General features: G+C 41.5%; 1 protein-coding gene across 3 annotated transcripts; it reads right to left on the reverse strand.

Moving 5' to 3' along the window:
* Positions 1–11,200: 11,200 nt before the first annotated feature.
* Positions 11,201–79,111, reverse strand: TECRL (trans-2,3-enoyl-CoA reductase like). Of its 3 annotated transcripts, XM_005238026.3 has the most exons (12): positions 78,787–79,110; positions 63,616–63,667; positions 41,921–41,965; positions 40,551–40,654; positions 26,914–27,029; positions 24,144–24,249; positions 22,302–22,374; positions 20,191–20,234; positions 16,408–16,465; positions 15,021–15,106; positions 14,562–14,607; positions 11,201–12,994 (listed from the first exon to the last, which is right to left on the reverse strand). In XM_005238026.3, the coding sequence occupies exons 1-12, from the start codon at positions 79,018–79,020 to the stop codon at positions 12,867–12,869; spliced, it is 1,092 nt and encodes a 363-aa protein (XP_005238083.1). In that variant the 5' UTR covers positions 79,021–79,110; the 3' UTR covers positions 11,201–12,866. The 3 variants fall into 3 exon arrangements, with proteins under 3 accessions (XP_005238083.1, XP_027643490.1, XP_055652722.1); XM_027787689.2 differs by lacking the exon at positions 41,921–41,965 and having other exon boundaries at positions 78,787–79,111; XM_055796747.1 differs by lacking the exons at positions 16,408–16,465; positions 20,191–20,234 and having other exon boundaries at positions 78,787–79,111.
* Positions 79,112–144,179: the final 65,068 nt, after the last annotated feature.

Here is a 144,179-nt window from a genome sequence, read left to right on the forward strand (position 1 = left end):
CAGTTGAAGGTTTGTATCTGATGATGAGGCAGTATGAAAGGAGTTGTTTTTCAGCAAGGACTTCAGCAAAAGATGGCAACATCTTATGCTAAGAAGTGAGAAAAATATTTTGTCAGTAAATAGCAGGATCCTCTACCTAATGGTCATATCTAAGAGTCCTCCCAGCATTTTGGCCATGTCTGATTTGTGCATCTAATGTATCTAGGGCTTCCTGCCCCATAATAGGCTGCTAGGCACCATCTGGGCAAAGCGGTCGTCCCCCCCGCAAGTCATACATGCAGGAGCGGAAATTCTCACGAGAGCCTGATCTGGTCACAGGCTCCATGTGGAACATGCTTCAAGTCCTGCCAGCACTCCAGGGTGGGATAGGAGAGAGATCTCTTACTTCAGGGTTGGACCCATCTGATACACTGAATGTGATGACCATGATTCATAATGCATCACTTGCTCAAACATCATGGTTTGCGTTACTGGGGGGTGCATACGGAGGGAGCAACTTCTGCACACTTGGGTTTAATGAGCTGAGAACTGACAGCACTTGGTACACGGCTGCTGCTGAAGCCAGAAGAGGCTATGTCATGCTGCCTGCTGCTCTGTCTTTGGAGAGTATAGAGATAAGAGGACTGGGGAGCATAAGTGCAAGAGGTCTGACACTCAAGGGCAGGTGGGGCCAGAGACTCACTTTGTACCTTCTATTATTGGTGCATTCCTTGGAGCTGGACAAGGCCATTTTCTGGAATGATTTATCATCATTTATCAACAGTCTTGGCTGACTAGAGAGGTCCCAGAAGACTGGAGGTTAGCAAATGTGGCATCCATCTACAAAGGCAGAGAGGATCCAGAGAACTACAGGCCTGTCAGCCTGACCTTGGTGCTGGGGAAGGTTATGGAGCAGATCATCCTGAGTGCCTTCACATGGCACATGCATGACAACCAGGGGATCAGTCCCAGCCAGCATGGGGTTATGAAAGGCAGGTCCTGCCTGACAGACCAGATTTCCTTCTATGACAGGATGACCTGCCTAGTGGATGGGGGAAAGGCTGTGGATGTTGTCTGCCTGGACCTTAGGAAAGCCTTTGACACCATCTCCCACAGCATTCTCCTGGAGAAACTGGCTGCTCATGGTTTGGACAGGGGTACTCTGTGCTGGGTTAAAAGTTGGCTGGGTGGCTGAGCCCAAAGGGTGGCAGTAATGGAGTCTGGCTGGTGGCTGGCCCCAGGTGGTGTTCCCCAGGGCTCAGTACTGGGGCCAGCCCTGTTTAAGATCTTTATTGATGATCTGGATGAGGGCATTGAGTGCACCCTCAGTAAGTACGTAGACAACACCAAGTTGTGGGGGAGTGTTGATCTGCTGGAGGGCAGGAAGGGTCTGCAGAGGGATCTGGACAGGCTGGACCAATGAGGCAAGGCCAACTGCACGAGGTTCAATGAGGAGAAGTGCCAGGTCCTGCACTTGGGTCACACCAACCCCACACAGCGCTACAGGCTTGGGGCAGAGCGGCTGGAAAGCTGCCCGGGGGAAAAGGACCTGGGGGTGCTGGCTGACAGCCGGCTGAACATGAGCCAGCAGTGTGCCCAGGTGGCCAAGAGGACCAACAGCATCCTGGCTTGTATCTGAAACAGTGTGGCCAGCAGGACCAGGGAAGTGATCATTCCCCTGTACCCGGCACTGGTGAGGCTGCACCTCAAATCCTGTGTTCAGTTTCGAGCCACTCACTGCAAGAGGGACACTGAGGTGCTGCAGCGTGTCCAGACAAGGGCAATGAGGCTGGTGAAGGGTGAGGAGCAGCTGAGGGAACTGGGGTTGTTTAGCCTGGAGAGGAGGATACTCAGGGGGACCTTATTGCTGTCTACAACTCTCTGAAAGGAGGCTGTAGGCAGGTGGGGGTTGGTCTCTTCTCCCAGATAATTAGCAACAGGACAAGAGGAAGCAGCCTCAAGTCATGCCAGGGGAGGTTTAGGTTGGATATTACAAAAAATTTCTTTGCTGAAAGGGTGGTCAAGCATTGGAATAGGTTGCCCAGGGAGACGGTGGAATCACCATCCCTGGAAGTGTTTTAAAAAATACATAGATGGAGTGCTTAAGGACATGGTTTAGTGGTGGACTTGGCAGTCCTAGGTTAATGGTTGGCCTTGATCTCGAAGCTTTTTTCCAGCCTAAATAATTCTATGTCTTTTGTTGACATCTGAAAATTCTGCAAGAAGATATCCAACAGCCAAATTCAGAAAAAGTACTTCTATTTTTTAAGTTTCATTTTACCCATCAATAACATTGCCTATCTGTATTAGTCTGGATAAGTCATTTTTAAATGTGACTGTCACAATCTGCACTGTGAATTGCAGTGATTCTACCATGTTCCAAGGAAACGCAATGACAGTATGAAAACTGAACTTTTTACTCAAACGTTTTTGACATACACAAAGGTAAAATTTTTGGTATGGTCTTTCATAGTTTCACTACAGACCAGGTTCAAAATTCTATTCCACAATACATTCTGAGTGTGCAACAGATTTTTCTCATTTGATTTAAAGAGCACAGAATAACAAGCAAATTGAACAGCAAAAATCTGGAGCTTCTTGCAAGTTGAAAATTCCATGGTTTGTTTCCCTCTTGATACCAAGAGAGAAAAGGTTAATCTGAAAGTACACAGAAATTCACATTTACAAAATCTGGTCTCCACAAAGCCGTGAAATCCTTAATTTGTTTATTTCTCCCAGAAGAATATAAATCACTGTTGCATCCCCCAAATGTTTGTGAGTTTATCAAAAGGAGCATTTATTCATCATTCATTCCACTCTGTCATTAAATCCTCTGGATTATATGGCTGTTGTTGTCTTTTAAATTCCTGGTAAATATGTTGCTGACAACCAGCTGTTCTTTTCAGTGCATCATAACCAAGCGTCCTAAAGTAGATCATTAGTCTGCTTGCATCCATCTTTTTTATTTATGACACTCAGGGAGATTACAATGGCCATCTGCAACTGTGGGCAGCTTTTGTTTTGGAGGAACATGCTATGGCATCATCGAGGGCAGGGGAACGTGAAAGACAAGGCAGATCTTCAAAGATATTAGCTCACTTGGAGTGATAAGGTTTGCTAAATGTCCCGCAAAGGGACACTTGTGTCTCTGATGCCTTTGAACCCTCTTGCCCTGAGGTCACTTTGGAGCCATGCAGTCTGGTGACACTACAGAGAAGCCTCTTGGGGCTGGAGCCCCAAGCAAGGTGTGGTGAGATGCATGACCCATTGCACCACCTGGTTATCCCTGGGAGCCAGGGGGTCTCAGAGACCCTCTGCTTCCTCCTGGCCCCTGGACAGTGAGCCCGTGCTAGTGACAAACTCCATTGCATCAGCTGGGGGAAAGGAGAGAGGCAGCCTCTTTCTCACCCATTTCTCTCCTACATCCATCCCATGGATGGAGCAACCTGGACACTGGCCCCATGCCTACACTCCCACTTCAAGTATAAAGGTAGCCCATTTTCAGAACAAAACATTGGGTGTACAGTAGGTCTCAGTTATGGTACAGTCTTTTTCCCTTCATACTCTTACCCCATGTTACATTCATTGAAGAAAAGGTCAGAGCTTTCCAGCTACATTTGTTTCCCCCTTGGCTGCATGCTGACTCTTCCTGAGCTGCTCGTTTTGACTTTTCGGTGCTCTGAAGCATCAGGCTTGGTTCACTTGCAGTTCAAGCTATGTCAGACTCCCATGTACAAAGCAAGTCAGAGGGTATTTCTGCTGGGGAAATCAAACACTATGTTTCCCAGTTTGCAGTGTTCAGCTCAGTTGGTTCTTTCTCTGAAAATAAGGGAATGCCGTCCCTTTCACTTTTAATTTACAGTAATTAGCAATGAAGTGATGCTTGGTTTGAGGGAAAGAAGCACTGTGAGCAACTCGCTCCTAAAAAGGAGATGGGGGGGGGGGGGGGGGGGGCGGGCAGTGGGAAGTTGGGAAGTTGTACATTTTGATTTCTAATGCAAACATAAATATTCAACATTTTTGTAAATAAAAAATTGGAAGGAAAAAACCCAGTCATTTTGGATTGATTTAACTTTTTTCTCTCCTAGCTGATACTGAAAAGCTTAGTATTTCAGTTCTGTGTGAAATGCAAACAAGCCAATAGATTAGTTGTGTTAATTAGAAAAAAGAAAGAAAGCAAAAAAAAAAACCACCCTAAAACAATCCTGGCTGAGACACTTTACTTTCAAAGAACAGATGGCTTTCATTTCTTGCGGCTGTAGAATATTTTGCTTCAACATAAAGGCATATAGTATATCCTCTGGGCATGAAGGAAATTAAGATGGAGGGAAAACATTGCAGGGAAGTTCATTAGAAGCTCTAGAAGTAATAGCAAAACCAGACATGATTTTTGGTGCCACTAAACTTTGTTGGCCTCAACTGGTTAGTCCTACAGGGCTTGCCTGAGTTCAAGGCATCAGGACCCCTACTTGCCCTGAGTTTTCCATCCTTCTTTCAGTCAGAACAGCAGCAGGAGAAGCTCTGTCTGCAGACATTTGTTGTGACAGAGGACGGGTTTTGTGTTTTCCTCACTAGCCTGCCTGGCTTAACCTTTGACCATCCTTCAGCCTGCCTCTTAATGTGACCGTTTTATTGACAATTGCAGTTAAAATGGCAGTCAGTTTAGCCAGTCCTGTCTGCTGCTGCATGAAAATTTTATGTATTGTGACCTTGTTTGTGCCCTTAATTTCTGCTGGAGATGCTCATCATCTCGCACTGTAACCAATGAATCAATTTTATTTTCTCTGCTGAAGGTGTGGAGAAACTGCTTCTCCCCCTGCTCCTTATCTCCAATAAGAATACTCCTGCAGTTTTTCTCTCTTTGTAACTGCCTATTGATTGTGAGTGTCAGCCCGCACATTTGTGGGTGCTGAAGGATTTGATTTTATTTCTGTTTGGTCAATGATATCTGAAAAGTGACTGCTCAAAGGGCTGCTGAGAAATAGGGATCTTGTCAACATGTTTTATAATGCATTATTCACATATAATTACAACACGACAATATGATTAGATGAGGTATTTCCTTTTTGCTTGCTTAGATATTCCTTTTGGATGATATATGCACCTGCAGTCCTGAGGCTCCAGAACTGCAGTAGGCAAGATTGCCCCATATTGCCTGTTGTGCATGCCCAGATTTAGTGCTCTTACAAAAAATGTTTGCCAGTAAATAAAAGTAGTCATTTTTCTAAGCGTTTGATGGCAACGGCTGCTGTGCTCACTTCTGTTGGTCTGGGCAGTCGTCTACCTCTGAGAACAAATCAGATGTGTGCCTTAATGAAGCACGGGCTGGGAAGGACCATAAAAGTTGCCTAAGGGATGAGAAGCAAGCATCAATCACTTGCTCGAGAATGAAAAACTGTTTGGAGGGCTGCTTGTTTAGATGGCTAAGTCCATCTTGCATCTGGCCTCAGCATCCTGGCCTTGCACCTACAGCACATCTTCTAGTGTAGCTGTGGCCAGCTTGTGACATTTCAGCTCTTGAGCAGTTCAAAGAGGACTTGTGCACTGAAACTGCTGGCCAGGGCCATTGCCCATTGTCAAAGGGACTCTGAGAAGGAGAAGCAGTGGTGGAAATGGGCTTTGGTCCACTGTGGGCTCAGACCCATCAGCCCTGGAGCAGGGCAGTCTGTGGATACTGTTATTACCTACCTGTGAATGACTCCTGAACTCCCTCTGTGAAGCTCATGCACTTTGACACACTTCGTCAAAGTCTTGCATGTGCCCTAATGATTTGGTATTGCAGTTCATAAGGGCAGGAAAATTTGCCACCACTTCTCTGGTAGGAAAAGCACTTAATTTCCCTGAGAAAAAATGAAGACAAGTAACTAGATATAATAACAGGACATGCAGTAATTCCCTGCATAACTTGCATTACTCTGTGCAAGTCTGTCGTGCTTAGACTGTGCAAGTGAGAATTGTTCTAAAATTGATACTTCCAAACCAAGTACAAAAATGTTTGAGGTACAGCGTCCAGCAAACATTTGCATATGATCAAAATAGATTACCTGTTTATTTAATTTCAGATCCACAATTAAGATCAGCATTGCCTCTATTAGCTTGCAGTAAATCTTTATTGCACTGCCCTCTCCTGGGACAGGTGCCCAAGGAACTGAGCCCCAGAGTAGACGTCAACTCTGATTACTACAGCCCTGTTCAGTTTGTCCCTGTATCCATATGAGCACAATATCCATCTTCCTTTTACCTGCTAGGGCCCTCTGAATAAGAAAGCATGTCAAATGTACATGAGCGTGTTGCAGCTTCTATTGTTTTAGATTTGTAGTTTAATAGTAAGATACTGTTGCAAACCTGGAAGAATTACACCTGTATTTTGGCAGAGAGAAGTTCCTGAATAGCTTCACCGCTGCAGAGGTTAGGAGCAAAGGAAACACAGAGAATCGTTTAGGAGTTAGGGCTCAGGTAGTGAAGAGTATTGCAATTCATATCTTCATGATTTAGCTCTGTGCTTTGCAACTGGATTAAGGTGGGATGTTTGGCAAGTCTGTGAACAAGAACGGCGTAATGCTTCATGTGGTTATTGGAAGGATATCTGAAAATGGCAGCTAAATAATCACATATGTGTGGGGCAATAGGGCTGAAATTGGTTGACAGTGTATAGATAGGTTCTTCATCCTTAGTGTTTTGAAATCAACAGCTGATTTTCTCGCAGTATCACTGCGTATGTCAAAGCTCTAACAGGTAATTAAGAGTTAGAATGAAAAGCATACAGGTCCAAATGCAAAGCACCTTCTGCAAAGAGATGATGTAAAGCAGAGAGTGGAAGAATACAGTGTTTGTATATGTGACAAATATTCCCTGCTGGTTTAAGAATAGGTACTTTGTTTTTCATTAGATACAACATTGGAGATGTGTCATCTTTAATCCATTTCTGTCAAGCTCAGTTGTCAGAAAGAGTGAAATTTCTTTCCAAAAAGACATAGCTGCTAATCCCTGAAAGCACACTGTGACCACATTCTGGTCCTTCCAGCTCTCTAATCAATGTTTCCTTCTGCAAGGATGCCCTTGAACCTGGGAAATGGCCTCATATTATTAATAGAAAAGACAAAAAGTACCTTTTTTTTTTTCTATTCTTGTCTTGAGGAGAGGGACAATCCTTTAAATATTTCTCTCTTTTATAATTTAGTGTCACAATGTTTCACCAGCCAACTGAAAACTCATCAACTTTTCGGTATGAATGAAAGGAAAAGAATGTTTAATATCATCTGTTTTCTTTGGAGCCTGTCCTGTAGTGCTTCAAAAGAGCCCCCAAATGGTGAAATCTGTAGTTTTAAAATAAACGCCTTTCTTACTGAGTATGGCTGGGTACTCGGAACAATGAAAGGGATTGCTAGTAGAGCTATATTACTTTTTCACAGGAATAATACTGTGTTTTAGGAGGAACCTGGCTAACAATCAGATTTCTTTGACAAAAGATGTGAAGTTTGATTTTTAAAATAAGGAATTAATTAGTATTATTGAACACCCTTATCGTATTTCTTTTACCTATAAATTATTTCCTCTTACTTGGTTCCTCAGTCTTCAAAGGCTTTAGAAGTTAGATAAAAGCAGGTATATGTTAGAAGCCTGGGTATTCTGGGAGGTGTTAATATGTGCTAGATATTTTAAATCTAAAAGCATATATTTGAGGACCCATTAACTTGCCTTTTCCTTTGGAAAAGAGGTTTTAGATTGACTATTACATTGCAAGGAAATTCAGTGTGTATTATTGCAGTCACTCAGTGACTGATGCTCCTCACCTGGACAACTGCTTGTCCAGTCAGACAAGATAGACAAGAAAATATTTTCTCAGATCTCCCCACAGGGCAGAGCCGGGTGAAAGCCAGTCTTTGGTGTACTAGACAAATAAATAACCAAACACTGGAACCATAATAAAGGTCTGGGACAGATCGCTGTTGGTTCCCATACCTGTAGAAAGAGTTGTATATTTGAGTCACATATGGCTGAAGATGTGCAGAGACCATTAAAATAAACATTTTTCTGTGATGCTAAATATGTGTGATGTGAAAATTGCCTTTAATCGTAGCTATACAGCAGCCTTTATACACTCACCTATGATAAACCTGGGTTTTCATAGTAAAATATTATTCATGTAGATACTAATCTGTGTGCAATGACAGCACAACACTTCATTTACGTTTATCTGTGGAACACTGGAACAGGCATACAGTGAGTTTCTCTAAAAGCTTTCATGAATGTTAATGACAGGAAATATCGCTGGAAGACAAAGCTTGTGCTTAGGAAAATATAGAAAAGGGAAAGCCAATAAAGCATCATGTGGAAAATATTAGCTTGCTGAAAAACTCTTTATGGTTTGAATTAATTTTTAGTTCAGCAGCACTTGTTAAAACTATAAATAGATAAATAGTCTCTTGCTTTCCTGTAGCTTTCTTCCTCTTATAGTGTGCTTTAGAAGTCTTCACATTCAGTGATTTTTATTTTATTATATTTAGCGATCACTGCGGGCTCTCTTTCACAGAACTACTTTGATATCGGGCTGCTTTATCTCAATTCCTAGTGTGATAAAAGCCAATTTAGAGTGATTTTCTTTATACAAAACAATGGAAAGTACAAGATATTTTGATGGTAATAGCATCTTTAAAAAAGGATGACCATCTGCCTTTTTTTGATTTCTGCTTTCGGTGTCCTTTTGAGCTCTGCTTTCCCTATGGAAATACGAAATCACTGAGATAATTTTCAGTTCTGTCAGCTGCGAAGATGTGGTAACCATCTTATAAGACAAGCATATGGCTGGGTCTTAAGGGCTTTTTCAAACTGGGAATCCAAATATAGGCTGCCAAGTTGTGTGCAGGAGCATCTGCCACTTCAGTTCCCCATCACAACATCTCCCCGTGCCACCAAGAAGCCTGAGCTGGTGCCCGCTCTTTTCCAGGCTGGCATTTCATGGCAAGAGCAGGCCACAAACATGCGGAGCTGCGTGTCTGAAGGTTTAATTTTAGGCTCCTAAATTTGAAAGTCTTGGGAAGTACTTGGGAAATGTTGGCCTCGCCCATCTGGAGGATCACAGCAGAAACCCAGCTGTAAGCTGCAGGGTGAACACAGAGGGACCTGGATGTTGAGCAGTCTCTCCAGGTGGACTAGGAAGCAACTATTTTGAGATACGCTTTGAGCCCACAGGCTGAGCAATGCCGTCTGCACAGTCCTGGTCGGGCAGGCCAGTAAGAATGCATTAGTACTTCAACTGATTTATTTTATTTTTACACAACCCCTGCAAAAACTGTTGTTTAGTAGGCCCAGTATCTCTGTATCTTGCTTTATTTGCGGTCTCTTGGCTTAGACAGCCCAGCTTCTGAGGAGTGTTGAGCAGGAATTGCCCCTGCACCTGGGGGCCCAGCTGTGCCACTGGCTGCACCAGCTCCTCACGTCTAACCAGAACGTGTCTCCAACGTCAGCCACTCGGTTTCTCTGCTGTACAGTGCTGCTGCCTCCTGCCTTTTGTGACAGATGCTGTAACTCACCTCTGCAAGCTGTCAGGAAAGCTTTGGGGCAGACAGAAGCCACAGGACAGTTCAGGCTGGCCCTGGGAGCAAAGCAAGGGCAGAGCACCACAGGGAGCGGATCACTGCCCTGCAGTCTGCCACCTTTTCAGATGCAGAAACTGAGGGAAAATGCATCAGAAAAGCTCAAAGGGGCAAACTGGATGCATGTAGTGGATTTCATGGCCCTCATGGAGAAGCAGGATTGCAAAATGTAATTCATGTTGTCCCACTAATTTTCCCTTTTCCAGGGACACCGGTGTATCCAGTGCACTGGAATGGTGACAGCCTTAGCAATGCCTGTGAAGCGGCTCCATATTAAGATTGGCCAAAGTGGGAAACAACTACCCCAGCTGCATCTGATGGCTCATCCTGGGCATTGACTCCTTCCCTTTGACCCTGAAACACGATGACATTCTGGTAGTAGTGTGGCATTGCCCATGCCTTCCTTCTGCTGTTGGCTCTGAAGAATTTAGGTCTGTGCTTAAGAGAAAATATTGCCAAAGGAATTTGCAGTTAACTGTTTGCTTCCTCATCAGCCCCTAATACAAGAAGTCCCAGTATATTTAGAGCTCAGTAAGGCATTATTTTCCCCCAGGTAATCAGCACAGGCATGAAAAACTCTCAGGAAAATGTTTCTGTGGCAACAATTGTTTTGGTTCAAAAGGTTCATGGTGCTTCTGGCTAAAATCACTGTCAATTGCAACTTTTTATGTAGTTAATATACTCACTTTTTGTCTAGGCTTTTTTGTTTGCTTGGGGGTTTTCTGCTCACCCCCCCCCCCCCCCCCCCCAAAAAAAAAAAAAAAAAAAAAGCAAGGCCTTCAAAATATTCATCAAAACAAAGGCTGACCATTTTCATATACTTTTTGTTTAAAAGCAAAACATGCCCCCCATGCCAGGAATTTGTGCGGTGGAAGGTATCCCTACCCATGTCAGATGATCTTTAAGGCTCTTCCAACCCAAACCATTCTATGATTCTATGAACTTACCTGTTCTAATCACATGGAACTTGCCCTGAAAATCAGAGAGGGCAGAGGAACACAGAAAGATCTGTGAAGGTACAGGATGTTGATTTATTGCTATTTGTGGAGTCATTTAACACTGTTGACAACAATTTTAGCTGGTCAACACCCCGTTGGTGAAACTCAAAATATCTGCCATGTTTATCTGTGACAGTCTTCTGTAATGTATCTTCATTTATTCTTAGCTAGTGTTTGCTCTTAACCCCATTTGAAAACTGTAGTTTACTACAGGAGCCAAAACCCTTCTCCCACACACTCCATGTATCAAATGATCAACTAATAAGCAGGAAGGTAAACAATTCCTGAAGTATTTCCTTTGCCTAAGCCGACTACTGAATAGGAACCGTGCTCCTAGCGATTGGAATCTCTCTGGAAACATGCCTTGAACAGACTTAAAACTGCAGCTATTGTAATCAAGAGGTGAACAGATAAGTAAGTACTTTTGGCAAGTTACCTTCCCACATGAACTATTTTAAACTTGAACATTGCTAAAATGAGACATTCAGTAAACATTAAATGAAAACAATCCCAGTAGCTGGATCAAAAAAATAGACAGCAGTCTTCACTCACACATCTAACACTGGCTTGGAAAAAAATGAGTTTCAGAAATATTGTTGTTAGATAAGGACTAAAGAGCACAGAAAATTTTTCAAAAATAGATCTTTATTAGCAGTCTGGGTTAGAGAACTGAATGTTCACTGTGACTTGAGTTTTCCATTGAGAGGAGTAAAAAGTTTTAGCTGTTCACAGGTTACAAGTTCAAAAATATGGAAAGTGATTTATTTACATTACTAAGACGAAATTGAGTTACCGTGGCTAATAGGGGCAAGTGTTGCAAGTTAGACATTAGAAAAGGGATATGAACCCAATTTACTGGGCAAATTAACTTTGTTAGAACCAGCTTGAGCTGGTGCAAAGATAACAGTGCCTTTAGGAGACAAATTGCCTGCCTTGCTTGTGCACTGCAGTGTTTCTCTAATGATTATGAAGTTCTTTAGGCAAGCTTTTTCAGTAGCCTAAGGGAGTCAAAAGACATTGATAAATTTGCAACAGAAATAGAATGAAAACTGGACTTAATGCCCCAACTCTCCATATCTTAATACTTGCTGGCTGAAGTAGTTCTGGGTTTGGGTTTTTTTTTTTTTCTCTGTGTAACTAAAGTTATACTTCTGCATGACATAGATGCACTGATTTCTGATTTGCAAATGGAGCTAAAAGAGTTTTCAAGACTTGAATAAAAAGCCCAGAGAATACCTTAAAAAATAACGTAATGGAAAGCAAAGTAGCAGATAGAGAATGACCAAACTGAAGCAAGAGCTGAAACCTTTCAGCAGTGTCCATCTGAAACAGTTCAGATACAGACTGAAATGTATTTGGCAGGATCTCTTTCCTTTTTCGATAATGAGCTGTACTCTGATTCACCTTCTGCCCAAGGATTTCACAGTGCTTAATACAAACAAGGTGAATGGTGTCTGGATGCAGCTGGGCACTGAACAAGGGGATCTTAATGTGCTTGTTAGTCCAGAAAGTCTTTTGCTATTTCCAGAACTTTTCAATGTGAGAAAGGGGAATGGACTTAAATGATGTTCCTAAGGACATGCTGCAAATTAGTAGCAAGATGGGAAGCACCTCATAAACAGTCCCATCCTGCAATCATAGGTCTGATCTGCCTACCTGAAAATGAAAGAAAGCCAGACCTCTCTGCAATGATCAATTTAAGCCAACTTGTATTGAACAATTTGCTATGAGATTCAATTACAGAGAAAGAAAGAAAGAAAAACCTTGTAAAGCTGGACTAGACTGTGTCAACAGCATAGTGGTCGTTCTTTGATGTGATGCTTTAGGGGAGCCAAGGCAGAATGTGCTGTTTCTGTGCCTTTTAATAAAAATAGGGCTGTGAAACATCTGATGCAAAAATCCAAGGCTCTCGTCAACATCTAACACTGAACCTTAAAATCACCAGACCTGAATGCATGCAGATGAGCTGTATTCATTAATTTTAACAGCATCTGTGCCCATTTACACCAGTTAAATATCTAGCCTAACATTCAATATAAGCAATTTTCTTGTCCCTTCCCAATTAGCTCCATTACAGAAAATCTAATTAAATCATATCTTCTAGCAGGAACCAAGAATTCAAGAGCTACATTTTATCACTTAATTAAAAGCTGTTCGTCTTGAACTGTTAATTTTCTGAAAAAGATATCCAGTAGTTCTTCCTCTGATCCACTTTGGTTACTGAATGAAATGGCTCATTTACTCTGAGTTAGCTCTTGAACTGTACACTTAGGCTTCAGTTCTTGTGAAGAGCTTAGAAGATGATAGGAATCATAGCTGCTTTTCTCCGCACCTCTGGATAAAACCTCTTCAGATATAGCTTGTGTTTTTTCTGGGCCCAGAGAGACATCTGGATGACCATCAGGAAAGCAAAAATGCCAACTACAAGGAATAAGAGAGAGGGGAAAAAAAAAAAAAAAAAAGATCATGTCTGTTCTTTCAGTGGCTGTTTCTGTGCATACAAGAGGGTTTATGGAAAAGTCTGCAGTAGTCCCTTCTGTGGGCAGATACAGGTTAACTGTGCCCTTGCTCTTGCAGCCTTGCAGTTACTGATATACCATAGCCTGAGGCTCAGCCTCTGCATCAGAATTCACACAGACAATATGCGCATCTATTAGACATGCCCTGTATCACCTATGACTTCACCATAAATCCCAAGGCCTCCTTGGGCATGGTGCCATCTCAACACAGAATTACCCATGACCTCGACTATTTTTCTGGTTTGCTTTTGTCCTGCAACACTTCTTGTTTTTTTCCTCCAGCTCCGAACCGTAACTTGGGATCGGTGCCGTAACTCCCTGCTGCATGGAGGGAGAGCTCAGCCCTGGGGGAAGCAGGCAGTAGGTGCACAAATAGATTTAGCTGCCTGGCAGTGAGGTCTCACAACAACCAGAGATGCCCAGGCCCCTACTGTGGTTGTCAGGAGCCAGTAAGTGGTCTTTTGAGTGCCTCTTCCTTTGGGATGAGTGGCACCAAATGGGGAATGCTTTTACAGGTACTTTTTGCAAATTCATTATCCTTTCTTCCTTAAAATGAGGTGCTGCATCAGAAACATTCATTAGGCTATCTGGTCAAGTTATGTTTGGGACAATTACAGCAAGGATGAGTGTGCTGTGTATGTTGCTGCTCCCTGCCTTTGTAAATGCAGTCCTACAATGTCCCCAAACTTTCAGGTCATTTCCATACCAGAGCCTAAAGCACAAAAATGTTTTATTTTTTCAAAAAAAATTAAAAGTTTAATTTTTTCATGATGCACTTTAATCCACTTTTGAAATGTCTTTCTTTTTCATTTTTTAAACCACGAGGCTACTTTTTGCAAGTAGCTTTTATAAGTTTCTGGTTTGGAATGCAAAAATAATTAAAAAATGAATGGTCTGGAGAATCTCAGTCCCAGGGACCATATTTGTATGGGTCTTTAAGTCTCTAAAGATGCAGGAAAGTACTGAGCAGGAGTTGCAAATGCTACTAGCAGACTGCTGTTACAAGCTGGCTGCCTGATATAAGCAAATGGGGAAATGTTGCCAGGAACATGTCTCTTTCCTCTTTTGAAATACTAAATACTTCTGTTTTCCTCTCCCTATTAGAAGTATTATTCCAGGTTTACAATGAAAAAAAAAATTCCTGTATCAAAAATGATTGACTGTAATGAAGAATACAACTTTTTTTCTTTTTCTAAATTTCAAAGTCTGCTTTCACTGTGAAAACAGAAGAAACAACAATATTTCACAAAAAGCAGAGAGCTGGTTTTGATCAAAAGAAGGTGTTGTACTAGCATGACACTCTGCAGCTTTCTGAGGGTAGCACTTTGAAGGTTTATACAGTCACATCACAAGGGGGATTTGATGTCAGTATTTCGTATGCTATAAATTTTTTGGCAAATTTTAGATTTCCAGAATGCACTTCCACATACAACAATGTACAGGCTATCTTCATTCTGTTTCAAACTTACCTGGCAGGGTTTGTGTCATCACTGTGAAACTAATCCAAGAACCAACCTGTTGCAAAGAAAAACGCACTGTTAATTGTATAATTTATGTAAAGCAAAAGGGCAAGTTTTCAAAAGCTTCCTCTGGAAGAAGAGCATGACACTTATACTGGAAGAGGGAGAGGAAAAATAGCTAGAAAGGAACCCCCCAGTGTGCTGGATGGGGTAAAGACATGGGTGGTAAATTCTTGGATCACTGGAGAGTCTGCAGTGGAGGGGAATATACACAACAGTCATGATATTGATGTGAGGGAAGAGAAGGGACTGGTGGAGAAACATTTGTGGAGCAAGGAGACTCTGACATACGGAACATAATGATAGATGTGCAGAGGGAACTGCATGGAGGTGCAGATTTTTTGCAGCCAGTGACTGAAACACAGTAACCACCTACTCTTTACATATAAGCAGAAGAAAGTCACATACCTCATATGTATAGTTGGGACAGGATACCAGCAAGAAAAGCCATGTGAAGGGGTTGTAGGTTGGACTTGGAAAACAGGCTTTACTACCTTTATGAAAGGAAAAAAGAAAGAAAAAAAAAAAAGAAAAAAGAAAACAACACAACTTGATAAAACCAGTTTCCATATAGAAAGGGGAACTGAGCCTTATCACAACTTGTCTGTGTAACAGCCCTCCCCTTGCCCAGCGCTCCCAGAGTACAACTTGTTAGAAAAGTTTCTGTGAAATCTTTTGCGACAGAAAAAGCTGTATTTATCCTAGTGAGAATACTGCTTAGTGAGCCATGTATCAGCTTCTACAGGAAGGTTTGGCATGTCCAAAGGATGCAACCTTTGTTCAGAGGAAGAGAGAGACAAGTAGTTTAATGCAGACTAGCCAGCAGGTGAGGGCTAAGGGCACTCTTCTGGGATATAAATGTTGCAGCTGTGTCTTACGCAGCCTGACTCGGGGACATGAACCTGTCCCTTCTCACGTCCTCATCCTTCATCCCAGAGTAGAACAGGAAAACAACTCCAGAGCTAACAGGATGACTCTACAGTCACTGGTAATGCTCACACAAAATGCCACATGCAATGCTTCATTTTTAAGTTCTGGTAACAATGCTATCTTTCATACTTGTAGGCACTGAACATGTAGATTAATTATTTGGCTCTTGCTGCTTGTACCTGAATTACGCCCCTTGCAACAAACAGCGTAAGCACCTGCCTAACCACAGCACATCAAAAGCTTTCCAGAATAGAAACTGACTTCAGTGTGTGCAGTTAATCACACTGTGATTAATATGTGAATAGCATGTTATAGTGGGAAATGACACTATTATTATCTGATAATATATATTTTACTTTCTAGTGTATATAGTGTAACTTTAATTCTCATGGTATGAAAGATCCTGAAAACCCTTGCTTGGAGCAGCCTTTTAAGCGCATACCTATACATTGTTGCCTATGTAGGTATTCATGAGTCTGCCTTTGTGTATTTGTGTGTGTATCTTTGCACGAGACGCACGTATCTAAAAACTCTGCAATCTAATTTAAAAGCTTTTGAAACACTTAAAATGGAATCCTCTGTTGTCAGCCAACAGGATGCTTTAGAGAACTTCCATGTTTAAATCCATATTTAAATTGCAGTTGTGTCTAATTAAGATAAATTTTTTATAAGCTTTGGAGCAACAACGTTGTTGCTAATGTATCCTTGTCACCACATTTATTTTGAAGATGTTATACCAATGGCATGGTACCTACTTCATCTTTCTTTATTCTGTGGATGTAGATATATAAATTACTGTATACTAGCAGAAGATGGATAGGTTAAACACACTTCAGTCTTAAATAGACAGGAAACAAAGACAGACCTGAATGATTTTGGTGAGCTAAAGCTACGTTGATAAAGTGATTTCCAGCTTCGCACATCTGCAAGACATTAAAACCATATTTTCAGTCATATGCTTAAAATGCTGTGGTAACTGCGATTCAGTGCATAATCAGAATCCCCTATTACAACTTAATCTCTGTATCCAGAAAATATGTACTCTGAAATGACTCGCCCATGGGAAATACATTCTGTGATCTTTGTCAAACACACAAGTGTCTAGTGAGCATCATGGGTGCAGCCTGGGGTTAAGTCAATGCTTCAACTCCATACAGCTCAGTGCGGGCAAGCCTTCAGCGTGGTTCCCATGCGCAGCATGTGCAGCATGCTTTGGTCGGGGGAGATCCAAAAGGCTCCCTGGGGTTTAAGGAATTTAGCAAGATACTTTTCTGAACTCAACATCCTTGTCAGGATTTGGATTTAACCCAGACTGCAAAGCAGCAAGTGAAAAGTTGACCACTGGTTTCGTAAAGATGTCCTGAGTTAATGTGCCTACCCTCTTCCTACACACACTTTCAAAGGTGTTCAGCGTAGCACCTCTGTTAACGCTGGTTACAAAGCACAGAAACCAGTTCTCTAGGTATGTCGCAGAGGAAGGAAATACAGGGTGAATAAAAAGGCAGTGTTTCTCTGAAGGGCAGGCTGGTCAAATAGATAGCAGTCAGGAATTGATAAATGAAGAGGACTGGTATTATTCCTGGTTCTGCTGCTCTCTGGTTATACCATGTCCAGCCCTAACCAACCTCTCAAACTTGGTCTTTAATATTTATATGGTTTAAATCTTTGGAAGACACACCATGTCTCCCGGGTGGGTTATACAGCATGTAGTACAAGGTGATTTCACATTTGCTTGTGGCTTTCAGTACTTCATCAATTACAACTACTGTAGAATCAAAACCAATTAGTACCCATATTTAAAGTGGGAACTGGTAGGAAAACCTGTTTCTATTCCTGAAAAAGAAAGTCTGTCAGTACAACAATCTAATGTTATGCTTTTCATGTTTCCCCTGCTTTACAAAGAAAATCAAAATGCTATATACATTTCAGTCTCAGGCTGAACTGAACATTTTTGTTCATTTTTGGGTTTGAAGACTGATTTCTCCTCTCAAACTGAAAAAACCCACAGTGTCAAAAAGTTGTGTTTTCTTATATCATTTGTCATTCTAAATTTTGCAAAGCTGGAAAAACTTAAAAAAATTAAAATAAAAAGGAAGAGTGCTAAAACCTAGAGACCTTAAAAGTATAAAGTCACAAAACTAATGCAGAAAAAAAGAAATATGATTGTAATTTTTAAGCTAATTCTGAAAGTCATCCATAACAAACTTCAATTAAAACCAATTGAAAGAAATATGTAACTTCATTTTATATTGAAATGTGCCATTATCTGGAAGAACATTGTAGATAGCAATGCTGAAAAATTTTCCCTTTTTTGGCAGAGATTTCTATGGGGTTTGTTAGGAAAGTGTAAATCAGGTCTATTAGCAAAGCTGTTACTCTGCATGGATATGTAGTCTTGGGTCAAATCCTGCAGTCCTTTTATGTTTTTTAATTACAATTAACTGGCTCTCATCTATCACAAACACCAGATGTAAAACACTAAATAGCCAGAAAAGGAAATTCTATTATAAAATGCCATATCAGAAGCTGTAATTCTAGCCATAGCAATAGAAGTAATTTTAATTTGCATACTTCCAATTATGAGCTAGAAACATGATTTTTTTCTGATTACTATTATTTTAAAGAAAAAAGTTTCAAAGCTAGAAGTGTTTTTGTGAAACATACTGAAATGTGCAATGCTCATATTCTTGTGGAGCAAGAGAGAGTCACACACTATAGTTAACACCTACTAATTCTATAATCCATTTAAGTAAAACAAGCAAAGGGCATTTCTGCAGGGATTTTTATTGGCTTACCTTTGACTCTGCAGCTGCATTCTGCTGTAATTAGTTCTGTTCCGCTTTAGAAATGTGGCTGCTAATGTTCTATATCAAGATGTACTGCTAAATGTAAGCTAGTCCTTAGTGTCTCAGATATAAAATATGGGGCAGTGGGGAACAGCAGAAAAAAAGGCTTATCATATTTATGATGATAAAATATTGAAGCCTACATACTGTTCCCCCTCTTTATATTCCATGTGTATCTTATGAGAACAACGTCCCTGCAAAGCTCTGAGTAATTTCTCTAAATATGAGAATCTTTCAGACAGGCTTGTTGACACTCTTCAAATCACTCAGTACTATTTTTTACAGCAGCTGCAGATGTATATACTTAAATCAGGATATGTAATAAAGACAAGCCATAAAAGAGGGGAAAAGAAGAAATCTTCCAAATATTTTGTTCATATGTTTTAGAAAACTGTGAAAACAGCTTCAAACTATTTTATTTTGTAGACTGCTGTTTCAAATTAATTGTCTGGGAACCTGCCAGAACAAGATCTGAAAGGGAAACGTTTTGAGTCTCCATGGGTAGGAAGTTCTCAATAAAGCTGCAAGAATTCAGACCACAGAGCAGGTGCTGATGCAGATCTGAAGGGGATGGCCATAGTTATAGCAAATTCCCCCGGCAGGACTCATCTCTCTGCTTGATGGCAGCGTTTTCCCTAAAAGCTATAGCAGGGTGTGTTACACTGACAGGGGGAAGGATGTTTCATTAGACAAGGAGGCTTTTTCTATGCAGAGATTTTGACAGGGACAAGTTTTATTGGTAACACTGAGTATGCAGGCAAATGGTTTGCTTGGTTTCAAGCAACCCCTGAGCTTAGGAAGGGCAGACAGTAAGGCTCTGGATGCACTACTGCCTACTGCTGCCAAAACCTCCTGTCTCCTAGTACAGGATTATTGCTTTCAACTGTAGAGCCTCATTGAGGGTATGAACTTCTTCATATGACTATTTTGCTTGTCTTTGCTTTAGCTTATTACGGCAGGAAAAGCTGAGAACTGCATGGACAACCCCAGAAACAAACACTGCCAAAAATATGATCTTTAAGCATCTCAATTTGCGAAAGCATTTAAATATTGCTAAGGAGTTATTTGAATGATTTTTTGAAGAGTGTTTGCCTGAAGGAACCTAAACATGTTACCTGTCCCACCTTCCTGTTATGTTTCTAGAAACTGATCTGTATCTGATTTTCAAAGAGGCTGTTTTGGCTACTGACCCGTGTTTGCTTGGGTAAGTCAACACTCAGCATTTCCAAGTGCAATTCCCGCAGAGGGTGGAAGAGAATATACATTTCCACATGAGAATTTCTTACTGAGTCTCTGTCTTACTATACAGTTATCTTCATTCAAACATGAGTTTCAGTAGTCTCGGCCACCCTTTGTCACCTGCGCTTTCTCTTGACTTAACCCGCCTTGGCAGCAATTGGTTTTGTTGGTTTTAATAGCTGTTGAGGTTAAATTAGTCAGGGTACACAGCACTATTGCAAAGTCTGCTTAGGATGTAATTCTTCAGTGTTTTAAAAATGGCAATTTTCAATCTGTCTAAATATTAGTGGTTTTACACAAAATTATGAGTAGTAATATTGTTGATGATGTTCTCATGGCAGTCAGATACAGTATTTCACATTAAGCTCTGTATAGGTAAATAGTATTAGGAGACTTCCTGGCCTGGAAATCTTAATCGATTATCACTAAATCCAGTCAAAGGACACAGGGTTGTGAGTGTGGATGTATATGTACACACAAATGCATGTGATGTTATTGCATTTTGTTAAATCGTGAGTTACTCCTATTTCGCTATCATCAATAAAAGTTATTTCTGTACATACCAGAAAAGCAAGAGCAGCAAAAGAAATTTGTCTGTGGCCAAATGCTAGAAAATAGGACAAAATTATAAATTGCATTTTACAGTAAGCACATGGTTTGATATAGGTGAAATTAATCTAGTGTTGACGAGCAGAAATACTTCTTTCCTGACAGGGTCTGCAGAAAGAATGGATATTATCACACACAATATGAGGAGAATGCAAATAATAACATCACTCTAGAAATGCCAGTCTCTTCGCCACTAATCTCAAGGCAGTTTTCACCTAACTTTTTCTGGTATTTCTCAGCTTCATATATCTAAGTGCTTTGTCAATGCAGTTGGTGGTGTTAAGGTTCTTGGAAAGGCAAGGGGAGGGATGAAGTGAAGGTCAGTGGCAGAACCAGGCTGGGTATCACAGTCTTATCCATAGGCCGTTTTATCTGCCTGAGCAGAGAACCCAAGACATAACCTATCCATTACTTTTTTTTGTTTTTAGTAGTGACACAGTAGTAAGGTTTTACTATATAGCCACTATCTGCTTCACAGTCTCACCATGCAAGAAATATATTTCGCCTTTTCAATTTTTATGTGCTCTTTACCTGCCCTCTCCTTTTTGATGTTGTCCACAGACCACTGTAGTGCTGTACCATGTTTGTCTCCAAAGGTTTACAGTTCTCAAGTAAATCTTGGTCATGGCTGAGGGCTACAGACCACGCGTACGTACCTCACTTCCCTGACCAAGTCTCATCGAGCCTTTACTTTTGAGAACCCTTTTTCTCTGGCTGGCACATGACTCCTCTATGGCTCCAACGGCATGCTCTAAAACTCCTCCTCAGAACAACCAGAGCATGTCAACCTGTGAGTCTGTAGCTGCTAAGCAGATGTTTTCCATGGGCCTTTTGTCAGCCTGGTTTAATTTACCATGCCTGCATAGCATTCTGCAACTCCCTGCTTGCCTTTCCTTACCTGTCCCCAAACTCGCCATCTCTGGGTATGGCTGTGGAGGTCACCTGCTGCCGCATCAAAAACAAACCACCATTTTACTGATCTAGATAACTATGCCAGAGGGCTGGTGATCTCCAGCATTAGACCAATGGACCTATAATTGTCATTTTAAGGTGGTGGCAAGCAATTAGAAGTACTTATGAATGTTTTCTGTGTTGGAATGCTGTGTCCTGAACTAATGGTTTCCTTTATAAAGAAGCTGCACCTAGTGATTTGATGATCTGGACTGCTAAAACCTGTGTCTGGGAAAGTTTCAACGTTGTTTGCAGCGTTACTCTTAAAGCCACACTAAATTCAGCTGTCTTTCAAAGAATCACATAATTTTGAAACAGAACTTCTGTGTTATTTTGAAAGGAAAACAGGTGCCATGTAGGAGAAATTTCTGATTTAAAAAAATTAGTAATTTGACTGAGTGTAAATAAAAATGGCAAAGCAAACCCTTTGTTCCTGAAGTGCATAAATAAGTATAACATGCAGAGGAAAAGGAAAACTAAGGTGTAGCAAGGAAAGTAAAGTAGCAGGAAAAAACTTATGCTAATTATGCTCAAAAGAAGCAAAAGTTCAAAGAGTAAACAAGAAGAAAAAAAATAATGAAGAAACAGCAGAGCAACAATAAAATATAATGAGAAAGAACAAAATGATAAACGACATCTAGAAGCAAAAACCAGGATTTTTTTTCATTATCAGCATCAGTATCTGATTGACTTTTACTGGTTTCTCACGCACACACTCACAAATCTTAATTTTCATGAAAAGGATGTATCTTTAGCAAACAAATATCGCCTCCAAGAAAATGGAGCTGGCACTAGTTCTCTCCTGCATTCTTAGTACATATATGGTGAAGATGAGCAAAATGTATCAATCTTTGTGTTTTCTCCATTGGGCAATATTTCCAGTTCATAAAACTCGACAGCGACTGACCATTGCTGAATGGGAACATACATTCAGTGACACAGCAGGAGAGCCTCCCACATGACAGTCTTCCTTCTGGCAGGGAGTAAAAGCTAATCTCTGACTAGATTAGTCATATGATCTCACGTTGGGGACATCTACTGCTTTTGGAGGACTTAAGATTGCATATCAAAAACTTTTTAAAACCAAGCAGTTTTGTGTGCTACTTATACATACATGGTGGCGTATATTGTGGATGGTTGATGTAGTATGCAATCCAGGAAGTGAACCCCCAGTAAAAGGCACAGCCCTGGAATGGACAAAAGATTTTTTTTGTTGTTGTTAGAAAGGGTGATAAGCAAGTTCAAACCATAACTTTATAAATATAAATTCTAAGTGCAAAACCCAGATGACCATTGCAAGACTTTGCAGCAGCTTCTTGAGTCACAGAATATAGATCTTTGTAAGATGCTACGAAGCCACTAAAAAAAGAACCCTAAAAGGTCACAGATTGTGTGGCTATGTATGTTGTTGTATTTATGTATGTTGAATGTGGTTTATGCCTCTTGTAGGAAATTCTTATTTGATTCTGCTGCTGAAGGGCACATTTCTCTATTGTTAGAGCAGTTGTACTACTAAAAGTCTCGGGCTGGTTAACACAGCTGAGCTGTTACTATACCTTAAACTCAGCATTTCCAAGCAAGATTGAACTAGCCAAACAGAACACTAAACCAGCTGAGGCAAACTGAGGTAAAACTGAATTGGCCTGCCTTAACCCTACCAAAATAAAGGCTCACAGTTCCTATAAAGATAATTGAGTTACACACTGCACCTACTCCATTGGATTCGGCCCCAGTTCATCTTCTTGTTGAAAAGCAGCACCCCAGCTGCCTTTGCTTGATGAATGAAGCCGTGGGCTTGGGAAAGCCCAAGCAGAGAGAATGTGATCATGTTTTGCTCTGTATAGGGGTCACTGCTCCCATGCTTTGTACAAGGAAAAACCAAAACCCACCAGCCAACCAACCAGAACCACCCTGGAGACTGCATAAAGCTTTTCTGTGTGTCTGAGTTAAGGATCCCATTCTCAGTTCCCTCTTGGGAAGAGCAGTGTGCTGGTACTGGCTACAGCTCCACCCCATAAGCAGGGCTGCCAAGTCAGGCATTCTCTTTTTAATCTTTTTATGCAGCGCTCCCGTGGTACACAAGGAACTAGCAGTAACTGTGGGTCTTTTAACTCCCACATGCATGAATCACGTTGGAAATGGTACTCTGGTTCCAAAGCCATTTAACTTATATTCATCTTTTTCTTTTCTTTTTTTTTTTTAACTTTATTTTATTTCTCTTACATGTTGTATATTGTAAAACTTCTCTAGTTGTGTATCCTATTAACTCCTTTCTGACTGGAATTGAATTGAGCCACCTGTTATGGCCATACATTTATCTCCTTCACTAAAATCTTCAATATATTGTAGAAGTTTTACAGGGCGGGTCACCGAATGGGGTGGGAGGAAGGGTGATACAAAATGACCAAGACCGGGTACATGAAAGGAAAGAAAAGAAAGCCTATGAGTGACACACAGTCGAAATTCAAGAGGCTTTGCAGGACAGACTTTAGGCTAGATCAGTATCTTCCTTCCTGAGGCCTCGATCTATAAAACAATATGTTTTTTTCTACTTGTAATTTGAATTTTGTTTCCTAATGCAAAGCCTGTTGCTTGCTCTGTATTTATATTGCATTGAGGATGTGGAGTGTGATTTCTGTCAGCATTGCTAGATGTCACAGCAGCATATCTCATAATAAAAATAGCATTCAGCCTGAAAAATATCCTGGACATGAGAATTAGCCCCTTGGGTGGATGAGTCAAGGTGGACATTGACATGCAGGAGCTAAAATGGACATTGATTTCAATTGGTGTCCTTGGGGACATGGCCCTGAAATTCTTCTTATTTTTGTATTTTGATTAACCATAATTTCTGGAGCTAGAAAATAAATTATTTTTTAATTTTCTTATCTTCTTCCAAAGACTGCTTTGATATGAGGATATTCTCTCTTACACAGAATCATAAACACATTGTCACCTTTATCATATTTTTCAGAGGAGTGTGCCCTCCTGAAAACTTGTGAACAAATAATGTCTCCAGAAGATGTCTGATGTAGTGTAAACAATGGCAGAAGCAGGCCAAGCTGGAAGAAAAAAAAAAAAGGAAATTAAGGTAAGTGAAAGACTGCTTTTTATTATTTCACAATTTAACGTCACAAAAGGAATAAGGACTAATATTCCAAAACTGCAGTCACACTGAAATCATGAGATTTAAGATATTGCCTTAATTGAAGCATCTGGAACCAAAGATTAATGGAATCATTTTCAGTGTTATACAAAGTTGATTTCATTTTGCAGGGAAGCAACTTCTTTTTACTAGCCTTGAAATGAAAAGAGCTCCTCGAGCTCTGAATGTGATGCATAGCCCTGACAAGACATTAAAACAGGACAGCTGTGTATGCAAGCAGGCGTCTGCTGTGCTTTTCCAAAAGATCTCTCCCGTGTTTTAAGGCTACCTGAGTGCTCCTGTAGGATATGCCTGACATTTAAAACCATTCTAAATATCTTCTGAATGGTTTCCTTGTCCTTTGCCAGCTCAAGTAGCTGCATGGAGGTAGTTTGTATTTCATTTCCTTGTGGACGCAAAATGAGATTTTGTTGCAAAGTTAATCCATTCTGATGGCTTTTTTGTCGCCCGTTACAAAGAAATGAGGTAATTGTTGTAGAAATTATTATATTGATTCCCTTTTGAGGAAGATTATGAAACAATAACAGGCATTGCTGATTTGCTTCCAAGAATGAGTTGCAGCTCATAGAGACTGAGTTTCAGAAACAAATGTCAGGAGTGATTCCTGGTGGCATTTTATCTTGGTTACATGTACTGTACTACCAGAGCCCGTCTCACTGCAAACCAATTATAAGACATAAATGAAAAGTGGTTTTCAGCATGTGAAATCTCAAATGCTTTTATTATGCATCTTGTATGGTAGCCAGAGTCAAAGATTAAACAATTTCAAAGTAATTAAACCAGAGAGAATTGAGCTAAGAAAAATTCAAACAATTAACGACTTATCCAAAGTCTGGAGCAAACTTCCAGCTTTGCTAGGAATTTTAAAATTAATTTTACTTAGGATGGGGACCTTAGATGAACCCATTAAGGAGCAGTCACTGGAAGCATTCTGCACACCCCCTGACCACTTGAAAGAAGGCAAAGGTATTGCTGTCTCTTCTGTGTTACCAGAAACTCTCCTTTTAAGTGTATGAGCAATAGAAGGCAGGCAAGCATCTTGCAGCTCTGGATTTGAATTCAGCTACTCTGTGCTCTCATTCCCAGCTCCACTGGCTCCCTTAATGTCTCTCCAAGTCTCTGTTCCTCCATCTGTAAATGGTATTATTATTCACTGTGCTTCTCTGTTGTATGCCAGCTGCCTTGATTCTGCGATCAGTGTGTAGAAAAATGCTGTGGGAAAGCTGAACAGTTCCTTGAGGCTCCTAGTTCCCTGTGTGCCCTCCTATTTCCACTGCTCCAACTTACACAGCTGACAGGCTTCCCTTGATCACATTCCACCCCTCCACCAGGCACTGATCTCCTGGAATGGGGACAACCACACTGAAGAGAACTTCCTTAAGTGTGAAAGTTCCCAGCCTGCCTGGTGCATTAGCCACCATTCCCTGGAAGGGTACAGTAGGTGGTGGCAGTGCCTTGAGCCTCTCGCAGTTATCATGGATAGCTGTTTGCCACTTTCTTGCCTGTAACAGTTCTTAATCCCTCCCATTGATCATGTCTGTTTTGTTTCTTCCAGTCCTTCAAAAGGCTTGGGAATGGCAGGGACTGTTGAAGGTCATAAAAAGCTATCTTGGTTGACTGTCCTCTCTTCATTGCTTTTTGGCAGCCTCTTGAGTTCTAGCAGACTAAGCAGGTTGCATTTCCTTGTGGTCAGCTCCTACTGTATTATATCGGAGGAGATTAATTTTCCTTGTTAGCATTCCTGTTTCAGTGATGGAAAGAAGCAAAGCTGTCTGGTTTGTGCTTATATATGAGCTGCTCTGATTTGTTTCGGTACAGCTAGATACAACCTGTGCTCTTTGCTGTCCAGTAACGGCGGCTGAGCTCTTGGTTTTGTTTGTCACTTGACCGTGCTATTCCTTAAAAGTCTTTCAGAACTCAAATATGTTACATATGGCCGTAGGGAACAGTTGCAGTTTGAAGAGGTTAGTTTCAAAAATCAGATTACCACTTCTGAATTCCTGTGGTGCTTCTTTTGTGTTTCTCAGTTTTTCTTGACCTGACTCATGACATGCAGACCTCTCAAGATTCCTCCTCGTTGTGCCTAGGTGGGAGCTGGGAGGAGGGCGGGGGGGGGGGGGGGGGTGTGTTATCTTCTGTGCTGGGGGCTGATGCTTACTAATCTTATGAGTGAGAATGCATTGTAAAGAGACTGGGATTGAGACACCTGAAGTCCTGCCCTCTCTTCTCTGTCAAGCATGACTTTGGTTTACTACCACTGCATTTATTATTTCACCCTGTTCAGGCTATATTTCTGGACTTCAAACTATTTGAGGAAAATACTACAGCTCCCATTGTGACCACGTACAATGACCATTTCAACCGGGATCCCATTTTTGGTCAGATTTATGAGTGCTGATAAAATATCAACATTATTGATAAGAACAATCTGAAACTCCCACTGACTGAGACCAGACGTGCAGTCTCACATGCCCTGTAAAATCCTCAGCCCTGGAAATGCAGCCTCCATCCCTTTGGCTCCCTGTCCCCCAGGAAAACAGTTCACACAAGTGTCACTTACTGAACCACTGGGTGGCGGAAATTCTTCCTACTTTCCACTTGATCATAAATAGTTGAGAGGCGAATGTAAAAGAGCAGATATATTAGAAGAGGCCCGGTGTATTCTGTTAGAAAAAACTAGAAGTGGAAAAGAAAATAGCTGTATCAGAGTAGGAAATCGTACCAATAAAGACATGAGAAAAATAATACCCCTACCCACAACATCTGTTCATCTTTCAAATGTCATTTTGACTTCATTTTTAGGACTTAAATTACACCTGGGTTTTTTTCTGCTCCCTTTAGCAAAGGAGTAAAATCCATCCAGGAATGAGGGAAAGTTTCTGTGCAGAACATTAACCCAGTCAGGAATGCTTTGTGGAACATGGTCAAAATCACAGTTATCTCCTCTTTATACTTTTGGCTGTGCCAGCAGATGCTTATTTGGAATCTAAATAACACAGAAAATCAAAGCCCAACTGCTGAAGGCAGCTTGCTATCTGCCTTTTCTTTTATATATATAATTTTTTTTTCACAAAGCCAACCAAGCATGACAGAAACAAGCACCGCTTTGAATCCTGGTTGCTAGCAGAGTCATCTGGAAGGGAGGGATCATTGTTTGAAATGTGGTAGTGGGTGGAGGAGCAGGACCTGCCTGCCTGGTGTGTGGTGCTATCAGCCTTTATTCAGTGAACCAGTGGGATGACTCCTTGTGCAGGCAGCAGCAGAAGTAGCCTGTGGTGGGCAGACTGGACAAGTAAGTTGCCCTGTAAAACAGAAATAAATAGTTTCACAGCCTCACTGTCACCCCTGCTAGCCACAGAGCAAGGAGAGTACGTATGGAGGCAGGGAGAGAAGGTGGAGTTATGGTGCTGCCATGAGCCAGCCTCAGTTTTATGTTCTGGCTTTGGTTTGGTGCAGCCTGTATTGCTTTTTTTCAGGGCACACACTTAAGCTACAACAGCTGGAGGAAGTAAAATGTGGTCAGGGTGATGTGGGGGTCTGGATTTGACCGTCTGTCCCCACGGGAATGAACCTCAGAACAAAATAGAAATGGTGTAGTCCTACATGTTCACAATGACCAGAAACTGGCAAATCATAACTCAAGTACGTAGTATTGCTTAAGGGATAAAGATTCATAACTAATGGGCCGTTTGGCTTCAAGGTGGCTAGTTGCACTGGTATAGAATTGTCGTGGATAAATACCCGTGGCTTAAGGAAGCATCACTGAATTTAGACTACTTTTCTCAAAAGTAGTATTTTCAGGCTGTCTGACCCCCAATGGACTAGTCTTCTAATCACTTTTCAGAAGAGCTTTGAAACAGAAGGGTTTTCCTGCAGAACTATTCTGCAATTAGGTTTTCTTCAGTTGGGACCCCCAGTACAATTTCTTTTCCTCTATTACAGGGGGAAACTTTTTGAAATTTCAGCCTTTCATAGCAGGACTGTCTCCAAAAGTAACAGACTTAAGCATTCTTTACCAGGGAAATCTCAAATTCTCTTTTGTTCCACATGACACCATGATTTCTGTGCTCCATTTAGACTCTGCATGATCCCAAGTGCAAGTCTGTGTACAAAAACATTTAATCAAGGAGTGTGTAAGAGCCCACATTGTTGTGAAACACACCACAGCCAAGGGTTTATTAGAGTTTGTCCTAGCACTTGTATGGGTCTATTCTTAACTGTAAGCCCACTGTGTTAGGCACTCTGCAAACACCGTAAGGGACAGCCTCCACTATTAAAACCTAAGACACTAAATATAGGCAATGGTGGTATCAGGAGACAGAGGTGCAGATAATATGGTCTGGACAGGTCAGTGTAAGAGTTTGGAATGAGCTGCTTTCTTCATTGTAGCTTTTCCTCTCAGCCATGAGTTGCACCACAAACTATACCTGTAACTGCCAGCTTTTATCATCTGTTTGGCATGAGCATATTACAGAGCTGCCATGAAAAGTTTGACAGGACTTAGCACCAAGTTGTGGTTACTTGTCACCGCACCAAGTATTCCCTCCTTACCCCCTGGCTGATTTCAGATGCTGGAAGGAGAAGGAAAGCTTCAGGGTTTAGTAAAAAATCCAGTCTCTGTTTAACAGCCAAAGCTACCAGCCACAGGATACCTGAATCCCTGTGGAGGTGGTTTTGGGTGTAGGAGGAGGAATGCAGAGCCTCCCCTCAGAGCAATTCAGAGAAGCAGCTGAGAGCACCAACGGCAGTTCTTGAGTCAGTTTGTGGAGGTGAGCAGCAGCAGCATGTCAGAGTGCTTTACAGGCGGCTGACAAGGACCCATTTTACCTGTGTGTCAGACATATCTGACACAAAGACATCATCACCCATTGGAGGCAGGTGGTCCAGGGTCAGCTGTGAGATTTGCACTGAAATTAGGTATTGCCTGGCAGGCAAGACTGCATTATTAGCCTTTGTCGTAACTGTGTCACACTGCTGGAACATAGTTAAGATCAGCAGCATTCCGTTTCAAATGATGAGGTTCAATTTGCTGTAGCATTTTGGGTTTGTTTTTTTTTTACATTTTGGGTGACCTTCAGTCGGTTTCTCTCTGTTGCATCTCCCATGCTGCGACCTCTGGTCTCCTTCTTTGGCTCACTGATTTAAAATTCATTGGAAATGAAAAGTGAGTTTCAGAAGGGGAGGCAGAGAAACTGCTAAAAATCTCATGAGTTCAAGCAGGTGGAAGTGAAAGTAGTCTTCAATTAACACCAAATTAAAATTGGTCCTAACCACTGGCAGTCAAAGGCAAGCACCATTCATTTACTATTGATTCTCAATGAACATATGCAGTATATCTGCCCCTTCATCCAGGTCATTGATGGATAAGTTGAACAGGACTGGACCCAGCACTGACCCCTGGGAACACCAGTAGCTACAGGCCTCCAGCCAGACTCTGTGCTGTTTATCACAACCCTCTGAGCTCTGCCATTCAGCCCGTTCTCAATCCACCTCACTGTCTACCCATCTAACCCACACTTCCTGAGCTTACCTATGAGGATGTTGTGGGAGACAGTGTCAAAAGCCTTGCTAAGCTCAAGGTAGACAACATCCACCTCCCTCCCTTCATCTGCCCAGATAGTCATTCCATCATAGACGGCTCTCAGGTTGGTCAGGCATGATTTCCTCTTAGTTGAATCCATGATGACTGTTGCTTGATAACCTTCTTTTCCTCCACGTGCTTACAGATGACCTCCAGGATGAGCTGTTCCATCACCTTTCCAGGGATGGAGGTGAGGCTGACCAGCCCGTAGTTTCCTGGGCCCTCCTTCTTGCCCTCGTTGAGGACTGGAGTGACACTGGCTTCCTCCAGTCCTCAGGCTCCTCTCCTGTCCTCCATGACCTTTCAAAGATGTGGAGAGTGACTTAGCAGTAACATCTGCCAGCTCCCTCAGCACTCAGGGGTGCATCCCCTTTGGGCCCACGGGTCTGTGGGTGTCAAGTTTGCTTAAGTGATCCCTAACGTGGTCCTCCTCGACCAAGGGAAAGTCTTCCTTTCCCCAGACTTCCTCTCTTGCCTCCAGGGTCTGGCGTTCTTGAGGGCTGGCCCTGGCAGTGAAGACTGAAGCAGAGGCAGCACTCGTAACCCCACCTTCTCTGTGTCCTTCGTCACCAGGGCACCCACCTCATTCAGCAGCAGGCCCACACTTTCCCTAGTCATCCTTTTCCTGCTAATGTACTTGAAGAAGCCCTTCTTGTTGTCCTTGAGATTCCTCACCAGATTTAATCCCAAATGGACTTAGCCTTCCTCATCACCTCCCTGCATGTTCTCACAACACCCCTATATTCCTCCCAAGTGGCCTGTCCCTTTTTCCACATTCCATAAACGTCATTCTACTGTTTGAGGTTTGCCAAAAGCTCCTTGCTCATCCATGCAGGCCTCCTGCCCCCTTTGCTTGATTTCTTGCTCATGGGGATGCACTGATCTTGAGCTTGGAGGAAGTGATGCTTGAATATTAGCCAGCTGTCTTGGACCTCCTTACCTTCTAGAGACGTAACTCATGGGATTCCTCCAAGTAGGTTTTTGAAGAGGCTAAAGTTAGCTCTCCTGAAGTCCAGGGTTGCAATCCTGCTTGTTGCTCTGCTTCCTCCATGCAGGATCCTGAACTCCAGCATGTCACGTGCACTGCAGCCAAGGCTTCCCCGAGTCTTCACATCCCCAAGCAGTCCTTCTTTGTTTGTGAATACAAGGTCTAAGGGCATACCTTGAACTTCATACTTGAGTAGGAAGGATGAGTATGAGGATACTCATCCTGAACTTCATACTTGAGTAGGAAGGATGAGTATGAGGATACTCATCCTATAGCTGCTTAATTGCTGGTCTTGGGGACTTATTAGTTGTATGAAGCATCAGTTCAACCTATCATTTTTACAGATGCCCAAAAACCCACAAAATTACTAAGATACTAGTTCCTGCTGACATATTCTGCAAAAATAATAATCAAATTTTGAATAAAATCCTGAAAATAATAACACTGTATCTTGTTGTTTCTGGACACACACACAAAAAAGAATTATAAAAAAAAATTATAAAAACTAAAAAAGTGATCATTTAAAACACAGAGTATTTTTCTTCTGTATAAATGTAAAAAAATCCAATATTTAGAAGAAAATTACTTTTTATTTTCCATCTTGTAGGTCTCCTAGATTATTTTGATCTATTTGGTACAGCTAAATATGGTGGCCCATAGTAAACACAAAGATATTTTCCTTGAGGAGCATTACATCTCTATTACTATGTGCGTAGCTCAACAGTGTTTAACTGTTGAGCTCATCATTAACTCCCTGCAGATATACCTCCCTGCTGCTTTTTTCCACATCTGTACTCTCTATTTCATATCATGCACAGTGCCCAGTTCTCTTACCTTCTTTCTCTCCTCTCTAGTGTCTGGCATTATATACTCTATATACCTCTTATTCTCAGTGGCATAGAGTAAGTGCTGTTCTTGAATCAAACCTTTCCCGGGCATGAGCTCTATAGATGATGTTAAACTCAAGCTTCTTTACGTGTCTCAATTATCAGGTCCTTGGGGACCTGGCTCAGGAATACATGAACTGGTAACATCTACTACGTAAACAACAAAACTGATATCTGTAATATGTCAAAAGAGAGCTAAGGTAGGAAATTCCATCATTCAAGAGATGATGAGACAAATGGGAAAACAATACAGGATAGCTAACTCGCAGACCAGCAAGGCATCTCATCTTGCATGAGCCAGATTGTACCGCCTTCTTTAACTGTTGAGAGGATCATGCCAGTAACACCTTGCTGAACTGAGTAACAACCGGGTCGAGAATTATAATCCCAGACCTTATAAGGCAGAGGGTATATTTAGGAAAATATGAATTCAGCAGAGGTGAAAGAAGCTCTTTGAAGTCATTTGAGGGAATGTGAGGTGAATTTTCTGGCTGATAGGAGCAGCTAGCACAGTGCCATGACACCATCCCATCAGGTCTACTACAGGGAATGGAAAGGGGTTTGATGCGAGTTAATAGTACTGTGTGTGCCAGTTGGGAAAAAGGCAGAAAAGGACAAAAGGAAGCTATAAACAGAGGGGGTGGAGTGGAGAGAGTCTGAAAAAAGTCCAGTGGAATGTTTGTAAAGGAACAGCCCACGGATTAATGATCTTCATATGAGGGCATCAGCTAATTCCTCTCTATAATGTTTACAACATGCCCTTTCTGTAATACCACACAAAACACCCTATCTTGCATCACGTTGCCTTTTGGCATAGTATCACAACATCTCATTTATAACAAGCAGCACAGCAGTGCTGAGGAAAGGCCATACAGCCTTTTCCATACTGATCCCTTCCTGCAGCTCTTTCCATGCCATGCAGGGGCAGTTTCCCAGTTCATTGGTGCTGGTTATGATGTTTTCTCTTCAAATACCAACGTGATGTCTGGGTTGAAGCAGGTGAAGTGAGGGTGTGGTACAAGGATAGTACCTGCAGCCAGGACAATGATTTTGGGCCACTGCCTGAAGCTGTTGGCACAGCAAGAGATAAAAAATAGCTCAAGCATGCCCTGGGTAACTTTGACGGCAAAGCCAAAGCAGCTGCAGTATATAAATTATCTAATGGACAGAGCTTAGTTTGTCTGATAATGTGAGACAAAGGCACTAGTTGCAGGTCTGAGCCAGGGTCAGACTGAGACGGTATGTACCATATGAAGAGGATCTGCTGATATCAGACAGACGGACCATTACTATGTGCAAGTGTACAGAGTGCAGCTGGGATTTTTGAGAAGAGAAACAGCCAGCTGAACCCACTCCTAAGTCCCAAAATCACATTAAACTTAGCATCTGATTACCTTAGACTCCTTTTACAATCCCAGCCCTAAGTACTCTTGAGCTAATGATCATTGAGAAACATTATTAATTTCAGGACTAATTTCTACTTCATATGCTTTGCTACCTCACTAAATGCCATATAATTACCTGGGGACGGTAACAGCGTAATTTTAGCAGCATCTCTAGATCTTCATCTGTTTAAAATTTTTGTATTTTCATGTTTGCAAAAATCTGCAGCAGCAGCAGTTTTGCATCAGGTAGTAAAATTCTTAAGCCCTGCTTGAATACTCAATGATTTTTTGTTCCCGTTCTCATGGAACTGGCTAATCCATTTTACAATAAATAGCACACGCAGAGTCACCTGAAACTTCCCTTGTCTGGGCAGATTTTGCAGTGGCTTGATGTCTAAGAATATTTCAGGCTGCAGCTCAATATTTACTGCAAATACAAGAGATAGGGATGGATTCGCTATAGGTTTTTATAGGCAAACTGCAGCTGACTCAGGCCAGCTTCAGGAGCTGGGGAGTGAACAGTGATGGAAGCTGTCTGTCCCTGAGCTAGACCTGTGCTCCCCTGTGGGAAAAGGGAGGTGAAATCCCAGCTTCTTCCTGTCTCTTCTGAGACTGAGCTGTCTGAAACCACTGGTTTGGCATCAGATCACTTCATACTCTGGTCAAGATTCTTCCCCAAGAGCACAAGCCTTTGCATGTTTCTTACTCAAAATGGAAAATCACTGCAAATTATCAAATGCTCTTCTTATACACACACATGTATATGCATATTATATATGTTTGTACCCATACATATCCAGCAAAGCATTCAAGTTCGGTTTGTAACCAAACACCAACGTGAGTTCAGATTTGCTGCCAGATCTTTACAGGCCTTTGACAGCATTTTGAAACCTGCCATATAACGTGTATCATTCTAAAATATGTATTTATCATCTGCTGTGTAGATACCTAAATGAAATAATGCTTTTAACACCTGGCTATTACTAATAACCTTAACTAGCTCTTCCACAGCACTTTTCATCTAGTAGCCTCAAAGTACTTTGTGAAGGGGGAAATACTGTTAGTTTCTTGCTGCAGATCTGGGAACTGAGATATAGAGAAATTCAGTGACTTGTCAAGGTCACCAGACAAGGTGGGCAAAGAATGACAAAGGGGCACCTTGTCCTCTCAAACACTGGTTCACTCTCTGGTTCACTCTCCTGTTTGTGTTCTCCTTACCCCTGGGATGAGTCTAGATGGACTAAAACTTCTCAAATCTGAGTACATAGACAAATTGTCAACCTCCCTAGCTACTCTGAATACAAATAGGAAAGGGTCTACACTTAACAGCACCATACACCAGGTAGCTCTTTGTTCCTGAACTAGCAGGAAGGGTTTAAACATGAAGCTGTGTATAACTGAAAGAAACAGCTTGTTCTGTTTACATTTCCTGAATTCCCCCTACCTTCTTTTTGCACTTGAAGTGGTAAAAACTCAAGGGTATCGCTATAAACACATATTCATAGGTTCTTCAGCCTGTACTGTGCTCAACAGGAACTAAAACCTTCACCCATCAGATTTAATTTTCCTAGTAGCTCCCTAACTCCCTTTGGCACCTGAAAAATTGACACAGCAGTATGGTTCATTGTGAGCTAATGGTATTTGTTGCAGACACCAAGAGAAATTATTGCAACACTGCTTGCCTTACTAGAAGCAGCATCTGAGGAATCCCCATCAGCCAGCTCAGCCAGCTTGGCGGTTTCAGAAACCTGCTCTTCCCTTATCAGTTGACTTCATGCTGCCACTGGGCAGTAACAAAGAGCCAAAAGTGTACGTGGCCCAAGGAAAGGCACAAATAATATAAAACCATGGCAAGAAATCAGGCAAATGCAAGCTGTTCTCTCCTGATAACCCTGGAGGTTGAAAATTATTAGATTTAATTAAACAAAAAAGAAGACCAGTCTTGTGTGTGTACTTTGCCTTTGTGAAAGGTTACAATGTTTGGAAAGTTCGTAGCATTTGACTGGGATCAGCTCAAGACTTTGCCAGCTGTACCAAGGTACAGCAACACTTACTGTGTGTTCAAGCAGAAACCTCTGCCAAGTACAAACTATTAGCTGTAAAATGGAGGTGCTTTGTGTTACAAATAATTGTGCTTGGAAAAGGTGCTGGAGTGACTGCAGTGAATAGTGACTTCTTTTTTTTCCTGGAGGTCATCTTCCATGATCAAATTATCTATTGATCCAAGAAGTTTAGCAATGAAAAACCATTTGGAGTTTTCTCTGTCTTTGGCACTTCGTTGTAGTTCTTCTTAAGCCACCCACAGATCTACGCAGAATCACACATCCTGTTTATTTGATATCGCTGCTAAGTTTTTCAGGTACCCACAAATCCCTAAAAGTGTTATTCAATTTGTAGGGTCCTCTCCCACAACTAAGTGTGTTTCAATTGGCCACAAAATATGCAAGCTTTGATAGGTATCCACTGAGACATATATTCACTGGCATTCTCAACCAGTACATCCTACAGATCCTCAGCTCCCTCTCTTACCTTGATCTCAAATTCCTTCCTAAGCAGTGATTATATGAGTTTTCTTGTACATATCTTCTCCACACAGGCCCACTAATTTGTTGGGACTCGCAGCCCTCCCATGCCTTCAGATTCCTCTGATCCTGTCTTTTTTCTTCTATTGTAATTGTCTTTACTTCTACACCCCATTGAGAGGTTATAAACCTTTATTGAAGTCTCTTATTCCATTGCCAAATTACAGAAAATGTCTTAAATTGCTCCCCATGGGAAGTCCAAAGCTGACCTCAGTATAAGCAAGATGGAGCAAACGAGTCTGCAGCAGTTTCACAGTCAGCAAACCTCAATTTCAAACCCATCAATACTCCCAGACTGGTTTTTATCACACTTACCCCACAGACTTCATGTGTGACTGCCAGCCACAGTCAGAGCAAACTGCTCCTCCCCTATTCACCACCCTCCTACACCCACAGGACAGAAAAACCTGAGTACGCGTGTGTTGTGCAAGTAAAAGGAGAGAACCATGCTGACCAAAACACTGCCTTCCCCCTGAGAGAACAGGCGCACCTCGTTATTCAGTTCAGCATGCACTTCCCCACTGCGCACACCTGCTATACTACAAGCACAAAGCTTCAAACGTAGATGTCTTGGCTTCTTGTTCATTTTCCATAATGTCTAACTTGGTGATAATTTTGCTTGCCAACAAAAATGGAACAGACCAGTTAGTGAAAGTGTGGATTTTCAGATTTCAAAGATGTTCTCAGGTTTAAATAAGTATTAGTCTCTATGTTTCTAAATAGAGCAGAACATTTTTTTCATCAGAAAATTTGAAATGGAACAGTTCTGCTGTCAGCCTTGGTATTTTAAGGCTTTCAGGAGTCAAAGTATTTAAGCAATCCCTAATTTTAAATCACAGTTACAGAAAAATATTTACTGAAGCACTGTGTTTCAGGGTTGATCTTATGAAATTTACAGACTTGGAGGTAAAATATATTTTTCACAGTTCTGTGCTGTTTTCTCATTTCTATTTTGATCCTTCTGGTAGCTTGCCTGGGAAGCAACTAGACAACAGAAGCTGATAAATCAGAAACTGCAATCACTGCTCAAATGAGGAAAGCTTTAACAGAAGTCTGGATTTAAGCAGGAAGAATAGTTTTCTTTTTCCTTTTGACTACAGCAGCAATATGCATTCTTAGCAGTAAAATGCCATCTGTGTTTCAAAAAGTCACATGTCACATTGCAATATGTAAAAATAGGTCCCTGTCAAAGATGCTTAGGCCCAAGATTGGACAGAGATTAAAAATAAAACCCATCACTCCAGTGGTGGGAATTTCAAACACCCCCTGGGTACAGTCTTTGCAGGAGGCATACAGGAAAGATCTGTAAACTCAGCTCCCATTAGTATCTCTGCGGAATCAGTCAGCAAACCTCAACTGTCCCCTCCAGGCAAGGTAAAGGAATTGGTAATCTTGTGTAGAAGCAAATTATGCGTTTCAGATAATATTTGTTTTATAAAAAAGAAGGCAGAGTAGAGAAAGAGTTCTAACAAAACCCATGGTACTAAGAAACAGGTTTGCTCCCTGAATTGCTTTCTGGAAATAAGCCTTGAGGGCCTCCTTTCTTCTAAGAGAGCCAGCTGAGGTTGGATTTCTATGTATATTATCCCAGGAAAGGTCCTCATTCTCAAAAGATACTAACAAGTAATTGCTCCAGTGGAGGAGAGCTGCAAATCCCTCACACAAGTTTGTCCTGCGTCCTCCCACAGAGCAACCCAGCCTCCAGAACTTGTTGAAATCTGGTTAACCAAACTCAGATCTGTGGTATAACCTGAGCCCAGGGTATGTCTGGCCTTTCACAGCACAAAACACCAAAAATATTTTTGTCACTGTGCAACTATATTATAAGAAGGTTGAGGATGAGAAGGAAACATCCTTGCTTACAAAGTGGTAGCCTCTGACCAAGCTCTGACAGAGGGACCAAGTAGGCAACAGGAGACAGCAAACTCTTGAGCCACCAAGGTGGAGTGTGACAAGGACTGTTAATCAGGGACTGTGCATGCTCCAAAAGGGAAGCTGAGGTTTCTTGATTCAGAAATATGCTCCTAGATTTAAAGACCCAAACTGTTTGGAACAGACAACAGCAGCATCTTTTATTTTACGACATGCCTGGAGAGGGTACTTCTCCTGGGAGGTGGAGGTGGATACCACTTTCTCCTTTTAAAAAAAACATAATATTGTCTCAGTGTAAATCCTCTGTTTTGGGGGTCTTAGTGTTCTTGATCCTTAAGTGAGCATCTCAAGTTTGATGTCCAATGAGGTGGCAAACCCCAGAAGATCCACCTCTGAGCTTAGTTTTACCCTAGACAGACCCATGCCCAATGCATCGACCTCTGGAGCACCAACATATCTTCATGTGCTTCCATGCCTATTTTTGGAGTCCAGACCTGAACATGGCCCTTTGTACCTCAGCTATCATTTTGCTGACAAGATAAGAATATTTTTATTCTGTGCCTTGTTTATTTAAATGTCAATGTTTTAAATCAGAAGCATCCCTCACTGTGTGCATAAATCTGATAGAGCATCAAGGGTGACGGGAGCTCTAGGAACAGTAAAAATGACAGTAAAACTATATATCCTGTGTACAAATGCATTCTTAATTGCTATTGTTAGAAGAATACATTCTTCTATGGACTTTTTCTGTATTGCTATAGACTAGCTATAATATAAAAAATTCTTGACTGTTTAAATGATGTGGCTTGGAAGAAGATTTCTCCCACTGAGAACGGAGACAATTTAGAATATGGAACAGAATAGGATAAGATGAATATTCAGAAACTCATGGAGTCAACTTTCTGCACACACAGATTAAATCATAAAAAAATGCCACTGCCTGCAATATCAACGCCTAGTCATAACTGCACTATTTATAATGGGATATTAAGCTTTAGTTATGTTACTGTCTTAGGCTACATAAACTACCAGGAAAAGAGAGAATAAATAAGGTTCTTGCAGATTACTGAGTTGCAGCAAACAGGAGGCTGCACTACTCACAATTTTGCTTTGCAAGGATATTCCACTGTTGAGGTAGTGGAATGCATTGGGGGGGAAACAGGACCCAAACTAGCGTTAATCAGTACGGCCCCAGTAGACCATTAATCAGTATTGGAATTAGTGTGGTCAAGCCTTGGTAAACTCTCAGACCTCTACTGAAACAGGTAGGTCACAGAGTGGAAGCTGCTCTAACTCCACTGAAGTAAACTGCTTGTCACCACCCAGCGATTTGGGTCCTGCTGTTAGAACTGGGAAGGATAGATAGGGGGCTAAAACCTGGCAGAGTCTGTGCAGCATGCTAGGGGCCAGCTGCTGCCCGAGAGAGAGAAAAATGCATGTGAGCTTCAGCAGGTGAGATGAATATGTGGCCTTACAGTGCTGATCCAGAATCTGACTCTTCCCAAAGTCAAGGGCAGCTCTGGCAGTAACATCCACCTTGAGATAAGGAGCTGTAAAATAGCTTGTCGATTCTAAGTGTCTTATAGTAATTCTTCCTAGCCCATAATGTCCTACTGGAAAGTGGAACTGGTGCTATCGTCTGCAAGCTGCTTAAAGACATGACACTCAGAAGCTCCATCCATATAGGTGCAGCCAAGGAAGGACAGTGGCTTGTTAGTGGGTCTTGTGGTCACCTCATGTGAGCAGTGTGGGATCTGTGGGCTGCCAGAGGTAAGAATCTAATAATTTGGCCTACAGCCATGATGCCAGTTAGCAAAAACTCACTTGCCTCATTAAAGGAATTGCAAGCAGTTGGCAGTTTGTTTTCCATTGCTATGAGTAGTCCCATCATGACTTTTATGGCTTTCAGAAACTGTAGGTTCCATCTTATTCATGTTTCTCACTGCAGAAATTGGGAATTTTGCTACCCAATGTACAGACCTGGGCTGTGTGTTAATCCAGCTAATGTAGTACATGCAAACTAAAGCAAAAGCTGGATCAGTCTAGTAGTGGAACTACTTTCAGCTCTGCCACCTGTGCCTGCACCAAGGCATTGAAAAGGTCTCTTCATCTCCCATTCTTTCACTGTCTTTGCAAACATTTCTGCTGCCTTTGGGATGTGAAAAAATTGAATCTTTCACTTCCTCCTTGCATAGATGAGCCCGTACGGTCAGAGCTCCCCACAACCCCATTTGCTTCTTTCCCACCACTCTGACCTTCCAAATACTGCTTACTGGAAAATAACTGAAGTCAAACTGAGGCCAGAAGTAAAAACAGTCCATGGTTCTACCTATAGCATAATACAGGTATTGTTGCTCATGGAAAATGCTTTTGTTTTACAGAGACTCAAAAGTTTTGTGATCTGAGCCTGGCTGGGCATCTTCTGCCTGGAATCCTTGGCCTCACCACTCTCTCTCTTCCGGTAAGCAAAGAGTAAGAATTCCCATCCAACAATTTTCCTGCATTAGTAACAGGATTACCAGAAATCCATTTTTTCTTTTTTAATATCCTTCCACTTTCAAAACTGAGGAGTCTTGCAGAAAATGAAATGTATTTGGCTACAGGTCCTGCACAGGCATATAAAACCTAGATAAGCTAAAACTGTTTTCAAACATTGGTGTTTGGGTGGGTTTTGGTTTTTTTTAACTCAGACAATATTGTTATGTCCACCTTCTAATCTTTAATGGGATGTAGGAGTTAGTGCACTGATAACTTGGCTCACTATCCTTTTAATTCTGGTTTGATTGTTGATAAAGTAATTACACCATTTGACATAGGGAAGGACAGGCTGAGGAAACTGGAGCAATTTGATATTACAGTACATTAAGACGTATCATGTTGGTTGTTACAAGGACATACTTACCGTGGTCCAACCGACCTGCTGACCTAGGTCTGTAAAATACAGTGTAATGATGGAGGAAACGGCAAGGCTTTGTATGTTAATGGAATCCTTCAAATAGGGCCCATCTGTAATGACAAAAAGGGAAGAGGAGATGGCATGAACAACAGGCACCCTCTTAGAGGCTCAGTATAACATGGAGGCTGCCTTGCTAACGGTCAAGGTGTAGGCTCAACCTGTATTCTGATTTATTTTGGTGACTTGGTACTTATTCTCCAGGTTAGCAACTTAGAGCATTGCTATGAGTTATTCTTATCTTACTGTAACAAAAGCATTAGGCTGACATGACACTGGGTGGCAATGCACAGCAATTGTTACGATGCTATCTCTGTTAATCTAAACCATTAGAGACATGCCATGCAATCACAGAGACAATTTCATAAAGCACTTCTTGTTCTGTCTTGCAAGACTAATGGGAAAGTCAATGTTATGCAGTGTCTCCCTCACTGATACCTTTTGCTGAAGTGTTTGCATTCTCAGGCTATTTTACAATAGGTGGCACCATCATGATGAATGCAACTTCTCGCTCAAAGGCCCACAGTCCAAGATTTCTTTGTAAGCTGCCTGACCTAGGCAGACCAGGTGTACCTGAGCATTACATTACTTTCCACAGTATTCTGAGGCATCTCCTTCCAGTCCTAATGGACCTAGAGTGTACAGGCAGAGACACAGAATAGCAATATCTCACTCTCTTTTTCTTATAGAGGCAGTGAGCTGGCTATTGGGAAACCCCAACAGCTGCTGGTATGTGGTGTTGCTACGGCTGCAACGCTTCTTTTCTCTTTTCCACTTTATGTATTCTGTCTCCCTTTTCATATATTTGTTGACTGTTTAAGTCAGAGAGGATGCTAAATTCCACCAGGTGCTGAGCTCATTTTCTAGGGCTTTACAATGCTATGTGCCTACATACCGAATGCCATACAGCCCATGGCAGCTTCATCTCCCACTGCCATGTCCACCAAGAACTGGTGTGCTGGCACGAAACAAGAGGCTGCCTCCTGCAGCCAGTTGCATCTTCTGATGAGGGTGTGAGCAAATATTAAAATGGATAATGCAGTGAGTGAGGGAAGTGAGTGAATGGTTTTAAAACTGCCTTGCCTTCATTATCTGATTATATACTGTATTCTGAAACATTTTTACTCAGTGGTTCTGAAAACCATTAGATTATTTTATTAATGAGAAAGCTAATAAGTTCATCGTTGTTATCAGCTAATGAAAAAGTGCTAGCAGTTCACCCAATAACATGTATAGAGAGCACAATGCTGTTAGGAGGAGAACTTGCCAGAGGACTAGTAGTATGTTAGGTGGCTGTATTCAACTATATGAATACTTACTGCGTTCTAGTTGCAGGCCAACACGGGAAGGGTACCACTGGGGACCTGTTCAAATCACAAAGCTTGGCTGTTAATTTCATGGTGGAGGATCTAAATTTCTCTTTCTGTTAGTATTCTTTTTAGCTGTTAGCTACAAATGTGAGGTTAAAAAATAATCCTCTCTTTTGGCCTCAGCTGTACAAAGGGAATACAAGAGAGCAAGGAGCACACAAATATACACATTAGAGCAGAAATCCCTTCTCCCCACTTGAGTGTTGGAAGGGCCAATCTCAATGCTGAATGCTCCATCAGTGCACAAAAAGTGGGGATGTGCACGCACCACTGGGAAGCATAAAGAGGACCCTGTTTGTTACTGTATTTGCCAAAGCTCCATGTTAAATATGTCAGTCTTGCTCTTTCCTCCAGAATGATGCTTGTTGTGCATTCTGGTGCAAAGGGGTTGTTTTTCCTCATTTAGGAACATAAAACATGACTAGGGATGTGCAGGTAGCATTAGTTCTTAATCATGGATTAATTAGGCAAACATTGACACAAAAAGCAGAGGCACCCAGCGAGCTAATACTGGGTTACCTATGACTTCCATGATACCCATCAATTTAAGGATGTATCCTAGAAGCAGTTTTTTCAGTGGTCTAGTTTAAAGGTTGCTCCTAAATGCACAATAGCAGTTGGCAGTTGTTTTTAGGTGTCCTTTGATGATTTTAGACAGAGACCTGTCACTTTGTTCAAACAGGTACAGGTCTCCAGCTGCATTTGTTTCAGTGTCAGGACAAGTGGGTAACTGCCACAGAAAGATTTCAGAAGGGATCATGGCTGTTCAAACTGTTAACTTGTCCGACATTTGTAGCGCCTGCATACAGAAGGCTGTGCCCCTACAGCTCTGCTGAATGGGCAGTGTAAGCACTTCTCCTTTGCATCACAAAGACACATAACTTCACTTAACCCACACACTTCGGTTTGCTTTTGAAGGCTTTTAGGGCTGATCTAGCACATTTCAGGGCTGACCTGGAGCAGCCTGGAGAGACCTTACACAGCCCATGGTGTTGACTGAGATTTGGGGGCAGCAAAGTCTGACAGAGGAAAGCAAGGGTGCAAGGATGTTGCACTATCACCACCCACAGCCATTTCTATTGCATTTGTCTTCATTTCTTTTGACACCTTAGGACAGTTGATAGCCTGAAGGAGATGTACTGTGTCTTTTCAATCCAAAGTCTGGGTAAAATTGGTCAAATATAGCCATGGTTTTCTTTAGACCTGTCTTACAATTGTTAGTATTCCTGTATTTAAGATACTAGTATTCCTGTAGCTTAAACAAATGGAAAAGAATTCTTCACCCTGACCGTGATCAAACGTGGGAACATTTGCCCTGAGTAGCTGTGGGATGTACTTCCCTGGAGATAGTCAGGCCTCAGCTGGGAAAGACCCAGAGCAACCTTACAGGACTTGAAAGTTAGCCCTGCTCTGAGCAAAGGCCTATGGACCAGATGAGCTCCGGAGGTTTCTTCTACCTTAACTCTATTTCAGGATGATCAGGAGAGCTTGTTCACCCCACGAGCTGCCAGCTGGAGGGGAAGGGGAGCTGTACACAGTGTGTACTGCGCCCACCATGCAGTGCACTCGGCACACTCATTTCAGAAGCACTTGACTTGAGTTTTATAGGTAAGAACAGGCATTAGATGAACCCATGAACCAGACCTAATAGCAGAAGGTGAGACATCCATCAAGTAAGTTGTAAACATTTTTTTCAAGTTACCACAACAATCCATGGCTATTAAAGATAACAAAAGGAAGATAGAGAAAGAGCAGCTGTCTGACTTGTCAAGGAAGATATGATTTGCTCCAGGACAGCAGATATCAGTAGTTATTTGGGAGCCTGAAATGCAATGTACTTGTGTTAAATTGGAATATTCCTCCCAGAGCCCCCCTCCCCCCTATATTACAGTATGTTTCAATAAAAGCCAATTTACCTGATCCTGTGGCAATGCGCTTTTAGATACGGCTCATAATCTTCACAAGGGCAAACAGGGGTTGTGCATTTAAGCACGTCATCCCACATTTCCAGTCCTTTAGCCTCAGTACGCCATTATGTTCAAATATACTTAAAGATTTAGATAGATGGAAGTGTGCCTTTGCTGCTGCTTCTCTGCAGTGACCTTGTTACCACATCGCTGTGTCTCCCTGGTTTCCAGACCACCCTTGGGGTGCTCTGTGTATTTTGCTGGAGGGACCTGGAATTAACTGCTGGGATGTTCCTTCCCAGCTCTTACTATTGATGGTGGGCCACTAGCTTATGTCAAGCAGAAACACTATGCAAATGGAGTGGGAGACAAAGTCCAAACACATCTCTGTAAGTATGTTGGTTTTAATTTGAACATGAAAGTTTCCCACTTTCAGTCTTACTGCCAGCAGACTTTAGCAAGGCTGTTCCCAAGTCTTAGCTGCCTGGGGTCCTGCAAAAACCAGTGTTGCTTTCCAGATAGAAGTGTGACCCAACTTGGTCGCCCTGGGAGGTCTCAGAGGTCTGGCTGGTCTGCTCTCCCAGCCTGATGAGACTCATTTCAAAGAGAGGAAACCTCACACATTCCTAGGTATCAGAGATGTACTGGCTTACCACTTGGAAACAGTCATCCAAGGGGACCCCACTTGTCACCATTTACCTATCTTTTTCCTATGACCAAATGTTTTCCATGGACATCCTCCAGAGCTTTCACTAGGATTTCTATTTGGCAATGTGGGAAGCCATTCCAATCCAGCCTGGCTCTAGCAAACACACATTCACGCCATTCATACAGGAGGAGGGCTCTCCTTTCTCTAATCGTGAAAAGAAGCCAAATGTAGTGACTAATTATCAACTGTATCAATTACTGCTACTGCCTGTCAGAATAAGGGTTTGATGGCTCTCTTGGATACCTAAAGCCAGTACTATCTGGCAGATTCATTTCACCTGCTGTCAGCGGGAGTTCAGAAGTGCATGTGGAGAGTGCATGCTCCCAAAGTAAACAAGCACTCACTGAAAACAGAGATACAGCTGTAGCTGTGTGCAGCACCTGAAGGCTTCTCTGCACTCCCACTGGCAAAGCTTGCTTTGTTTCCAACCTAGAGCTGGAGGGTTTCTCTTTTCTAGGGTTGTTTTGGTTTTAGTAGGGTATACTTCCCCGTTTATTCTTATTGACACTTTCCATTGGTGCCTCCTGCAGATGTTAACGGCAATCCGAGAGGATGGGTGACTGAAGTTTATCTTATAACTCCTGTTGCATCTAAGATCAGGTATGTATTGTTATTTACTTTCTGACATTGTGATGGTACAACAGAGTTCAGCCACGTGGTACTTGGTAGGTCACAGTCCCTGTATATTCCTTGTGATCAGCAGAGCTGTTCAGCTTCCTTCCTGTTCATATTCCATTCATACGTGGTTGTGGTTGTAGCTATTTTGTACTTGGAACAACACTGCAAAAACAGAATTTCAACCCAGTTATATCCCAGACTGGTTTTGACTTGAAAAAGCAGATACAGACTGACTATAAAATAAGAATGGCCACCATGGTTCAAACCATAGGCCTATTTAGCTGATACTGTGGTTCCTCCATCACATTTCTTAGATTTCTACCATTTGTGTAGAACAGCTATTGAAATGTCTTCCTGGGTTTCCATCTCTTATTTGATTGTTTCTACCCTCCTGAGCTATCGTCTTGAAGGATGTTTGTCTCAGTCTTCAATAAGGTCACTTCCCACCTGCATGCACACAGGCACCTGAAAGCTTTGCCCATTCCTCAGATGAAAGGCTATTCACAAACTCCTTGATGTTAAGTGACATCAACACCATTCTTCTTCACCGATCTAGTGAAAGATGTCCCTGCCCATGGTAGGGGGGCTGAACTAGATAATCCAAATTTGAACACTCCTTCCAACCCAAACTGTCCTACAGTTGTATAACTCATTCTGTTATGATTCAATGCTCCTTCTACATGTACAGGCTTCCTTTAGTTTGGCAGTGTAAGCAATTCATGATGAGTCTTAAGCCTTTTACCTTATTTCATCTTCTCTGTCAGCAATCTGTTCCAACGTTGTGGAAAAAAATCCATATATTTATTTTAAACCCATTAAAATATTTTAATGCTATTATATTTAAAGCACCATAGTTATTCAACACAGAATGGTATTTTCTTGGAAAGTGACTCAATTTTTACTTTTAATATAATCTGGTTTTTAAACTGGACATAAGGAAAAATATTTAATTTTGAATGGGTTAATTGTTGTACCTGCCAGTTTTTAAAACAAAAATTAAAATATAAGCAAACTGACAGGATATATAAAAACTGACATCTGCCTTTGATTTGACCATATCCAACTATGAAAACACTTATTAATACTGGATATAAAAAGGAAAACTAGTGCTACTAAAGAACCTTAGAAATGCTTGCTAAAATGAAGGCCTTAATGCCATGCCCAGCTGTCAATACCACTATACAAAGATGCACAGGAAACCAAGTTCTACTGGTCCCACTGCCACAGTTTGGGTTTTCGCTGCATTTATATTAGAATTTGAGTAAATTAATCAGCTGACAATCACAGGAACTGAGAACAGTTTTAAAAGCCCACATGCAGTATTAAAAAGGTCCAAAGGTACTTTCTATCCACATAATTCAACTTTATCTTAATGTGTGCTCCACCACTTAAATACCACAAAAGGCTCTGAAAAGTTAACAATTAAAAAATCTAAGTACTAGATATTTTCCAATAGTTATGAAATTGAAGGGGTCAGTCCAAGTTTTACTAAGTTTCATAAAGAGCCTTCCATAAAAATTCATTCATGCACTGCCTGTTCTGTATTAAATTACACAATCAAATGCCTATTTGTCACAAAGTATTTATGAAATTACATGAACCTGTACAGTAGAAAAGGTGTAACATGATGAAGACCCTTCTAAGCTGGGAAATTTGATGTGTTCCTTAGAATGCAGCCCTGCAAAAGCTATTCCACTGGGGAATAAGGAGTGTAAGAAATGCAAAACAGAGCTGACAGACACAGTTTAGAGATAATTAGCAGACTGACTTTCCATGAGCAGCTAATTTTATTATCAGTTAAGTAGTTTGCTTCTCATTGTATTTCACCACCCATGCATCTCTAATAACAAATAGCCTTAATAATTACAAGCAATACCTGCTGCGATATGAATAGGATGATATGAACAACAAAATTACTATAATCCATCAGCAGCAGCATGTTGTTTAAATTTGCAGAAACACAGGAAACTCTGGGGATCACTGCGGCACCAATATCCCTTATATAATCACAACACGTTGCACATTAGCTGAGAAACGTAACAGCACTTGCCCATGTGAACCAAGCATGGCTGAAATACGTTCCACCACCTTAACCAGATGGTAGTTTTGATATCTATGTAGCAGTAAGAAGACACTGCTAGGAAAAATTCACATATTAGTATGTACGGGAATGGTGGTTTTGTGCATAGTATATAGAGACAGACAGACATACTGACACAGAGATTATCCAAAAATATCCAAATATCGCCCAGGTATTTCCTTGACAAGTAAATGTTGAACAAATACAGTTGTTCCATGTCCGTGACCTTAAACGTCAGTGGTCATAAGTGTTGTCTCTTTTGGTCACAGCAGGCACGTTTGAGTGTTCTCAGGAACGCTTCCGAGAAGACAGGAATAGATAGAGATATCACTGTGCCGACAGTTGCAGCCTTTGCTGGACTGAATTTTGCATACCCTTGCTTCACTGAGCTGACAGCAGGAAAGCAGGATCTTGAAATGACTTGAAGCTGTTTCATTCTGCTTTTATTTGGTAGAAAGGGCTGTGGGATTTACTGTGCTATCGTTGTACTTGAGTGATTCCTGAGCATGATGGCAGTAAGCAAAGCACACCTAAGAAACCACAGTAAAACTAAACTGGGCCACAAGACTAAGAGAGAACGCATCTGAAGCTATTTACTTACCATGCTTGCCTTCGCTGTAATGAATGACAGCTGCCGAGTACTGCAATCTGAACAACCAGACCACTTCATGAATTGCCGATCTCGGCAGCAAGCCTAGGGACAGCATGGTCCCACCTAAAAGGCCCTCTGGCCACAGACCAAAAGATGTTTTGCTGCTTTGACCTGCTAAATGCCAGCAGAGTCACCCAGGTCTTTCTTTTCAGGGCTAGTGCAGAGAGACCAGCTTTAGCCAGCCCCCCTCCGGGTGCCGCCCAGCTGTGCGGGCTTGGCACCATCCTGAGCTCCTGAACCCGGCCAGGCTGCCAACTCCACACTGCTTCCACCTGCTGCTAAGTCCTTAGGGCACAGGGCTGGCCTTGGGAAGGCACTTGCTGGATCCAGGAATGTTCAGCTAGGCTGTGTTTTTCTTGTAGAAGGACCTTTGATATGGTGTGTAAGAATATTTACAGAGCAGATGCAAGGTCTGGAACTAGATGTGTGTTTTTATGGAAAGTCAGGGGAAAGAGCAAATCCAGTGTGTCCTGTTCTGTAAAGTTTCAGCAGAGTACTGAAACGGATGTTGTTTTCAATGGCTCCATACCAAGGGATAAGTCCCTGTTGGGGTCTGCAGCGGATCTGCAGATAAGTTAGTTGACCTCAAAGACTTAGCCGTGTACCTTTAAGACAGCCACAGATTGTCAGGTATGTAAACAGGGTGTGAAGAATCGGGACTTAGAACCGCAGCATACGGGCACCTACAGCAACAGCAAATAGCAAGCAAGAAGAAGGACACAAAAACCTATCAGGGTCTAACACCTGCACTGTCTAAGATATATAAATATTTTGTATAAACAGTAAAGGCCATTTTGTCTGAACTCAGCCACGCAGACACAGTGTTTCTTTTAAGTCCGCCTCGACTTGCGTCACCACAAATCCCTTTCCTTTGTCAGCCTTCTTCGCTGAGTATTTTCTCTGATTTGTTTAATTTGTAAGCTTCCCAAGGAAAATCTCTGGCCACATGTTTTACAAAGACACCTTGACCTCTAGGTGCTACAAGGACACAAATAACCACTTTCTTAATGAGATGTGGAATTTGAAAAAGGAGCTATCTGATCATAAGCATCCATTTCATTCTTCTGGTTTTTGTAATACATGAATGCATCTAGCTACAACCATACTGCTTGCACAGGGAAAGCAAGCAGTGAGCTGGCTGACTGGATGTCTCCAGGCATTGACAAAGACCAACAGTGCTAAGGACAGGGTCTGGCCAGGGGGCAGAACAGCACACACTTCCCACAGACTACTAAGCAAGTAAGCCCCAGCTTGATGAGGTATCTAAATGCTTCCTTTTTAGCTGTCCATTTGATTGTTCCCATTGGTCTTACATGCTTAAAATCCGTGAGCATCCATTTCTCCTACATAAAGTCATGTAACTGTCACCCTGGCATCTCCACTGAAGCCCCACAGAGCCTGATCCAGAGGGCTTTTCAGTACATGCCTCATGTCTCTACAGCAAAGAATATATTGCATACAACACCTGCAGCCATTCCTCTTAAGAAGCTTTTCTTCCCCAGGATCTGGCAAGCAGGATAGCTCTGTCCACACATTGGTTCCTGGGAGCAGTTAATCTGCTGTGACTATGCCCAGATGTGTAATTCCAGCTCATGAGAGTCTGCACTGCACCTTGGGTCACAAATCCACCTGATTGCATTTTTATTGAAAAAACTTATATAAATGCCTGAACTCTTTCAGGAACCAAACATTCCTCTCCCCACCACCCTTTTTTTCCCTTAAAAAAACCCTCAGACTTTATCAGGCAATAACAGATAAATTTATTAAGAGTCAGCATAGTTTTTCTTAATGAAGATCTATTATTATTAGTGGTGAACAGAATGTTATTTGTCATTTAGAGGTCAATTTATGTCATTAGCAGATTAAGCTTTCCATTTGCCTTCTGAAACAGCTTAACACTGAAAGCAACCATGGAAATTCAGACAAGCAAAAAGCACCAGAAACTAAAAGCAAGCAAGCATGCAACATTTAGATTTTAATATTTTAATAGTTCTGCTATATTGTTTCTCCTTTCCACTTCCAAAAAGTAGAGAAAAGGAAAAAGAAAAGCCAGCCCTGTGCATTTCAATTTTCCACATACCCTGCTGCAGAAAGTATAATTAATTTTGATCTTTCTGTGTGGATTTGCATTTAAATTAATGTGCGTGGGCAAGGGAAGGGAAAGGGAATGAGGATCACCTTGTATTTCATTAATAACAATCATAGAGCAAATTACAGAGAAAGAAGAAAATAGGTACTCTGACAAGCCTGGAGCTTGAAGTCACATTCCCATAAGGGACTGCCCTTAATCCGTGCAAGGAGGTGAGGAGGTGCTGAACGCATCCCACTGCTTAGTGTCCTGCCGCAGCAGCATGACACACACGTTCTGCCTGGCCTGGAGCAGCGTGCCTGCAGCGCTGGTTCCCCTCATGTGGCCTTCGTGCTGCTTTTTCTGCCTGTGTGATACACAGCCACTGCACCGAGGCATGCAAGGTCACTGCAGGGTGGTAGTGAGCAGGCTGGTGGGTGAAGCTGGACTTTGCATAATGGGTTTGGAGAGTTTTGACCAGGGACCCCTAGGAAGGACTGCGTCCTGTGATCCACACGCTCAAATAGCACTGAGTTTGCTTCATGTTTGCAGACAGTTGTGTTCTGGCTCCAAAATGCCAACCAGAATTAAAAGAAAGATGAGTAATTTATGCTGATCGAGGCAGGGTATGTATTCTGGCAGCTATCTTTGCCCTTGATGTCTTGTCTCTACAAGTTCAGAAAGGGTAACAAAGGTAATTGTTGAGGTTTCAGGGGGATGTGAGAACTCGAGGAGGATGTCTCTATTCCTAAATACAAACCCTATCAGTGAAGCCTTCAAACAAAGGACAACCCAAACATGAGAAACCACACATTAAGGAACATAGATTTGCCAAACTAAATACGTGTTTCAGGAACTAAAAATATTCTTCCTTCTCTGTCTCCCCGTCCATATTCTACCATGGGATTTTTAAAAACACAGCTTAACATTTGGTGGTGAATGAAATCAGTTGCTGTCTATCTGAATCCTAAAGTGCTCAAATACCTTTACTGGTGTGGCAGTGGCCAACCCAGCCAAGGGTTTCACAGGCAGCAAAGCAGCACATTTAAACACAAGTATCTGACTATCCTCGTGGTCTCAGAAAACATGAGCGATAAGATATAAAGGCCTGGTTTAAAATGTTGTTTCTTTTAAAACGTTTGTTCATCTACAGCCTGTGCCAGGTTCTGAGAGAACAAACAGTGCTATGCCATGCAGTGTTACAGATATGCTGTGTCTCAGGACACTGACAACACAAGTCATTGCCTTCTCGCTTTGGAAAGCTCTGGTTTGGATACCGCCACAATCAGCATGACTGCTAAGTACATTTAGGTAGCAGCTCTCCACAGAGCTGCATGAGGGCAGAGACCAGAGAACTGGTGAGGTTGCTGTTTTACCCCATGCTGCTTGCATGCTGTCTGAATACGGTATGGTGCTGGCACACGTTCCAGCAGGCCTGGGGCCCTGCTGATTTATGTTCCAGCATAAGGAAGTACCCGGTGGTCCAACAATCACAGCTGGTACAGAAAAGATGGCTCAAAATCTCATTTGTGCCTCCACCTCATATGTACTGGGCAGAGGAGAGTCCTATCCCAGGCTGTAGCTATGTTTCTTTAAAAGCATTCTTTAGTCAATTAGCTAATAAGAGACGTTAATGAAGTATAATTTTCTTTCAGTATTTGATTGTCCAGGGGATAGCATTCTCTCCAGCCTCTAATCTAATCAGGATGCATTCCCTCACTAACCCCTAATAGTGATGCTTTTTTTTAATCTAATGGCCACACCGATGTCATCAACAATTAACTGAACACATTTGAACTGACATTATTTCTTCCTTAGTGCAAATTCTCATAAATTCATTGGTAAATTCAACACACTGAAAATTAATCCCCACTAATAACAGGGCTAAACTGTAGTTTCTCCATGAGCGATAACGCACAGGTCTGCCCTGCTTTGGCAGCAGATCAGACATCAGCACATAAGGCAGAGGGTCAGTCATGTTCCTATGTCCTTCCTGGAGAAGGTTATTTGAGTGGGTTTAATTCCCCCATCCCCCCACCCTACTTAGGTAGAGCAAAGGCTTCAGTGCCTCAGAAGCACTGCCATGAGGCTTGGGAAACTACTCTTCCCATCTCAGGTCTACGATAGAGAACAAATAATTTTCTCTCTGCATACTGCCATTCCCCTGCTGTGAAATGAGACTATAATACTTTCCCAGTGAACAGAGACATTGTGAGGATAAACAGCAAATGTGGTTGATTCCAGGTTGCCTCCTGTGCATGCTGTGAGTGATGCTCTAGCCCACACTGGAGAGCACAGGACCCTCCATCCCAAGCTCTCCCAGCAGGAAATGAACCCAGGCAGGCTGTCTGCACATCAACCACAAGGCAGCCATGTCGAAAGAAGGGTAACATGCTGAAAACTGATCAGCAAACTGCTTTTCCGCAGTTACACAGACATGGCCCATGAGGGACTTGATTAAGGTGATCTTGCTTGGTGACTATGTTCATTCTCATACTTGAGGGATGACATTTCATCCCAATCTAGATAGCAAACACTTCATGGCCTTTGAACACCTCTGATTTTCCTCTGTAAATGTTATAGCCACAACTCATCTGAACTGGTTGTGAACCCTGAACTTGCGCTCTAATGGTGGAATATTAAAAAAATAAATTGCCTTCCTGTTAGTATGTATTTAAACCAGAGGAACATATGTCATTCAAAGCAAATAACCACTGGCATAACCTTCTCTTTGCACTATTTTGATGACATTTGATAATAATTTTTGGAGCTGGTCATCTTATTTGCAGGCAGAATTAGTTGAAAGTTTTCAAAAATATTTTTGATGCTGTGGAAACACAGCTTTTATTTTAGAATTCATAGTTGTTTATGGAGACAGCGACGCTGTATATTTCAAACCCAGAAAAAAACAGTCTTGTGTTCAGTGACTGGCTTACTGGTTCTTTTTCAAGCCTGTGATTTTCCATGTACAGTTCTCTTTTTACTCTACCTCCAGATTTTCTTTCCAATCACATTTATGGAATAATTTATACTATAAATTTTCTTTTCTTTGTCTGAAGTTTTGGCAGCTTCTGGTTGGCAGGCTCTGAAGTCTGCCAATCTTAAGAAGAAAATCCAGTCTCATTAACTGAAGCCAGGCATGACTTACCTTTCTGAGCTGGAAGTCTTGACTGGAAAACATGGTACCTCCTATGTTCATTTTTATGGGAAATCAAAAGTATAAGCCATACTACCCAAAAAGCAAGTAAAAATGTAAGTGTGCATGGAAAACAGGCTAGTATCTAGATTGCTGCCTTAAACCAGGGTTATCTCCAGGAAAACCTGGCTTGCTTTCCTAAAGATTAGTATATTCCAGATAAGTCCCCATCTGCTTTTAGCTAGACTGATAAACCTTCTACACTTTCAGAGGCCTCATCTATTTGTGAATGTGTTTGCTCGTTTTCAAACATTAAAAAAAGAGATTAAAATAATGAGAAAGGGAAGGTAGTAGGTGAAACATCAGATAGTCTCAGAGCCTGGCTTCTCTTTCCAGAACCTTTTGAAGGATTGAGAGGTGCCTGTACCCCTGTTTCCCCAGATATGAGATGAGGTATTTGGGTCCTTCACTGAAAACTTTGAGACTAATTGGTGGGGATAGGAATTAGTTTCAATTTAACGGCAGTTGGTAGAGCATGGTTGAGGGACTGGAAATAACTAAATGCTAGACTGGAACATAGAGGTAGATGAACAAAGGCACTTAACATCCATCAGAAGCAACAAAAGCCAGCCAGTGGGCAAGGTCAGCCCACACTTTACATCAGCCCAGCTTGTGAATGAGATCCAGTATAACTTGCACATCAATTGTTTCAACGGTGAATAATTTCCAACAGCAAATATATTCAATATCATTGCAATTCGGGGAAAATTTAGAAAGGGGCAGAACTTCACTCTACTACATTATCTTTATTGTGAATTATTTGTCCAGCTTCTTGTCCTTGATGCATTGCTTTCATTAACTTGAAACAGTGGCAGATATCAAGTTTTGTTTGAAAGATTCCTTATTTTGGTTGTTCTTAGGGTTTCTCCCCCCACCCCATGCCCCAGGAAATTAAATAAACAAACAAGTTACAAACATGAGAGACAGAGCATGTGCAACCAAATGCAAAACAAGTCATCACAGAGTGACATCCTTCACATTCAGGTCTGAACAGCCTCCCTTGTTCTTGCCCTGCTCACCTGATCCTACCCCCAGAACTGCAGCTACTTGTTATGTCACACCTCCTCTTGGCCCTGTGGAAGGCAGGAGCGGCGGAAGCATAGCCAGGGAAGCCATGAGGCAGAAAAAACAAAAAGTTGGAACTTAGCAGCTGAAGCTTCTGCTTCTTCTCTAACCTGTCTAATAGAGGTGACACCATGGTCCTTGTCATTTTTTTCTCATGCTCTCCCAAAATTTCCAAGAAGGAGGTAGGGTCCTCTCATTCTGGCATGGGAGCTTCACTTCCTTTTGTGTCATCCAGTGCCTGTTGGCTCTTTTTCACAGTAAGTCCCTGGGACATTTCGTGCAGACCCATTCCATGCAGCTTCTTGTAAGAAAACCTGTTGGATCTTTCTGTAAAGCCATCTGCCCAACCCTGGTGTCCAAAAGCACAGGGACTCCTATGAAAAACCTGATGTAGATGCAGAGTACATTTCCAGGCCTGAAGTGATCTTCAGATCTTCACCCTGCCATAATCAACAGGCATCTACCTTATTAAGGGGCATTAGATTCTTTTCGCAATCATGAAGACCCTCTGGGGCTTTTAGTATCTAGAGTTCTTTGAATGAACATTAATCACACATGAATCTGTTGGTGGACACCAGATTAACACTGCAAGTCCATCTGTTCTTCAGACAAAAAATGTAATACATGAGTTTAAATCAATGTAGGAGCTCTTTAAAAACCAAAACTACTTTGGCATCTTCTATTAACAGTTCAGAAGGCTGTAATTCTTCATTTTACATGAGACTAGATGTTTGCTAGGGCCTGGATTACTTCTACAGGGCCTTGCACTGTCCTTTTCTCAGCTGAGCCATAGGCACCAATATAAGACAGATTGTAACTAATAAGAGGCAATTCTGGTAAACAAATTTTGTTGTTTCTCGTCTAGGTCTGTCAATTAAATCTACTGCAAAGGCAAGAAAAGCAAAGAATCTAGCTATGAAATTTCTTTTCTTAATGAGGCATTTAAATAGCATCTCACATTTGTTTTCTGATTGTTTACATAGGATGTCATTTGTGATGCATTGTTAGAGCCCTGTAAATCTCAGCTGGGAACAACATCCCAGAGAGCAGAGAGGACCAGTTCTGCTTCAAGCTACACCTCAATAGATGTGCTCCCTTTTCTTTCATTATGATATTCATCTGAAATGATATCTGTAATCCTGCTAATGAAATGCAATAACATCAGATGCAGCAGCTGCCAAAAAAAGAGAAATAATGTGAGTTTCCATTAAAGTTTTTGAGTTGATCTTAACTTTTTCTGTTGCTGGTTTAAATATCACTTTTTTTTCTGAAGGTCATCTTATTTCTAGAAGCGTTTAATGGATAGCCTGGGTTTTGTGTTTCAGACACCTTACTCCCTCTGGTTCAGTAGGTCCTTAGGCATATATTTAAGTCATTCTTTGTCCCAAATGTTTCTTGTGGGATCACAGCCAAAACAGACAAAAGATCCTGAAGTGGATGAAAGGTAGGTTAATTATTCTTATTTTATAGATGAGAAAATGAAGCTCAAAAGGGAGAAAGTGTCTAGCACACAACTCACCCCAGTCAATAACACGACTCTCATTGGTTTTGAATCATGTCTTAAAGACCTAATTTTTAAACATCACATTCATTTCAGTGAATCAGGAAACTTCAAAAATCCCAGTTGCCCTTTTGGTTTTTATTTTTATTTTTAGAAAACCAAAATGCTTTAAAAATCTGACCCTAAATGTCTTACTTAAGGTCCTGTGTTACTAAGTGCGCTGCTTTTAAACCAGCTGGGTGAGCCAAACCTCAACCATCTTTTCCTAATTCAGTACATAATGAAAATATTCTTTGTAACCACATGTACATTTCAGAAAGCAGAACTCCAGTGATATCTGATCAGATGCTTTTCAGACTGAGTTAATATCTCTTTATCCACAACTTATAATGAAATTCAGGTGCTTAGCAAAAGTGAACTGCAGGTGCCTAGTCTGGTGCGGGATCTCATTATTAAGTCCGATTAAGTCAGGAACAAGAAGTTAGACATCAGCAGCCCAGCTAGAAACGTCCAACTATAAGTTCTGGACTTTAGCAGTGTCAACAAGAGACACATGAGTCAGAGCTCAAATGGGAGGGTTATGATCACAGCTCAGGATGCAAAATAGTGTTTGTGAAGTGCACAAGTGCACACCTTCTGGAGAGCTACCTGGTGGAGGGCTACACCGCTGTGATTTCACCTGGAACACTCCATGCATTGTCTGCCCCTTTTGAAAATTGGCCAGAATTGGTTTTCCGCAATTCCAACACAGAACAGAGGGGAGATTTGGAGTCTAAGTATAAGGTAAATTTTTAGTCTCTTTGAAGATGAAAATCATGAGGATAACTCAGTTTAGCTTCTTCTTTCAATCGTGTTAGGTCAATGATGTCATTCTCATTTGCTGACTGGCTACTGTGGAGGAAATGAAGTATTCCCAGCTTTCACAGGTGTGTTTCAATTATTTTGACAGCTAAGCCATAAATTGAAGTTACACAAATCTGTACCAGCAGACAGACTCTTGTATTTTGTATAGAGAAATCTATGCCACAAATAAGCTGAGAGGAGGTCATCCTCCTGACACTTCTTTCTGTGCAGATCAGAAATGAAGCCTACCGGACAGGCTGGCCTCGTGGTTAAAGCAGCGTGCCAAGGCAAGAATTTAGGTCTCTGTTCTGACGTGCACACCCTGCAGAGGCAGGAAGAAATTTCCTCATGGATTAGATCTCTTGATTGTGAGCTGAGGAGGAAGATGGTAGTGACTAGTTTGCGTTCTGTGGCAGGAGCTGTTCCTTACCTTGTGCTTAGCCTTGCAAAACAAGAAGTAAAGAATTTAAGTAGTTACAAGCCTCACTGTGGCAGTAACAATAAATTCAAGGAGTTTCTAATAAACTAAGTTGTGTTGACAGGCATAGAAAAGTATAAAGAGCTTAGAATTCTGTCATTTGAGGGATACTGAAATTTGTCATAAACCAGTCTTCTATCGCTATCTGCTGAGTGACTAAATAAAAATAAATTATAAATATAAGATGAAATAAATATCATTGTGTTTCCTCCTAATCTAGTCATTTTCATTTACAAAGTCAACACAGATGAATAAGCAATTTACCCAGATGAAATCACCGTACTTCTTAGTGCCCATTTGAAATAACTGCCCATCCCTAGTGATTCACCTTCATTGTTAATTTCCGATTGAGTTGTTATGAATGTAGAGAGGAGAAAATTTATTTAAAACAAGGGTTGGATATGATTGCCAGCCCAGTGCGCTCTATGAATCTGAGCTGGGGAAGTAATGCTGGGCATATGAGCTCTGCAGCCAGGCAGCATGCACAGCAAGATAGTGCCTGTCCCTTTGAAAACTCATTCATGTATGGATTTGAACTGCTACTCTGGGCTAGTGTGAGCTACTTAGCATAAAAATCAGGAGGAAGGAACTGGAGATTTGTTAAAAGCCACAGACTTTGTAGCTGTCTTTCTGTCTGGGAGTGCATCCAGCACAAAGGAATTCATGGCAGGATCAGATTGTGGCCGCCTTTCAACAATTTTGGCTTTTTCCAAGCCTGATCTAATACAGGACAGAAGAAATATCCTTCTGGAAGGCTCTATGCCCTAGATATAACTTATTTGGGTCTCTTCAGTTTGTGAGACACATGAAGGGTTCCAGGTTGATTGACAGGCCAAGGCTATGAAATCAGCCTGCAAGAGCTGTAAATAGCATAATTCAGCCTCTCTGAGTCCCCAGCAGGTGTATTCATTGGGCACATGAGTCTCTCCAGGCATCAAAATTGACAGATTTCATTAACTTTCTTCAACCTGAGAATCCAGCTGTAACAGACAGTGAGGAGAAATCAGAGGAACTGCAGGTTCTCAGCAAGACTGTGTTATCAGACAGTCCTGATTATACAGAGCCGCTAGGCAAGGCACTGGCTTAGCAGTCACCGTTCTCCCTGGTACTGCTCTTAATGACTAATCCCCAAAGCATCCTTTCTCACCTCTCTGAGCCTTGCAGTTTAACATCACAGCCAGCCTCTAGAAGGGAATTATGTGATGCAGTACAAACAGTCATCCTTTCCAGCAACAGCTCTGCATCCAGCTCTTGTGTTTAGTACAGGCCTGGCAAAATACAGAGTTATTGCTTAAGCTCTTGCTCTGGGAATCATGCTACTAGCTCTCAGATGTCATTAAAAACAGGAAAGTTTCAGACTCAGAGCGTGAAAACCCTTAGCAGACTTTTTGGAAAGGAGAAAAGAGGACCTCCTCCACTACAGGATTAGTTTTAATACCTCATCTGCCTTAAGCTCCTCTCATAAGGCTCACCTTGTGTTTTCTAAGCAATGAGAGATCCTTCTTGCTCTTCACCAGGCTAACTTGGCTTCTGCTGTTCTGTGTTTTGAAGATGTGCTTTAGGGTTCTGGGTGAACAAGAACCTGCTTGCACTCTCCTTCCAGTTGTTCAGCCCTGGCTGAGCTGAGCACTACTGGCAGGCAACTGGGAGGAGAAGTGAGCTGGAGGCAGTAACAGGTAATTTTGAAAAGGGAAGGAGGGAGAATATGCACAGGCCTCCCATGCAGCTGGAAAAGAATTCTGTGATATGGTACTTTTGCTTATGTTTATCCTCTTAAATGGGAAGGTATGTCTTTGCATTAGGTGATAAAGACCTTATGCAAGGCACTTGGAAGTCAGTGGGAGTGTTTGATAGACTCAGTGAAATGGCATGTTGGAAGGGCCTGCACCGGAGCCTCTGACCTTGCTTTTGTGCAGGGAGTCAGATTATGCTCTGACCAGGTGGTCCGCAGGGTGATGACATCTAAGGGGCTAGCTGTTCTCCTCTGACTTCTAGAGAGCATGCATGATGAGAGCAGTAGGTAAAACCTGGCAGATGAATGTATCCTAACACACTGCCCTAAGCCTGTAAGGAGGCGGCTAAAAGAGAGACTAGTCCCCACCATGAAGAAGGAATTGCACTGTCTTTCTCTTTGTCCTTTCTCTACAGAAAAGCATTAGAAAATATCTCAGTGGTTTTCTAGGGAACATAGCTCTCAGGATTGCTACAGAAATGCCTGTCTGAAGCAGTTGTAAGATGGTATAGCAGACTTCTAAAGTTTCAGTGTCTGGAAATGATGCTGTTTATTCTTGAGTGCCATCTACTGACAATTTCTTTCTTAATAATTTATTTCATTGATATTGCTTATTTTAAATGTCCTATGTAACATCTGTTAGCTTAGATGGAGGGGCCTGCAATTTTGGAGCTGAATAAGAGTCAGTATTTTATTGGGACAGCTGGCAGCTTGTAATGTTCCTTATTCCTTGAGCACCTCCTTCCCCTCCGCAGACCAGGATACTATGCACGTGATGTTTTCGGTTCTCTCTTCAGCTTCCATCCCACCTGTCACCATGCTCCCTTCCACCTGCCCTTCCTTCCTTGCCTGTTTCTTCCACCTAGGGGGCAATTTCTGGCCTCCCCAAGTTCACTCTTCTGACTTCAAAGGGTAGCTCTACGTGTGCTGCCTCCTGGGGCAGGAGGCTGCATTCATGAGTTTGTTACAGTATTGCTGAGATCTTTTTCCCCCTCTTCTTTCAAGAGCTTTTTCAGCAACTTTTGAGCAGTAACCTTGAACATATTTAATGATCACTGACTCCACTATATTACCTGTTCTAGAGGTATTTTATTTTAGTTATGTGATACTTGAATTAGCATTATTATTACAGTTTTTCATTTCCTATCTATAAGATTTCCTCCCCCAGCAGTCCAATACATTTTGCAAAGATAAAAATAAATTAAAGGTGAAGAATTATTGCCAAGGGCAAGAGCTTGCAAAGTTTAGCCTACAAAGTATTTTTTTCTCCATTGAAAATATAATCTTTATATATAAAGAAAATGCCAGGCACCTAACTCATTATAAGAAACTGAGAAAATGGGACAAGAGGCTTCCTTCTTAAACAGGTTTTTGGCTTGGTAAAGTCACTTAGTGCATAGCACCAATTTGATTGAGGCTTCTTTGACCATACCTTAGATAATACAGTGTGATGGCCAGTAAGACCCAGGCACTCAGCTGCCACTCAATTTCAGGCAGAAAGTATCAAGCAGCAGAAGCGTAGACATTTGTCCACAACATCCTTATATTGTAGAACTCCTTCCTAGAGGGTTTTGCTGAGGTCAAAACTGTGAGTAGTTTTAAAGAGGATTAGACAGATTCATGGTGGGCAGGTGTGATGTTTGCTATTAAGCGTGGCAGCCTGGATCTAACATCTGCTACAGAAAGCCCCTAGAGCTGATGGCTAGAAGGCTGCAACAGGGAAACTGCTGTTCTGTGCTGACCCTGGCTGGTGTCTCTGGTCCCTGTCAGGGGCAGTGGATACAGTGGTCAGGGGCTGATTCAAAACAGCTGTCTTCAGTCTAGAGAAAGCCTTTGAATTTTCATGGAAATGGCAGTTTATCTTAAATTGTTATTCACCAGTAAGAGCTCATAAATCCCCGAATCTCCAATGATAATACTGGAATTACCCCCCTGAACTCAGGGACACAGAAAGAACAGGATTGGGCTTTGCTGGGGTTGTTTCAGTGGAGACAATTTTGCTGAAGTGAGGGCCGAGGAGTATTTCAGTATTTGTTCCTGGACTTCCAAGTCCATATTCTGCCTTTTGTATAAATAAAGATCCAAACTAATGTTTGACTGACTTAGGAACTACTTAGCAAGAACATGTTGTGTGTCACTTGCATCCCATTTCTTTTGTTTTAACAATTAACAGCCTCCTGTGCTGCAATTCATAATTTAGTCTTTTTCTTCCTGTCTTGAATCAGGCAGCAAAAACTGATCAGTGACAGGGATGATGCCTTGAAATTGCTGCACAGGGGTTCCTCTCACTGAAGGGCTGACAAGATACCAGCTGAGGAGAAAGCTTAATTGCATGGGCGATCAAAGGAGAATGTATGAAGACAGAGAGACTGTAAAGGGGTGTGCGTAGGAGTGTGTTTTAGCAAGACATTATAGGGGAACATGTGAGTCTGGCACTCACAAAATGAAAGAAATGAATGCATGAGCTACTACAAAATAGCACGCTAACCAAAAGCATCCACAGATCAGCTTCAGCCCTTTCTCAGTTCCGGCCTGAAGGAACTGTATTCTATTAGCTGTCATATGCCAAATTATATGAAGAGAAAAAAGGGAAGGTTTGTTCTTTGTAAGTGGGAAAGGAGGAGGAGGGGGGAACCTCATGAGACAGCAACATCCAGGCTGAACTGGAAAAGAGAGATCAAAGCAATGAGCTGGAATGGGAAGAGAGGATACAGGACACTGATATAGTGTACTCCCAGGAATGGGAGGATTTGACATAAAAACTTGAGAACTGAAAAAGCATTGAAGGCACATGCCAGCCCTTCCATGTGCTGTAGAACGCTGCACTGTCAGAGTTTCAGTTCACAATTCACATCGTGCTTTGCTGTATTGCTTGCTGTCTTCCTTTATGCTCACATCACTGAGAGTATCTGAGGAATAAGCTACCTCTAAATATGAAAACAGATGCCACTAAAATGGCTTACACACATACTTGCACCATTTTAGCCCAAATCCATTACAAACCTCATTACAGTGAAATTGGCATAAACGTTTGCCCCAGTGATCTTCAACTATTTAAGCTGCATCAATATATAAATCCAGTTTCAATTGACTTAGAGAGAGTCTAGGCAGAAATGCACTGCATTTCACAAACTGATGGGAGGACATCCTCTTATTGAAATATTAAAGCTTACACGTTCAGTCTTTTCATATTCAGCTGTGGGTTTTCTGAACTTTTACCATTTTGCATTTTGCAAGTCCTTAAAGGGAGTGAAAACAAGTGTTTTTAGAGCAGTCAGGTCAACAGCCTTTTGCTTCATCAACTGAACCTTTGTGCAACCACAGAATCCTTCAGCTTTAGTGTTTTATAAAATTCTGTGGATGGAGAGGAAGCATAACATTTCTTCTACTTATCCTACTCTGAAGTCTGAGTATTAATGTCTGACTAAACCTTGTCTTTTTTTTTTTTTTTTTTTTAGAAGACATCCAGCCTTTGGTTGAATATACTCTCTTTTTTTTCTTTTTTCTTTTTTCTTTTTTTTTTTTTTTAAATAATGAAAGCCCATCATCTAAGATGCTTACTCCAACAGTAAACCATCCTGCCTCTTGGAACCCAATAACATGTTCCTAATTTGAGTTCCTCTGGCCTTCACTTCTAACCCTCAATTCTTGTTGCACCTTCTGCTCAACTAAATAACTGCAGTTCTAAGAAGTTTAGTTCAAGTTAATAGGCCTTGCACAGACCCACACATCTCAAACGTGGGTGACACTTGGGGTTAACAGTCCTCATCACAAGTAGCATATTACTTCCCACAGGCAGGGCTAGGAGAAACATCTTTCAGTCTAGGAGCAAGGGTGGCACAGTTAGGACCCCTACAAACACAGATACAGCAGCATTTTAGCATTTCAGAACTCAAGGCACACTATACGCACATGTATATTCTGGAGGTTTCAGGTATATTTGGCCTCACTCCCCCAAATCCTGAGCAGAAATTCAGTGGATAGAGGTAAATGCCATCAGATTTTGGCATTTAGCTGCTTTCATTGCTCTTTCCCCCACCTTTCCAACCACCTCCCTCTAGTAAGAGCTGGAGGCATGTGGCTAGGAGGTGGCAGAAAGGAAGTATCCAGCAAAACTGTTCTGTTCTCTGGCAGGGAGAAAAGAGGGATTTTTTGGAGTGTGATTGCTCTTATTTCTTCTCAGGTACAAGGTCCATATATACAGTCTGTACGTGCGAAAAATTACCCTCTCCCCTGCTATTTCCCTACCACACCACCCCCCTCCCTGGGATATGAAAAATAAAAAAAAGTGGTGCTAGAAGAAAGGGAGGTTGCCCTAACCTTTAAGGAACTGGACGTGGCTGAGTCAGTTGAGAAGTCTCTCAGATTGCCTGCACAAGCCCAGATAAGTCATTTAGTCATCTGTGCTCGAGTTCCCCACTAGAGTAGTTGTTTGGTCTGCATGGTCTGTTTATGGCCAGCTTGCAGGAGTCTAATGTTATTGAAACTTATCTAATGTAACACTATGAGGGCAAATGCGGTTGTGGTCTTCAATTGACAATGTGTAATGTTAAAAAAAGCAGTAAAGTATTGCCCCTCATGGGCTGGCAGTGATAAATTATGCAGTCTTCTTCCAGGCTCTCACGTCTGCTATAGCTACAGTAGAACCTTAGTCCAAACACTGCTCTTATTTAGCACTGGAGCTGTCAAGCCAGTCTCAGCTTTTGTGTGAGATTTCATGAAAAATAAATTTGGCAGTCTCTCCAAGCTGAAAGGCCTCTAACCATGCCTCTAGTCTGCTAGCCATAGTACTTACATGCTTTGTGAAATTTGTGTTTCACATCGAGAAGGGTGGATGATGGAGGTACCTGGAAAAGAAAACAAAATGCATGCAGATTAATGTTTTTGTCATCTTCACTCTTGGATCCCTTCTGGCCTCCTCTAATGAAGAGATTATTCCATTTGTCTGCAAGATCCTTAGGCAAGAATAAAGCAAATCAGAAAATTTGCTTTCAGACGTTGATATGTTATTAAGGGTTGTCCACATTTGATTTATACATTACCTGGACCACCTCTGTTTGGCCAGTGGAAGGGTATAATCCCAGGATTCGAGGGAAAGCTGCTTGTGCTGCTTGAAGCAATAACTGCCTTCAAGATCAAACCAGTGGGAAAACTTGAAGGGTTAGCTTTAAAGTTAGGTTGAAGCATGCTGGTGCATGTCTGTTACAGACAGGAAAGCATCTTCTTGAGGGGCCAGTATCAAAGATGGCATGTTCTGTCCTTTCTGCCTGGAATTAGTTTCCTTCTGTACGCTGTTGCTTATGTGCACTGAAGCAATTCAAGTGTCGCAGTGTTAGATGGTAGTCTGGAGGCCTTTTAGGCTCTATTTTATTATGTATATTGATTTCTTAATACACTCTGTACAAAGCATCTGAGAAACACAGAATTTACTACAGCAAAAACTTAGAAGTACCTTGCTTTTACAAGGAAAAGCAATGGAACCCTTCAGGAAGTAGTACATTGAGCTTGAGATTGAGGTGGCAAGAAATGAGGGTCTGGTGTTAACAAGACCGTCCCCTTGCAGCTGACACTGATTCTATATTGTTCATTTAAGCACAGAGACTAAGAATTAAATTAAACTGTGTCTTTACTATGGGTATCTGCTTCAGCTCTAGCAAGATACCTCATCGCTGCAGTCAGCAGAATGCAGAAAACCACCTTCCCTGGAGACTTTAGGGACCTGTGCAGCATAGGCTAATACCAGTGTGAAGTGGTGGTGACATACAGCAAAATCTTGAGGAGCAGCAGAATTTCTTTGGGTTGAGGTAGACAAACAGCCATGGCACCATTTTGCCTGGCTGGGCATCCATTGTCTTTTTTACCCCATCTCCAGGTTCTCTCAGTCTAACCAGAATGTGGCAGTTTCCTGATGTAGCCTCCTTGGCAGTTACACAGGTTCTGCTCTGCAGAAGTTTGTCTGTCTCTTCCCACCCAAAGATTTATATGGGGTTTGCTGGGCAATCCAGTTGCTGTTTCATTGCATTAGTTAGGACTCTACACTTAAGTTAATTGACTTACTGAGCCTTGCTTGGAACCTGGCACCATCTTTAGACTGTAGCCCCACTTCTTCCAAATGTTATTAGTGATATTTATCTATTTTACTTATTAGTGATATTACTGAATTTTGACAATAACCATACAAAAAAATCATAGAGAAGAACACAAGAAATTCTGCTAGTAGAGATCAGTCAGCACCTGCTGTTTCACTGAAAAGGCCGAGTTTGGAGAAATACTGATTCAAGAAAATAAAACTGTTGACTCAAAGACAACAAATCAGTATAGAAAGAAAAGTTTTCCTCTTATACAATCTGACACCCCACAGAAATATACAATATACATGCCACTAATGCTTAGGAGTTAGTCAACTTGTTTCTAGCAATAATATGAACAGACAGAGAGCTCAGTACAGATTTCAATAATCTAAAGCTGTAAAATTATATCTGTGCTAAATGGTATGTAAAGTTCAGATTTTTCTAGCTTTTTCTTTGGGTTTAGATGAGAACACTTTCTTTTCCACAGTTACAGAGTGTTTTACTGGGCACTGGCAAAGTCCCTATTTGCAAAAAGTGCTGTAAGTGAATCTCTACTTAAACCCTGACTTGTCTCTCTGATGTGCCTGCTAAGCGATGCCAATTCCAGTGCGATGGGACTGGACTCCCTGAAACCAAGGATGTAACCTTTCCCCTTCCCCAACATCATCAAGGTCTCTGTTGCACTCAAACCGTGTTGAACTGTACCAGGCCAGGAAAGGGACATAGCCCTCGCAGTTCCTGATGCCAGCTGTGCCCCTTTCCTTCCTAGCTACAGGGAACAATAGAAGGACCCATCTCATCTTTCTCAGTTCAAAAAGAAAATAAAACATTTTATCTGTATTCATTGCACTTAAGCCATTCTATGCAACATCCAGTAGAACAGCACATCTCCCATAGCCTGCAAGAGTCTTTTCTTGTAATGCGTACAACCACTGTGGACATGAATATGGCGGATAGGGGGTTTTTTTGTGTTTTCAAAAACTCTGAAAATATCTGAAATTGCTTTCTTACACCTGTGAGGTCTGGAGCCCAGAATCCATCAGATATGGATGCAAGTGCTGTTAGCTGGCAACGACTTTACAGCACACATGACAGCAGATCGAAATCTTTCATGTGTCCTAGCACAGGGCAAGTGTACGGGTTTTCAGAGCTGGCATTGCCAGCTCAAGGATGGGATGATCTTTTCCGATGTGATGGAGGATGATCTGCCTGTCTAAATACAGTATAAGCCACATTTCTGCAGGGCCTGCATCCCTACAAGAGGTCAGCATCTTATCATGCTGGGTTCTGGGAAAGAGTAGCCAGGGCCAACCCATGCTCTGGAGAGCTGATCATCTGATGAAGTCAAGGGAAGCTGAAAGACTGTTAAGCTTAGCACAGTCACAGAGCAGAACTAGCTCAAAACAGAACTCATGGTCTCCATATCTTGCACTTCTGAGAAACGGTTGGACTTGATCATCTTGAAGGTCTTTCCCACCCTAAATGATTCTATGATCTGTATGTCAACTTCAAGGCAGCGTTGCTTTCAATCAGTGCAAAATTTCTAGTCCAGCCCTTCTCAGCAGCTCTACTTCTACATCCCTCTCCCATTTATCGTTCTGAGGCTTTTAGTGCTTTCTCCCCTCCAAATCCTGCTATGCCAACCGTTGGATTTGTATCACCTGACTTTAGGTATGGAAAAAATAGTTTAAGCTTGTGTTTTAGGTCTACCTACAGAACTATTCACATGCCTTAGGTGTTTAAGAGTTATGAAGTGCCTGCCAGGATCTGTGCTTACGATGGCCTGCTGTGGCAGAGGAAACCGTGAGCATATCCACGCGGTGTGATGTGAACCACTACATACCATCTCCCCTACCTCCAAAGCTGGTGCTTGAACCCTGTAGCTGCAGCTGGGGGGTGGGAGGGGGGAGGGGAATGTGCTCTGTATGACACCTATGAGAGAGGCAGAGCTTGTTAGCAAGAGCACTGCTGTGCCCGAGCGCATCCAAGCTGCTTTAGGCTAGAGCTGGTTTAAGTCCTGCCAGCTCAGTCCCAGGCAGGGCATGTACTTGGTTGTTGGCTGCAGTCTGGCAGCGCTGCACGGCACCACACTGCCCAGGCTGCGTGTGCCCAGGGAACGCCTGGAGCACGCAGCCAGCCAGGAGGGCAGGGAGGCATTTGTTTTATGGGCCAGCTGGCTTAAAGAAGGACCCTTGCACTTGAGACAAACTACACAGACGGCAAGTTGAAAAATAACACAAATACCTTCCCCTTCAGGATGGGCTATGACATAGAAGAATTGCAGTGTCCTTTCGCAGGCAGAATAATGAGGCTATAGTCACAAAAGAATGAAATACATTTTTTTATGATCTTGATAATTCTGTGTCCTTTTTTTTAAAGGCCTCATAAAACAACTGTTGAAGTTATAGTTTCTAATATTGATCAACGCGAAGATGGATGCTGAGACATGAGCTTACTACTAAGAGTGTCCTCTTCATAGACCATTAATTATCTTTTGTTCTTTTCATTGTACGTCAATACAAGCTAAAGAATTGTAAGGACTGGAACAGCATCTGCTCTTATTACCCTTTGTGCTAACTGAATAAACCACCCTGGAACATTTCACTGCAATTATTAGTCTTACTCGCCTTTTATTCTTTTAAAGTATTTCTGAAGTGTTATAACCTTCCTTTTCCTCTATTTCAGCACTTTTCAAAGGGAAAACAGTGAAAGACCACCCTTAGTTTATTTAAAACAAGACAGATTTCATTGTAAAAACAGCTCTCGATTGGCACAATACCTTCCATGTGTGATGGTCAAGCCAGTTTTCCCTCCAGCTTCTTAGACTTGCAGTTTAACACCAGATTTTAAATATAGTTAACTTTCTAGTAAGTTGCTATCATGTGTAAGGTTCAAGACTACTTTTTCTTCACAAAAAATGTTATGAAGAAATGCAGATTTTACAGGTGTGGGTTGTATTCATTACACTTTTCATTCAGAAAAGGACAACTTAAAAACTTCAAATCCTGTTTTTCCTATACCTTCACAGCCAAAATACTTTTACTTTTCCATTTGAGGCAACTTTTCATTTTTCAGGAATTCAAAAGCGGAAGAACCTTCTGGGTCATCCATTCCAGTTCTGTCCTTCCTTTATGCAGCAACACACAAAGCATCACATTTCTTTTTAAGATTTAAAATACTGTATTAGTAACTTAGTGCTTTTCCTTGAGTCATAGCATAAGTGGAAGACATTATGGGAACTTAATACTGCCTTTTGTAAGTGCAAGCTAATCAGATAGTTATCCACTTTTGTACCTCTTTCACATTTATAACTCAAGGAATTATAACACATCTGGTGATCTGTATGTAATTGCATCACACAGTTCTTCCACTAAAGCATTTTTTAGAGGTTAAAGGTTAGCAGAATATCAATAAGAATTTGAATAATAGAATTTTAGCAAATACGTGATCTTTCATTCAACATTTCCCTTTGAATGTTTTTTCTCTTTGGGACAAGTCAGTACCACTGCACTGCTGAGTCACCTACTTTCCCACGGGCAGTAATTTTCCATAATTGCAGAAATTCAGAAATTCTGCCACTCCAGCTGCTCATTAATCACAGACAGCCCCATCTTCAGCCAGGGTAAAGTTGTTCAAAAGCGTGACATCAGATTATTGCAGCCAAGGATCTGACCCCAAAACAGTTAACCAGCTAATGAGAAAGCCAGGTAATTTCCAAATTCAGCACTAAAGAAATACTTCATCATTAATGTTTTTGCACCCTGTCCTTACTTTGAGACCATGCTGTATTATTAGAAATCAGAATTTCACAGAAAGTTTATCAGGAAAACACCTGTTCAAATCGATCTCCATATTTTGTGAATTTGGCTTCTAGATCAGATTACTTTTTCTTATTGTGAATTTTCAAAGACAATATTAAAAACTGGGTACTGTTTTACTGTAGCTTCTCTCAGTGTGTCCCATACTGCTCTCTTGTTAGCTTGGTAAACCAGTGTGCTGGTCATGTCTAACGAGATATAAATGGATGAGCTCACCATGGTAATAACATAGAAATAACTACATATAGATAAGTGTTGTCAGCAACTACACAAAGGCTTTATACAGAATGTAATATTTCACTTGGTAAACTGCAGTGAACTGCCTACCAACAGCTAGCTCTGATCTAAAGCCAGTCTTTCCAGAAACTGGAGATATTCAGAACTATGGTTTTACCTCAGGTCAGTTCCAGTATACGTGAGTAGAGAGGGCTGTATCACTTAGCAATCTCCTAGATGAATTCTGGCATATGAAATAATCCAACTGACTAATATTTCCAGTAATTATGGGTCAAATTATCTAAGAATACACATAAACACATGCTTGCCCGGTGCAGTCATGTCAATTTACACTAGCCAAGTTTGTCTCTAAACATGTTATATTGGTTTTGCACTGCTAGCTGTGTATTTACATTAAAAAAAAATACTCTCCCTTTAGAAGAAATTTTCTGAAAAAGTGTCAGACACCAGAAAGAGCTTTTTCTCCCTTTTATAAAGATGAGAGTGGAAGTAAAGAGAATGCAATCCACCAGCAGACAGAAGGCATGCAGGCTATCCCTCAGTTTACTGAATTCACCATGTTCACCTATTTCTGAGCAAATCTGACTAGAATTGGTGCATTTCCATGCCTTTCAGCCTTTTGTTAGGTAAGTAGCTGAGTAAGGTTGCTGTATACACCTTTGAGAGCTTAACAGTACCAGTCTGGAAGCCTCTGTCACAACACTTCTGCTGGGGAACTGGAATTGTTCTGGCACAACTCTGGATGTGTAAATTTGTATTGACTTCAAATTTTGAAAATTAAATAGAAAATTTTTTTGTAAAAAAAAAAATCCTGCTTCAGGAACATGCTAAAAATTCATTTTGTTTTGTCATTTTCATTTCTTTTTATTCCTCATCGGTATGGAACTTTCATTACTTTTGCATTATTTTATGACACATCAATCATGATAGTGTAAAATAATATAACTTATGCTTCTCATGCCATGGAAAATAACCCAACAGGAAATAACATTCAAATAAATACACTATTAAATTGTAAAATAAATTGTACTTGAAATACTTATTGTGTCATAATATATTGAAATATTCAAAATTAATTTGTAATACGATCTTTCCCAAATTCTACCTCATCACAAATTCAAGACTCTTTTTTTTTTTTTCACTGTAATTTGCAAAGAAAACAGCATTTGGGATAGACACTTAACAAAAATAAACAAAAAAAAGCTCAAACCTAATTTTGACCAATTCTTTTCAGGAATAAAATGAGGCTTAGGGTTTTGTTTGGATTTTGATTGCCAGTCCTAGCATGGATTAAGTAGCTTAGCTGTGAAATCTCTCTAAATTTGTCTTCCCTTTTCTATCAAATGGCTGTAGAGATTTATGTTTGCTTTTTATACCTATGCAGACTACTAACATTTAAAATCAAGCAGTGCACCCAAAGAAACTCAACCCATATTTACCATGGAATGGTCACAGACTATTTGGGGGACTGTATGAAAACAGAAAGCAAGAGTGAGGTCAGGCAACTCAGAAGAAAATTCATAGGAAACCACGTACTGGCAAAACAAGTGGTTCTATGAGTAGCAGGACTAATAAAGCCTTAATTTCTACTAATAAAGGACTTCCAAGCCTTTTCCAGCTGCCCTATATCCCTTCCCTGTCTCCTATGACATTTCCACTGGGCAAGAAACTGGGGCTGTTTTGCTGCCACGCACTTGCTGATCGCCCAGTTGGAATGTGCATGTTGAGCTGGCTACTGGTGTAGAGCAGGGGTGAAGGCTGAGCTCTGCCCGGGCTCCCTGCTCACAAATACTGCACTCCCCAGCCGCCAGCTTCATTAGACAAGCAGGAACTAAGTAATCTTTTGAGCCTTTTTTTTTATTTTCTTTTTTTTTTTTTTCACAGTTGTATTTAAATTTGGCCAGTATGTCCAAAGTTCTGTTGGGGAGAGCAGGCAGGGAAAGATGGAGAGAAGGCAAGCACCCTGTGGTCCATGAGGGGAAGCAGGAAGGAATGGGAAATCAGGGTCACATATGAGAACAATTAAAGATCATCAGGTCAGTTAGAAAACTAAGTACTTTTCACAACACCAAGTGCAATGAAGATGCTTGCTGTACTTCTGGTACAGATTCTCTGACTGCCACTTCTCTTGGAGCACAAGAGCTGTATAAATTAAAAAAGGAAAGCTTGCATTTTAAGGACTTTTAAAAATCCAGGTTTTTTTAAACATAGACAGATATATTATAGCAATAGCATTCATATATACTGCTAGATATTTATAGATCCATTACTACATGGCTCAGGTATTTTGTGAAAAATCACAGGTCTGATTTAAGAAAGAACCTCAAGCATGTTCTGATGGACCAATAAATCATGAGCAGGAGCATTTTAATGCTACAATAATGCCTATATGAGATGCCATTATACACCTAAATTTCCATCGTGGGTTGTGCTGATTAACTATTAGACTAACAAAACACCTACAGCTCTAGTACATTCATAATTTGCAATAATCTGTGAATTACCTTTGATACAATAAGGCAAATGTACAGCTGGGGTAAAATGTTGTAAAGTTTTTTGGGGAAAGAGAACATTTTCACACTGGCTGGGAATCTGTCTCTAGAGATGATACACTTTTGGCAATATTCATTGCTTTAGGTAGCATAGCTTTTCCTTTTGGCCAGAATGGCTTATGCTCATGAAGAGCTAGAAAACCACTGGTGTCTCAAGAATTCATTCTCTTGGTTTTGCTGAACTTTGAATCAGGTTTAATTTTTTGGATCATTAATTATATTTCACCCTTTCTTTCTTCTCCCTAGGCTTAGACTTTTCTATCTAAAATAAAAGATGTATAAAACATGTCATTTAAAGGCACTACACTACTCTGAAAATTAGTATCAGCTGGAGCATTAGTCTTTTGTAGTAGCTTCTGTAATTCTTTAAATTATCCCTTTACAAATGCTAAATGCCCTAAAGTTACCAGCTTCTCCCCTCCCCAGTCTCTCTCTTCCAGATAAATCAAAGGCCATTTCTCCAGGTATTCTATTTTAAAAGCCCTATTGAAACAAGAAAAGTGACAGCAAAGAGCAAGCAGAAATTAATATGTCTAGTTGCCTCTTTTCGTTTGAAACTATATTGACATTAAAATTATGTGAATTTCTAGTAGAGCAGTAAGAAATGAGTGTAGTGCATTGCTTCAACGGAATTTGAATATGTTTACCTACTTTGCCAACTGTAACTAATAACTGAGGAAGAAAATACTACTGTCATCACCTCCAGCACCAGGGGGTAGGTGTAAGATTCAATTCTTATGGGCAAGAAAATGTATAGACTTTGTAATATGTTTGTAAATGTAATGTATTTACTCATCATGCCTCCCAGCAGGGACCAGATCCCCATTGTGCTGGATGCTGTGAAAACATATAGTAATGACACAAGACACCATGAAATCCTCCTTCCAAAAGGAAGTATAAAAGAGGACTTCCACAGCAATGAGCCTATGTCCAGCCAGTTTTTTGTCTGGGTTCCTTCATCCGTATTGCTGTGGGAATCCATAGTTTGTGGGACTCAGCATCAGCATGTGGTCTTGCCATGGAAGCCCCCTCTTCCGACATAGCTAGTTATTCAATCCCTCTGGGCATTTTTGGCACCAGAAGCAGGACATCTGTAATGATAGAATGCTTGAATGAGAAAGATGATAATCTTAAAAATCCTATGCAAGACATGAGGCTGCTGTGGAAACGCACAGGTTTTACTCATTCTCTACAAGAAAGAATATAGAGTCCTGTGACGTGAAATACTACAATGGCAAGGTTTAGGGGAAAAAATATATACTATAAATACATCACTACACAAGGTGATGAAAATATTAATCTTCTTTCCTGGGAAAGGACTTCTTTACTATACTTCCCTAGAATGAAGCAAATGAGGAGAGCCTGATGTTAAAGACAATGTCCTGGTACTGCAAAGAGTTCCTTTTCAGAGTTTCATTGCCTATTTAATGATTGCATTTGCTTACCTAAAATGAATGTGGTATCTCTAACCTCCAAGTCATGATGTGAGAAGTTATTTTTATTTGCTAGAGATGACTATGCAAAAGAGAACTGGTGATGACAGTCCTTGGCTGCTCACTTTCTGTGACAGAGCTGCAACCCGCAGGCAGAAGTAATAGATTTCTGATACTGGAGGTACCATTTCTGCATGTATCTGGTTTTGCTGTTGTGCCAGTGTAAATCCATTGTATTGTTAAGCCATAGTGTGCAGATAAAAGGACACTATTGTTTTAGGTGCTTTACAAACAAAAATGCTTGTGAAGTCCTTCAGAGACAGGCAAGCCTTTCAGAGTAATCAGAATAAGCCCTAATTCATCTTTTAGTAATAATACATATACTGTGCAATATTTAACAGCAAGAAGAGTTGTGTAGGCTGCCCAGGGAGGTGGTGGAATTGCCATCACTGAAAGCGTTTAAAAACACATAGATGCAGTGCTTAGGGACATGGTTTAGTGATGGACTTGCCAGTCCTGGGTTAGTGGTTGGACTTGATGATCTTAAAAGTCTTTTGCAACCTAAAAGATTCTATGATGTAAGTGACTGGATTGATGCATAGACTTGTGTTATGCTGGGCACAACAAAACTGTGTAACAAAAGGACAAGCCCTATGCAAGAGTCCTTTAATTTAAGAAAAATAACAATGTTCACGTGATTTTCATTGTCGGCATTGCATGGTATGTCTACACTCACAAAAATACAGTTAAGTGTTCCTACAGTATATATCGTTAACCACAAACATTTAACTATCAGTAACTGGGTTTTCCAAAGAGATTTCAGTGGGAGAGGGCACTGGGTGCAGGGAGTGCTGGTTTAAGGAACAGTAGGAAAGTAGCTTCCATCATCTTTGCAGCACACCAAGAAAAGAGGCTCTTCCTGCACGCCTTAAGAAGCAAGCTCTCTTCTGTAGGCCTTAAGAAGTTCTCTGCAAGGGAGGGACATTGCATAGCAGCCAAAACCTGAGTTTGCACCTCTGCTTATAGCTGACTTGCAAAATCATATAGCACGAAACTACTGAGCTCTGAGGCTTTCAGTGGGGAAAAAGCTTTCTCTGCTGGTTTCCCCAAAGGTGATTTATTCTGTAAAAAACTGTATTGTGTAACACTTTCTGCCTTAAAAGCAACTCATGCAAAATTAATGGCATTGCATTATGTTTGTGGGAAAATACATTTTACTACAAGTTAATTTGAAGAAAAAAAATATTATACAATGAATGCTATAACAGAAACAGTTATGAGTTGCCTTAACAGCATTTATAAATCAAATCACTGCACATCGATAACTTTAAAACTAACCTACATCAGGCTTTTGGAATAATGTACAAGTAAAACAGTTTTTGAGTAGCTATGTATTTTTCATAAGTTGTGGCTGACGATGAGAAATGTGGATTATTTGTTAAAAAATGCAAACAGGAATTATTTTCTTTCATTTTTAAGACATGATGAATTTTGCATGTTGTGTTGTTTTGCGTAGCTTTTTGGAAGTAATATAGGAGCCAGAATCCTTAGACTTTTGGGGACTTTTTCCCCTGAAAATATTTCTAAAACTAAATCACTAATTACATGTCCTCTCCTCTTTACAGACAGGAAGGAATTTCGTCCACAGAAATTAATAAATTGTGAGGAAAAAAGGGACTTGTGATCACCTAGGCTCACCTGCTGTTTTACACTGGCCAAAGAAGAGATTTATTCCTTGCTGAATACTTCTTTCACTCCCTGAGCAAGAAACCTGTGTGACTCATGTTTCAACTACAGAACACCTTAAAAAAAATCAGTCTTGATTTGCATGTTGAAGAGACTGAAGATTCACTCACAAGATGCCCAAACTTTATTTATCGACCACGACTGACTGTCAAAATATGGGCTGAATTTCCTGGCTAAGGTTGCCTAATTGTGACTTTCAGCCACCAGCTTTGCAAGGCCTTTGCCTGCTTGTGTAAACACCTTTCTGTTCTACGAAATCCTGCCCCAGCTGTAGAGGGATCTCGGGTCAGGCAAGATGCTCTGCTGCAGCCAAGCCATGCTGTGCGTGAGGACACTGGCCTGCCTCCCTGGGGAGCAGGGAAGGGAGGAGGGAGGGAGGGAGAAGGGAGGGAGGGAGGGAGGGAAGGAGGGAGGGAGGGAGGAGGGAAGAGAGGGAGGGAAGGAGGGAGGAGGGAGGGAGGGAAGGAGGGAGAAGGAAGGAGGGAAGGGAGGGAGGGAAGGAGGGAAGAGAGGGAGGGAAGGAAGGAGGGAGGGAGCAAGGAGGGAAGGAAGGAGGGAGGGAGGGAAGGAGGGAAGGGAGGGAGGGAAGGAGGGAAGGGAGGGAGGGAAGGAAGGAGGGAGGAAGGAAGGAAGGAAGGAAGGAAGGAAGGAAGACAGACCCAGGACTCTCATTCAAGCTGACCCACACGCCTGGACCCTTGCCCTCTCGTGGGCAGTGCGCAGAGCGGGAGGTCACCCATACATCTCCTCAAAACGTCACTGGCTTTTGTTCCCCTGCTGCCATCACATCAGACTGTGGATACCTCTGGTCATGTGAGTACAGTCCCAGGGTATCTGAGCATTTATATACTGCTTTTAGTGACAGACGGATGGGGTTATAGCCTAGGTTTAAATTAGTTTTCCCTGCCAGCTCCCTTTTGAAGCCTTTTTCCAGATGTCCAAGGTAGCCCCCATTTTTCTGTAAATCACTGGTGCCTGCTGTTTTGTTAGAAGTAGTTTGAGGACATTTTGTGGAATAACTGGAAAACAATTTTGAGACAGGTCTGTGTTTCCTTCCCTCTCTCCCCACCCCTAAAATCTGAGGCCTCTTCTCCATGACTTCTCACCTCAGAATTAATTTCTGTACCAAGAGTAAATCCGGGGAAAAAGATCTCACATTATTATTTCTCTTTTAAATTCTTTAAGTAACTCACTGGAAAAGCTCGTGTACACCAAACTACTGGCAGTAATGTCATATCCATAGTAGGGGAAGTCCCTGGGGCAGGTTGTCAATATTCAATAAAAGAAATTACACTCCTATAAAGAATATTATGTTCAAAGTACGCATGTGCAAAATGAACTGCTAGTGTTCCTGACTCTTGTGAATTTACTTCAAGTTTTGCAAGATTATGTATTTTTCTTCAAGACCCAGCTCCTGGAGGGGATGACTATAGACAAAATGTCTGGGGTTTTCCTCTTCTACTTTCTTTCAATATTTTTTTCTGCCTTTCCTGACTGTGTAAAAGCCTGCAGCATGATGTGAATGTATCTTACAGGCTTAAAAACCAGGTAAATATGTATTTATTCTGTTTCTCTAAGCCAGTCTTAAAGACGATCAAGACCTTCTAGTAACCACTCAGTTCACTTAATATGTGATTGATCCTTCCCCAAAGTATAAGATGGGTAAGAAAGCCAAAGGAAATAACGTTATTTTAGTTTTACAGATGGAGAATTAATTCACTGTTACTTATGCTGGATCCAAAGCCTATTGATTTCAATCGATTGCTCGAAATCACACAGCCAAACACACCTCTTCTAAATCCCTGACACCGCATTGAGTACAAGATATCTTTTTTTTCTAAGTACTGAAACTAGTTAGATGTAGAATTATTTTGCAGACTTTACAAAGCTCCCACTAATCTGAATAGGATTCATATGCATGTGCAAGTGTCTCACAGAAACTAAACCTCTGGAAGCAGTGACTGGTATTTAACCACATAGTATTAATCATCTAATCACTCTGCCTGGGTTTCTATTAGGTGGAGAAAGAAAGGGGTCTTCTCTCTGCCATTACAATAGAGCTTGTCCCTTTAGATTTATTAATCTGTGAGTATTACAAACGCAGTTGCTAAATCATAATAATGTGAACTACTAACAATATGAAGTAAAAGTGTAAATACATGCATTTAAAAATCTGTGGTTCCTATTCTCTCCTATTATAAATTCTGACAGGTAATAATTACATGCAACCCCAAGAAATTAAGCTAATCGTAATCATCTTTCAAATAGAAAACAGGCATTAGAAGCGTTATGTTGGGTCTGTATCAATATTATATCTGATTAAGCAGAAGATAGTCTAGTCCAGTAAAATGGTTGCTTGTTTGCTCCAATAATCAACAGAAATGAAGTTCACCAATACGAACAAGTGTTCATGGGATTAAGGAACTCGGCTTCTCTACTTTCAGGGTTGCCTTAGGAAGGGATTATCACAGCAAATTAACGGATTTAGCCAGGTGAATGCACATTCAAAATCCCAATTCTTTAGGCAGTCTGTGCCAAAAAAAAAGGTTTGTACTGCTGGCCATGGCCATGTAAATTGAACATAGATTTCTGAGCCAACAGTTTCAGTTTACAGTTGTTACTGCTCCTCTGAGTGTATTTTATCCCTATAGAGAGACAGAGTACTTTGCAATCACCACTCATAACTCTCTTTCCACCTCTACAGGGGCAGAGTCCATGTTTGGAGAAGGTGTAGAAAATGTTCAGGCTCATCAAAATTCAGGATTAAAATTAAAACACAGGTCTGTTATTGTCCTAGCAGACCACAGTTCTTCCATACATCATGGAAGGATTACTGAAATGTGGCTCTTCACCTAATTCTGTTTCTGTTAATGTATTTCTTTTAATGACACTATAGGAAAAAAGACTCAGTCTTTCTTTGGATTGAAACCTTATTCAGTATAGTATTTAGATAACCCTTTTTAATAACTGCATAAAAGTCACTCAGTAAATTAAATACAGCAAACACTTTCAGTAGAACTGCGTTAATAGTCATCATATTAGTTTGACTATTTTGTACATGTTTCCCCTTTGGCTAGATTTTAAAAAATCTCAAAAAAAAATATTTTGCCCGGTTAAGAATGAATAAGTGAGACATGTACCTTTAACTAGGCATACAAATTGCAAAAACACCCTTAAAATGATCAAGAACACTAGAATTCTGGTAGTATTCCACCCTGCATATTTCAAAGGCATTAAATTAAACACTTGAAGCAAACTTAACCAGTGATCCCAGCTGTTGCCAGTTGAGAATAAGAGAGGGTTTTATTTTATATTTTTATTTTTATTTTTTTCTTCTAGTGAAACAGTAAGTCTCAAAACTCTACTACATTACTGACAAATCATATAGTCAAAATAGATTAGGATTCTCATTTTCATGGCACGCAAGAGACCAGCTCTTCAGCTGAGGGACAATGAATCACAGAAACTGTGATGAAAATATTTATGAAGCATTTTTTCAGTTGTTGTTTACTGCATTGTAAACTTCCTTCCTACCCAGTCCTCTCGTCCTAGTTATACAATTTGACTGTAGTTTATTTTTTTGTGGTTCACGTTACAAAAAAAAAAAAAAAAAAAAAAAAAAAGCCACCTCTTTAAGCTAAGGCCTTTTTTTTAAAAAATAGGGTCTTTTAAAAAATTGTCAGGTTCCTGCCCAGTCTGGTAAGTAGGGTGCAGTTGAGTACATTTAGATAACAACAACCTATAGGATCACAGAGATGCTAAGCTTTACAAATGTATTAAAACTTAATATCCATTCTGAAGCAGATGTTTAAGTATCATGCTCTGAAATAAACGCTGTAATCTGAGTGTCAAGAGACAGCCTGAGGACATATCTAGAATCCACAGAGCAGCCAGGAGATCTAAAAGAAACTAGTTTGGGATTATTTGTAAAAATCTTGGACAACATTAGCCAAGGATTGCAACTAACAAGAAGTTCTGAGTATCCCCCAGAGAAAAGAATGAAAGCATTTCCATTACAGAGTAAGACCACAACAGAGTAAAAACAGAGTCCCTGAACTGGCACCGTGTAAACCAGGCACGTCCCCAGCATGCTGGAATAACACACTCACCTTGTCCACAATGCAGATCTGCTTCTTGCTTTGCACATCAAGAATTTCCACTTCAAAGTAAGTGATTTTTGAATGTTTGAGCACTGGTGGTGATTTGAGATGGCCAGCAGAGAGCACAAGCTGAGAGAAGTTGAAAAAAGAGCGTGTGTCATTGTGGGACATGGACAGAGCTCCTCCATGCGCTGCAAGATTCCTCTTGTGTTCTGGAGCACTGGGTTTCTGCCTGCTGTGCATGGTGTGACCCAGCAGTAGTGATCGTCATATCAATAGGGGACAGTTCCAGGGGGAATATGTTTCCTCCCCGCACAGTTAAATACAATCACAGACTGATGAGACTTGAAAGGTCAAGTGGTGTTCCATTTTAAGAGTACTGTCTTATTTAGCAGAAGTGAAAACAATGGCTCTGTAATCCTTGTCTATATTTAACTTGCTATTGTGATGTGCTGTATTGCTGCTGCTTTTTTTTTTTTATTTAAACCACCATTTCAAACGACACAGCTAGAGATTCCCTATTAGAAGGAGTCAGATCCTGAAATTCCAGAGCCCCAGAGTAATCAGGAATGAATGCACCAAATTCCAGTTACCTCCCGAGACAGATGTTTAAAGGTGTCCACATATACATCTATTGGGGGTGGGGGTGGGGGTGGTAGTGTATGTATGCACCCTTAGCATAATCTACAAAATTATGTGAGATGCTGTCTTTTCTAGAAATATTTACTCACAAAAAGCCAGGAGTTCAACAACAAAATTTAGGGATTGCTTGCAAATAGAGAGAGAACTTATACCTGCTTGTATTTAGTACTGTGGACTCTGTTATTTAATGGTGTAGAGTTTTCCTTGCAGCTCTGCCAGGGAAACTCAACTGAAGTAAAGGAAATTATAACCATAAAGGCACTAATTCAGAGTTCAGATCATTTTACTATTTTCTTATTCTTTCCTGAAAATTTTCACAGTGCAACTCTGCAGCAAAACAGAGGTAGTCTTAATGGTAAAAATAAGGATTATTTAAAACAAATTTTCTCTAAAACAGCTTCCCCAAGCCTGGCTTAAACCTCATTTTTCCTCATATGATTTTTTAATAGGATTTAATAGAACTAGCTGCACTTTTCCATCCTGACATTCTCCTTCAATTTCCCTGAGCTGCCTGGGATTACAGTGTTATAAGGGCACCACAGACTTCTGCAGACAACTCTTTCCAGTGGAGACAGAGTAAGTTCTGAATACATTTTTACATAAAACCTCAAGGAAACTACAATCACGTTTACAAAAGTCATATAGGTTTGCTACGCAAGGAAATTTAATCAGGTAAAAAAAAGTTTCACAAGATAAAAGTGACCCTGCAGCTAATACCCACTCTGGGAGGCAGGGTGGGAACAGAACAGGTCTCTTTTCTGCTATAACTTGCAGAAAATTTAGTGGCCACCACATCTTGTCTAGTGACACATGACAAGAAGCTCTATGAAATAATGGAGAAACTAATTGATAAATTGTTGCAATAATTAAAAATGAGAGTGAGGGGGACACCCAAAGAAGCCATTTCCAAACCAAGGCTCCCCTCCAGATAGTATTCACAGATAATGCCCATCTTCACATATATGAGCTATATAGTTGTTGTTGATGGAGTAATCCATGCTACGTCAAGTTCTAAGTTCTGAAGAATCAAGCCTGCATCCATGAGATGTGCCCTGCTTACAAACAGGAAAAGGAAACAGTAAATTAGCAGGGGCTGAACTCATGAATGGGTCTGAGCTCAGTGGTAACAGGACAAAATACTTCCAATACCAAGAGCTAGTCTAATTTATTTATAATTCTTTAGCCAGTTGTTCTGACTAAACAGGCTAACCCCAGCTTATAACTAAGATGCTTTATGTCCACATGACATAACAAACTTCTGTGTGTAGCTCAAGTTTGAAAGAAAAATCCCTGTTACTTGTTGATAACAATAAACTGCAGTCACGCAGCCTTTGAATGCTTTCACTGGCTTTGTTAGCGAAAAGCCCTGACTGCAGGAATGCAGATGGATAGTAATATTGGTAACCTAATACAAACAAGGATTAAATTTTGGCTCTGCTGAAATTAGTTAGTGTCTTGCCATTGATGCAAACCAAGTCAGCACCTAAAGAAAAAAAATGTTAGACTTGAACAAGATTATATTGTGATCAAAATACACCTGTCTCTGAGTTTAGATGGAAGGTATGCAAGGAATCATCATCTTAGTTGTGTCAATATAGCAAGCAAAAATATTGTTGTGAGCTAGTCGGAGCACTGAGTGACGAATTGTTGGCTAACTGTAAGGGGCTTGTTAAAAACAGCCAGGTAAAGACAACAGAACACACAGGTCCTAAGTTCCAAGTGTGAGATTCACTTATTTGAACAGACTACTATAAGGAAACCGTATAAAACTGCTGTACAAGAGATGAGACAAACTGGTATAACGTCCCCTTTTAGCTGTAAAATCTATGAATCAGTGAGCTGTAACAGTATATATTAATAAATTTCTAAATTGATATCAATTCAAAAGCAATAAAGAATAATATTGATCATCATGGCTAATTTCTATGTATAAGGAACTGGTGTTGCAGTCATTACTGTGGGTATATTTACAACTATTTAAAATTACAATGTCTGAACTGTAGCTTCTGAAAAAAAGCTTGATTTACTGCAGACATTTAAATTATCAGAATTTTATTACTGACCAATGAAAATTTGAATATCTGAACCAATTCCAAGAAAATGCTTACAAAATAATTTATTTTTTAATCTAAGATAATCATATGCAATTTCAATATTTTGATAAACAACAGTCTTTACAGACCCAAATACTTTCCTGATATAAACAAGCAAGGCTTCCCTGAAGGTGGCTGGCCCTTTCCTTACTATATTTAAATTATGGGTCTAGGATTAGACTGCAGCACCATGTCTACAGCAAACATATTACTTGCATATAAGGTGGGTGAGAGCTACTCTACCAAAAATAATCAGAGGTAGAGTTACAGCTGATAACCTGAGCCTTAAAGGGGAGACACATAAAAGTAGTGGAGCTTTTGCCATTAATGTGACAAGTGCTGCACTTGCTTGAAATGTCATCAATGGGTTTAGATGTTCTGGCTCAATGTGAAATAATTCAGCCCATTCTATGTAGGAGCGTACATGGAAGGGAAATATTCATTACTGGACAGAAGGCACATCCTCCCTTCCAATGCAGTTACATGTACCTCATCTCAGTCCCCGACACTGGAGATGGGGAGTCTCAGCACCTGGGGGCAAGCAGTCAGCCAGTCCTATGGTGAGATCTACAGATCCACATTAGATGGGTACAGGCTGCTGTTCCCAGAGCTGTGGCAGGGCTAGTAGCCAGCAGTCACTGAGTCCCTGACCTCAGCTTCATTCTGGGACTCTGAGAAGAGTCAAAGAGCACTCAGCAAGAATTGAATCATCTCTGACAACTTCAGCTCGCACTGGATTTCCTGCCATATAAGGGGCCAGTATTTTTGACGGGCTGTGAGGATGGGCATAACTCTTCTCAAACTGTGGCTCTACCTCCTCTCCTCACTTGACACTTGGCTGACACGAACCACTTTGCAGACGGGCAGACATTTTGTTAAGCCATCCTTCTGAAAGGCACTTTTTCCAGGAGGGAGGGAATGCCTCCCCCCAAAGCATGCAGCAGGGCCATCGTTTCTGGTTAACTGAACTGCTGATATTTTCACAACAAAAGTGACACCTGTAGTGGATTTTTGCACCCTTATCTAATACAGTATCTTGAAAAAAGCATCAACCTGTGCAGGTCATGAAAAACAGCAGAGACTATGACTTAGCATTCAGTTTCTGTTTATGACGCTGATTTCCTGTGAGACGTTAGGGAACTGCTGTTTTTCCTGCTTTTCCCTTCCCATCCCACGTGAAGAGAGTCTTCTCTGCGTGATGCTCTCTTGCACTGTGCATTTTGCAGACAGCCTGGCACAAGGGGATTTCATAAGATCTCAGCTGGGTCCTTAAGGTGCTTCTGAAGTTCCTTTTCATCTTTGGTCATGTTTTGTACTCCTCCTTCCCCACAAAACTGGTCATCTCCTTTCAGTCTGCAGAATGTCAGCTGTTAAGTCAGCAACGGAGGGTGATCTCTATCAGTCCAGATGCTTGTTAGCAGCCCCTCACACATGGCTTTTTTATCTTGCACACTTCAAACGCTTGGTGGAAGCAGGGTTATTACTTTCCCACCAGCTTCATGAATGCCAAAGAACTGAACAACACCCCCAAGACAAAAAGACTCCAGACCCCAAAGTATGTGGGGTTCAGTACCACAGGTCATGCAGCCTAAAGCAAAGCAGATTCCCAAGGTCACACACATACTCACTTCAGTGTCCCATTTTTTGAAATTCTGCCATGCATTTTGCTGGGGAAGGAGACACTGAGACCAAGTAAGGACTCAACTGCGTTGCAAACCAGCAGTGGCGTTCCCTTGCTAAAGGAGGTCTGAACCAGTATGTATGTGGTACATACCATGGCCCATGGTCTCTCTCCTTTCCTGACTGGGAAAGGGATGATAACAATAGCTGCCCAAGAGCTCTCTGAAAACAGGGTGATTACTCTGAGCATGGCCCGCAGAAAACTGGATAAAAAGGACCTGTTTGGAAAGTCAGACCCCTTCTTGGAGTTTTATAAGCCAGGTGAAGATGGAAACAGTAGTTCAGTAGCTGTGTAGCCCATATGCCTGTTCCTGCACTTGATCTAAGCAGCACTGCTCTGCATTTTCCCGTTTCAATCTGGGATCGAGTGTTTTCAGAGCCAGGCAGCAGGGCAGCTGTGCTTTCAGTCTCTTTTTACTGAGCTGTCACAGGAAGGATTTAAGAACCTGGTACAATGTACTCATTTGGAAAAACACTAACAGTAATTTGCCTGGCTCCTAGCTTTATCTGGCTGAGAGTGTAGGAACAAGTTTACCAGACTATTTGAGGGGCTAATGCTTTTAAATATTTGGTTTGATTTTGTTATCTGTATTATATTAGTAACAACTAGAACTCATTCCTGAAGCATAACAGAAATCTAAGCATGCAAGCCTGGCTGCTAGAAATTAAGAACGTAGAGCTAAGAATGCAGCATATAGTATGTGGAATTTGATACATTATTCCCAAACACTGTTTATAAAGGCTGTATGGAAAAAAAAAAAAATTAAAAAAAAAAGCATGATCCTCTGGGGTTTCTTTGCCTGCACATGTCTACCTTAGCAACCTTAACATCAATTGAAAGCATTCTATCTACTTGTACATACTCTCAAGAAAGCCACTTAGAAAAAAGCTCTGTAGTATTACTACAAAAACTACTTGGGCACTTATATTTTCTCTCTTGAAGCTAAATCTCTTAACAAATAAGTAATGGACAGGATAGAAAGGCGCAAAAGGAGAGTGCACTGATTCTGTAACATGAAGCAATCCTAAAACAGCTTTAAATAATACTGAAGTCAGAACTAGACCTCACCAGAGCTAAGGGGCAGGGCAGAAGTGATACATAGCCATGTTCCTTCCCTTTGGCTATACTGGCAGGGCTCCTCAGCAAAGGGTGGCAGCCTTTCTGACCCTGTGAGCTGCATAATGGTAACATTACATGGCCAAAAGTTACAAGCCTCAGGCTACATCCTTCAGAGGCTGTGAGAAGGGAGACTCCAGGGAACACCTCGCAAGCAGGGCTCAAAGATCTCCAGTGCCCACCTTGTCCCTGCAGACATTTTTGCCACTGACTATCACAGACTATCACAGCAATGGAGTTTTTCCTGCTGTTTAAAATCTCATTCTAGTAGCCTGGCTTTATCCCTCTGGCTTTGAAGACTGAAAATGCTGACTTTAAACCTTGGTGTGGGTGGTGCCAATTAGAATCAAATTCACAGTGCAAATCAAATCTAAAGCTGGTGCTTATTTTATCCCCAAGAGATATAAGAGAAATAAGCAAAGTCAACAAACAGGCACAGTAAGTCTATCTGCAAGAAGTACAAAGTGAAACCTCCGCCCCCAGCCCCTGTCACACACAAACACACACCTACTTCTCTACCAAAATAAGTACAGTGTGATGCAGAGCTCAAATGTGATGACAAGTCAGGATATGCTGTAAAAGACAGCTGTTGGACTGCAGCATGGAAGAAGCCTGAGGAGATGCTCCTGGTGATGAAGAGGCCCAAAGGAATCTTCATAGATTGCTGGATCAGTCTTTTAATGTCATTGACAATAAATAACATATTTACAGATCTGCAGGTGAGAATTTTCATTCTTGTTTGAATTCGATCAGTGCAAATTGTGCTATTCCTGATGTTATTAACTTTCATTATTTGAGGCATGTGATGGTCTTTTCCTCTAAACACATGGCATTTGGAACTACATGACTATGTGAAATGTATTTGTTTTTTAAGCTTACATATTTTGTTATTCTTTTTCACTTAGGTAGATGTGGAGCCCTTAGAAACACACAGGCGTGTCTGAAAACTTGACCTCAAGAGGTCTAGAAACAAAGATACTTTTTTGTTTCAAAACAAAGGCTATGATTTTTAAGCCAGTCTTGGCATTTTGCAGTCAGACAGGGAGATCAATACTGTTCATGTTTAAGTCCTTACACAGACAATATCGTACCCCATTGTTTCTTTAAGGCAAAGATTAGAAAGCAGACAAAGAAATGTCACACAAACACTTCCAAGAACTACTTTTAAGGAAAATTTCACTGACCTTTACCTGCAGAATTTTCTCTATAGCATTACGCTCACCCTTTAGCGTCTTCTTAAGCAGCCTTTGCCTTTCAATGACAACAGGTGTTTCCATCCATCGGCCTTAACATGGTGTGACCTCCACTTACTACATCATCAATTCTGCCTAATAAAATGGCACCTTAATTAACAAAGGTTAGAAACTTGCTTCCAAATGTTTGGTTTCATTTCACTGTTTTGCAATAGGCTTCATGTACTCTAATGTGCCATTGCTCATTTGAGGAAAGCCAGTGTGATGAGCCTCCTGTCGATCTCAGCACTGATACTCATGTCCAGCAGCAAAGCTAGCAACAAGGCAGCATCTAGGTGGATGAGAGTCCTCTAAACATGGACAGACAAGAAAGTTGCCATCTAATTCATTGTGGCTTTATGTTATCATGTCACTTCATAGTGTAAAGAGAGGACTGAGCAGATTAATGAAGGACAGGTGCTGATACCCTGTACTTTTCAACAGTATAAGCTTACTTCGCATCCTTACTTAATTTCAACTGAGTATATGTATTACAGACAGCATTTTTTTTAATCCCCCTCACAGAAAATATCCTGATGAGATAATGGACTGTAATTTCACAGGGTAAGACTGAGTAACCACATTATTGGAAGCTGATCAGCCCCTAAGTAAGGATGATGAAAAGAAATACAGTAAGGCAAAGCCATTTTTCACAAATGGCAGCAGTACAGAACTGGAAATCCATGCTTTTATAGTTGAGATTAAATTCATCTTTCTTTTGTGCAAAACTGTTACATTCAAGATTAAGTTGGAGTCATTTGGAATAGTTTCAGGAAAACAAAAAGTTGTTAAAAAATGCAGTTTTCATTGACGCTGGAGCACTTCAAAAGATTTACTCATTTGAATGAAAAGATTTTAAGGTTCAGAACAATCTGGTCTCCTCATGACCAGTAGGAGGGAAGAACAACCTTGACTAGAACACTTAGAGATTCCTAAAGGAGCTATTTCAACATAATATTGAAGAGGTTTTGTTTGCTAATGCAGAATATATAAAAATCCTGAAACCTCAGTAATTGTCACAAAATACAATTGTGGTCTTTCAGACAGTTCTATACAGAGATATGTTTAAAGGTTTACAACGACAAAAAGAAATCTAACTCCTCTTTTACAATCCTCCCTTTTTGTCTGAAGTTCTTGGGGTGATTGGTCTTTTATTACTTTCGAAATGTTATGCGTTATTTCTTCTCATACAAGAAGTCAAATTGTTCTCAGTCTTTTTCACTTCAGGGCTTCATTAATTAGGTTTCTGAAACATGTGTCACCATAACCTCCTTCTTTCACAAACTTTCAAGTTTTCAGAAAAGTTGCCATTTATTATGACATTTTTAATATTCAGGCTCAGCCTGAAAATTATTCTTGAGCTAAAAGAAAAATGATCAGTCATTTTTATATTCATTTTGTGACTAAAAAGTATTCTTGTGACATTTTTCTATCAAAGCAGAATGATTTTGAGGAACAGAATTCCAGAAAACTTGGAATTAGACAAGTGAACAAAAGGGGATTCTTTTTATTTCATTAGAACTGTTGTTCAGTGGCAGGTTTTTTCAAGCTTGAAATCTTTAGGAAAATGTTTCCGTGCAGAAAAATTAACAAGACGAGCATGCTCATCAGATTAAAATGCTTTCTCCTGTTTAGACTCTTCTGCCTATACAACCAAATCATCTGCCCCCAGACTACTACCACTCTCAGTAATGACTCCAATGATGAAGTGATCCTATCCCAATTTGAATATTGTCCTGGGTTAGTTAGAGCCATCTGTTTCATGTTTTGACCATTATCTGTCCCAAGTATGCATCAGAGTCCAGGGTCTCCTCACTAGTGCTGCTTAAAACAGTAGAAGAAATCTATCATGTTTAAGGCACTACAAGAAACCCACTCTTTATACTTCAGAAGCAGAATGAAGTTTCCCCTGAGATCAGACCATTTTTCTGCTGGAGCTGGAGTCTGGTCCAGCATAGGAAACGGTGCTCCACCAGGCAGCCCGGCTTGCAGCAGGTTTAGGTGAAAATGTCACTGACTTACTCCCTCTAATGTAGCAGGATCATGCACTCAGGATTACTACCTCATCAAACCTGCCATCCTCACAGCGCCTGGAGTCACCACATACCCTGAAATAAAGCCTGCCTTCCATCAGGAAATCCAACTAGATTAGAGGGTACTGACAGAATCACGGTAAGTAGTAGCTCCATGGGGAGCCCGGTGGCACATCCATGTGTGCCACGCTGAATCGTGAAAGCTGGCTCCTTCACAAGGTAATGGAGCAACCTGGCCCTTTCACTCATGCCTAAACATGATAAGGTTCCAGAAACCAGGCACAGAGAGACCTGCTTCCTGACTACCTCTCTCTTCTTGGAGAACACCCAACAGACCAGGACTTCAGTCCCTGTGTAACTTCAAAGGACAAGATCCGTGTAAGTACCCCATGCTGAGACACCTGCCTCCCCTACACAAGGTACAGGATGCCCTGACATCTCAACTGGACTCCGAATACCTTGCCAGGACCTGCCTGCCTGACAGCAGAGTGCTGTAGCACTTGGGTCGCTTTTAGAATCTGGCCTGTGCTCTCATGCTCCGTGCCACAAGTTTGTGCACTGAGGGGAAAGGAGAACTGGCCCGTAGGGAAGGTGAGCTGCCCACAGACATAAGGTCGATAAATCTCAGCACAGCGTCAGGGCATCCTGCCACACGCAAGAGGATGGAACCCATGTGAGCTCCAGGCCTCCCCTCACGTTCCTTCTTAACCACCAGAAAGAAGCGCAGACACAAACAATGTGCGTTTCATCCATGTAATGGCATTATACCACACAGCAGCCTGGAACAAGTTGAGAAGAACAGCGTTTTAAACTTGAGCTCCAAGGAAAAATGGTACTGTTAGTTCCAGAAATGCTTTTGTGGCTTCTTGTGAAACGTATTCCCAGTGAAGAAAGCGTTTTCCACCTGGTTCTCTGTTACTGGCACAACCCAATTCATTCATGCTTTGTTTTATCACACCAACATTGGCACAGAAGCATTTTAATGTAAAAAAAATTGCTTCTGTACAGCACAGCTGGCAGGGAAGAGTGCAGTAATTTGTGTGAAGTTTGCAATGCACAACTTCCTTTTTCCTGTAGCAAACCAGAAAGGACAGAGGCTTGCTGCTTATGTTAGTTTGCATGTGACAACTCAGCAGTCAGTAGTTTGGCTCTGAGGAAAAGCAAAGCCAAAGCAGATAATTGCCATAGTATACTCCAAAAGCATATGAGCTCAGGCTGCTAAAAGACAGCACTTGTTGCTTGGCACATTAGGGCAACAGCATGTCACTCAACACCTGTGGAGTCTGTGTTCCAGTTTAACAGCTGCTAGTCAGGAATGACTGTGACCAGCTTGCAAACAATGTCAGGACAACCACTGTGTGGTTACATCCAGCTGTCAGAATTATCTTTGCTTTAAAAAAAGAAAAAGCTGATGCTGTTTGTAGGCTGACAACTGTCGCTGTAAAGCATTCCTGCAATTTCCATAGCCATCCCGTGGGCAAGGTCATACAGATAGATGTGACAAGGAGAGCCCTGACATTTAACAGTCTGGGAAGCAACACTCAAGGATTACAGGTAATATATCAGCATGCTTCACCAGGACTTCCTGCTGCAGAAAGCAACTCAGATCCACAGACAGCTTCAAAAATGCTGTAAAATAAAGCCCCTGGGTAGAAACAATGTCATCCCTCTATACCCAGCTGTAGGAAGTACTCTAAAAGGCTAAAGGTGATGCTCATTTATAAGGGTGAAATGAAGGAAGATTCAGCATCACAGCTGCAGTCTTCTAGGACTAGAATTTTACCAGTGCAAAGGGAAAATCCACAGTTGCCTAGCAGGACTGGATGCAATTATCGCTACCACAAGCTGATGAGATACATAAATTCATGGTTTTTACAAATCCTACCTTACCTGTGCTGTCTTACAGCAGGAGACTGGAATATGTCTGCGTTTGAAAGGGCCCACCCCCATCAGCCAGGTTGCTAGACATCCTCCACAGCCTTAGCAAATAATCAGTCCTGTGTCCTATCTGAAAAACAATGAGGTATAGCTTTGCTTTTTCTTTCCTGACCATCAGTTATTTTTACGTATGTCCAACACTTCAAGCTGTCAGACATTTGGCAAACCATGTTACTGCTGCAGATCCACTTCAACAATCCTTGTGTACTGCTCTATCATGCTGACTGGGAGGTGTGAGTTCACCAGGATTACTCACTGTGCATGCGTGACATCCACACTGTACCTTCACAGTCTCTGTCTCTTTTTCTCTCTCTCCAAAATTGCAGACAACTGTGGTCATCGCTGCCGTACAAGAGACCCTGCATCAACTGCTTTCTGCTGTGACTTTCCATTGAGAGCAAACCATGTACAAGCACCCCAGATGCTGAACCCGAGTCCACCCATTTTAGCGGTCTTTGTGCCCAAGCTCTTGGTGTCATGTCCGCCCCCAGAGGAACTGGCTGTGCCTGCAAGTTTCTTCACAGGTAAAGAACCTGCTTTGCTGTTTCTGCTGTCAACAGAGGAACTGGTAGTTTCATTCTGTTCTCAAAAAAAGCTGATTTTGCATGCAAAAGCACAACAGCCAAGAACAGACACAGAAAATAACTACTAGGCACTTTATCACTGTCTGTGGCAGTTTTTCTTTGTCGGTTTAGCTATTAAAGCACCCAGCTGCAATGTGAACTGTTGGTGTACACAGTTTTACTAACAAAAATATGGACATATTGTAAAGCCTCAGGTTTCTAATGAACATTTGAGCTCACAGCTTTTCTCTGAATTCACAGCATTTAGAGCAAAGCAGACTGACCACTGGTGTCAGCTTGTTGTAAGCTAAGTACAGGGCTACCTACATACAGGGAACCACAAACTCCACCTTGAAATATTTCTTTCAGAGCACTCCCCTAGCAGACTAATATCTATTGAAACTTAAATACTTGGTTCTTTAGCCAGAATAAGAATACAGCTTTAATGAATAGGGCCAAAAAAAGAAGTTGCTCTTTAAGTTTCTCCCAGAAAACATTTCTGCTTTCAGCCAGCTGTAACTGAAAAAGAATTTGTCAGAACAGGAACATTGAAACCTTCTATCTTGCTTTTGCATGGCTTCCCAGAAGGTAAAGATGAAATAATTTCTGCTTGTTCTGCTTTTATCATTTTTGTTATTATACACTAAATACTGCAGCACACCTTTTTTAAACACTCCTAAACAAAGTGAGAGGTTTTTTAAGAACAGTAGAGGTCCCGGGAATGCTACACGGAGAGGCCAGCAGGTCCCCTGTTGTAGCTGATGTGCAGGCTGGACTCATTGCCAGCGGGGCTCTGTGCAGACCTGTGAACCTGTCGGATCAGGAGACAGGCTGAGCTCCTCCGGCCCATGCCTTCAGTTAGCACTGCTGAGGCGGTGATAAAGAAGTAGTCAGACCTCTTCACCAGCAAAATCCTGAAAGGTTGTTTTAATAATGTTCTGTGTACTGCTAAAGGGCAAGTTCTGAGCCAAAAGTTAATGGTTTCAACTTGATGCTCTTGTAGACTTTGAGAGACAAGCATTTCAGTATCGGTAGGCTCTCACATGGATATACTTTTCCAGCTCTCTCTAGCAAAACACAGCCCTAAAAGGCAAAATCTTCAGCAGCAGCATGTGCCTCATTTTCAGTAGCTCTGTCAGCTTTGTCTCAGAGCAGCTGAAGTACAGTTTACATCTCTCCCTCCTGAAATTGAGCAACTGATGGAAACAATACAGGACAATATAAAAGTGCCAGTGAAGCATCCAAAACTACTTAAAAACAACAGAACAAGTAGAAAGTCATTAGTAAGACTACTGAAACCCACAAATTAAATTATATATTTCTCCCCTGAGGAAAATGTGAGATTGAGCGTTGCAAATTCTTCCAGAGGAAGAGACCATCTGGGCAGAATTTTGAAAATCACAGAAAATGCATTAACATGGACTGGGCATTTGGCCAGAGGCAGCTTACCAAAAACTGAAGGGCCTCAGGACTCAGTGGACAGTGACCTGGAGGCCAAGCTCAGAAACAACACACACCAAAATTATACTCTTTACAGCAGAAAACTTCAAGAAGAAATTTGGTTTTGGTTGAATAACACCAGCATGTTTGTGTCCTTGATTAAAAGTATCTGAAAGAAGCACTTAAAAAAATCAAATATTTTTAAATCTAAAAAAGATAGTAACATTTTATAGGATAAAAGTTTTACAATTATTTCATTTTGGTCGTGGTCCCGTTCAGATTATTTTAGCCTAGAAATAAATAAAATACAGCTATTCACACCATCCAGCCCAGGAAACTGCTTTTTGTACCTTTCTTACATACATAGTTGGTGGACAGAAGGCAAATCAAGGCACCAAAATTAGGTCTGGGAAAAAACCACTCCCTTTTCTGTGGATCTGCATGCCCAAGGTTGGGCTGTCTGAACATCCATCTAGACGTCCACCATCAGAAACTCACAAAGATGAAAGCTCTGCTTTCTGCTCTGCTTTCTGATCCACTTTAGTCACTGCATGGCCTAAATTTTGGGATTAGCAGACTTCTCAGAGAAGATAGGCAGGTATCCAGTCAATCTGTATGTAATCAGAAACTGCACCTTAGATTTCAGCTACAAAAAGCCTTCCAGTAGCCCAGGACTCCCACTAGACTTAAAACAAGTTACTACCCCATTCTCAGAGCAGTGCATGTACACATCTGCCACCAGAGAATGAAGGACAAGGCTACCATTCCAATATTAAACACTGCAAACTAAGCTTTTTATTATGAAAACATCTGCATAAATCTGTTAGCCCCAGCCCATTTATTGTCATTCCTTAATGGGTAACCAGGATCAAGATCTGGCCTTCCATATTCAGCACGCAGTCCAATTAAAAAGATACATATATAAAATAAAAGCCTATTTTGAGAGCTAATTTTTAAATACGTATATTTATCATTTTATTTGCAGACTAAATGTTTAGGTTGGGTTTAATTCACGTTTATTGAAATCCATGAAAGTTGCTGTATGATGGACAAATACAATTATCTTTACTATGGGAATAAATGTATAATGAAATCTTAGCTTTTCCTCTTTAAAATAACATACTTGACAGTAAGTATAGACTTTGGCAAAGCAGTGCTCCCCTGCCACACAGCACATTTAATGAAGTTACTCCTCAGCTGTTTGCTGCTGCACTGAACTGAGCCAAAATGAGATAAGCTAACTAAGTTTGTAAGCACTCCCAGTCCATTAAAGTGGAAGCCTCCACTGGAGTAAAACACTTTACAATTTCAATCTAAAAAGTATGTCAGCTTATCAAAAAGACAGTAATTCTGACTTTTCACAAAGCAATTAGAGCAGAAAGCAATCACAGAAAGGAATTAAGAGGGATTTGTGGTCAGATCTCCCATCAGGATCACTCAGACCAGACAGATTCATTCAACCTCAGATCTCTTCCTTTGCCTTGTCACATCCTGGCCAGCAACAGCTTTGGCATGTATATACTGAAAGAATGCCAATGGCACTTGCAGGCACTGCAATTAATAAGCAAGGATTTAATTTACCTATTAAAAAACATTATATTCTGGGAAGCTAATGAGAAGCCATTTTATTAACAAAACAAAGTACTTTCTCTAACCGCAATATTACACAGCCCACCTGAACTCAGAAAGGGGAGATTTTTGATTTCTGAGAAAAAATCAAGACTTCTGCATGGAAAACCATGTCACTGGAACAGTATGTGCTGCAAAATGGAGCTTTAATAGTCAATAAAGACAGAAAAAGGCAGTGCTTGCTACCTCATAGCTAGCAGGTTTTAAAATTAATGGAATTCATCTGTCACACACCACTTAGCATATCTGTATCACTTCACCAAGTAATGCCACCATCAGAGAGTTATTTTAATAGTGAACAGGTAAATGAATAGTATAAAGGGTAATAGAATGGGGAGGAAAAAAAGACAAGACCATTAAGTCAATAATTTTTTTCTTTCTCTCTGACACTGAAGAGTGAAGATGCCTTTTTTAATTTCTTTAAATGGGGAGGAATGTAAAAAAAGGGGGCATGTATTTAACAAAGCAATTTACTTAACACAAGAGAAATCTTCAAGCTTATTTCAGGGGCAGATGCCTAGTGGTGATTGCACTTCTCAAGGGTAAATAGAAAGAACTTTACTGCAGGCGTTACTGAAAATCATAACCAGAAAAACTCTCCAAACCAAATGATAGTTTAGAAAACCGACATTGTTTTATTGCAGCGCTGAGTGCATGGGGGATCTTTCCTCCTAACATGCGCACCAAGCTACCCGAAGGTACACATTACATACAGTAGAGTACTTGTGTATTCATAGAACATTACATATTTGTTTCCATTCACGAACAGGATTGGTTACAAGTTTCTCACTTCTAATGCAAATCAGCGCACATCCTCAGGTAGCACTGCTGAAGTTCTTTACCACCTACCCATGCTCCCCAAGCAGGGGTCTGCCCTCTTTCCAGGGTGCTATTTGCGTTGGAGGTCATGATCTCCCATTGCAATTACCTTTCTCCTACTTTCAACTAATCTTCTGTGAATTGCAACACCTTATCAGGTTGTCTGTCTTGCAGCCAGATTTTTTTTCACTTGGAGACTTCTTTCTGCATTTCTTTATAATTTAGATAACGGTGTTCTTATCATTAACTGTTCTTTGTTTTCCAAGATTGACTCCCTTGATTAGAAGTCCTTTCATTCATCAGTTTTGATAACTTGAGATGGTGGGTACTTGAAAGGGTGAGTCATTGACCTAAACTTTTTGCACATTCTTAACTAAATCAGAGTTTGGTAATGAGGGAGTTTAGGCAACACATGGATAAATTATTTACATAAAGTAAACTGTGGTCCAAACTTCAGAGTGACTTCAGACTTGCCCCTAACAATTCAAAGCCTTCATCTTCACAGCCTTTGTTCTCCAGAGCAGCTGGTAAGCCATGGTCTTTGGTCAAGTAGTTCTCAAGGTCTAGACTGCCTCCTGAGTGGGCTGTAAGGAGCAGCGATAGATACACCATAGTCCTTTGAGCCTCAGCAGTGGGAGGCAGTGGATGGACGTGCAAACTACCAAGAGCCTCAGGCAATTCTCCAAATGTGTGTCTATGCATTCCCTGCTTCTGCAAGTGCTTATTTCAGGACACTCAAGGGAAAGCCACCTTCCTTGACTAGGAGGTGCAGAAGTGAGGATTCAGCATGCAGGAGGATTCCTACATAAAGCATCTTGTTTTGTTAGTTTTCCTGGTGGTTGGCTTGAAAAAGCAGCACATGAGATGGCCGTCCTGCTCTGCATTATGAGAAGGCTCCCTACCTTCCCCATGCTCCAAGCAGGGAGCAAAATGCACAGGCCCACGCCGCTCTGGGAACTGGGGACCTGTGGAAAGGTGGGCTGCTCTTCACACAATCACTCACTGAAGCCATCCAGAGGTTTTAGTAGCCACTGGGTTTTGATCTGACAAGCTCTTTCGCTCAGTTCCTTCAGTTCTAGCACTAGCTCGGTCCAGAGAGGCAGCACAAAACGTTACTGCAGCTTGAACGCTTGGAGCTGTAACATTTTGTGGTTTGCTTTTAACCTGCTTTCAGTTGCTACTTTGGGTCACCACTCCCACACCACGCAGAGCATGGAGACTGGGGGAGCGAGGGGGACAAAGCAAGAATAGCTTTGCATGCAGGGCATGTTTTCTAATGTACAGCCTTGTTATAGATTTGCTAATAAGTTAAGATTGATTGACTTTATTTGATTGATTATTTGATTTTATAAAATTATTTTATAAAATCGAAATATAGAAGGACAAGAAATATTTTAATGAAACTTATAGTTGCACAGTAAAAGCTGCTATGAGATCTTCTGTACATCCTGTACCAAGGCTAGAAGAATGGGCTAGAACCATTGTTAAAACTTAGGTAATAACTTTAGGGTTTGAAAGGTTTCTTTGTATTTGACCAGTCTTCTGCATGTAGAAGGTGTATTGAAATGTCAAAATATGAGATTAATGGAAACCGGGGAGAGTCGACTGGAACAGCTTGTAGTTACCTGCCAAGAAATCGTGAACTTTAGTAAAAGGTAATTCCGGCAGGGGGAGATCGCGACCACTGACTCACATACCACCTACCCAAATTGTACCCCAGACCCATTTCTAGACCTTTCTAAGCTCTACTGCACAGAATCGGATATAGGAGGAGAATATGTTAATGATTTATGGGAAATATTATGATTATGCATGAATATTTAATGAATATGCATGAATAAGTTCTATATATGGTGTCTGATTTTGAGACTTGGTGTGCGTTGATTGTGAGAGGACTCGCTCACGCACCCAGGCATCAATAAAGAAGTGTCTGCTTATCTACATCACATTGGTGTCGATAAGTTCTTCATTCCGAGATTTCGGTAACAGCCTTAGCGCGCTCTGATGTGTGTAGCCCATGTATAAAATCTGCCCCCATATATTAACCAGTCCACTAGAAAAAGAGTCCTGTGTCTTCTTCAAGTCTTCCCATTCCTTTTCATGAAATAAAGTACACCTATTGCACAAGAGATTATCTGAATTTTGCAAAGATCTTTTGATCATTAATAGAAGAAGATCGCAGATAGTCAGGAAATATAAAAATGTTTTATTCACTACCTTCAGCTAACTTATTCTTCCTCTACCCCAGTAATAAAATTAATACATTTGTACTCATTCTCAATGTAGTATTTCACATTCCACCTGCAGATATATCTTTTTGTCTTTTAAATATCTATGAAATGCATTAAATAATCACTGTAAGCCATCTTTTGTTGGTAACTTTATCATTTTATTGCGCTGAAATATTCATACAAAGCCAACACCTTATCACTATATTATTACAGGAAAGCGATTAAGGTAAACTATATGATTCGGAGAAAATAGAAATCCCTCTATTCTGTTGCATACAATATATTGTTTCCATCCCCTGCGTTGGTCAGTGTCAGAAAACATCAGAAGTTTGCAGAGCTATTTGGATGCGTGTGTGTGTGTGAAGGGGGTGGTTCTTTAGTAGCATTACCCACTGCACAGGGGAATAAAGGCAGCCCATTTTTCTTTGCCCTAGTGCCTGGCTCTAACAGAGCACTTGTCATCATAGCACGTATAAAGAAGTGAGTGCAATTTTTTCCTTGGCCACAGCTGGTGAAACAGAAGTATGGCACAGTCTGCCTCCAGTTATGCTCACAGCTACTGACTGCTGCAAGGCGTCTGCAGTTCTCAAATGCCAGCTCAGTGCACAAGCTGGTCAGCCGTACAACCACATGAGTGGACAAAACCTTGGCCTCGTCCCAGCAGATGGAAGTGGCTGGTTTTACAAATGCAGCTGCTTTCAGATGCCTTAACACCCGTGTATTGCTTTTGTGTACCTGTGAATGCTACTGATCCCTTAATACCAGCCCGTAAATTAAAGTCTACACTGTGACTTACTTCATGGAAGAATCTGAGTCTATCTGAGCACCAGTCTTCCTATATCTGTTTGAAATTTGATTTGGTAAAGATACATTTATTTCTTCCACGTTATATGAGATAAGAGTATCCAATCCTTGTCTGGTTTGGATTTTGGTTTTGTTTTTATTTTTTCCTTTTTAACAACTCATGGAACACTGAAAAAAACACTCTCCAATCTAAAAGACTTATCAAAGTTATGGATGTTGCTGATATAATGAAATCAACTGGGAAATCTGCATAGACAGTCAGTACAGTTTTTGTGTTTAGACCATATTTAATGCAAATATGCCAGAGAACAGTGAACAGCAATTGTTCCCACACAGTCTCATACAGCCAGCATTATGACCAAGAACAGCCAGCCTGTGAAAAAATCAATCCTATTGATGAACGGTGCTGGCAGAAAATGGAAACACTCCACAGTGAAACATCTCACAAAAGCTCCCTGTTCATCATCAAAAGCTTTTGGTATGAGAAAGCCCGAATACTATTATACATACATACTTACATATATATATATATATAAATATATATATATATATATGTACAACTAGTTTCATTAATGAATTATTCTTTCCTAGGAAGCATCAAAGAAGTTAATGAAACATTTTCTTACTCTGTAGAGACCTATTTTAGGTAATAACTGTAAAAAAGAAAAGGAAAAAAAGATTAAGTACAAATAAGAAAATCTTGCCCAGGAGTATTCAAATGGGGGGATGGGGGGGGGGGGGGAAGCAGAAAAAAAAAAAAGCCCCTCTTCCTTGAAAAGTTGAACTGTTTAAAAAAAAAAACAAACACCACTACACACTCTGACCCACATCAGCAACTCTGCCTTCTCACAACTTTATAGATGATAAGGTGGGACCACAAAGCAAACTGGGACTGAACAGTCAAGTGAAAAACAAAACCAGCCCCCAAACCCCACAGATGGAAATGGAACTGAAGCCTCTTCCCCACACCCAAGGCTGTGCAGCAGCCAGAAGAAAGCACAGCACGAAGTGAGTAACAAAATGGCAAGGTTGAGCCTGTGTCCAGCATGTCCCTGAGGTATACTGGACATCTCAAGCCTGTCTGGAAATCCTGCTCACTGGGCAGTGGAAATTACTGGGCAGAGAGGAACCATCCCTGTGGGCAACAATTAGGAAAGGAAAATAGACCCTCCTGACCTTAGGTACCTCTGTCCTTCTGCTAATGTGTTCTTTCTTATCAACTGGAAACAGCCCTCATGGATGTAAAGCGCAGGAAATCACCTCTTATGTTTGTGAAAAACTACTTTAGGTTTGATAGAAAGAAAAGCTCTGTCAAGTCGCTGTTTTTGACACTCGCACAATGAAACAATGGTCAAATAGGCACCATTCACATTCAGCAACCTAGAGCATAAAACAAACCTGGGAGCTGGCAGGTTAGCTGAACATAACATGCTGGGTAATTTATTATACACAGCTCCCTAATGAGCTATGAAACAAATTCAGATGTGGCCATTTTAGCAAATTCAGAATAATCTCCATCTCTCAAATATCCAAGCTAATGATACACAGTTTGTTCACAAATGGAAATGTCACTTCCCCAGTCTGTTGCTACTAGTTTTAATGTCAAGGTAGCAGTAACAATTCTATACCTTTTTGCATCATAGAGGTACCTAAATTCTCCAGCCGAGTTTCAGTTCTGCTTGGGACTGCACAGGCAGTCCCATTGAAGTGCCTTCGCTGCAGGGTGGGCATTTTGTAAGAATTCTGAGACAGCTCAGAAAACATCTTTTGATTCAAAAGCTTTGACAAGGGCTATCCTCCCTTTACTCTTCCACATAGGTATCAGCACTTCTTCATTTAACCATAAAACCAGTTCTCCGCTAAGCATGCCTTACCAGCTAGAGGTTTTGGGGTTTTGGTGTTTTTTTGTTTTGTTGGTTTTTTTCAACAGGGAAAAAAATTGTGGGTATGCGCTTACGACTCTCAGGCATACATGATGGCATTCAACAGTTAAGATGTACATATTATTTGGTGTGTCTGTTGGGAAGTATTAGATACTATGAGCTCAAGACTGTGAAGCCTCAGTTAGCTTAGCCCCATGGTAACTACAAATTAATATGCTATAAACACACCATCTTTCTTGACCTGCAAGACATTTGTATTCTGTCACACCCGGTTTTAAAAGTGTCAGGCGAAGGTGATTTTGCAGACTATTATATTTCATTAGCAAGAAGCTTTCTGGATACTCATTTACGATTTTCCCTTCCTTAATTAAGTCCAACTACTTCTAGTTACACCTTTGTGTGCTTCATTAAATCATTTCATTTCCTCCTTGGTATTTAACAGCCTTCAGTTATTTGCAGACTGCTGAGCTTCATTCTCACCCTTTAGGTTGGCTAGGGGCCAAAACTAAACTAGCCATCTCAGATCCTCAGCTAGCATAAATCACTTTAGTACTTCTAATCTTTCCTCATGCTGTACAAGTTGCCCATTCCAAGTCAGTGATCTTCTCATCATTTTTTTCTCTTTCAGTTCTGACCTCTCCCTACTGATAACACAATGCCCAGACTCAGCATGACATTCAAGAAATGAGCACACCAGAGTACTTCTGTAAAGCAGCCCAGATTGCCACTGGCTTTTTCTAAAGGGGTAGCAGACCAATATCTAATTCTGATCTACTATCAGAATAGTAGACTGTCTCCTTCAATATTTTCTTCCTGTGCTGTATACATGTGAAAGTTTTCAATAAAATAGTTGTAAAAAATAGAATTTAATAAAACTTAATCCACTTCCATGTATAGTTTTGTGGTTTTCCCCACTCCAACGTATTTGTCTCTTGCTGAATCAGAGAATCTCAGGTCTGTTTATCTCATTGAGTAAAACCTAAGCCCCAAAAGAATCTCACTGGAGTGTGCGCCAGTTACGTGTATGAGATTAGCTGCTTCTGAAATGCAATGGCATAATACCTATTGCGCACTGGGACAGATATGGGGAATACCCGTGGAGCTTACAGATGTGTACAGTACAGAACTGGGAGAAGGAAGCAGATGTGCTGTCCTTCAAGCTGAATTATTATCTAGCAGTGGTAGAGCTGCTATGCAAACAGAAAGCTAGTCCTCATCTCTGCTGCTTGCCAGCGAGTACATTCAAGGAATTGCAGGTGTGCTGTGCCTGTGAGTAACTTCTATTGCTTGCTCCTGAAGGAACTATGCATACTGCATAGTGCTGTCATGATGTGCAGAACTGATCTCTCCAATAAGATGTATTGTCCTCAGTAATTTCCCAGTGACTTCAGCTGAGTAACTAACAGAAGGAAATAGCTTCAGCCCTTTGCGCCTCTGAGGACTCAGCTTCCCTCCCAGCCCAAGGCAGATGTTGCTGTTCCTGCTGCGCAAGGGACAGAGCGTCTGAGTTTTGCTTCAAAGCATAAATGCACGGTTCAGAGTGTTCAGAGGTCATGTGGTACCATGTAGCTTCTCAGAAACAACCCCACTAACAGTCTGCGGACACGAAGCATGGCAAATGGACACGCTATGAAAAGCAATGATTTATCACAAGAGAGAAGGCAGGCACACAGTGTTGATAAAAGACATGAAAGGCATTTAACACCCAGGTTTTCAATGGCCTAAGTAGAGAGGTTATTTTCCTCAAGAAAGGAAACAATCATGGCTGGGATACTGCAAAATAGTGTGAACTGAACACAAATGCCAGGAAATAGTTTTCGACAGAACTGACACAGCTGAACTAGTGTTTAGCAAACAGGTCAGTAGCTGGGGCGATCCCAGAGGGCTGCAAATGTCAACATGGCCAAGTAGTTCCTTGCGAAATGAAGGGAACTGCATCCTACCCATGCTCTCAGAACAGCAACATAAGCGACAGTGCCATGACTGCCAGTTTTTAGAAAGATGACTGTAGTTTGCTTCTCGCCCTTCCACACTAAAAGTGAACACCTTTTGCATCCTATAAGATATATACATCTATCCCACAGAGGAACAACAGGATGGCTATCTGAGAATTACTTACGTGTAGGTTAACAAAATAAAAACTGTCTTCTCAGACCCACTGAAAATAGCACTAGTAATAAACAGCTTTTCATGCTCAACAACAATCGATCAGACAGGGTATCAGATGTTCAGTAACGGATAATTTGTATCAGACAATATTTGCTAATTAGACAATTCCTTGCTATGTCTTATTAAATAACCAAAATTAACCATGACTCTTCAGAAAATCCTGTTCTTTACTTTGAAATACAGCAGACTGAACACTGTCAGCTTCTTGAGGCAGACTGATTAACACATCAGAAACTGCAGACTATGATAAAGCTGTTCCCAACACAATGATTCTGAAGAACAGAACTGGCCAAGTTACCATGTAAAGCTGCTCTGGGGTTGCTCCAAGCTACACCATACGTATGGGATCTTAATATAGACAGTACCTGTGCAGAAAACCAGCAGGACCCAGACAGATACGGTCTGTACCTTCCTTCCATATGGCTGCACATTTTTTCTGTGTCATTATTTGATGCTAGTAATACTACAATGGGTGCTACTATTTGTCCATGAATGATCTCAAAGGCCAATTCTGCTTTCAGCCACCGAACAGTTGGCTCTGATCTATGCCAAATGTGGGTATGGACACAGTGATCCAGAAATTCACGCTGTTATTCACTCTTGACATGAACATCTCCCATCCCCACATAAACCTCATTTTTCTCCAGCTGAGAAATGTGCAAGACCTTTGGATGTCTTTCTAATCCAAGGATAATCCACCTGGAAGTTGTGATTTGAATTCAGGCCCTTTTAGTAGCATAAAGAAGACTGTATGTAGCAGAGTCCAGCTGAGTTCCCAGTATACGTGAAAAATGAATAAGAGGTTAAGAGCCAAGTCAGTACAGGAAAAAGTTGAAATGTGAGAAGTTTGCCCAGCAATTTACAGGAAGAGAAAGCTGCAAGTAAGTCTGAAAAGACAAACCTAGACCTCAGTTGAGCTCTCCTCAGAATTCCCGACAAGCCAGTGTACCACACTCCAAATTATTCTTGACTTTAAAGGCTGCAGTTTGAAACTAACCGATTCTTAAACTAATGAAGCACAAGGAAAATGTAGTATATTTTGTCACAGAAATCTTCCTTCCTTAGGGGGCTTTCCTTTGTTTTCAATCACTTAACCTGTTTTAATTCTGTTGCTCACAATAGCAAGCACCATTATGGCTACAGGATTGATTTTTCTCCAAAATCATCCTGTGCTGTAATCAGATCTGCAGAGATTTTAAGAATGAACCTTGCAAATTCTGAGGTTTTTGAGGTTTCCTAGAAAAATCTACCTCTTGGAGTAAAGTGGATATGCTACAGTATCAGCTTTCAGTTAGGCTTCTCACCTTTGAAGCTCCATGCATGATGTTTTTAATGTCCGTGTTGGCAGGGCAGTGTCTGTCTTAGCAGAAAGCGACTGGAGCTCTGATTCTAGAAGGGCACTTCATTTTACATGTTGTGATCAGCTCCAACGGGAATATGAAGATGAGGACTTTCAATCACGCACAGAATTCTTGCCATCACTGGCAATCAAATGTGCTGCAGGGGCTTGGCCTCACCCCAGCTTGCTTCCCCTGCCAGTCTGAATTTTAGTATTTTTACGCTTTTCTCTTTCCCTCTACAATCAGCCCACACACATACACATGAATACACTCGCTTAACATCTTTACCTCTGCAATCCTGTAACTAATCCAAGAGTCAATAATGAAACTGAATTGCAAGCTTTTGAGGGCAGGATTGTGTTTTTTATACTGTGCCTTGGCTTTTGCCAACAACCAGCTTCTCACTCAGGTAATCCCTCTGAAAGCCCCAAGCAGCTACATGTGTGGTAAAACCACAGTGACCCCAATGCAACTTTTGACATAGGTACCCTGCCTGGAACACTAATGCTGCCTTCTGCCTCAACGTATCTAAGCGTTAGGGTAGGACAAACAGTGACATGTTCTTTGCCTTCAGTTTTAGAGCAGTTTTACTTCAAGACCCTATCTAAACGGGATGCAGCCACTTCAAAAAGAAGAGATTTGAGAGGGCATTATCAACCTTCTCCTGCAATGCCTGTTTTAATTAAGCTCTGTTGAGCCAACTGCACTTTGTGCTTCTTATGCCTTTGTTTGCTGGGTATGAATCATCTTCATCCTTTGTGATTTCATTCCTTTGCTGATGGAAAAGATAGCAGGAAAGGATTCCTCAGGATTGATTAACTAAGCTCTCACCCCATTGCCCTTGCTAAGTTTAAAGAGAACTGGAGGTTATAATCATCTTTATCACTGCACGTCGCACAGCCATGCAGATTTCCATCTTTCATTTTATCATATCATGACTTTGCATTTAAAGGAGCACATAGCTCTGCTAAAGCAACCATCCCCTCTCTTTGCAACCAACAGCAGCCAAGAAAGTTCTGGATAGCTACAGTATTCTGGGAAGCCCCCTTCAGTGATCATGGATTTACAAAAGCGCTTGTTGCGGTCTAGAGAACATGATGTTAATACTATCGTGGTTGAAATTGGTGCTTCATCCTATACTACCTGTGTGACCTTGGGCCATTCGGGTTGGGTTACGGGCACAGCAGCACCATGCCCCTTACAAATGCCTGTGAAATTCTTAGACCTGGCTTTGTTCTTCAAGGATAGCACTCACAGCAAGTGTATGAGCCTGGAAAAGGACTACTGGGCCAGTAGGGTGTATGTGGGAAAACCATAGTGTTTCAGGGTAAACTGGAAAAAAGATGTTGCAGGAGCCTCAGAAATCACCCTTCTCTTGGGCTTAGAGGCACAAACTCAATGCAAAAGCCAATTCAGTTCAACCATGTTGGATGAGGGGTAAGTGTAGGAGTCTGCTTAAAACATTTATAACAAGTAAAAACAAACAAACAAACAAAAAAACCTGAGAAAATGCAGCCTGAATTTTGGAAACCAGAGTGGTTTATTGTGTCTCATGGACCAGTGGTTAAATCCTTGACTCAAACCAGCTTGAGAAGGAGAGCCAGCTGGCAGGGCATGAGGCTGCTAATAGACTCTAATTGGCCTCATCAACCTCTGCTGGTGCCTCCAGCCTTCACCCATAGGCCAGTAACTCTATATAAGCTCAGGTCTGACCACTTCTCCCCCTAGTTCTTGTGAACTGTGTTGTAGAAAGGGTTTGGGTCCAGCCTTGTTCTCTACTGAATTTGGCTTGTTTACTTTTCCAGATTGCTCTGGGACTTGCTTCAGCCTTGCATGTTTGTCTATTGGTTACTGTCACTGCGTTGCTGCTGGGACTTGTTACTGCCACCAGTCCTGCTCTGCTGGTGCTGTCCGGCAGTGTGCCCCACGCTGGTGAAGCTGCTGTGGCAGGGTAACCGGTGCATCGTGGTTTGTCCTCCTCTGTGGGGAAAGCAGCCCTGGTCTTCCAGCACCCTGCAGCTGGACCCCGACCTCCGAGGTAAGTGCCCTGTGCACTCGTGACTGGTCAGACTGGCTGAGCATCCCTTGGCCAGTGCCACAAGTACCAAGACTTGTTCTGGTGCTGGTAACTTAATGTGTCTTGCAGGGCTGTGTGTGGTGTGAGAGCCCAGAAAATGCAGCTGGGGAATGTGTGGCGCAGGGCAACGTGGAGGTGCAGGACCCTTTGTTTGTGTGCAGTAGAGAGACTTGGGTTGCTTTCCGAGAGCTCCTAGCCCAAGCTTGGGGACCTGGGTGCCCCTGGACTGCAAAGTGGCAGAGCAGAGCGGCAGAGCAATACAAAAAAAAAGCTTGGACAGACACTTATTTGGTGAACAGATAACTGTTGGAATGGGTCTTGTGTAGCTTGTGCTGCTGCTTCTCTAGGTAAGGCAACTGATGAGAAAAGGGTTCTTTTGAAAGGCTTAAGGCTCTGGTTTTGTGCTTTTCCTTTGGTTGAGCTTGCTTTAGTGACACTAATGAGATGGCCTGATGGATCTGATGGAGCATTGATTCCATCTCCTGGTTGCCAGAAGAAAGTCTGAATTCGAGTAACATTTTACTGCCACTGTGAAGCTTTGTAAGCCGCCTCCTTTTAAGCTGTAAAGCAGAACAGAGAGGAATTATAAAGAACAAACACGTGAACTGTGCTTTTTCCAGAGTTTAAAGGTGAAGCTGTACAAATATCAGAAACTAATTAAACTGACTGTGTGATATTTGGTTATCTTGGATCCTAGGAGAAAAATTGATTTCTGTTGCAGTGAAATAAATTACATTTTCATACTGATTGACACAAGCAGACTTTGCTTCTACTTGTCTTGCAAAATTAACCATTATCTGACTTTAGTTCTTCAAACTGGGCTGCTGAACTTTTACAGTGATGCTATTTTAGCATGTATTGATGAACAAACACTGTGGGGGTAACACTGGTCTGAAAGATGATCTTGTATGCATATTGCATCACTTTTTCAACTAATTGCAGTTTTCAAAAGGGCATTACTTTTCCTAAATGAAATGGTATTTTTAACTTGTACAGATGCTGTGCTGTACCAGCTTCTAGGTGCAGAAGCTTTTTCTGTGAGGCGATGAATGCAAGGAAGAGAAGTTTGTTTCCTTAACTGCAATTGGCTTTGTTTTAAAAATTTGTGCCTGAAAACTGAGCACAAACATGAGTTGCATAGCTCCTTGCATCTCCCTCAGCTGACACCGAACAGCCAGCTTCAGGCAGATGAGCCTTAATCTCTTAGCTGGACTCAAGTTAGTTGCAAGAAGGCTGCTGAGCTGCAAGGGTCCTAATGGCCAGCAGTGGGGCATGTGTACAGGGAGGGGGGATGGACAAACCTGCTTTAGCCCATTTACTGCCCTGCTTTCCTCTGGAGTCTTTCCTTCCATGACCTCTTTCACTGTAGGCTGGTGCAAGCACGAATTAGACTGCTGTACAAATAGGTGCCTCAAATACTGACTTCTCATCTGATAGAAACCCCAAATTCAAGGGTGTGACATCTGCTACTGCTTGGCAGTGGTGCCACAGTGCAAATATTTACTGTAGATCATTGTTCATTGGTGTGCTTCAGGGGGTGGAAAAGCAGTGGTTGGTGTCCAGCTGGTGGCCTGTCCTCTTCATCACCAAGCTGCAGCCAGCTCCTGCCTGCACAGCAGCACGGCGCGTGCCCGTTCCTGTGCTGAGTGGTTCGTGCAGCTATAGAGCTGGAGCTGCTGCTAAAGAACAGGATCCTCATTCCTGGTCTCTCACTGTAAGGACAGCTGGGGTTCTCGGCCTCTGAAAGCCAGCTCCACCAACAGTCCGTATCCCTCCTCCTCCAGCACAAAGGGAGAGGATGCCTGCACCTGCAGATGGGGTTGCCAGTGTCAGGGAAAAAAAAGACAAGGAGAACATTGTACACTGCTTTCAAGTGAACCAGGAAAGTGGTCCTAACTAAGTGGAAAAGACAATGTTGAGAATCCTCTTGATTCCTGTGGAAAGCAGGCACACCTGGAACTGCCTGGGGTTTCTGGTCTGAATAATTTTCTGCATGCCTGACTCCTTCTGCTTGTTCATGCTTCTGATAGATTCCTGGTGATCTCTGTAATGGAAATTACATGTGGCATGTCTTTCACACTCATGGGCTTATCAAGGTAAAGCTGACAAGTTCTCTCTTCTCAGCCTCTGACTCTGTGTGACAACCTGTACTAAGTCTTGGCTGCTTCCACACAGATGACAACTTCTGTTTCCCACAAGACCAGAGACGCTTTGTTACACTGATAAAGTGCCTGTCACAGAGTGCTGGGGTTAAGTGCTGCTCAAAATACACCAAAAGCAATGGGGAACTGGCACAAGAAATGATGTTGAAAGGGAGAAGGAAACGTCAGGCTAGACCCCAGCACTGTGAAGAGCTTGGTCACCTTATGGAGAGAACGGCACAAATCCAACTCAGTGGACAAGCTTTGGATGGTAGACAAAAGTGAATGCATCATTTTCTTAGGTCACAGCCATGTGCCATGTCTGCCTGCTTTCCAGAGCTGTAGATAGTTTTTTGAAGCACCGTGAACAATTTGGATGCTGAAATCTGTGTCCAGCTCTGTCACGTACCTGTGCTGTAGTGAATGTGAATTGCCTGACCAAGGGAGGCAGTGAGAGGCCATGTCCTCATCCCCCCTTCTGCCCTGAGCAGCAGAGATGCTGCACCCATCCAGTCCTGTGCTTCATGGAAGGCCTGATGCATGCAAGGAGGGAAGTAATACTGTCCCCTGCCAAAAATGTTATTAGGGTTAAAACCTCCTGACTTCCCACTGGGGACAGCCTCTGGGCCAGGGGTAGGGACCCTTAACCGAGGCAGGCTACAAGGAAGCGGAGGGGAGAAATCGGTCTGTCTTCCCCCGCACCGGCTGGTGCCCGTGTCCCTGCGGACTGACCTAAATAAACTGTCTCCAGCGGGCTGAGCAGACCCTTCCCTTCAGAAGTCACTATTATTCTGCCGTGCCACTGCTGCCTATCCTTGCAATGCACATGCTGCTGTTTTCCATCAAGGGACTTGCATTGATACGAGTCACCTCAAACTCTGAATGCCAACCCACACACTATCTTGCAAGCTGCATTCACCTGCAAACAGGTGAATACTCAGAGCTGCAGAAATTACTCTTTTAGTGGCAATGGAAAACATACTAATCTCACCTTCCTTATTTTTTGCATGGCCTTCATTTCATAGGTACTAAAGTGAGAGCATCACTTTGAGGCAGCACTCCTTAAAAGTTACATTATGTGAAGGCTGGCTACGAACCTTTCTACTTATTTGGGTTATTGTCTCTAAGCACTGCAGAAAGAGGTTAAAAGGCTATATCAATTTGCAGGCTGTTCTCTTCCATAAAACCTTGTCCTTCCTGTCCCATCTTTATCCCAGATATCCCAGAGGAAGAGCTCCCCTTTGTGAAGGCTGAAGTAAATGCTCTTAGATATCATTTGGAAAAGATCTCCTGGATTCACTGAGTCTCATGACAGAGACTTGTTTGCTTTGTTCTTTAATGTTGGATTGTTTAAATCAAATCAGCATAAAGGTAATTCCTTGGTTACTGAAAGTGACTCCAGTTTCCCTTCACACAGGAATGTATAGAGACAAGATTTTCTGCTTCTACAAAAGACTCGAGTTTGTAGGACCAGTTAACAAACACGAGATGTTTGCAGATGATGTTGATAAAAGCTGCAAGTACCTGGATAAGCAGAAAGGGTAGAAATAAATGAGGTAGAAAGGACACGCTAGCAATACCAAAATAGCCTTCAAAGGTCAAGAGGTTGTGGCAGAGACAGGTGAATAAGTGGTGGCAGTACAAGCTGCTGCTGCAGAACCAGAAGGGAAATGATGGCTACAGAGATGACAGTGGCCCTTCCTAAATTCACCAGCCTACATGGCCTCTGTTAAGAGTAGATTCAACCTGCAGTGTTGCTTTTATTCTCATACCACCATTAGATACGGGACAGAGGTGGGCACTGACTTTTCAGGTGGGCGCTGTAAGAAGGATGGTCAGAGAGCAAAGCGAGCAGAGTTTCTCCTGCCCTAAACTATCCTCCAGCCCACCAGGGTGCTTGCTCTTATTCTGCTCAGACAGTTTCAGTAGTAGTACTCAAGGACTAAATTTCCACTTAATTTAATTGAGAAAGGCTGTAGGGCTTTGCTGCTATCGTTGTTTAGCAGTTATTTTTCCTGAAGCTGCAATTATCGCTGCCAATGCAATTCAGTGGGTAATGGAGGAAGTCAGGACAGTACATGCTTCAAAACCTCTCAGGTGCTGCCTACCCATGACACTTATTTGTGAGGCTTCCACTCTATTCTGCTCCTCCGCTGTTCCAGGCAGAATAAAAAGCACGAACTCTCCCTGGTTTAAACCTCTAGCCCATCTTTTACCCATGCATTTGAAGGAGCGGGGAAGGAATGTTGGAGAAGCAGGGGAACAAATTCAAAATGTTAAATGTAACTACAGAACAAAGGCAAGAAGTCTGTGCTCACTAACTGGGTCTTCCTTGGGGAGCTGGTGAAGTGTCAAAGCAAGGGATCAGACAGTTCAAGTCATGGGCAGGAAAGATTGTTAGCAACTGCTTTGTGGACCAGGTAAAGTTTGGGGTTTTTTTGAAAAAGACTGTGGGATTTGGGCCTCGGTAAATCCAAGGATCCAATGGCACTCCCATCATGTGTACGGAGATGCTTCCAGTCTTCCCCTTGAGGTTCTCATTCAGAACTTGGATCCCAGCTCTTGAACAGAAGATGCTCCTGTATCAGCCAGCCACCCTCTGAAGATTCCACTCCAGTCCCTGCAACATTTTAACTTCAGATCCTGGTCAGTTCCCTTTGCCAGTGTAAGAGCTAATAATTTTTAATACATTCTTTATGAAGTCATAAAAGCCAACAGGCCAGCAAGTTGTTTCTACCTGTGGCCTATAACCATCTGGAGCTCTTGCTGCTGTATTTATAAACATCTAGAGATAAGTGGCATGTGATAACATACATTCATTTGTTAACCTCATATAGCCCACTGGAGAATGTTCCTTTGATATGAAGTTGGATCATCAATTCTTTTTCTCAGAGGTCATCAATGAATACCCATTTACTGTCTAGCCAAACAGAAGGTATCATTGTTTAGCTTCGGTAGCAATTCATTGCTGCTATTGAACCAAAAGGACAGAAGAAAACCCTGAGCCATGCATGGACACATGCAATGAACAAACCTGCTACAAACCTGATAGACAAAGGAGAAAATATCGGGCAAGAAAAATCTGCCACCCTTAGAAGAAAAGGCTCAGTAAGACAAAGGCAAATTTCTTACCAAACTTACTGGAAGAATGAGAAAGTAATTAATTATCCAGACAATATCTGGGACCAAAATTGAAAAATACAGGGCTTTCTTGCTGTAATTGTTTTGTATGCCCTGCTTACTCCTGCTCAATACTACAGTGTTAGGTTCCTTTAATCAATTAAACAGGTACATTCATGATGCAAAACAAATTAAGTGGAACAATTTTGGACAGGATTTGCTTGTTGATTTGTCCTGCCTTCAGCCTGCTGTGTGCTAATGCAAGTCTGCCATCAAGCGGCACAGCCAGAAAGAGCCTGGCGAAGCACTGATCCTCTAGCTTAAGCCTATTAAACACAGGAGACTTGGTGTCCCCTGAAATGCCACCTCTTTATCCATAAATAACAAGTGACAGACATGCCACTGCAACACTAGGTGGGAAAGAGCTTAGTGTCTGGGGTTACTGAGCACATAACTATAGGGGAAAATGTTTGTTAAAGCAGTATAAAAACCTCCCCTTTTCAAAGTCTGCCAAAGGCCCTAATGGTCCTACAGCATGGGGTGTGTCCCGCATAACAGAACAACGCAGCTCTTGAATGACCCTTCTGAGGAGCTGATGAGCAGCTTGACCTGTTCAGACAGATGATGCTGGTTTCAATGTAGCTCAATCCAGCCCTAAGGGAAACTGCCACTGTCATCCAGGACCTGCTGGTAGTGCCTCGGTGGTGAAAGACCTGGACACCTGCATGGGAACGCCAGGACATCCTCTGTTTTCCTCCTTGCATTGCTTCCACCCATGCTGGAGCTGATGAGTTTGGTGCAGAAGTGTCTGACTGGGGTCAGGGATAAGAAGGGATTAATTTAGGTACATGAAGAATCCTTGTTGGGGGTTTCTCAGAGACCTACACCCCTTCCATCCACAAACTATCTCAGTATCTCAAACCTCAATGCATCAATCCCTATGTTACTAATGAGGACATGTGTTACTGCCTTTATATATATCCTGGTAACTTGAGCGCATACAAGTGAAAGGTCATACTTCAAGAGCTGCTAAGGCGCCCATACTCAGTAAAATCACTGGAAGTTAAATGTCCCTAAATACCTTTACAAATATGGTGTTAGGCAATATGCCTCAGAGCATACAAGCATGTACATTGTACAAACCCACTCTTTCCCTAGCCCTAACTGTGGTGGATGGCAAAACCAAGAGCATCACAAAGCGGATCTGCGAGGTTTCAGACTAGCTTGGCATGTTTGCTTTTATCTCACATAGCCCTTATGAGTTACCGTTGCATTTTCCATTCTGGTGGAGCTGAGCAGCAGCTATTGCCCTTTGCAGAACTACTTCTGGCAATTGCACTTGTTCCAGACTTTCAACATTTGTTTGATGCATCTGAGATGAATGCAGTGCAATTTCATTGATTTCTTTTTTTTTTCTCCATCTTAATTATAACTTTCCAGTATTTGCTGAATAGAACAGGAAAAACTGCAGAAGAGTAAGCGCTCGGCATTTTAATACTGCCCTGTACCATGAATAACAATAATAGTCTGCCTGGCTAACATTCAGATTAGGTAAAGATTCTTTAAAATTATTGAGATTAAGTTACCTTCCAAAAACACAAAAACAGGCTGAATTTCTTTTGTGGTGACCCTGAACTTCACTCTCAAACAAATTTTCCCTTGGATGTTGCCTGACGCCAAAGACCTCTCAACACTGCCTGCTTCCTCTGACAAAAAAGGTAACAGTGGTGTTAGAGTGCAACTCCGTTCAGACAAATAGTGTGTGGTTAGCGGGTAGTCACAGCCATGTTGAAGCAGACATTTGAAATAACAGAACAGGAAAATGTCAAGGAAAAAGAATAATGCAAGCAATAGCTGAAAGTTCCTTTGGAGAGCATCAGTAATTTGTGGTTAGTAACACAGAGATGCTTGAATCAGAACCACAATCATTTACTTCCTAAAAGCTAACAAAACAAACCTCTGTTCCAAAGCAGCTCATTCTCACTGTCAAAAGCACTAGAAAACATCCAGCTTTCCTATTTTTTTTTTCCTTCACTATTTGTGACCAGTTTTCCATGGTCAACTGAGCTGGGATAGCTGCCTGTATTTGTGTTCTCACCCACAGCCAACCTCCCCAGCAAAAAAGTCACAGGAGCATAAGGAGGGGCCTCATTTACTCTGGGGAGTGTCTGTAATACTGGCATGCTGAAATATTCAGGCGTGGTATTCTCTTTACTGTCAATATTTACACGGAGCTGGAGACAGGGAAGATAGGAAAAGAGGAAGTGGCAATACACTATTTATCAAATAGAGGAACGTTGTTTCCAACAGTTAAATGGCTAGAGGAAAAAATCGGATTTTGCAAAGATTTTAAGTGAGTGTATTTGCACAGTATGTAATCTTTAGTCCAGGGAAACTGGGGTACCCCAACCAAAGGGAATTTCATTATTAGTATCGTAAAACAAACAGAAAAACATATTGCAGACTTTCTAAACTACCAAGAAAGTGTGAGTGACTGGGAAAAGTTCATCAGAAGACAATGGCAAAGAACGAAAGGTTATTTAGCAGGAGATGTGTACCCAATTACCTGAGAAAACAAGGAAAGGAGGGAGGAACAAAGCATTCACTAAAAATAACTGCACATCTGAAAGTGTTCATTATAAAAATTGCAGTTATTCTCTCCTCACTTCAAATGCTGTTGGAGAAGTAAACCTACTGGTGCGTGAAGGCATGGCTAAGGCATGGGAGGCTCGGACAGTACCATGTGGGAAGTAGAGGCTGTGCTTTAAGGTAGTCAAAGACAGTGAACATCAGAACTTCCCAGCCTCTTCCAAAATGCTGCCTGCATCCCTACCGCAGCGCACAGGCCTGTCTCTTGTCATGCTCCGGTGACTGCAACGCTGGTTCAGGGTAAGGGCAGTTCACCCTCTACTCTTCAGCTGTAACGTCCTGACTTTTCTTTCCTCTTTAGAAAGCAAACCTTAAATGAGCTTTTCTGTTCCCCTCAATGCGGATAATGTGATGCCCAGTCCCACACACCCAGATTGGCCCAGGCGCCCACTTTCTGTAGAAGTTGGCCTGACGTTTGCTGCTAATGTATCTGTATCAAGGCAGGGTTCTCAAAGCTGAAGGCAGTTTTAGAGGCAGCATCGCATATGTACTCATGGTCTAGCCATATTTGCTCTAAGCCCTGTGCTGAGCCTGCAAAAAAATGAATGAAAAGGCTGCAATTCATAGAAAGCTACTTCCCAATAATGTATTATTAAACAGAGAAGCTTTCAAGCATCTCTGTGTTTATGTATGTAAAACCTTCCTTGGGGAAAATGGGCCCAGGGATCAGTGAGACTAATGGCCTCCGCGTAATAGGTTGAGTTACCATGCAAAGGTTCAGAGGATCAGAGCTAATGGTGTTAGAAATCTAAATGGCAGAGTAGTAACTCGCAGCAGTAGAATGGAAATCGCCCACCTCCCTTCGCTGTCTTAAAAATGATGAAGCTGACTTAGATGGGGTTTTAATTGAATTTACCTTTTCCTTTCATCTGTTCTTCAGTCTTCTTATTGCAACTTGTAAGGCTTCTACAATTGTCATAATTAATTGGACAATTAACTGTAACTGAGTAATTATTTATAAAGTATGCTAATTATGCATATATCTACAGATCTAAAATATACCCACACTCAATGAATTTAATAACAAGGCATTGCTGTGGATATTACAGAACTGTTCTTCACTTGCACCAAATATTTGAAAGGCAAATGTTAGGATTATATTTCCTTTCACAGACCTCATAGGTTTTTTAAATGTGTTGTAGAATAAAATTACTGCATTGATTGGAGACTGAAAAGCCCTTGAAGATGGTCTTTTGAGAAAAAAAATGTGCAAATGGTTTTGAAATTTGCATGATGCTTCCAGGCTGATACAATGGTCCCCTGATGTCAGTATTCAGCTTAAGGAAGTTGTAGGGAACACCACAGCCAGCAATACAAAACTCCCTCTGGCAGGGTTGTTCAGTGTATTAAGTTTTCTAGGCAGCTTTATAGGTGTAGCCCTAATTCTGAATATCTCCATCCCTGAACCCATTTTCCCCCTTTAAAGTACAGCAGTGTTTCAGTTACCAGCATGTGCTTGGAGTCCTAACACAGAACAGGAAAGGGAAATGGGTGTGTGGATCACCGCCAGCAGAAAAGGACCAGGAAAGGCCATGCTGACCACTGCCCAGTTCTCTGCCATCACAGGGCAGCATACAATAGCCTATTAATGCTGAAAGGTCTGTGGAACATCCCTTTCATGTATCTCAAACTCTACCCATGAATCACAAAATATCCCATAAGCTTTCTAGCTTCAGAAATTGGCTAAAGTTTTTTGCTAAGTGTTAACACACATCCTAAACACTCCTGAAATGGAATCAAGTTAAAATAAAAGCAGTATTTTCTCATCAGACTTACCAGCTTTTCTATACCAAATCAGCTGACAGTTCAACATAGTATCCTGTTGGTCATCAGCCACATTATATCATTATTTCTGCTCTTCCTTTTGTAGACAAACTCTCCTTATGATGCACTGTTTCTGCACTCCTATTGTTTGCATTTCCAGAGCACCTTTGAGATGCAGTCATGTTTTGAGCCCCTTGTATTTTGCTGTTTGCTTAGGCTGATGTGAAGCGTCATGTCATTTTGGATTGAATTAATGGTAATAGCTAATGTTCTGAAAAAGCAAGTACAAAAGGAGGAACAATTTCACTTTTAATGACCTTGGCCTCAATACGTCTTGTTTCTATGCTTCATTCTTTTGTCTTCTTTCTTCATTCATAATATCTCTACCGATCCAGAGTACGCTAACGTTTCATATAGAGAACTAAGGAACCATAAATGGCAGTTCTTGCCACTTTGTCTCATTTGAGAGTCCCTCCTATGTCTATGATTAGTGACATCTTTTGAATTACAGTCAGTTCTGCACTTCTACCTTTTTGCTGCTGTTTTCATTTCTACTTTATCATGAGCCATTCAGAGGAAGGTGAAGACACTGAACTGGAAAAACTGTTCAGAGCTATATGGCAGTTTCTGTGATTGACTATTTTTATTTTTATGGCTGTTTGAGAGGCAAAGCATCAGAAATACTTGGCCTGCAGTTATTTGTGAGTAATGTTAAAATATCCACCATCCTGACTAGCTGGAAAGATTGGAAGGCCATTTTCTGTTGGAAAGAAGTTGCAACAACATTTTCTTTAAGAACAGACATTCTTCTTGATGGTTCAATGTCAAACTGGCTTCCCTTGCACCCACGCTGCCGAAGGTATAGTTTGTTGTCTCATGGCTGGCTTCCTTTGAGCATGGCTCAATGCTTTGGCTTACTAGTGAGAAGAAAAAAAAAAAAATACATTCCCTAGGGTTAATGGATTTGCCAACAAATCCTTAGCAACTTTTGACAGGGAACTGAAATTAAACTGTTTAGCGAATTTCTGTTGGCATTTCCACCTGTTAAGTCTGGAGTCCTCCACTGAAGTTACTCTGGATCTATTCTGGTATTTATAAGATCAAAATCTGACCTTTTACTGCTACACCAGAAAGACACTTTGTTAGTTCAGTCGCTTTCTGGTGCCAAGCATACCATATCTCGCCTTAATCCGTCAAGGTGTAGTGGCTGTCAGTACTCAGAATTCCCTGGTGAACGAGAAGAAATAAAGGAGCAGGGTCTCCTGCATTTTTTGTATCTAGTTCCCAACCGTGCTACAAGCGGCCTTCAGACCCGCACAAGGCGCTAGGCCCGGCAGGGAAACCCCCGCAGGCAGCAGGGGCACCGCGTCTCGCGCTGTCCCAGGCCAGACACAGCCCTTGCACAGAGGAAGCAATGGAGGAAAGGCCCTCTCTGACGCAGCCCCGGCTCCCCCTGGCCGGCGCTGCCCTGGCTCCCCCGTCCCCGAGCCCCCCCGGGGCCTCTCCGGCGGCCCCCGGGGCCAGGTCCGCAGCCGCCACCGCGCTCCCTCCCGCGGCGCCGCCCGCCTTCTCGTGGGGCCGGAGCGACCCCTGGCGGCCGCGGCCTCGCGCTGGGCATTCCCTGGGAATACAGCCGCGGAACGAGGGCGGGGGAGAAAGCGGAGCGGCCCTGGCAGGGGCACGGCCCGGGCTGCGTGTGCAGGGCCGTTCCGTGCCGCTCCGCCGCGGCCCTTCGCCGGCCCGAGCTCAGCCGGAGGCGGCCCCAGGCCTGGGGGCTGCGGGGAGGGGCGGCCTTCCCTCTGCGTGGGCAGCAAGGCTGGCAGGGCACGGGGCTGTCGTGGTTCCCAGAAACGGCCAGGGACAGGCTGTGATCCAGAGCACCTGCTTCTGAGGAAATGCTTTCACAACAATTCAGTTTCCCTTAAGTGATACTTAGGGCCTGTTCGGTTTGGGTGTTGTTGTTTTTTTTTTTAATGAAAGTTAAAAAAAACAGCCAGCATGGGTGGAGTCTTTGTTTCCTTATCAAAATCTGGCAGGAGAAGATACCAATGCCTTCTTACAAGGAGTGCTGAATCTCCATTTCAGATGCAGATCTGCCATCTGACCATAGCCAAGCGACTTCGACTTCGCTGCGTTCCTGGCTCTCGTGGTTTATCCCCAGCCGGAAACCAAGCACCACGCGGCTGCTGACTCACCGCCCCTCACCCAGGGGGATGGCGAGGAGAGCCAGAAAGGAATGTAAAACTCAAGGGTTGAGATAAGAACAATTTAGTAGGTAAAGCAAAAGCCAGTGCACGCAAGCAAAGCAAGGAATTCATTCGCTACTTGCCATTGGCAGGCAGGAAAGCGGGGCTCCATCACATGTAATGGTTACTCAAGAAGACAAATGCCATAATGCCAGACGTCCCAGTCGTGTCGTCGTGTCCCCCCCCCTTCCTTCTTCCTCCCCCAGCTTTATCTGCTGGCCATGATGCCCTATAGTATGGAACACACCTTTGGCTAGTTCAGGTCAGCTGTTCTGGCTGTGCCCCCCCCAGCCCTCTCTCTGGCAGGGCCCAAGAAACCACAAAGTCCTTGACTTAGTGTAAACATCACCCAGCAACAACTGAAAACATCAGTTTGCTATCCACATTGTCACACCAAATTCCAAACCACAGCACTGCACCAGCTACTAAAATGAAAATTAACTCTATCCTGGCTGAAACCAGGACAGTGGCCTTCATGAAGAAGGTGTGTAATGTCTGACGATTGGAAAAATGCTGCAAGTGTTCATGGGAATGGCTCAAAAACATTTTGCAAATACTGTGCTCTTAAAAAGGGATGGGGCCTATTAACTTTTAGGCAAGAAGATACCCGAAATGCCTTCCCAAGAGGTGCTTGCTGCCTTCATCTCGGCTAATGCTGTAGCCTGTGCTTATTCTGGATTATAGCAGGAGGTTGGCTGATATGACAACAAAAAAGGAAAAGGAAAAAATTCCAGCTGCTTTAAAGCTCTTTTCTGTTTGGCTGGCAGGCATTGACTATAATGAATATATTTCCAGAAGGGGAAATGACATTTAGTCAGAGGATCTAAAAAGCTGTAATGTGTATACAGTCACCTATCTTTGAGCGTGGGGAAGAAGTGCTGAAAGAACTTAGATAAAAAGAATGATAATAATCTGTAGAATAAAGCAGCATATAGACAGGTCTTGCTGCACAGGTTATTGTGTGCCAAATAGCACCTTAATGTACAAGAATATTACCTCCAAAACAGACTTCTTTTGTGTGTGGCAATTGCTGATCAGCAATAAATGCGTGTCTGCTGTTTTGGCCTTCTCAGCCATCCAAGTGCCTTAGAAGGGAAGGGGCTGTAGCTAGTGTGATCACTGGTCTGGCATTTGTGCAGCCATTTCAAGTCATTCTTGTCATTGTGCCCGGTGACCAGTGGGGCAGGGGAAGCATTTCTAACCAATACTTAAAGCATACTTTCTCTGAACAATTGGTGTGCTTGGGTTTTTCCTTGTTATGAGGCAGTATTGTCGCACTAGCAGCTTTGTCATGCAGCCTCTTTGAAAATCATGTCTGACCAAGGAAACCCCAGCCAAGGAAACCTCAGCGTATCTTTTCATTCACTATTCAGTGCTAACATAGGCTACTTGCAAACATCTTTCTGCAGCTAACTGCTCAGAAGAGGTCACGGCTTTAAAGCAAGCTGAAACTTTGCATGTGGGAATTGCAGGAACCCGCACAAGAGCGAATGACTTTTCTTCCTGATTGTGATGGTAATTAGCCACCTAACTACTTTTCATAAAATCAAATGTCAAATCTCGTGGAGGGGGAGAATCCATAATATTTGTGATAAAACTGCAAGATCTGGCAACATCAACTGCTGTGTTGGTAATTGGTAGGTCTTGCACTGCAGGTTGGATCCAGGCAGATGTGGCCAGCACATGGGGCACACTTTGCAGTATAACTGGTGTTCCTGGCTGTTGATGCTGGTGTCATAAAATGTACCTGGTTGGGCCGGTGACTTGCTGTGCTAAGAGATCTAAAGCTGTGCTGTGAAGTCTGAGACTTAAATCTCTTTTTGTACGTGTTGTGATGGAATCCTTGGGGAAGAGGGTAAGAGATCAACATCAGATCAGCACAGGGTACTTCTCCAGGATGGAAAGTCTGAGGTCCGAGGAATGTAACCCAAATAGGGAGCTTTGCAGAGGTCATGAGGAGCCATACTAGTGATGATTCGGGGTTTCTCCAAGAAGTCTGTCTGGATGGGTATTTTGCCAGACCAGGTGGGTTTTCCCCGGCACTCAGTTTCACCTGATCAGTTATGTTACATGGTAAATTGTGCTGCTGTACTGAGAGCTGGAAAACAGTAGCTTTAGTGGGCCTGACTCAGCCTTTGAACCTTTTGAATGACCTCATTTTTCTGTGCCTCTAACTACAGCATAGCAATTTCAGTGACTGAGAGTGCCTTTATTTACTGCTGCTTGCAGACACGGAGAGAAGCTCCTGTGACCAAGGTTGTATGTGCCTGTGGGAAGCCAGTCCGTAGCCTGACTTGGGTGAACCTTGCCTGTTTCTGATAAAAATGGATCTGGCCCCATTTTGTTCAGTGTTGCTTCAGATGTAAAATGGATAGCCCACAGGGCACAATGACAGATTTGTTTTCCGCAAGCAAGAAGTGCCGCGAACTATACCAGTAATACCCCATTGTCCTGGCAGCACAGTGGCTCTTGAAAGACAGGTTGATGTGGTAAGGCATCTGCTGATGTCTCAAAGTTGCAGAAAGGCTGCTTGCTTTGGGCTGCAGCATTTTGTTCACTGTGAAGGGATCTTATTTTCCCAGGGACTCTTCCAGAAATTTAGACCTTTCTGAGTTTGTTGGGCAGGAATTTTTGTTCTGCACCACATGATACCTGATATCTCCCCCTGTGGAAACAATGTAACAGTAGAAATTAAGGCTGCCCAGAAAAATACCGAATACCTTGAGTACATGTGAAAGTCTTGGTTTAAATGCTACCAAGCATCTTTAACTTAAGGACAAAAAAATCTCCAGTTCTGCGCTAATGTTGTTCTTTCACAGCTTGTTGTTTATGCCTATACAGACTCAGTTTTAAATTGCTAACAAAACAGATTGATGGCATTCCAGCATGGCTTTTCCAAGGGATAAGAGGAGGTTGAGTTATCATTTTCTCAAAGATATCAATCATCTCTGTGGGCAGCACAATGATACTCTGTTTTCTGTCCCCATTAAGCTCTTCAGCTCAACAAGAGAGTCTATGCTGAAGTAATGGAGGAGCCATCCAGTGCCTGTTGGCTTAGGTGAAGTAGTTCCCAAATCATGGTCTGCTTTCCATGCCAAACTGCAAAGCACGGGTCATAAGTGGTCCCCAGAACCATTCGAAAAATATGGGAATATGACAGCTAGCAGCTGTTTGGCCTGAGAAATGTTTAGGGCTGTTACTACCCTAGTAATTTAAAATATTCCAGAGGCACAGATTTGGAAACTTCCAGAGCTCTTGAGAGTGCTGAAATTGTTCATGGTCATTTTCAAACCAGCTTTAAGGAACAGGGCTTGCTGCATACTCAGGTCCATGCTGGTCCAATTCATAAAGGCAAAAAGAGGTCATTGGTGCTTCTTCAAAGATGCCTACTCAGAATTGCTGCTGGAATGCTTGCACAACCTTTGGTTTGAGGATCTTTTCTTCTGCATGTTAAAGCTAAACAATTGGCAGACAAACAAGAGATGCAGATATCAAGCTTCTGTACAGACTGAGCAGTTGCTACTGAGTCATGGCTTAGAATTCTCAGTAATAAACATCCCCAAACCTACACTCTGAGCACTGGTCCTGCTGCTTTAGAGTACCATCACTCCTCCAAACCCTGGCAGTTCTGAAAACACTCGCCATCGAACTGTGACAGTAACTGAAGGAGCTGGGACCACTGAGAATCTGAGTAAGCCCACGTGTAGATACAGCTTGAGTCTGTGCAAGTTCCTCCCCAAGGACTAAAGGGAAGCCAAGACCATCATGTCCCTATTTAGGAGCCACATCTGTATTCACACAGAGCTTGATTTTGGGGATGGCTAAATCCACTCAGCTACTTAAAGAAACCTGCATGCTTTCAATGTCTTTGGAGACCAGGTTTTTTTCTGGCAATGTCTAATAAAGATCCAGAGGTTTTAAAGTGTTTGGTGATACTCTGATGCTACCAGATGTTGTTACTGATATAAAAGCCCTGCATATGTCATAAATACTGTGGCAAATGTTTAAAGTAGTATAACACCTGGAAGATGTGTATATAATGCAGACAGATGTGATAAATCATTAATTCAGTTTGATTTATATGTGAATCTAGCCTTTGTAAAAGTATTTTAATTCATCAGGCTTTGCTTTCAATGGTGACAAGGCATTTATTCATATTTCTCTTGACTGACATGGAATTTCTCATATTTGCCACAGGCTGCGAGGCACAGTAATGAGGGATTTGGTGTCTGAATACAGGCAGTTGCATTAGGAGGTGTGTGAGGCAAGGAGTGAAAGACAGCAGAGTTTGTCTGGGAGTTTTTCATCTTCAAGACAAATCCCATCACTGTCAAGAGGGAATTGTACCCAGCTTTGTCTTCAAGTATATCAGTCTCAGGACAAGTTGTCAAGCATACCCATGTTTTATTGACACATAAATGTTAAGAAGGAATACTGTTTTTGCATGTTATAATTATATCCACAGGGCATTAAAGTGGCAGACTGAAGGAATGTGATTTGTTCTGCTAAACATGAAGCTGATTAAGATGTGATTTGGCAATAATGTAGAAATAACTGTATGGGGGCAAGGGGGGAAGCACCTCGATTCAGGTTAGGAAGACACAGTTCTTCTAGATTTAAAAAAACCTTAAGAAATTAACTACTGAAAATGTATCAGAATCTTTGCTGGGTTTCTCCATTACTTGATGGTCTCAGATTGGATGTGTATCTGTTTGAGCATTGTGTTCTTAAATAATAGGAATCTTTGGGCTCTTTTCTGTCGTTGAGTTTGTAAAGGAGGTCAAATGAAAGGACCTAATTTCTCCTTGATATTTAACACTTCTGGAATTTTCTTCTGGCACAAGAGCTATGCTAGCGGGCGATGGGTCTTGTGGTCCCCCACTTGTTCCAATGAGTCAGGGTAAGCATAGAGCAGGAGGCTTTAGTAATCAGGACTCTGGAGCTCAAGAGGAGTAATATCAAGGATCTCCTTTTGTCACTGCAGACCCCACTCAGGCATTTACACAAACACATAAAATATTCTTAGAACATATAGCAGTGAGGAGTATGTGCTTCATGGGACTGCCCATGTGTTTGTATGAGTACAGGGGAAGGAAAGGGCAAGTACAATGACAGCAAGGGAAGGTCAACATCAAAGTGGCAAAGTCAGGAGAAAGAGGAAGATTAATCTCAAAGGAGATACTAAAATCAAGATGTCCAAACTCCATTAACTCTTGCTATCATTACAAAAAGGCTGATTCACTAACCACCGTTTGGTTTGATGTCAGTTTTGCTCAGGCCTTCATAATGAGGTGGGGGAGGAGGCTGCTTTTAAAGTATCTTTGGCCAATCAACATGGTTGGGAGATAATAACTTTTTGAAGAGCTGAAAATGTTCCTGGAAACCTCAGAGATTTAATTGAGGCCTTCTGTCATTAAACTCGTATTACTGTGCAATGGAGCTCTGCAACAACCTAGATTAAAATAAGTCATCTCTGTAGAAGTGGGCATGGAGATGGATCCTATTGATATTAGCATAATGAAGGCTTTCAGATAAACATTCAATTAGTTTGAAACACAGCAATGGAATGGCTTTGTATTAAGAGAAGCAGAGCAGCGTGAATATTGTCTGGCTTTGTGTCTGCTGGAGGATCCTGAAAAGCCTGTTCTTTTTGGGTTTAAGTTTAATTCTTAATAATGCCCTTACTGAAAAGCAAATAACATGTGAAATCCTTAATGGATTTGCAGGTTAATAATAAAAAAGCATTGATTTAAAGCTCAACTGACTTGCCCTTTTAAATGCCAGAACCAAGAAATTAAGAGCAGAAAAGACCACCAAGTAAAACGACTAGGTAATACACACGCACATGTTCCCCCCACCCTTATTTAGGCCCAATTACCTATAGATTGCCTGAAGTAATAGCATTTTCATTTTTGCAGCCACAGATGGGAGAGTGCCTAATATTAATTGCTGATGGAATTAAGTGACTTGTCATCAGAGAAATGCTCAGGCAGAGAAAAGGCAATATGTATCTTCATAGCCCACAGTACAAAGAAGAATCTCCCACGGCTTTTTACTAGACTGATGCAGACTCCAAAAGTGTGTATATCAGCTCATGTAGATGTCACTCGGCAACTTAACTCTTCAGGTGAGACCTCCTTGGATGATTGTAATAAAGGATTGGACTGTGAGTAGGTACTTGAGTTAATCTCTGGGAACGTAAATTCAATCTGGGTCTTAACACAGTAGCAGGAAAAATAGAGTGCACCTCACTTCTGCTCACATCCCTTCCCATCTCTGCTGCCCCCAAACTTGACAGAAAGAATGAGAATCCCCATGAAGTCACCAATAGCCCATAAGCTCATTTTTTAGGTGAACAGCTTCCCTGCTCCCCATGGCAGAACCAGATAAATGGTTTTTTTACACAAACCTGCTCCTTTTCTTGTTCTGTTTTAATTTTGGTCCCCTGAATTTCTATTCTATTTCTATTGTTTTTTCATTCAAACATTTCTAAACCTTTTCAAGCACTAGCCAGAAAAGCCTGGAAACACTGAGAACACATGTAAGAATTACCACTATTTCATGCAAAGGTCTATTGAGGCAGGCAATACAGTTCAAGTTAAAATAATAGCTTCATAACTTACAGAACAAATCCTGAAACTTTTGACTCCTGTTTCCCACTTCAAACTGAAAAAGACCACCAAAACCTGCCTCTTATAACATACTGCTGTTCCCACCAAAGTTTATAGCAATGTAAGTGTGAATTTCTGGGCCAAATCAAGTCAGTGATCTTTTGGATTTTGCTTCAACACTGTGGTGATTTGACCTGGCAGTCCTCCACAAACTGCTCCAATGTGAGTCCTTCCCACAGGCTACAGTTCGTCACCAACAGCTCCAGTGTGGGTCCCCTGCAGGGTCATAAGCCCGGCCAGCAAACCTGCTCCAGCCTGGGCTCCTCTCTTCATGGTGCCACAGGTCCTGCCAGGAGCCAGCTCCAGTGCGGGCTTCCCACAGGGTCACAGCCTCCTTCAGGCATCCACGAGCTCTGGTGTGAAGTCCTCCGTGGGCTGCAGGTGGGTGTCTGCTCCACCGTTAACCTCCATGGGCTGCAGGGGACAGCCTGCCTCACCATGGTCTTCACCAGGGGCTGCAGGGGAATCTGCTCTGGTGCCTGGAGCATCTCCTGCTCCCCTCCTTCCTCACTGACCAGGGTGTCTGTCTGCAGGGTTGTTGCTCTCACATATTCTTACTTCTCTCTCTGGCTGCAGTTGCTGTTGTGCAGGAAATTTTCCCCCTTCTTAAATATGTTATCATAGATGTGCAACCACTGTAGCTGATGGGGTTGGCCTTGGCCAGTGGTGGGTCTGTCTTGAAGCTGGCTGGCATTGGCTTCATTGGACATAAGGGAAGTTTCTAGCAGCTTCTCACAGAAGCCACACCTGTAGCCCACCTGCTACCAAAACCTTGCCATGGAAACCAAATACAAATGAGAACAGCCTTTTGTCCTCTAGATCCCACTGCACTTCATCTCTTTGCAAATTCAGTCGCATACCCATGGACATTGCTCCCTCCTTGTGATGAGCTGGATCCTGGAAAATCTCTAGAGAAAGGTCACTACATAGACGACCATAAAGTGGTGAAAATGTTTTTGCACAGAAAATGGTCTCTTTACTATAGGAAGTATTGTTTCTGGGGAATATAAAGTCCTAGATTATTTTTGGCCTGAAAGCTTTGGATAAATGCATGTGGAAATGTCGACGCTCCCCACTGCACCCTGCTTTCTCCAGTTGAGTACTGCTCTCTTGTGCCCTGTAAACCCTGTGTAGTTCATCTAATATCCATACAAATTTGATGCAGATGTACTTAACTTAGTGTTGCACGGTGTGTCAGAGGGAAAACCAGTTAAAAAATGGTGAGGCTGAGGAGAGAACGCTAGTCCTTGTAACAGTATTTGTGGTTTAAGGGTTGTTTTTCCCTTTTTCTCTCCAGAGATCTCAAGCATCTTCAGGCAGGAGGGAGGATCTGTGCAAGCCCGCAGACATCACTAGGTGGTGCAAGCAGTCCACCAGCTCCGGCACTGCTTTTCTCCCAGCCTGAACGAATACCAGCTTGTAGTTCCTAGCCCTGGGCTGGACCCCTCGGAGTGAGGATGACAAGCTCAGGTAGGCAAAGCCTAATTGGTTTGAGTCAGAATGAGAATGAAACAGAGCAGCATTGTTCTGTGGCCTTGAACCAGTCCTGCTTTACACTACAGATATATTTAAAATGGGTTAGAAAGTTTCTGCAGGGTAAATCTTTCTCATGATGAAACCGTGCTTAAAGAAATGTTTTTGGTTTGCTAAAGATATTGATACCAGGTAGCAGAAAGGTGAGCACTGGAGTTGCATAAGCAGGCCTGCAGAACTGTCTCCTGCTCTGTTAAGTAACCATCTGGTGGAACATCAAGTCAGCATCATAGTTAGGGCTAGATTTTCAAGAGAGAGTGGTTCTTAGGTATGTAGAAAAAGTATCTGATAATTCTAAATCTTACTATTTCTAATTTCTCAATATAACGGTCATGGAAGGTGCACAATACTGAACTTTGACACAAAACTAAAGCCAATTGCATTTTTTTCAAATTTCCAAGTTAGTTGTACAAGTGGATCTCTTGCTAGGCAAAACCAGTGTCAGAAATATAAGCGCATTTTCAAGCAGCTGTGAAATTTTGCACATGAAGAAAGTGAGCAGCTCTTAGAAAAGGAATAATAGTTGTAGCAGTAGAGGTATTTGATATGTTTATATGATACTGAACAGGCCCAGCAAATAACCTATTCTGTTACCCTGACGTGAGGAGTCAGAACATGGTACAGAATGACAGGGATAGGCAATTTATTGATGGTTTCAGTTTCTGTTTATGTCCCCATTTAATCTGGAAAGGAAATGCATCTGAAAGGAATTGCAACCTGGAACAGACTTGCTGTGAATAACGTTCTTCCAGGAACATCCAGGAAATCAGAAGCTGTCAAAGCTCTGAGGCAAACTCAGTTGGTTCTGAACCATTAGGTTTACTTCCATCTGATGGGAATTTGGTTGTCAAAAGAAAAGCTTAACCAGGAAGGTCAAAGTGAGCGAGCAAATCTGGATGAGGTGTTGTTTTGTTGGGGTTTTTTTCTCCTAAGGGTTTTCTGTGGAGTTGAAATATTTACCGTAAAAAATGAAATTTGGATTTTTGTGGAAGTGTTTTTCCGTCAGGGAGTCCTTCTGATGGGCAATTCCCAGCTGGTTCTTGAGGTCAGATTTTTATGTCCAGCTTTCTTTCATCTCTTCCCTTCTTTGTTTTTTCCCTTGTTCTTTGTTGTGCCTTGGCATTAACGGCTTATAATGCTGGAGACCATGAGCTTGCGTTCTCATTGTAGTTTTCATAGCCATCAAATGTACAATGTGTGCTTGTTTCAGAAAGCAGGCAGATAAGAGCCTTGGCCAGTAAGTAATTTCTTTACCCCATTATGTACTTATCCCCATGTGAATACCAGCAAGACAAAGAAGTTCTCTAGGAGTCCCTTGCTGGCCAAACTTTTTCACTGAAACACTTCCACACACACGATGTTCTTCAGTTATTCTAAAAAATCCACAACTTCAGCAGGATTGGAATTTAGTAGATTTGGGGTTTTTTTAGTAAAAATCCAGTAGTAATTTTTTATATTTTAAACAAGGTTTTAGTTGAATATTTTTAGAATAATGTAGCATCAAAAATGCTTTCACAGACTAGCTGACTTCATTTTCTTTCACTTACCAGCTGTCTTCAAAACACTGACTAGATAAGCTTACAGATCTCTTGACTGAGCACCTGTTTTTAACTAGGGTTAGTTCAAAGTGAGAAAAAGAGAGAAACAGTGACCACGTTGAGGATTCTGGGTGGCTGACCAAGCCAACTAAACTCCAAATTTTGAAGGTCATCAGGTACCTGTAGAATGTGAACACTTCAACCATCTGAATTCTATTGACTTCATATTTCAAATGGATTAAACTCCCAACAGCTTCTTCCCCTAGTGAAGGATTTGCCAATGGCAATAACTAATAACAGTTTCAACTGTAACTGTCCTACTTAGTGAAAGTGACTGAAACAAAACAAGGAGAAAGGTGGAACAAGCTCCAGGAATGCTGCATAAATTCTAGACTTCCTCTGTGTGGGTTAATTTCCAAAACTGGAATGGGGTCACGCTACTTTGGTCAATTTGGGTTAGATGTCTTAGGTTAGAGGTCTGTTCCTGAAGGGTTGGGCTAAGGGTCACTGAAAGACCATTTCTGAACAGCTATTGAAAAACAGAAAAGGAAGAGGAGCCTTTGGTGAACAGCATGCCCCCATCACCCTCTGCCCTGGATAAAATTTTATTTCTATATGTATGTGCCAGGTCTGGCAACATCGGTGCCTTGACAAGTATGAACTGTGTTCTGTTCACAAGATCTTTTGCAGGGTACAGAGAAAAATAACCCATCTCAAAAGGTAAAGCTGTGCATAAGAAATAAACCATTTTGGATTCCCATGCCCAAATTCTTTTTCATCCGAGATGTGAAAGTATTCTGAGAGTAAAGAGGATGGTGAAGTACCTGACAAACCATTTCTGCATCAGAAAGAGGATGTGGTGCTGACATTCATTTTACTTTAAGGAACAAAACAGAGAGTAGTAATTTATTTCAAATTTCAGCCCTTAAGAATGCAGACAGAATCTGTTCATATATAAAAACCTGCTCCTTGATTGAGTTGTTTCATTAGCTATATGAAGTGAGACAAGGAAGCACTTGGGAAACCAGTGAGATTTAGAGGCAAAGACTAAATTCAAAGAGATGATTTGAAGGTTATGTGGTAAAATGCTCAGTTTCTTCAGCTAATTAGGGCTGCTGGGACTGTTGGGGAATGTGCAGTTTCTAGGTCATACTAAGTTTAAGAAGCTGCTTCTTTAGCCAATTGAAAAATAAAGCTTGGCTGAACTGTTTTTGCAATGCAGTTATTTTCCCCATAGGTTATTGATCTTCATTTATTCTTGCCATATACTTAGCAACCAAATAAGGTAGAGGCAGAAACAAAAAATGCACCGGTTTATTAAAATCTACAGTTCATCTTCCCTTCCTCTCCTGAAGATCCCCCGAGTGATTTTTGAACTGTAAAACTTCATATATATACAGAAATGGTGCTTAAAATGTACTTGTTCGGCTGCACCTGATGATGGCTGCTGCTGAATTTCCCATGTCCTGAAAACATGAACAGAAAGTCCAGATGGGCCTATTCTGGGCTCTGTTCATCTCAAGAAACTGACTGTCTCAGTAGAGGATATGACCCAGGATTTCTAAATGGGAAGTTGTTGCTTAAGAAGTGTTTTCTTCTGCAGTTGTACAGCTTCTGATTGTTCCAGACTCAGGACAGATTGAAATCTGAAATCGCAGCTGATCCTGCCATCCCAATCTTACACAACCATGTAGTGCCTCTTTGAACAACAGGTCATCATGTTCTTTTGAGCCTCTGTCAGGGCTGGTTCAACCATTCACACCTCCATGCTCCAGTGAGTTCTTCGCTACTTCTCTATCAGTGGCATTATCTGTTTTTTGCAGGCATGTGGCATGGCCTGCCAGCAAAGAAAAGTCTGAGATAAAAACAGTGAGAAAATCCATCCCATTGAATAACATGTAGTCAAGAAACTATTTCAGTTTCTGTTTTTTTAAAAAAATACGGAAAATATCACTGTTCTTTCTTTTGTTCCTTAATCAGGAGATGAGCAGGGTTTTTTTCTGACAGTGGGGTCTGTATTTAAGAAATCCAAAATTAAGTTGGCATTTTCACCTTCCATTTGTGTTTTCTTCTGGATTTTCATAGCCAAATGGAAAGAAATTGCGATTTCATAATTCAATGGAAATGTAAATTCAACTTGTAAACCAGCTTGTTTGCTTTGTCTAGAAACTTTACCAAAGGGCGTCAAAACTGCTATTCCACATTTTGTAAAAAAACTGCTATTCCACATTTTGTAAAACAAGTCTTTGGGCTTTCAACCACCTTCCAGTCCACTTAAGTGGAAACGTAGCTCTTTGAGCCACTGATTCTGGTCTCATTGATGAAGTTCTTAACACTATTTTTAATTCAAAGCTCTTTATTTAAAATTGAGGCTTTCTACTTCTTCAGCTAGCCACCTGAGCTATAGCTAGAGTACACAGTGCTCATTTTTCATGGCATCTGATTTTTGCAGGAGCACTGCCTCTGCCTCATATATGTCAGCAATGAAGGATGTATTTACTGTCCATTTCTATAATTTCTGCAGTGCTGGCTCCTGTGGGCTGGTGGCAGGTAGGGTGTGGAGAGGATGTCTCTTTAGGTACGGCCTGAAACACGATGGAGGTCTTCATGATGTCTTCACACACTCTTCCAGAACCTAATCCCTCTTTTCCCCTGTGCCGTTTCTGGTATTGTTGGTGTGAGAGAAGGCCTGTAATTACAAGGGCTGCACACATTCAGGACCCCTAAGGGATAGTAAGCCAAATGACTGGGCAGTGCCACAGAGGTCTGCCTGGGAGTTAGCTCTGGTTTTCTCTCTGGGATAAAAGTACACTAGGCAAGAAAGGGACAGCCCCCGCTATTCTCTGGCTTTTTTTATGTACCACAATGCGTGAAAGAGTTATTCCTTTCAGACCTTTCCCTTTTTTTAATAAAAAGCCTCATTTCCAAGAAGACTGGAGTGCAAATTACCTTCTCTATTCAATTACAAAATCTGATCTCTGCCTTTTCTTTTTTCACCACTAATAAAAGCTATTGAAGTAAAGCAGTAATCTCTTGTTATGGAAAAATAGGCAGTAAGTCACCTTGAGATTAAAATACATATATTGCTATACCCTTTCTTGGGAATCTAGTGCAGTAATTGCTTAAAACAATGACAACAGGGACTAGAGGGAACATTGTATTTTTGTGGAACATTTCCAGGGATAATGGGTGAAATCCTCCACTGGTTTACATCAGCAAAGCTCCACCAAGCTGCTACACTGGCTGATGTTAATTATCATGTCTTCATTGAGGTCAATGGCCCATCTCCTCCAGCTCTTGTAACTTGGGTTATTTCCCTGAAATATAAACTATAATCCAGTCATTTTAGATTAACATAACAACCCAAGCGCAGCAGATCAGTAACTAATGTTCTAGGCTGTGTGCTGAGCTATGCTCTTAGGACAGGGCATGAATTTGGGATGACCTTTGCTACCCATGTTAACAGGTTGAGGAATAGCCAAGCAAAGATGTGCTGTATCTTCAGGCGGTCTTGGTGCCTGGCATAGCTGAAGTGGCAAACAATCTAATGAAAATGATACTTATTCTGGAAAAAGGGAAAAAAAAAAAAAAAGAGGGGATGGGGTGTTTAAGAGGAGTAGGGACTTGAATTCACAAAGCTTCTTCTAGCACTTATGGTTTTGCTGCAGTTCTGCTGTGAAAACTCAGGTGATCAGAGAATTGAAGCAAAGGCTGGCTCCTGTGCTGTGCTACTGACGTTTGGGAAAAAAAAAAAAAAAAAAAAAAAAACCACCTTGCTCCTACAGAGTGAAAACTAGAGATTCATCATAGTAATAGGAATCAGAAGCCAAGAACAGGTTAGGGATAAAGTGTTACAATCAGACAATATTTGAAAACTCTATAAAGCACCCTTCAAAGGTCAGGTTGTTTTAATATATTAAGTATCTATGGAAACACTTCAGAGGTGGGAAAGCTCAAAATAAAGGTCAAATGTTTAACCCCTGGCTTTAAAGATTTTACATGCACCTTACAAAAGCAGACAGAAAATACACACCAGTACTTCTCATGTGTGATATGAGATTTTTTTTGTTGTTTTTTTAATACATATTCCTTCATACTTTTGCAGGTTTCTTTAGAGATACTGTTCCATTTCAGCAATGTATGATCTTCATTGCTTTTTTGTGTGGCAGAGAACTGTGAGCTTTCAGACCTTACAGATCAGAAACAGGAGTGTCATGGCTAATTCTAGCAGTGTTAGCACAGAGAAACCTTTAAGCAGTTCAGCTTGAACTTGAAATTGAGCCTTATAGATTAGTATCTAGCCCTCATATCTTACCATGCATTAACCTTGTCCACATAATGAATGCTAGCATAGTGCTAACAATTTTTCTTGTCTTTCTTCACAATACATTCATGATAAGCCTTCCATAGTAGTCTCTTAAAAACTGAGGAGATCAAGCATCAGATTTAAAACAGAAATCCCTATTGAATTTCTGTGCAGACACACATATAGTCAGAGTGAAATAATGATATTTACCAATATTTAGGCTTTTGTTTATGTTGCCTTGGACTCTGGGGCCAGTGGTGGGAAGTATAAGGAGACAGAAGAGAATTTTTTTCTGATTGAGGAGACAGCATTAAAGGAAGTAATTCTGATGGGGACTGTGCTTCAGCTTCTTTTAGTATGTGCCCAGCATGACAGTAGAAAGCCAGGGTTCTGGTTCAGAACGGTAGTCTTGAAAAACCCATTGAAGGACAAAATCCATTTGTAGGCCTTAATTTTTTTAAAATTTTTTAAGATTTTTGCATAGTGTGAAAGGCAGCTTAGGCCAGTTTGAGCTGCCACATAGTGCTCCCATATCATGGGTTATCATTGTGAGACCGCCAGCTTCTCAGGGTGAACATCTTCTGAAAGTCACATCCATACTCTGTTGGCATTAGCCCTTAAAGCAAGGTTGATGACACCACCTGATCTATCTTGTGTGTATGCTCTTCAGAAATAGCTGACTGATATACTGGGTCTATTTGGGGGTTTTAGTTGCCAGGATGAGCAATTAATAGCACAACTAGAAACATTAGTCCAGGTTATACTGGCCCTATGAAGAGATCGGTTTTGAACTGTACATGGCCAAGTTTCTGCTGAACTTGGGAAGGAAAATATCAGCCTCTTCTTGCTCTTTGCCTTGTTTTTGCCAATTTAACTTTCCTTTTCAAGTGTGTGCCCCAGCTCAGGCAAGAGAGTGCTTTTTTCATTTAGTGTGCAAGGCAGAAGTGCTTATGGTAAAAAATACTGATTCGGGAGAAGAAAAATTTACTTTGTTACAACTCCATTGCATTCTCAGCCTTGAAAAACTGTCAGCTGGAGTAAATCACATTTGCAATGCATTTCCTTCTTTTTCTCCCTGCAAAAACTTCTATTTTCTAATCTATATCACAAAGCAGCTTATTTTATATTAAAGCTGGAATGGGTTCATTGGTTTATGAGTTTTTCTTTCTCATATATATATATATATATAGTGATACACCCCATTCTGCCTTCCTTTTGACTGTGAAGGTGAAACTGAGATAAGGGTGGTCTGGCTCTCTTCATCCTACTGCCAGGAATGTATGTTCATTCCTAAACAAGCACATGCTGTAGTCATTTTAAAATATATCCTGAAGTTTGTCTGCTATGCCACTGATTTGAGAAGCAAGTGAGCCAGAGCTGCTGTTAGCACGTCAAAGAGCCTGCTCCATTTTCACAGTGAAAACTCTATTTGAAGTTCTGTGTTTAATGGTGTGGGACTCTATAGACCCCTGAATTGCATGCTGTTATTCCAGATGTGCATTGTCTCTATAGAAATGCAATTTCACAGTCATTAAACATTTTAAGTTCATCAAGTGCTAATTATAGCAGAGAGCATGACAGCAGAATCTTCAAAGCCCTAGTGGACAGAAAAGCCTATTGATCATTCAATTGATTTTTATTACTTGGTATTGAGTGGCAGGGCTGCCTGCTGTTTTATAATCGGGGTTTTTTTCTTTTCTGCTCATTATACTAGACTCATGAAATAGCCTAGCTTGCTGTGATACAGAGCATTGTTTGAGTGGCATATCACCTGGTGCAGCATACTGCATTACTGCAGCTTTCCACAATTCCTGTCAGTGCTATTTTCTCTTCTAGAGAATGTGCTGCTTTTTCCAGACCTTTCCACTGGACCTGTATATCCGATGTTGATGTCTCAGAGACTGAAATGAGCCAGCTTCTGGTGTGCTGATGTCAGCTCATACCAGCTCCATTGGCTGGGTGAGTTTCTGGTATGAGAGGGGAAGGAGAATTTGGCAGCACGCTGAGGCATATTCACTCACCAGTTTTGGCACTGCTCCTGGGATTTACTGCATGTGATCTGAGTATTGACTCACAAGGAGCATTGATCAATCACAGTATCAAGCTGCTTATCTTTGCAATAGAAAATAAGCTGAGAAATGGTGTTTGCTCTACTAACTGCCACAAAGCTGTCAGGTTTCTGGCAGGCTCCTGCGGGACAGGCAAAAGGGAAAAAGAGGCCCTGCCATTCCTGTAAGCTGCTTCCTCTTGTGACTTGCTATGGCTGATCTCTCCCCACTTACACTCTTTTCTCCATCCCGTCTCTATCAGCTGCTGCTTGCAATAGAAAGATAAGCATGGATACCTGCAAACCTGCCAGTTGAGGAGTTAAGTGCTCAAGATGAATTTTTATTTTAATGAGCCATGCATAGCAGGCAACAGGGAGCCCCACAGGATTCATCAGGGGCTTGTGCCAAATACCTGTTGAAATAATTGGAAAGATTTCCACTGACTTCAGTAAGCGCTAGTTGCCTTCCTAATTGCACCCTCCTGTGTTTCTCAGAGACTTGAATTCAGGAAACAAGATAGGCTGTGGTCATGTACCCACAGCTCCCTAATGTTCTTTCTGTGCCAGGGCTCTGGAGAAACGGGCTATATACCAGCACCACTTTGGTCTTCTGGGGACATTACTTATGCACCTCAGGGCCTCAGTTTCCTCATCTTCGGTGATAAAGATAATGACAGTTGATTCTTAAAAAAAAAAAAAACAAAAAACTTGATGACTTCTCATTTGTTGCATAGAGGAGCTGATTGCTTCCATTGTTAGTTTGAGTGACTGGACAGTGAGGAAAGGAAATGAGCAAAACCAAAAAGGATATATCTAGTATCAGGGCAGCTATACTGATGATCTTCTGAGAGCCCATGTGCTGTGGCAGACAAAGATCAGATCGTTGCCGGGCCAGAAGCAATTAGCTTAGCTAAAGTGTCTCTCTGCTGTAAACAGGCCATATTTAGGATAGGATCTTTGAAAGTCGTCGGGATTGACCCAGTGTGATCTCCTTGAAATCAAGTGTCAAAACTCAACTGCATTAGGAAGGAATGTAGACTGCTGCAGACCTTTGTGGTAAAGGACATCCTGAATGCACAGTCACTCTTTCATCTTAAGGATATTTCTGCTAACTCCTTCTGTCAATTGTTTTCTTTAGGAATTCAGGGGATAAAAAGAAAGAAAGAAAATAATAAAGTGCATTTAAGATGCAAGGAGATAAAGCCATGTTAAGTTTCATTTACAGAGATGAATTGGGAACAGGTGCCTCACGTAACTGAGGGGCACCATTCTGTGAGAGAACCCATAGGCGTCAAGAGAAAGGAATTACAAAGAGCAACAGTATATTCAGAAAGATAACTATAATCAAGGCCTTTCCATGTCTATTAAGGGGAAAAGACAACAACCACAAATGCAATGGAGAGATTAAAATTGACTTTGTAAAAAGGCATTTTTTATTTAGTTTTTGTTTCTCTGAAATAATTTCAAAACCGAAGGCAGGAATAATTGAAGCATTTACAGAATATATCAATAATACCTCATTATCCAGCTTTGCTTCAATCCACTGATTTCAATTTTCTTTGGAACAAATGGCATTTATCAGAGGACTTAGCATATGAATGGGGAGGGGGGAGAAATGTAAAATACATGCTGTAGATTTACATGTCTTAGAATGCCAAATAACCATCAAAACTAATTGTTTCTGAAATGCTTTATAAACCTTATCTTATGTGTTGACCTTAATCAGAGCAATTAATTTTATAATGAATTCTTTCTACACACACCCTATCTTATTATTATACTTAGTCTAAATTAATAACATCATGATAATAATTAGTAGATATGAAATTGTCTCTTCACTACTTCTCATAGCATGTGGGCTTGATATAAAAGAACATCAAGGATGACAATTAGAGGAAAACATGTCAGCTGTATTGATTGTTGTGCACCTTAACCCTAGCATCTGCAAAATAGGCTTTATTTAAATGTGAATAACTTTGATGTTCTCCCTCTATTTCTCCTTCTATTTTATTTCAACAGTTTCCCTTCCTGCAAGAGGCAAACATTTCCACCTCAAAGCTCACTACAAAAAGATTAAAGTAGAATTTTAGGGCCTGATTCAAAGTGTGCAATGCCAGATTTTGGAGCAAATGAGTCATAGGGACTTAAGATTTAGAAAAGCATCAGCATCTGGAGATCCATTTGTAATCTCTAAACCCTTCTTGAGGTCTTTCAGAAACCTTTCAGCCTTTCAGAAACCCCAGGGAAAATGGACATATTTATATCTTGGACTGTGGTTATGTGGCCTTATCAAGACAAATTAATTTGAATAGGGTGCTGCTGTCACAGTGCCAGATCCATTCCTTGCTCTGCCTCACCACGTAACGATTGGAAGGTAGTGTGAGAGGACAGCGGAACCCCACGTTTAGAAAAGCCTAAGACAGACAGGAAACGAAAGCCCTATTATTACTATCGCCTTTATTGAATACACTGTGGTGTTTCAATCAGCTACTGAAATAAGCCTTCTCCCTTCTCTGAAGGTTAATGCCTCTCTCTACAGGCATGGCGGTAAGACCATGTCAGTCTTGTAGTGGTATATGTAGTCCCTGTCAGTCCACAGCCCTAGCTTTAGGCCCAGCTCTGTTACAGCCTCAGAATTTCCACTCTCCTTTATTCAGTCACTTTTCCAGCCTGTGCAGTCACAAGAAAACATGACACACCTGCACTAACAAATTATTGCCTGAAGCCAACAGCTTGAACAGGGAACGAAACAGGACAAGGCACATGGAAGAATTGCTTCAGAATGTTTTGTTCATGCACCTGACTGATGATGTATGGTCTGCAGCTTTATGATAATAGGGGAAAAAAAGATCTGTTGGGGGCACCTGACTGATGATGTATGGTCTGCAGCTTTATGATAATAGGGGAAAAAAAGATCTGTTGGGGTTGTCTTTTTTTTTTTTTTTTTTTTCTGGGGTGGTGGTGGTGGTGCTTTCTTTTGGGTTTGGTTTGTTTTTTTTTTAAAGGTAATGATCAATTGAATATTAAGCACAAAAGGAGAGTCCTCTCTGAAAGAGAAGGTATTAAGTCACTTTGGTTCTTTAGTGCAAGCAGAAGAGCTCAACCTTAGCTGCTTATTCTGGATATTGAAGTTAGAAGAACACATTCCCTTGATGCCATTCCAAAAACAGATAGCTAACATTTCCCCTGCAAAGGGAGGTATTTTGATGTTTTGCAAAGAAAACCTGTGACAGAATCACATTGCTGACGGTCAAGATGAAGGCACAGCTATCATGGAAATACAGTCCCTTGTGTGTTTCTTCTTTTTTTTTTTTTTTTTTTTTTCCCTAAATCAGTTGTGAACAGCTTTTAAACTATCTTTTTATTTTTGAAACGAGCATCTTGAAGTGCTGCCTCTATCACACAATCTGCAATTCAGTGTGCAGGTTAAAATGTAAAGCACAAAATGTGGTCTTGATATACAGATAGTGAATGTGTCTTTGTTATTGGGGGTACTAGTGTGACTCCTAGATCATCAAACCAAGTCTACAGTTCATGTGTGCTTTGTGGGGCACACACAGGTAGTAGAAAAGATTCAAAGGCCCTCTTTTCTGCACACACTAAGGGTATATCTAAGATGTAACCATGACCTGCCTGGTGCAAAATTCATCTAAAAGGTGAGAGCCTACCAGCAACAAAAACATGGCCCAAGCCACAAACTCCAGAACCTTTAGAATGAGTACTTCTACGGAAACAGTGGTCAAACAATAAATTTCTGGTTTAAATATTATTGTCCTTACTATTTTTTCAGTCTTCAAAAATAAAATTAAAGTAATAGATAACCTAAAAGTTACTTCACAAAGTCTTTTAAGTATTAAATTTTTAAAAATGCCAAAGAGAAATATTTTCTCACTTCTCTTTTTCAGGCCAAGAATATTTGTCAGAATTAACTGTAATTTTACATGCATTTTGGAACATGAAACAGATTTAATTTCCATTGATTAGAAGTGTTCCCAAGCTTCACTTCAATCTGAGAACAGAAACTTCTTTGGCATCTTCACCAACTGCCTGCCATGCTCTGTGGCACAACAAACCCAACAAATGGGAGTCCAGATGTACTTGGTGGCACCGTGTCCATATTGGCCTTTGTGACAGAAGACGGCAGCAGAACTCAGGTGGTATCTGCACTTGTAAAGCCAAATAGATTTCAATGTAAGTAATGTTTAGCCCCCAAATTTGTTCCCTCCTTTATTTTTTAATAAGTCTACGCTAATTCCTGTGTCATTTGTATGGTTACGTTGGTCCTCTTATGCTTTCATTTTAGCTTTGGCTTTGGTTCAGAACGTACGGTTCACGCAAATGAAGTTAATGTAACATAAATGGGTTCCTTCTTCTGGCTACTGGCTATATGTAGCAGCCAAAAGCCCATGTACTTATATGTACATATAGCATGTACTTAATTCTAGTCTATTTTCTTGTCAGGTGAGATTTCAATATTATTCAAGATGCACCTTGTGTTGTTCACATAACAGGGACTGATCTTAGCCTCACTTTAACGCAGTTACTGGCAGTCACTCCAGCTTTGGCACTACTGTTTGACTTTTTGTTATCAGTGCTGATTTAACCCGCTTGAAAGCCAGGTGCTCTTGGGACAGGTATCATAAAAAACTCTAGTCCTATTAAGGCACTTAAAATCTGTGAACATTTTAAATAATAAGACACTAGTGGTCACTGAAAACAGTAGGGTCTGCAGCGCTGAGGTGTTTTGAGAAAGTAACCTGTCTATAATCTTGACAACCCCAGATGTTGTGGTGGTTTAATGGTGTTGCACCCCATGGAGGTTTAGAGACCCCACAGGATAGCTTGTGAATGCCTTTATTCTCTAATCCAGTGAGGTGGGTAGTCATACAGTGAAAAAAATGGTGTGCAAACTGCTGTCTTAACCGTGGATCAGGTGTGTCATTTGGGATGATCTCAGGCTGAAGTATTCTCTAAGTGACCTCCAGAACGGTGAAATCTGCCAGGCACCCAATCTCTGCAGAGCTGTAGGCAAGCAAAGGGTTTGAGGCATGTGTTTCTGCTTCAGTTCCACCAGAGTGCAGTTTGCCACAACCAAAGCTGAGAAGAGCAGATAAACCCGGGGGTGCAGCATGCAAATTCTCTCGACATGAGTTTTATCCTACATACTATTGTCTCATTGAGATTAGGATGCAGGCTCTGTTGCTCGGTTGTGAGCAAGTCCATATTCAGTTTTTGAGCAAAACTGATACTATAGACTAAGAAGTCTTGTTAAAGACCAGTTTTGTAGGTTTTTTTAATTCAGATCAGAGGTTTTTATTATACTCTGAAACTCAAGTTTAGCATTGATTGTATTGGAACTAGACGAATGCTTACTGTTTGGCATATGCTTAGCTGCACGTGTTTGAATTACCTTGCTGAATCAGAATCTCCTTAAATATAAATTATGGAAGTGGCAGGAAATTTGCCAGAATTGGGTGAGATATGATCAGCTGTTGAGATTGCACTGAACAGTACATTATGTCAATCCTTTAGTACAGAAAGCACAGCTGAGTTAGTATATTGTATTTCTGCTCAGTGAGCTCAGAGAAAATTCCAAAATTAGATTAAACTTTTGAACTTTCTGCAAAGGAAGAGAACAAAAGTGCTTCAGTTCTGATATTGTATTAAAGAGATGGTTGCTTCAAAGCATAGACTTTGTTGGTGTTTCCAGATACTGAATAATCTATTCATGTAGTTCTTTTGTCATCTGTCAAAAAAACTTTGCCTTGCCTCCTCCAAACAGTTTCAACAGCAGTATTTTCACTCATGCAAAACTGTTTCACTGAAACCAGCTGATTTGTGCCCCTGTACTGTTTACAGGATTGCTAAGCATGTGCTGCATACCATGGTCATAAGGTCATTAAATTCTCCCTCTGAAAAATGTATTTTATAACCTGGCCTCCTGTGTTCTGATCCACACCATAGTGAAAGTTGTAGAGTCTCCCTCCCTATCTTACGCACCTAGCCCTCCTGCAACAGTTCTTAACATCTTTTTGCGTATCACTAAATACTTATGACAAGTTCCAGAGGAGCAGACTCAAACAGAAATACTCTGTATAGAAAACTTTTACGGAAAACTGGACTCCTGCACAGTCAAGTCCCTTACACACAACTGAGAGAAACTGACCAGGAAAATGAAGGGGGGGGAAAGCCTAACTTCAGCTGTCTCTCTCAACCGCAGGAATGAATGACTGGTCAAACTGCACAAGATAAATGTGAATTAAAGCTGGCTGATAAGAAGAATTAGTTCATCTAAGTTGAGTCATGAGGTTTCAGTTCATTTCCCCTGGGTCTGTCAGGGTAATCAAAAGTTGTAACAAACACTGAAATAACTGTAGTGTTTTTCAAGTTAAAAAAAATAGGCCTATATCTTCCATAGAAGCTACAAACCCTGTGTCTTTAACTGCCCTAAAATATTGTAGCTTATGAATTTTCCATGAAATGTTAATAATGATGAAAGTGCTTGTAGGGTTGTTTTTCAGCTGCCTCTACTGGGGACTGTTAGCTTTGTGTTAGTATTAGCCACACTTGTGAAATAATTTTGCTACAAGCAGACTTGCAAGAACTGAGTATTTCATGAAAGCACTTGGTTTGTCCTCACTTTCATCATTGCCTTCTGATTACTTACATTGCCTTCTGATAGATTGTCTTCAAAACTGTTTGGCCTGCAGCTTGCCAGGCATGTGACAGGGTAGGCAGCTGGCCCAAAGTCTTTTTGTAACCCTAATCCCTACTCTTTAAAAGATGTGCTGCTTTAAAAGCTGTGCTGTAGAGCCACGCTTTCAAAAATAGCTGTCATCTGCAATAACTGAACACAGGATGAATGGATCTTACTATTTCATCAAGTGCAGAGTGGGGTCTAGCTGAGCAGTTTACAGGGTAGCCTGAAAAATCCTCAAGGTTCAAAGAACCTTGAACCAGCTCTAAATTATTCAGAAAAGCAGAAACTCTTCCAAAGTATTTCCTATGTCGGGAATGCTGCCTGATCTGCTCAGATAGTTATGCCATGTTTGCCTCAAGATAGTGTATCAGCTGGTTGTGAGCATTACTCACCACATCCTCTTAGAAAAGTGCATCCTTAACAACTGGCAGGTGAGCAAAGGCAGGATGGAAGGAGGAATACCCTGAGGTCTTTATTCAGCAGTGACCATCTGCAAATTGAAACAGAACCAGTGGAAGTAAAACCTGCTTTTATAATAGACAGTAGCTTTCCTTATTCCTCCTAACAATGTTTTGCCCTCACCAAGAAAGATTGTGACATTCATGGTACCCCAGACATATTCCTGCTGGGTTTAGTTTGTGTACCTAATTAAAACTGGAATGGCTTATGGCTCGCTGCAGCTTTCCATCACATGAAGCCCCTTGACATTATTTATGTGACTGCTAAGTGACACAGAAACACATCCGAGGGAGAAGCAGAGAGGAACAAATGGCTAAAGAAAGGTCAGGGTAAGACCATGGCTGCTTCCTAGGAATGGAAAGAGAAATCCTGCTTCTCCTGAACCTCTCCTTTTCTCTTCTTTATTAGCAAAATTAGTTTATGGGTTGTGACATTGAGATTTTCCTTTTATTGCTTTGTAGGGCTATACAAAGCAGTAAAGTAGAAATATGAATGTAAATGTTCTCCTTTAAAACTGCCAGCAATTGGCTGTCACACAGGCGGCATCATTTCTCTTTGTGTTTTATGCTGCAGACACTTTCAGATCAGAGCAAGATGCTTAAACATATTCTGTGTGTTTCAGGAAACATCTGTTGGCATATCATCATCTAAGAACAAATTTGCCAGGCCCCATCAGAAATGCCACCAATACATGTTTGTATCAAGAGCCCAGGCATGTAGCAGGAGCTCAGCACTGTCTTGAAGCTTGGTTCTTGTGTCATGGTATGCCAGCCTCTGAAATGTAGCATGCAGGAAAAGTTCTACAGTCTGATCAGTGGTACAGAACAGCGTTTTTAAGAGGAACAATGTAATGGATGAGCAGGTTCAAAGCAAATATAAGGAAATGCTTTCTCATACAACATGCTGTTAATCTGTGGAACTCATCGCCATGGGATGGTGTGGATGCTAAGAGTTTACAAAGGTTCAAAAAGGGACTAAATAAATTCAGAAAAAATAGAAAAATGAATGAAGAGTGCTAGTCCGCATCACCACATCCCATTTGAGGGGCCTTACATCTTGGATTACTGTAAGCTTCAGTGTACCTGGGAAATAGGACTTTGATCTTGCTTTGGTCTTATCCTAATATATAGGCATCTGCTGCTGGCCACTCTCCAAAACACTCCAAAAGCACGCAGAGTTTTTTGCATTACAGAGAGCAAGAAATTTCACAGATGCTTGCTCTGCACTTAGATCCTTAAAACTAAACAAACACTCATGCCACTTAACATCATTTTATATACAGTCAGTCAAGAAGTTTTGATATAAACTGTAAAGATAACTGAGTGGTAGGCCCAAGCTGATTTATTTTTTTCGGCATAACATACTGTTTCCTTTAAAATCAGATCTACATAAATATAAAATGTTTGCTTTGTATTTTGTGGACTCAAAAAATATTGTGGTGACATAGGAATTTTCTGATCTGCAGAAAAATACTACTGGAAATATCCTCCCTGTCCTGAAGGGCTTCTAGCCTTTAACTCTTTATCTTTTCAGATCTGAGGCTCTAATGTATGTTGGCTTGTTTGATCGAGGTTGATATCAAACAAACAGAGACTGTGACAAAGGAGCTTCATTTTTAAGAAGCCCATCATTAAAATGAAAATTAAAATCAAGATAAAAAACCATTGCAAGCCTCTCCGGCTAAGGCCAGAAACACAGTAAAATGGGGTTTTGAAGGGCAAAGTGAGAGCATAAAAAGAAAATTAAGAGAGGAGAGTGAAGGGAAGGAAAAGAGTTCAGATGAGGTTAGACATGTACTAAAAAAAAAAGGAACACACACATTAAAGATCATACCATGAAGAAAAGGCTAATGGCCTTGCTGGTAGACTGATGGTTTTACAGGGCAGAGGTGGGACTGTGTTACAGTTCACAGCCCTGACTTTATCTAGGCTGACTGACATCTTTCTTTCTGATTTCCCAACCATTAAAGATTTAATTTGGTTCATACTGCCTCTATTTTCTCCTGAGTGTTCATTTCTTCCTATTTAGAAAAATGCCATATAACCTGCAAAGGCATCATGAATAAGTCTGTGTGCATTTTTCATTTAAAACACAAAGCAATCTAGATTCTGACTGTCCATCTCTTTTCATTTCTAATCTGCACAAGAGGTGCATCTTTTTTTAGCAGTGAACTGACTTTGTCATACACACTGTTTGCAGGACATTAAATAGTTTAGAATTGTTGAATATGAAGTGTCTTCAGTCTGCTAGAAAATGTGTACTTGTGTAAGCCAAATGCAATTTCAAAATATTTTGCTTAGATACTTAAATTTTTGGCCAAGGTATTTTGGTCTATATGTTATGCTATGTTGACTTGCAAAAGTTCCAAGCCTGAAGAGGACTTCATCGTGCTAAAATATCCTTGATATAATTTGGTTTCTATCTGATGTTTAAACTTTAGCAAGAGCTACATAAGGCTAGCACCGACACCAGATACATCTAGTCTGTTGAGTGATATCTTTCAAAGGTAATCGTTCTGTTACCAGTAAGCATATTTTCAGGAGACCTTAATGCCTTGTATCAGCTAATATACATGGATTGTTGTCAAGGATTGAGAATGCAAACAAGGAAAGCAAAGCATTGGAACATTCAGGGATGTAAATGTTTCTACTTTTGTTGTGAAACACAAATATCAGATTTCAGATAAAAGGCTAGCCCATAATCATCTGAAATGAAATACTCAGATATAAACTCATATACACTGTAAAAAACCAACCCCAAACTTGCAGAACAACCAAATGGGTGGTGCCTTAAAATGAAAACCAGGGAAAAATTGTGCTGGCATTTTCCAAGTCAGTCATCTTTGCTGTAGCCCTTCTGTGAATCATGTCAAGAAAATTAACACTGACTTCAGTGGAGCAGACTTCTTGGTTAGCACTGAACAGTTATAACCCCTGTTGCGCACATGAGCAGGTGCTGCCAGTTGCATTTGACCTGAGCAATGGTGCACACAACTTGGGCTCCTCCAGCAGGAGTTACTGGTGCATGTAGTTGTCAGAGTTTTCATCTCCTAGCCTGACCGTCCAGCTTAATTCTTAGAAAGCAACAGAAGAAAACAATCCCCAAGCTTTGAATGAAGTTGTATGGCTCACTGGTATCACCAGGATTTGATTAATGATTTTAAGTACACGTGTGCTGGTGTGGGGCTTATGGCAGCCAGTCACTTCATACTTCTGAAGAGGATTGCTAGGATTTCCCATACTAGGGAACTAGTAACGCAACGCTCTCAACTGACTGCCATAGGCACGTGGTCCCTTCAGCTCTGTATTTGGTAGCTTACACTGCCTTAAAAGTCATAAAAAGTGCATGTATTATAGTAATACCCAGGAAGAAGAACCACTGCATTAAATACAGGGGAAAATTTTGCAACACCCTTGCCTTGGCACTGGTGGTAATTCCTTTGATGACAAAGCCATTTGTATTTTGCAAGCAATAAAAAAGCTCATTGCATTCCTTTCCACTTCTTTTCAGCTTGCGTGAGCTTGTAATTAACTTCAGGGAAACTACTCCTTCCTTCCTAACAAGATCTCCCTCTCACCCTGTTTTGTATTAATTAACAGAATTAATTAAAATAATTAACAGAATTAATTTTTATTTTGTTTCTAGATCTACCACCCTATTCTTTAAATCTCCATCTGACTAGCACCGTGCAGACTCCAGGAGACACATGAGTATTCAGAGCTGCTGCCAAAATCAAGAGCCTTTCTTCCACAGTTAAACTCCACCTTCCTTGAATAGGAAGGCTATTGATGGGCTGAGTCCTAGGTCTGCTGGCCCAGGTGAGAAATATTTCATTTATCCTGTAGTGTGGGACCACTGAACAGCTGATATCTGGTGTCTGCTTCTGAAAGCTGATTCTGAAAGGCGTGTTATAAAACAATCTCCAGGTACTGTGCTCCCAGTATGGAGGGTATTTGTTTGCTGACTCTGTGGCCAAGCTTCTGAAAGAATTTTACATTACAACTGTTCTGTCCATCTGAGTGCTTTGCAGTGTGAATAGGCTTGCTCAGGACTCCTTTGATCGCTGCCGTGACCCAATGTATTGCCAAGGGGTAAAGCTTGGCAGGGCACAGTATACATGCCTTCTACTTCTTGCTGTAGAGAGGAAAAGATACTAACCCATTTATAGGATAAGTACCTTCCCTGTAAAGTCTAGTGACATCTCCTTGTGGAAAGAGCTAGGTATTAGTATTATTAAATAAGGCTTAAAGACTTTGGCTCGCTCTTGTTTCCAGTTGCTTGAGCAGTAATATGTTCATCTGATGGGAAACTCACCTGTGCTTTTCACTGCATGAAACTTCTATTAAGTTCTCCTAGGTGGATTCATAAAACATTCCTCATAATTCCCATTTATTTCAAGTCATTTTGCTGCTCTGAATAGCACAGTACCTCATAAAGAACACTTCCTTTCATTCAAAAACCATTTGCATTTTATTTGTGCCTCGGAGGAAGAACAATCCAAGCTGATTACAATCCATAGATGCTGTATGTAATGAAAA

The sequence above is a fragment of the Falco peregrinus genome, chromosome 2 (genome assembly GCF_023634155.1).
Source record: "Falco peregrinus isolate bFalPer1 chromosome 2, bFalPer1.pri, whole genome shotgun sequence".
NCBI lineage: Eukaryota > Metazoa > Chordata > Aves > Falconiformes > Falconidae > Falco > Falco peregrinus.

Bases quoted from the DNA above. Each gene is read 5' to 3' on its own strand.
- TECRL (XM_005238026.3), bottom strand. From the start codon at position 79,020: ATGCACAGCAGGCAGAAACCCAGTGCTCCAGAACACAAGAGGAATCTT. The intron at 27,030-40,550 runs GTAAGTATGTCC...TTCCACTTCTAG, and splicing joins AGCAGGTCGGTTGGACCACG to TTTTTTCTAACAGAATACAC. The intron at 15,107-16,407 runs GTCTGTCTTTGT...CCTTTCATAAAG, and splicing joins AGCTCACCAAAATCATTCAG to GTAGTAAAGCCTGTTTTCCA.